The following is a 144,179-nucleotide window of genomic DNA, read 5'->3' as shown; positions in this document are numbered from 1 at the left end:
TTCCACCCTCAGACAGCAACCTTCTTACCCTGAAGATGCCTCCATCATCTTTTGACTGGTGAGTCTCTGGCCTAGACCACCATTTCATGAGGCACCTAGGCTCATTTCACAATTTACTTCAATTCCTTATTCTTGGAAATTCTCTACCTCCTAGTCAGTAGTCTCCCTTCCCTTCCCCCTTACCAGCTCTGTTGTATGTGTTGTCTTCTTCCATTAGAAGATAATCTCCTTGAAGGTAGGGAATGTCTTTTTGGCTTTAGATTTATATCCTTAACACTTAGCATAGTGCCCAGAATGAAGGAAGCACTTAATAAATGCTCCATCTATCTATCAATCTACCTATCTATGGATCTATCAATTATCTATCAACCTACCTTTTATAAACTAATCCCCATTGAAGTTTACAAAAAAATCACAGATCTGCATTAAAAGTACTGCGGGTACTTAGGAGAAAATTCCCCTCATGTACCCCTGAATGGAGGCACAATCGATAGAGCACTGGGCCTGAGGTGAGGCAAACCTGAGCTCAAATATGACCTCAAATACATACTAATTGTGTGACCCTGGACAAGTCACTTAACCTCTGTCCACTGCAGTTTCTTCATCTGTAAAAATAATAGCATTTAACCTCCCAGGGCTATCATGATGATCAAATGAGATATTTCTAAGAGTGCTTAGTATAGTTCCTGGCATATAGGAGGTACTTAATAAATGATTATTTCCTTCCTTATGAATAATAGCTACAAGGTCCTTGTAAGAAGTGACATAAAAAACATAGAAGAGACTATGAAGAAGATACTAAGAAAAGGCGAATGTGAGTTAATTTTGGACTTGTTAAAACAACAATTGAATATTTTTAAAAATCACAGATCTGCACACTGCAAAACATTTGGGGCTACCATGTAGCTTCTAATGGCAGACTGAAAAAAGAAATCAAAATTTAAATCCTTTAGCAAAATGTGCTAAATTTGATAAAAATTGCTCAGTCCTTCCAAAGTTATTGTAAACGAATATAAACTGCTAAATAGTTGAGTTAAAAAAAAAAGATCCTACTTCTGCTTGACCAATTAGGAATTGTTAATACATTACTTTGATAAATCTGTGATCTCATTGATGTGGAAAGAATATATGTGTCAACAATCTGGCTAGCAGCTGTTGTGGGGGTGAAAGACCAACACAAGCCCAACAACAAGCATGCTACCAGCACGCTGCAAAAGCCCAGTTTCTTTTGATCTGCTTTAGTAAGGAAAGCAACATTAAGGGGTTAACGAATTTACTTTAATTCAGCATACAAATACCATTCACTTAGTTCAGGGGGAAAAGCCAGCACCCTGAACTTCAGAGCAAAATACAAACAAATTACAAACATCGACAGACAGACCAAATACAATTCATAGTTACCAACATCTAGGTTCAGCCCGGGAACTCATAACAAGGGCTGGCCCAGAGTCACGCGTGCCACCACGGCTGTGGGTAAGAGTTCCAAAAAATAGAAAGCCAACCTCTGGTTTTATATCTTTTTAAGGGTAAAGGGTGAGTCACACATGCGACTCACCCACGTGACCTAGAATCGTCACAAAGGGGCAACTTAAACCCATGCGGTCTAAAAGCCTCTGATGTCCCAAACCTATCACTCAAACTCATGTGTAAACTAGGCCCTCTCCTGAGGCAAGGAGGTCACCAAGGACTCCCAAATTTAATCAAGGAAACAAAGGCCAAACTCTTCAAGGGCACTTGGTTGAACCCCTTTTGTTTCCCAACACAGTATAAAACACAAACCATCCATGCCTTCTCAATATGTTCAGCTCTCCTCCATGTTCTCCTGTCAGTCCTCCCAGAGGATATGCCTGGTGTGCTAGGGATCATCCTCTACGTCTCTTGACATTGTGTAGATACCAATGGAACAGATGAGCTTTCCATTGGTTACCTCTTAATCTCACTCCATGACCAGCCCACCTCAACTGTCTGATAATATCCTTTATACGGCTCTTAGCATGTCAGTATGGATGACAGCCTTTCCACATCCACCATGTTTCTCTCCATTGTCCTTTGAGTGACTCAAAACTTTGATTCTTTGGAGTCAGTGGTATTTCATGACTCATAGTCACATAGCATCACTGGTAAAATATTAGTGCTAAAAAGATAGATCTTTGTTTCAAAATTGGGGTCATTAAAAGCACTGAACTGTCAAATTTTCCAAATGCAATGCAGCCTACTCTCTTCCTACTCTCCAATTCTGGTCCCAGTTTATTGTCCATCTTTCCAAGATATGTATAATGATGGACTATCCCTGTGGGCTGTCTCTTGAACTATATCATGTGAACAATAGGCATTCTTCATCTACTTGTTTGTTGTTGGGTTTTTTTTATATAGTCAGGCCAAACTCTTCTGAATGGTTATGAATTTCATTTTCAAGGCTTGAAGCAATCAGCATGTCATCCACAATGAGGCACATTTAGAGAACCACATGATCGATAAAGAATTCCTCTTTAACTTGTACTCAGTACTGGGCACCTTCCACTGATGGTAGCCAACTCCTTTGGCAGAAATATCTGTCTTCCTCCTCTGTCTCACTTGATATTTATAATCAATTTATATCAGAGTCATCAAAGTCATCTCTGTAACTTATAACTCCTTTCAAGGTATACTAATTTTAGCATATCCTAGGGGACACGCCTTATTGGAGGACAACCTTTAAGGCAGAATTTTGTTCACTAGATTAATTTTTTTTTTTGTCAAATAGCAATAAGCCCAGTGGGATCTGGTGCCTTTCAATGTAACTTTAAAGATGGGTTCTGTTATAGAAAATTGTTAGTGAAAGCCTAACTGTACTCTTTTCTTTTAATTTCCATTTAAATTTTTTTAAAAATTTATTGATTCTTTATGGTTTTTTAACATCAGTGTCGCTTTCCACCTCTTCCCCACCCCCATAAGACCCTTCCTCATAAAAACAAGACAGACAATTAATCAAAACAAACTGACAAAGACCACCTCTGACAATGTATGCCACATTCTGCATCCATAATTCATTGCCCCTCTATTGAAAGACAGCAAATATATTTCATCATCAATCACCTGGAATCAAAATTAGTCACTGCATTAATAAGAATTCTGGGTTTTGTTTACCTTTTTAAAAAATAGTATTACGGTCATTGTGTACAATGTTCTCTTGGTTCCTTCACTCTTCATCAATTCATACAAATCTCCTCAAAGTTTCTCTGGATTCCTCATGTTGGTTATTTCCTATGATGTAATAGTCAATCAAGCATTTATTGTGTTGACTGTATATCAGGCACTGTGCTAAGCTCTGGTAATACAAAGAAAGACAAAAGACAGATCCTGTTCTCAAAGAATTCAGTCTAATGAAGGAGACAACATAAAAGCAACTATGTACAAACAAGATCTATACAGGATAAATTTAAGGTGATTCACAGAGGGAAGGCATAGAATATTCCATTACATTCATAAGCCATAATTTAGCCATGCCAAAACAGAGAGGTACCTGTTTTGTTCCCAGTTTTTGGTTGCCACAAAAAATGCTCCTCTGTATATTTTGGTTCATGATGGAAGCTTTCCTTCTGTTTTTCAAACTCCTTGGGGTATACAGGCAGAAGTAGTAATGCTGGGTCAAAGAGAATGAGCATTTTATTCCTTGATGATTCTGTCTAAATGCTGAACCTTGTAACCAGTATGAGGATCAGTCAGTGACTGCACTACCTTAACTTAAAGGCTACACGACAATGTCACGAAAAGAATACTTCATTAGGTGCCAAAAAAACTTATTATAAAATCCAAACTCTACCACTTTTACCTATGTTACCTTAGATAAATTAATTAATGCAATTAATTGCTAGCAATTAACTCTAGGTGGTGAAGTGGATAGAGCATCAGGCTCTTGAATCAGGAAGGCCTGGGTTCAAATCTGACCTCAGACACCTACTAGCTTTTCAACTCTGGGCAAGTCTCATTTAACCTCCATCTCAGTTTCCTCAACTGTAAAATGGGAACAATAACAACACCCCCTTCTCCCAGGATCAAATGAGATAATATTTGTAAAACATTCAGCACAATGACCAGCACATAGTAGGTGCTTTATAAGTGATTGTTTCTTTACCCTACACCAGATCCTATGAGTCTATGCCAACTGTAGCACAGTGGATAAAGCACAGTGGAAGACGTCTCAGATACTTACTAGTTATGTGATCGCTGGCAAGTCACTTAACCTCTATATGCCTCAATTTCCTCAACTATAAAATGGGAATTCCCATAAAATAGGAATAAAAATGGGAATAAAATGGGAATAATAATCATAGCACCTACCTCCCAGGGTTGTTGTGAGAATCAAATGAGATAATATTCGTAAAGTGCTTGGTACAGGCTTAATAATTGCTTGTTTCCTTCTCCACAACATCCTCCCCTCCCCCAACACACATACACCAAACCCTATAAAGCTGTGGGCTCAGAGAGAATGTTTCCTGTCCTTGCAACTCTTGGCATTCTCAGCAATACAGCCAGGCAACCTCGAGTCCAATTCGCCTTTGGGACTTTTTTTTTTTTACTCATAGGTTCATAAGGTTGAGGAAGACCTAGGCAGGTAGGTAAATAATTGTCTTTTAAACAATACCAATTCAATCAGTATGTGTTAGACACCTATAAGAACAACTGGCATTTAGGAAATGCTTTGCCAAGTTATCTCATTGGCACCTGACAATGATCCTGTGAGGAGGGGGTTTATCTCTATTTTGCCAGTGAAGACACTGACTTTATATGCTACTAGAGAAAAATAACATATAGCCATATATGTGTATAACGTATAAAAATAGCATATACACATATACCTATAAATAAAAAATAGATATAAAAGTAATATACATGTATATAACATACAGAAATGACATATACATGTATGGGACAGGATTTTCAAATAATAGGAGAGACATCTTTAGGAGAAACAAAGCAAATTTATTTTATAAACCTTGCAAGATTTGGGCACACCTCCATAACGGAGGAGGCGAGGTAAAAGGGAACCTGCCTTAATTTATACCCTTACTGAAAAGATTCCCACCCACCTCTATCCCTTCTCACCATTGGCTGGGAGGTGGGCTTACAGTCTAGGCGCAAAAACTAGACAGAGGACCAAGGTTGATCCAGTCCATTCAGGTTTTCCCTATCGGAACTCAACTGCTGGGGTGGCGTCTGAAAGTCTAGGAGAAGAAATGGGGTGGGGGGCAGGGAGGAGAGACCTTCCTGGAGCAGAGAACAAATAGCTCACAGGAAGTTCATTATCTTCTAACATCTGAGGGAGAGGGGGAAGCGCATGCCCACAGCTCCAGGCCCTAACCTTCCAGAATTACAAGGCCAAATCCCAAACCTCTCCTACTCCCTTAGACATACCCTGTGAAGTCTTCACAATTATCAATCCCATTCATACACATATACCTATAAATAAAAAATAGATATAAAAGTAATATATATATATATATATATATAAAACGTATAAAAATGCCACATACACATAAATCCTGTAAATAAAAAATAGACACAAAAATAATTTGGATTGCATTAAGTAGCTTGCCCACAGTGAAGCACTAATAAGTAATAGAAGTGAGATGAACTCAGATCCACCTAATACCAAATCCCACATTTTATCCACTATTCACCATAGTACTTCACTGTTGAAAGGTGCTGGGGAGAATCTAAGGCTATACGTTCAAAGAAAGAAATAAACAACTGGTTCCCCACCCTCAAGGGCCTTATAATCTACCAAGTGTATACAAATAAGTAAATAAACAGTCTTTTGACCAAGAAGAGAGTTTTAAGGTCTGGAGTAGCATGAGTGAACCAGACTTTCTGGAGAAAGTCCTTGCTTCTTCAGTGGGTGAGGAAGGAGAAGTGGGAGAAAGAGAATTTGCAGCTGAAAATAAAATAAATTGAATTAAAATTTAAAAAAGAAAAAGAAGAGAATACCTTAGGTAAGCCTTAAAGGAAGGGGAGCCCCGAGGCCCTGGTAGTGAGTTGTGAACTGGTCCCACAACCATTCTAGTGTAACACTGGAGCTTTTACAAAGGATTATTTACTTCAAAAGATAATGAAAAATAAACTTATTTCCCATATGTGTGGGAGGCATAATTCTCCTCCCCTTTTGCTCCACTCCAGTCTCTGGAGAGGGGAAGAGGATTAGGTTCATAACTTAGCTCTGTTCCCATATAGCACCATCCCAGTTCCAAGTCTAAAACCCCATGTCCCAGGCACCCTGGCTTTTCAGGATTTCTCTGCTAAGCTGACTGGCTGCACCATCACCCACTGCAATGCTGGCTCCAAGGCCACCATGGTTCAAACTCTCCATCCCATCAGGATCACCTCTGGCACCTAAAACCAAGGAGGACAAACTATACAAAACAGAAACAAACACCAAGGCCTGCTGCTCAGAACTGCGGGAAAAGGAGAATAGAGGAAGAAAAGTCCTTCCCCTCTCATTGGTTCCATTCCTGGAGTCCATGCTGGGGGTGAACTGTGATCTTCACCCTCTGGATACAGCAAGGAGGAGGAAAAAAGAGCCTGCCAGATTTAGAGATGCAGGCAACCAATCAAAGGAGACTACTCCCACCCATGTGTAGGGGATGCAAAGACTTCCATGTGGCAAACTGGGGTGGGGGTGAGAGTGGGGGTGTTCAGACAAGCCATTTGGTACTAGTCCCTACTACTACTACTACTACTACTACTACTACTACTACTACTACTACTACTACTACTACTACTACTACTTCTACTTCTACTTACTAAACTGTATATATGCCCTTTGACCCAGCAATGGCAGTATACGAGACCTATCCTCTAAAAAGATCAAAGAAAATTGAAAAGGACCCATATGTAATACTTATGGCAGTTCTTTTTGTAATAGTAAAAAAAAGCTACTGGAAAACTAAAGGGGTATTCATCAATTGGGGAAAGGCCGAGCAAATTATGGTACATTAATATGATGGAATACTGCCGTGCTATAAAAAAATGATGAAGAGTATGGTTTCAGAAAAACATGGGAAGATTTATATGAACTGATGCAAAATGAAGTGAGCAGAACCAAAAGAACAATTTATACAATAATAACAGCATTGTAAAAACAAACAACTTCTTAAGACTTAAGAACACTGATCCATACAAGGGCCATCCATGATTCCAGAAGCTGACCATGACATATGCTACCTACCTCCTGAACACTCTTCCCGATTCAGGTTGCAGAATGAAAATTTTTTGGGAAACGGTCAATGTGAGAATTGGTTTTGTTTGACTAGGCATATTTGTTTTTTTCCCTTTCCACTTCTTTTGGGGGGGGGGGGCAGGTATATAGGAAGGAAAGAAAACAGATTTTTGCTCATTGCCATAAATACTTGATTTGCACTGGATGAAATTCTTGTCACTACATCAAAGGATAATAATCAGCAAAAATTTGCTATTTACTTCTCCTAATTGCAATAGTCTTGATTCACAACAACTAATTTGCAGGAGATTGCCATCCTAGTCCATCCCAGATGAAGGTACTGCACTGCTGCTTCCCCATTTAATCACCCAGGCATCTCCTCTACAAAATCCAGGTGTCTGGAGTGGGGAGGAGGAAACCAGAGGCAGTTAGGGTAGTGGGAAGAGCCGCACTAGACATGGAGTCAGAAAACTTGAGTGCCAGAATTCTGTGTGGCCTCTCCTTATTACCTGTATGATCTTCAGTACCTTTATGAAGGGCTTTAAGCTTTACCATGGGAAAGTCACTTAGATTTGGAGAGTGCAAAATTAGAGGGACCTTAAGGGTCATCCAGCCCAATTTCAAATTGAGGAAACTGAGGCTGAGAGGTCATATACTTAGTATATAACTGAGACTCGAACATAGATCTCTTCACCCTAATAGAACATTTTTCTGTTTCACAACTCAGTCTTACTTACTCTGGCTAGGATATTTCACCTCACATCCACTTTCTTTGGACTCCGATGCACTTAGTCTGTAAGTCTATTATACATTATGTATATATTGTGATTAACATTGTGTGTAATGGTTGTCTGTGAATTCATTATCCTCCAAGACTTTCTCTCCAAACATTTAACTAGTTGTACCTTATCTAAATTTTATATATCCTCTAGCCCTTAGCACAATATATGTTTTATGAAACAATAAATTAAAATGAAATATTAGAGAGAATGTGCCAGCAAAAAGTATTACTTGAGTTACATAAAGCTGCTTAAAGAATTGCCAAGTGTAAAAAGCCTTCTTTGATAAAAGAGACATTGGTGTTCTCTGCAGCTATTTACATATTTGAAACAATGCTTGGGAAATCACATGCAGAGCGGTTTCAAATGATTCTACTTGCAAATAATATGGTGGGAAAGAGAAATTCCTATACGTGTCTGCAAACCTTTGATCAATTACATTAAAAAAATATAATTTTCTAGTTCCTTGAATGCCTACTGTGTATCACCCAAGACGGCTCCTCTAGGTTGTAGGCACCCTGTAGGTCCACACTCCTAAATTCCTAAATCAATAATCAGTCAAAGGATACAATGGGTCAAATCAACAAGCGCTTGTTAAGTTCCTTCTATGTGCCAGGTACTATCCTAATGGAGGATATAAAAGAAAGGAGGGGAAAAAACCCACCTAGTCTCTGCTCTCAAGGAGCTCACAATCTAATGGTGTAAACAACATGCAAACAAGTTCTATACAGGATAAACTGGAGATAATCTTAGAAGGAAGGAATTGAGATTAAGGAAGAAATCAAAGCATATGCATTGACTGAAATTATAAAGAAAGTCCCCCCCCCATAACCTTAGGCATCTGTCCTGCAAACATACAGGCCATCACTGGGGGAAGTCAGCAAATCCTGAGACTGAATTATTGAACCCCAGTTCCAAGGTACTCTGTGGGTTAGCACTCCTAAAACCATAGTTGCACCTTTTAATTACGCTGCAAGTAGATGAAGCAACAGATCTAATTAAAGGTGCTCACTTGATTATGATGCAGTGTTGAAATGGATGTGTGGAAAAGTCTGTTACTTTGCTAACTTAGTGATGGCAATGCCACATGCAGAGAAATGTTTAGCATAATCTCTACATATTTTTGAATGACAACTATATGACGTTGAAGGATGAAGAGTCAATATTTAGAACGTAAGCTTTTTGAGAGAACGGATTGTTTCATTTTTGTCTTCATAACCCCAGAACCTAGTAGGTACCTAGTAACCTTTCAGTAAATGCTTGCTGATTTAATAAATGGTTGATTGATTATTGATCAAATATTATAGGGACAGAACATTAATACAATGTATTAATGGAATATTATGATGTGTTAATGGAGGTCTGAATCTCATCAACCATTATAGAAAATAATTTGAAACTATGCAGATGGGCTAAACCAGGTTGAGTGTAACCAATTAGTCTCAAACCCATTGGTGAGTTAGGGGGATATCTACCCCAAGCATGTGAAGCCTTGCCTCCGGAGAAATGGGCAGATGAAATAATTTGTTCCATCTGCCGCAAAGGCAGCTGAAGCAGGTACTGTGGAGCGCTTAGAGCTTGGTCGGACATGCGCCACTTCAAGGTGATTGCCTGCATCCAGGACCAGCTGACAGTCTCGACTTCTGTCCTGCTACCAGACTTTGATGTCTATGGAAGAAAGAGGGAAGCTGACAACTTTGTGCAACTGCCTCACTGACATCCAGCTCACACACAAGTCAAGGCATCCCTTGTGAGCTCATTGGTCCTCTTCAGAACCAAGAACCAACAACAACAGATACTGTACATATTTCTAGACTTTTTATTTTTGACACATTGATCAATTTGGCTGATATTTTTCTTTTCTTTTTTTGTCTTTGAAAAACATTGTGCATTATATGGGCTGGCTCTCTGGAAGAGGAGGAAGAGATATTAGGGGATATTATGGTGCTGTTTTATTTGTTTTGAAGCAAAATAAACCAATAAAAAAAATTTTAATCCTGTTCTAACCAGCAAGCGGTACTAGCTCTAATGATCGAAGCTCCAATACTCTCGAAGGCACGCGTGGGCTTTAAAGCCCTGTATACACGTGTAAAGGACGTTTGCCAATCATAAGGAGGGAGCCCGGTGAAGGGAGAGAAGGGCTGCTAGAGATGAAGGCTTAGCGCCTGGTCATGCAGTCACTCCACGTCTGTTTTCCTTGCCCGCCTGTAAAGTAAGAGGGTTGCCCTGCATGAGCTTCCTCGGGAAGGCCGGTAGGGGGACCCTGCACCGCCAGAGGAACGAGCAGCCAGAGCGGGCGCTGCAGTTCCTCCTCTCCTCCGGACAGGGGGCAGCACCTCCCCGCACAGGTAAGACGGAAGGAGGGGTCGCTCGGCCGCACTCGCTGGTTGGTTGGGAGCACCTCGGGCGACGGCCGCCGGAAGTGGATGTCGCGAGGAGGGGCGGGCCCGCTCTGGGGGCTCCATGTGGACGCTGGGCTAGAGCGCTCGGGCGGAGCAGGGCCCGGCGCGGGCTTGGGGGTGGGCGTGTACGCCATGGCGGAGGCGCAGCAGCTGCGGGTGCAGGAGGCGGTGGACACCATGGTGAAAGGGCTGGAGCGGGAGAATATCCGCAAGATGCAGGTAGCGGCGGCGGCGGGAGGGCAGGCGGGAGCCCTCCCCCAGGATCCAAACCACTGAGTCATGCCGGGGCCCTTAGGTAGCCGTCGAGGCCAGACCCCACCCCTTCACACACGGCAGAACGGAGGCGCGGAGCACCAGCTCCAACCCGCCCGCCCTCATTTGACACACGGAGAAACTGAGGCGCGGAGCATCGCGCTTACCCCACCCCCGCCGTGAGGCGCGCGGAGCGTCAAGTCCAATCCCCCATAATTTTACACACGGGGAAACTGAGGCGCCCAGAACGTCGAGTCCAACCACCCTTATCCCCGCTTAGTTTACGCGCGGGGAAACTGAGGCACTCAGAGGTGGGGGGAAGACCCGCCCAAGGTCACCAAAGGGCGGACAACCCCCGACCAGTGCCATGCGGAAGCTGCCTCGGAGGCCCGAGTCAGCAGCAGCAGTGACCTTGGGTAGGTCACTTCCCCCTCCACTTCCGAGGCTCAGTTACCTCCTAATGTAGAATGGAGATGATTGTGTCCTTGAGTGCGATGGGGGGAGAAGGGGGTCCCCCTTTTTACTAAACAGTAGGGACTGGCAGCCAAGTCAGGGACTCGATCCACTGGGGGGCACCGAAAGTCTTAATAAGCCACACACCCCCGGGCCCCACTGTGCCCATCATCGCAGGCCCCCCAGCGCCACCTGAGTTCAGACCAAGTTTGAGCCTCCACCCTGGGCAGGCAGGGTCACCGCCCCGCTCTGGGCCCCGGGGTCCCCGTAAAGGGAGCTGGGGCGCTCGGTACATAAAGCTGTGCCCTCCGAGGGCTCGCCATTTTTCTGCATCCAGTAGACGTTCAGTAAACGTTACTGGCTTTGAAAGGATAAGCTTGGGGTTAGGTGTGTTTTCACTCAGACAGTGCTTCGTTCGGCACGTTATTTCCTTACCCTATTATTCAATGGGGTAGGCCTGCAGAGGAGGTGATAAAAGGGCTATCCAACAGCCCTGCCCACGCAGGACTTGAGCCCCCCAGGATGGAGACCCTAAGCTCCTTCCCGTATAGAGCTTTGTGCACGGTGAAGTAAGTTCTTTGCACACGTGTTGAGATGTATGGTACCCCATACACAGACTCTGTTCAAGTACTAATCTTCCCCTGTGCAGAAATCCCTTCCTTTGTACTGAACATGGTAGGTACCTGAAAACCACGCCATATGGCTCTTGTATCGCCTCCCCTGCTGGACGCAGTGTCCTCAAGGGACGTTTGTTGGTTGGGTGGCACCTGCATCATAGTTTAATGACCCTTTGACCCTTGGCTAGATCTTGTCTCCATCCTCTGACCACCTGTACAGGATTTTATATACCAAGCTATATTGCCTTTTCTATGGAAAATTCCTTCTAACAACTGTTCAAAAAGTATAAACTTTATGAGAACAAAGACTACATCTTGTCTAAACTTCGTATCTTAGTACTAGGGTACCTGATGATGCTCTGCACATGGTATTTAGCACAATACCTGGCTATATAAATGCATACCACCTTCCTCCTTGTAAGTATAGCTCACATTTGTAAAGCAGTTTAAACCTTATCTTTTTTGATCCTCGCAACAATTCTAGGAGATAATAAGGGCTGTTATTATCCCCATTTTACAGATTAGGAAATTGAGGCACAAAGAGTTGTCCAGGGTCACTAGGCTGATCAGTGTCTGAGACTGTATTTGAATTCAGATCTTCTGAATCTAGGTCCCACAGACGCGCTCCACTTTGAGACCTAGCTCAAATGAGATGATGTATATATAAAGCTTTGTAGACTTTAAAATACTATATAAATGTCAGTTTTTTCATATGAAAGGAAAATTAGAGTTGTTTTGTTTGGGCCCAAAGACCCAGAGCAGCAGTGGGTAATAGTTGCAGAGAGTCAGGCTTGGATTTGGTACAAGAAAAAACCTCCTAAGAATTAGACATCCCAAAGTGGTTTGGGCTAGGCCGCCTTGGAGATAGCAGGGTTAGAAAGTTCTCCATCACCAAAAGTCTTCAGGTTGGACGAAACAGGCAGTTTGGGCGGGGGCGGGGGGGGGGGGGGGAATGTAAAGAATATTCCTGTTCAAGTATGGTTTAAAATAGATAGCCTATGACTTCACCTCTGGCTTTGAGATTATCTAGAGTCTAGCTGTTTTTTGGTGGGAGAGGTAGGCTTTTTAGGATAGGAACATGGCAGTGGTACAGAAGTATACTTTTCACCTCTTTTCTGCTATTACCATACCGTGTTCCATCACAGTAGCTTGCATTTGGATAAAACTTTAAGGTCTCCTTAATACTTTGTGTATGTTGTCTGATTTAATCCTTGCCTCAGCCCTCTATGCGTAGATACTGTAGGGGTAGATGATCTTCATTGGACAGAAGAGGAAATTGATGCACAGTGGAATTAAGTGCCCTGTCTACAGTCACATCGTTAATAAGTGTCTTTGGCAGTATTTAAACCCTGGACTCCTATAACTTCAATCTTGCATGCTTTCCATCATGCAATACTATGTTTTCTGTGTCTTTCAGTTTATACTTTTTCATATCTTTCACTGAGGGCTGAAGAATGTGTTCCTGCTTAACCTTTCCCCCTTCTGTACCTTTCCTAGGGTACCATGTTCCGGTGCAGTGCCAGCTGCTGTGAAGATGCCCAGGCCTCCATGCAGCAGGTTCATCAGTGCATTGAACGCTGCCATGCTCCCTTGGCCCAGGCACAGGCCCTTGTGACCAGCGAACTGGAGAAATTCCAGGTGAGCATCATCTCATCAGAGATGACAAGTTCAAAATTCCCTAAGTTCCATTTCTAGATCTATGTCTTGATTCTGTTAACATTTATGTTAGTGCGGGAAGTTTTTATATTTATAGTAGCTTATCTTCTGGGAAGAATGTTATAAAATAAAGTAAGCTGAATTTGATTTTCCCATAGAAACAGAATCATATACCTAGCTGAGACCCTGATGACCATTTTTTAATAGAAATGATCATAAGCAGCATACTTACTTAGTTCATAGTATCTGAAGTTGGAATGAATTTTATTTAGTTTCCAGATAATCTGGAAACCATGGTAAGTGATTTGCTCAAGGTCACACAAGTATGAAATAGCAGAGCTAGGTTTTAATTCAGGTGTTCTGACTCCTGATCCGAGGCTCTTTGTGCTCTTCCCCCCCTCAACTGTACGTTATATAGTTGAGTACATCATATAGTATAAATTTTTCAATTTTTCTATGAAATGGGGAGGTGGGTCAAAAATATACACTACTGGAAAAGAAACTCTTTAGTCCGTGAGAACTTCTGGGAAAATAGAAAGCACTCTCACAAAAAACAGGTTTAGACAGCATCTTATACTATATACACCATGAATTCCAAGTGGATAAATAATCTTAACATAAAGGTCACATGATGCATTAAAAAATAGAGAAAAACATTTAGATTGTGGGAACATGTAAAACCAGACATAGGATACAAGAGATTGTGGAAGATAATCTTTTTTCATATAAAATTTAAGAGCTTTTGCACAAGTAAAACCAGTTTAGAATTTAAAAACTACAGATTGAGGGAAAACTATGAAATGTCTCCTATGTTTTTCTATATCTAACATTCAAAATCTATAGATAACACAAATTTATCAGACTAAAGTCAATAAACATTATATTGAGTATTTACTATGTGCCAGGCACTGTGCTAAGTGATGGAGATCCAAAGAAAGACAGAAACAGCCTGAAGGAGCTCACCTGCTGGAGAGGGGGAGAACAACCTGCAGAAACAATGTACAAAAAAAAAATGCAGGAAAAATGTGAGGTAATCTCATAGAGAAGGCACTCAGATTAAAGAGGCCTCAAACAGGTTTCTTATGGACTGTTATCTGAGACTTGTGAAAAGGAGATGGAGATGAGGAGGTATAACATTCCAAGCATAGGGAACTGCCAGTGAAAATCCACTCCAAATAGGGAGTCAAAGGATGTGAACAGTTTTTCCAAATAAAAGTTTTTTCCAAATAAAAAATATATCAGATGTTCAAAATGTGAACCTGAGTAAAATATTCAGAATGAGTAATAATCATAGAAATGTAAATTAAAACAACCCTGGGGTATGACCTTATATATCAAGTAAGCAAAGATGGGAAAACTCATTGTTGGGAGAACTATGGGAAGAGAGGCCCGCTGATTTAGTCTTGCCGAATTTATGACTTGGTTCAGCCTTTCTGGAGAACATTTTGAAATTAAGCAAGGTATTTACCAGATTGTTCACACCCTTCAACTCAAAGATTCCTTTATTGAGGGAGAGAAAGAACCCCATATGTAAGACCTGAGCTCGGAATTTACGTGTGACCCTGGACAAATTGCTTCACCTCCCAGCCTTAGTCTCCTTATCTGTAAAATGGGATGATAATAGCCCCCACCTCACCTGGTTGTCATGAGGATCAAATGAGATAGTGCGCCAGATGTCTTAGCCAAGTCATAAGCCTTAAGAGCTTATCAAGGGACAGCTAGGTGGCACAGTGGATAGAGCCCTGGATAGGCCCTAGAATCAGGAAGGCCTGAGTTCAAATCCAGACTCAGACACTTATTAGCTGTGTGACCCTGGACAAGCCACTTAACCCCAACTGCCTCGAAAAAAAAAGCTTATCATTTATTAGCATTATCGCCGTTACTGGTGCTTCACAGGGCTATTATAAGGATCAAATGATATAATGCGTGCAAAGTGCTTTGCCAGCCTTAAAGTGCTAACACTCACCACACACGCGCGCACACACGCCATGCCCAGTGGTTGGAGAATGACTTACTGTGGTACAAAAGAAAATGGGCTTTTAGTACTATATACAGTTGCATATAAGACTGAGATAAGTTAACAAACCCAGTGTAAACTTTGAAACTTCTACCTCGGTCCCCATGGGAATAGGTACAACCATTTTAAAACATACATATAAAATGATGGGGTTAGATTAGATGTCTGTGGTCCCTTCTAGCACTAGAGAGGTGCAGTGTAGAGAGCGCTGGATCTGGGGTGTGAAGTCCCAGGTTCTAATAAAAGCAAACATGTAGATTGCTCTTTTAAGTCGGCAAAGCAATCTACATGTTAGCTTATTTGAGCCTCACAATAGCCCTGTGAGGTAAGTACTGTTATCTCCATTTTACAGATGTGAAAAATGAAGCTGAGAGAGACTAAGTGACTTCCCCAGGGTCACATGGCTAGTCTGAGGCAGGATTCTAACTTGGATCTCTCTGACTCCAGAACCAGCACTCTAACCCACTTCCTGCTTTACAACTATTAGCCTGTGGTCCCTGAACTTTAAGAATTCCTGCATATTTTTACTATCTCAAACCAGAAGACAGAGTAATACCTTTATCAGGGATTTCTTTCAGTGAATATTCACTGGCATCTTTGGGGGTTCCTGAAGCTGAGGGATGCTTTCTCTTCACTTATCCAGATCCTACCCATCTTTCAAGATTCTGCCCAAGTCCCACTGCTTCCATGTACCCTTCCTAATCTAGATGTGGGTTAGGAGCATTAGAGCTCAATCTAGTCTAAATTTTCCCCCATAAAGGAATTCCTTCAACAGCATCTGGGTAGAAGATGCGGGATATAGTGTCTAATACTACTCCAACTCCTAGTAATCTCTTGCATGTCTGGGTTTCTAAAACACAAAAAAAAATTTCACTTCTTTATTAGTCTTTATTAGTTCTTTCCTGTATGTTTCTGCCTTGAATCCTACCTGGATTATAAATTTGAACACACAGACCATCTTTACATATTTGTGTACTCTACGGTGGTCGTCAGAATTACAGTTGAATGGGGCTTAAAAGTTACCCTTTCTGACCCCTCACTTTTCAGATGAGGAAACTGAAACCCAGAGGGATGACGGAACTTGAACCTGTCTTCCTACCCCAAAATCTAGGACTTCGTCTACATAATAGAAGTTATTGTCACCTATTGTCACCTCATTTGTCACCTATCTATGACCATGCCAACACCATGGCAAGGCACAAAAGGGAATATATAATACATGCAGCCATCCTTGAAGATGAATGTTCTGGTGGGGTAGGGTGAATCAGACAATGTGATACCTGTAGTCTAATTTCTGATGCTCCTGATTACCAGTACAGGGCCCCTTTCAGCTAGGATCTGAGAGACCATGTTGCCTTTTCCATTATCTCCTTCCTGCTGACAAGTAAACATTCAGAAAGTATGCTGGTGGGGTTTTTTTGTTTGTTTTGTTCTTTGATAAATTGATTGAGAGATGTCTGGTTTACTACCTTTTTTGTTGTGTATTTCCCTCTAGTGAGTTTAGGTGCCCAGGGTAAGTTGTGGACTTAGAAGCTCAGATAGGAAAGAGATGATTAGGAGTACATTCAGGCAGATACTGTATTAACTCTCCTCTACAGCAGATGCTATAAAAGGATTTCCTACTTGAATTAGGGTTAGACTAGATGACTTCTAAGACATCTTTACAATTCTAGCATGGGAAGTCTTGGGCTGAATCTTGAAAGCTGAGTGAAATTTAAATAAGCTGAGAGAAAGCTTCCCTAGGGACCCGCAGATGCTTGTGAATATCCACTGAAAGACACCCTTTTAAAATCTCTAGCCCTAATTAAAAAAAGAGCGGAAAGTAAGAGCTCTGTAGACTAAAAGTACCAAGGTCCATAAGGACAAGTTTCAAAATTTACAAAGGTTTTGTCATAGGTTTGTATCTCTAGTACTGAAAGGGACTTTAGACAACCCCCAACCCACCCCCAATTTAGAGATAAGGAAACTGAGACTCAGGGAGGTCCAGTAACTTGCCCAAGGTCACCCAGGCAGTGAGCATCACAGTTAGGTTTTGGACAGAGATTCTTTGACTCCAGGGCCATTGCTCTTCCCTCATCAGTTAGAGATCAGTTAGAGAACAGAAAAGGTAGTAAACCAGACATCTCTCAATCAATTTATCAAAGAACAAAACAAACAAAAAAAACCCCACCAGCATACTTTCTGAATGCTTACTTGTCAGCAGGAAGGAGATAATGGAAAAGGCAACATGGTCTCTCAGAGCCTAGCTGAAAGGGACCCTGTCCTGGTAATCAAGAGCATCAGAAATTAGACTACAGGTATCACTGCATAACTGAGGACTCTTGAACTAACTTAACCTCTCAGTGTTTTCTGGAAAAGTATTCTGAACAAGTGATCGTTCCAGCCCTGGTTCCCATTTGCTTTGCTAATACTATTCAGGTTGTTAGCTGACGCCATGTTACCAGGATATTAGTTATATCCCTGACTTGGGGTTTCTGATTACAGGATCGCCTGGCTCGATGCACCATGCACTGCAATGACAAAGCCAAAGACTTGATGGATGCTGGGAGCAAGGAGCAGCAGGTGAAGAGGCAGCTAGAGTCCTGTGTGACCAGATGTGTTGATGACCACATGCACCTCATCCCCACCATGACCAGGAAGATGAAGGATTCCCTGGCATCTATTGCGAAATAAAGTCATTGTCAGTAGTCATCTGGGGTGGGAGAATAAGTCTACTTGTAAAACTGTATGGAAATTTTTACCTTTCAGTGAAAATATAAGAATGAAGAAATTGAGGCTTGTAGCAAACTTAAGAATATGTGGGAATTTCACATCTGCCTCTGGACTTTGTTGGTTCCGTTTTATGTTTTAGCCCATAGGTGAAGAAATGGAAGAAACTGGTGCTCAGATCTAGATTGGAGGGAGCATGGAGGGCCAATAGTACTCAGGCCCATCCCCTCAGTGAAGGTGACCCCTATTCTAGCTGTTGGAGCTCTTAATGGCTTTCAGCTGGTTCAGAGGTAGTCCGTTCCTAGAAGCTGGAATAACCCTTTGAGTTTATAGGTTTTAGCAGTTCTCCTCCCCAACCTACCTCCCATCTGGTATGAATCCCTGAGGTAGCCATCCACTTTTGTTTGGTGCCAACTTCACATCCACCTGACTGAACCATTTCCCATAGACCAGAAAGCAGCAGCCATGAGTTCACTACTGATTGGAAAAGAAAAACACAGTTGTGCTTTTTCTCCCCAGCACAAGAACTGGCATTCTGAGGGGAGTCTGGGGAAAGAGGGTTACTTAGATTAGAGCCCTGAGCAGCTCCCAGGTGATTTTTCCTTTGATGAAGACAGTGCTCACGCCAGCTTTCAGCTGGGACACCAAGCAAGGTCATAAAAAGGAAATCTCCCACCAGGCCTGTGAAACTCAGGGTCCTTTGCACTGGCTTTTCTAGGACTGCTGCTCAGGTTACTTGTTCTCGCCCTTCTGGAAGGAAACACAAAAGTGTTTTTTGAGACCAACATGAAATGGTTTTGAGTTAAGGCCAAAGAAAGCCTCTCTTCACTTGCAGAACAATTTTAAGCCTCTTGCTTAATGGAATGGCAGGTGACTGGTTTGGTGGGAAAGTTAGTTTTCCCCAAAGCAGAAAAAGATGTGATACCTGACCCTGGCCCTGCCCATTTGCCCTCTTCAACAGAAACAACTTGTTGAGAGGACTTTTCTTAGGACAGGAAAGGGTAGGAAGACAACTTAAACTTCTAAGCAAGTTGCAAGGGACAGCTTTTTTCTACCCCAGAGTACAGGAGGCAGCTAGCACCAATTATCCAGTTATCACTTGGTCAAAATTTTGAACAACATGTTAGTGCCAGGCATTGTGTTGGAAAAGATCTTGTTCTCTTTATACCAACTTCCTACCGAATGCAATTAACATAGCCTTCCTGTTCAGTGTCTCAAGGCTATATCATATTTTCCTAGTGGTTTGATGAAAAAATAAATAGTTTAATTTTTTTTTTACTTCCCTCATTAGTGGACTGCTTTTCTCTTTACATCTGGACAATGCTGTATTTTACCTGGTTCTCAATGTGTTCTCATGATATGTGAAGAATGTATTTATACAGGTGTCAGAAACATCACTTACAGCACGTATGCAGGAGCTAGCCCATTTACACCTAAACTCAATTCTGACATATAGTGGAGGCATTGTTCATGCCTTCAGGAAGAGTAGTAGAGCAGGAATCAAGAAACCTGTGCGTCAGTTGTGGGGCATAGACCTGTACCCTCTTATGACAAGGGATTGGACTAGCTGGTGACCCTTAAGGTCTGGCTGAGAGGTGCCAACTTGGACGTTCTATGAAGCATCTGATCGTTAGGGTTACTTTGATTTCAGATGAGCAAGATAAATTTCAGTTCTAGTGAAAACACTTCTTCCCATAAGACTTTGGGTGAGTCCCTTCATTTCTCTGGGCCTCAAACTCTTCATATAAAATGAGGAGGTTGAACTAAATCTCAAGATCCTTCCAGTTGTAACAGTCTGTTAATGTTAAGGCAAGGAGTTTACATTTAAGTCGTTCTGTCTGTTGGCTTTCCCTTGCTTCTGGAATCAGAGGGAGGTCGGGCTGTTTCCATAGTGAATAAGGAAGAGATTGCCAGGGAAAGGATTTTTTGATTGACCCTTTAATGTTACATTATTTGTGTAATCAGCAATACTGGACCCACAGGAGATGCCTGATTAATGCTTGAGATTGGTGGTAGACCTCTAGGAATATGGCTTTTAGAAAGAATTATACACTAATAAACTTTAGAGCTTGCCTAGGGAAACTGGGAACCAGAGAGAGGTAAGATGAAGTTCTCTAAAACCACTAACTACTATTTTATCATGTTAAGGAAGAGCCTCAACACCTGTTCTGAGTTTTTGTTCATATCATCAAACTAGTTAATCCATGAGAGAGAATTTATGAGGAAACTTGAACAAAAATAATAGGAAGGTATGAGGGATAATAATCTTTAAAATCACATCTATCAAGGTATTATGAATGGATAAATAATTTTAGTTTCTTTATAAAAACTCACAGAGTAATGCAACCTGGAATAATGGATAAAGTGATAATCCACTGATTGACAGTATTCAAGAAAGAACAGACCAAATTAAAATTAACTTAATACGAGTAAATTCAAAGCCTTACATATGGGTTCAGAATATCAGTATTAAGTATGAAGTAGAGAAGGGGTGGTCCCATTGCCATCGATCCTGTTCAGACCATATCTGATGTACTCTGTAGTTCTGGGTGCTGCTGTTTAGGAAGGGGATTGATGAGTTGAAAGATGCCTAGAGGAAGTCCAGCAGGACTATGAAGGGCTTTGAGCTCATGCCATACAATAGCTAACATTTATATAATGCTTTAAGGTTTGCAAAATAGTTTGCCTTCTCTTTCTCATGACCCAACAACCTGGAAGGGTAGGTAGTGTTATTCCAGTTTTACAAAGGAGGAAAGTAAAGGAGTGGCATTTGCCCAGGGTTACACAACTGTAGTGTCTGACTGAGGCAGGATTCGAACCTGAATCTTCTTGATTCCAAGTCCAACACTTCAACTTGTAGGAACAACAGATGTTTAGCGTGGGAGCAGAGAATGTTTGGGGGACATGATAGCTGTCTTCAAGTATCTGAAAGCTGTAATAGGGAAGAAGGATTAGATTTGTTCTCTTTGGCCACAGAAGGAAGATATTTTCCCCCTTGATTACATGATTCTCTTGCCTCCTTATTGTGATGTCCGTGTAGGTGAAGTCCAAGAGACTTCATGTTTGTCTTAAGATCATCCTAGCTAAATTCAGAGAGATTTATCACCATAATGACCGTTTTGTAAGTGTAGTCAACACTCAACTTCACTGGTCCTCAGTTTCTTCATCTGTAAAATAGTTTAGATGCAGTGGGTGGAAGTTGCAGAGGAAATTTAGGCTTTATGTCAAGAAAAACTTTAAAATAATTAGAAATGTCCTGCCTCACAAGGTAGTGGGTGTCCTCTGATTGGAGGCCATAAGATGACTTGTTATATAGTGGAGAATTCTTTTCAGATTTGTAAAGTTCTACCTACATTTGGGTACATAAAGTCTTACATAGGTACAAAAGGTTGACTTCAGCATGTACAAGGTGGGGAAGGCTTGATTAGATGGCACCTGTTATGAAAAACATCTGTGGGTTTTAGTTGTTTACAAGGTCAATGCAAATCAGCAGTGTGATGTAACCAAAAAAATTAGTATGATCTTGAGCTGCAATAAAATACGAATAATGTTAGTAGCTAGCAATTATATAGTACTTTAAGATTTGCAAAGTGCCTTACGTGTTATCTCATATGATACACTCAACAACCCTGTGAGTAAGTGATACCTCCACTTCACCTTTTTTAGCTTTGTCTGGTCACAGAGGGCAGAATCAGGAGCAATGGGTGGAAGCTGGCAAAAAGGCAAATTTAGGCTTGATATTAGGGAAAGCCTCCTAAGAAATAGAGCTGTCCGAAAGTGTGAATTCCTCCACAGAAGCAGAGGCTATCTAATCGAGATGATCACTTGTCAGGTAGTGGGGATTCCTTTCATATATGTGTTAGACTAGGTGGTCACTTAGATCCCCTCCAGCTCTCAGGTTTTCTGATTCTGTGATTCATAGACTGATTTATTCCAAGTGGAGGAAGCTATCTATTCTGATAAATCAGTTCTTGGGGGCATTCCCAGGCAGGATACTTTTAAGATTCACAAAATTACCATCCCTGCACACTCCTCGACTTAGTGATTTAAGCATGGATTTTCCCTCCTTCTCATTGTGACATGGCTGTAGGCCTGACTCCCATGCAGGTACAGCCCTAGAGGCTGCATATTTATAATAAGGGGATCGGCTTACCTAAATTCAGAGAGGCTCATGACCCTACCGGCCATTTTGTAAGTGTAGTCAGCACTCGAGCAATTTCACTGGGCCTCACTTTATTTATCTGTAAAATGGTTTAGACTAGATGACCTCTAAGCGCCCTTCCAGCCCTAGGTCCTTTATAGTCCTATTTAGTGTTTCATAATTTCAGTAAGACACGTTCAGGGATTTAGAGAAGCATGGAACGTCCTTGAGCGCTGGCACTATCTTTTAATTGTATCTTTAGCACTTAGTACGGTGCCTGGGTCATAGCAAGCTCCTAATAAATGTTTATTGGATCGACTGGATTTAACATAATGAAAGAAATGTAATATAAAAATATAAAAAAAAAGAAATAGCATACAGTGGGAATAGAGGGACCTATGTTTGAGTCCTTTCCACTAATTGTTTATCTGCCTTTGCCTCACACAAGTCCCTTCCTTCTATCTGGGTCTCCGTTTTCCTTCCCCAAGGTTGATGACAGGTTCTCTAAGCTCAGGCTCCGTGCAGAAATCCAACAAACCGTTCAATTACCGGGCTAGTTCCCAACCCCGCCCACCTCGGGCAGTGCGCATGTGCAGCAGGCTTCGGTTGGCTGCCCCAGCGCGAGGAGGGGCGTCTCGGCTTATGATTGGCTCGACGGAGCCGGTGATACCAGACGTAAAGTGGCGTCAGTGGCGGCCAGGGGAGCGTGAGCGAAGCCGAGGATTGCACAGGGAGGAGGCGAAGTGCCGCAAGTGAAACAAAATGAGCAAAGCGCATCCGCCCGAGCTAAAAAAGTGAGTACAGTGACCTGGCTGTTGGAGGGCCCGGGGATTCAGCTCAGCCTGCACCGAGTAGTGAGAGAGGCCCGAGGAAGCCAATTAGAGTCTTCTGCTTCCCGGCATGCGCCGCGTTCCCGGCCTTCGCTCCGACGCTGGCCACGTGGGGCGGGGGAAGGGCGCGCGCGCACACGCGCGATCGGACTCTTGTGGTGTCCCGCGCTCCTTTCATTCATTCTTTCCCGTGCAGCGGTTGTTGAGTGGCTTCGGGTTTGGGGGGCGATGCTGGGTGCGGCAGGGTAGATGTGATAGATAGATAGACAGAAGTAGATAAGGTAGAAAGAAAAAAAAGCAAGGTAATTCAGACCTTGCATCTACCTTGTTAAGACTGTCCCAGGACTTCTTAGGAGCTTAAAATAAATGCTGATTTGAAACGCAGTGTGATCTATTTGGAAAAATGGAATCTAAAGCTAAATGTGAGTTTAGCGGTAATCCCAGCCACTTTATTTGACAGAAGAGTAAACTGAGGCTCAGGGACGTGACCTGTCAAAGGTGGTTAAGCGGAGCCAGGTTTCCCAACTTCTTGCACATTTTCTTTTTTTTTTTTTACCTCTCTCACACACTTAGGGCGTATTGTTTCTTGTAGCATCTGGCATGGTGGAAAGATGCCAGAGCTTAAAGTATGAGTACACAATGAGTACACAAGACCCGATCAGATAGGAAGAAGGCACATGGAATCCAATCCCTTCATTTTACAGATGTGGAAACTGAGGCCCAGAGGGGAAATGCCTTGACCAAGCTCACTTTTATGTAGCGCTATGAAGTACTACTCATTGTTTCTCTTCTTTTTAAAAATGTCTTGATCATTTGTTTTAACATTGCCTTCATTTCCCAATAAATCCCACTCCCCTTCCTACCCAAGAGAGCCATACCTTATAATAAAGAATAAGAAAGAAAAGTGGGGTGGAGGAGAAACTAAATTTCAGCAGAAGTGATCGCATCAGATTAGTTTTACAGGAAGTGGTGGAAGCAGCATTTCAACCCTCTTTTCCCCTTTCCCTGTCCCAATCCACAGAGAGGAATTGGAAATAAGACTGTGGTTTTAAGCATAAGTGACTAGAGAAGTTACGGTGCCATTACCAGAAATAGGGAAGTCAAGACTAATAGCAGGTTTGGAAGGAAAGATAAGTTTGAACACTGGCTTTAAAGTGCTGATAGAACATGGAGGTCTGGAACAGCTAGGTGATGGAGTAGGTAAGGTTTGCTGAACCTGAATTTAGGAGAACCTGAGTTTCAGTCTTACCTCAGATGCTTCCTAGCTGTGTGACTCTGGGCAAGCTGCTTAACTTCTCTCTGCTTGTCTCATTTGTAAAATAACAACCACCTTTCATGGTTCTTATGAGCATAAAATTGGACATTTATGGCAACTGTTTTGCTAAGATATATAAATGCTAGCTATTATTGTCATTATTATTATTATTGTAGAATCCAGTACAGTTCACAGCTGAATATAAATTCAGGAATCGGTCTCATAAAAGTTTTTATTGAAACTAGAAGTGAATTTGTTAGCAAAGGTGGTGAGTATAAAAAGGAAAAAGGGCATGACTCGGCATAGAACCTTGAGCGATGCCTAGGTTAAGTGGGCAGGAGGAGAAGAATCAGGTGAGAGAAGTCATTAGACATATTAGGAGAACCTGGAGTGGAATGTCATGAAAGCCAAGGGAAGGAAAGATATCAAAGAGGAAGTCAGCACTTAAATGGGGGCTTGATCTAATGAAGCATAACCCCCCAAAATGGTTTTGGCAAATAGGATGCCATTGGTGAACTCAGAGAAAGCCATTTTCATTGGGTAGTTAGGTATGGAAGCCATGTGCATGTGGTTGAGTGAGTAATGAAGGAGCAGAGGCATCTTGTTTAGGCAATTCAAGAAGTTTAGGCCCCAAAAATATTCCTTGTCTTAAGAACTCAGCTCTGGTTCCATCTCCTTTATGAAGCTTTTCTCAGTTCTCCTCAGCTTTCCCCATCTCAGTTTTCCTTGTATTGTACTTACATCTTATTCCATTGTAGCTAGGTGGTGAAATAGAAGAAACCTTTAGCCTGGAGTCAGGAAGACCCAAGTTCAAATTCAACCTTTGTGACCCTGGACAAATCACTTAACCTCTGTCTGCCTCAGTTTCCTCAACTGCAAAATGGTTATCGTAAAAGCATCTGCCTAACGAGGTTGTTGTAAGGATCAGATTAGATACTTGTGAAGCACTTAGCACATTGCCCTGCACATAGTAGATGCTATGTAAATGCTTATTTCCTTTCCTCCTAGAAGTTTCTTGAGGGCTAGAATCGTTTGTTTATAGTAGATGCTTAATAAATGTTTTAGTGAATTTAGAAAGATAAAATGATACCTGAAGGGAGTAGAAAGATTTAGTAAACCTCTTGTTTTTGTAATTTCAAGATTGGAAACACCTGAGCATATTTGTAGTTAGAGAGGAAGAAGCCTGTGGGGAGAGATGGTAGCAATAATAAGTGCCTTGAAAGCTGTTAGACTGGGAGGCGGGTACCCAGTCTTGTGGTTCTAGGACTGCCACTGTGTAACCTTGGGCAAATCACTTCACCTCTGAGGCTACTTCCTTATCTGTAAAATAAGAACATTAGACTAGATAATCTCTAAATTAATTTCCAGCTCCAAATTTTAGGAGTCTAATTCAACAAACTTGTAATAAGTAACCTACTATATGTACGACAGTATTGAGGATACAGAGACAAAATGAACAGTCTTTACCTTCTAGGAACTTAGTCTACTGGGAGATACAAGGTTAAATAAGTTAAGAACCAGTAATTTGAGGAGGAAGAGAGCATTAAGAAGTGGAGGGATCAGGAAAAGCTTCATGGAGAAAAGAGCACCTGAGTTAGGTTAAAGGAAGATGAGAATTCTGACCGGCAGAGATGAGGCCCTGCATAAGGAAGGGGACAGACAGAGGGCCAGCAAGAGATGACACGTATGATTGGGTAGGATAACAGATTCAGAGAACAGTGGGGCATTTGATCCAGAATGTAGAGCACATAAAGGGAAATAATATGAAATACATTTGAAAAGGTAGGTTATTGACAGCTATAAATTTGCCCACCTCAGGAGTTTGTATCCTAGAGTCAGCAGGGAAATGCTTTTTGAAGAAGAGTAAATCAAATGAAATGCTGAAACAGCTGGGAGGGGATAGGATCAAAGACACTTATTCCAAGGGCTTATACGTAACCTTGGGGGAAAAGTGAGACTGAGATGGAGAGAGAAGCTTATTGTAGATAAGTTTTGGGATATGGAAGGAAAGGAAAGGGCCAACACTAACTTGCATTTATTTATATGATGCTTTAAATTTTGCAAGGCACTTTTCATGGAAAAAGGCTCGAAGGGGAAGGTGATAGTTAACATGCTGGATGACAACTGGAAAACAGAAAGATCTTGTCAGACTAGAACATTGGGCAGAATCCAATAAGATCAAATTCTATAGGGATAAATATAAAGTCTTACACTAGTAAAGTTGGGCGAGGAGGAAGTTTGAACTCAAGGCCAGGATGGGGAGAAATGGTTACAGTATCTGGGCTTTTTTAGTGGACTGCAAACTCCATGGGAGTCAAAAGCTGGTGCGGTGTCAGGTGGCACTAGCCGAGATGGACATTGCTTCCAGGAATGAGAGGTACTTGTCCTACTTCCTACCCTCCAGAAACCACCAATTTATGGAGGACATTTTTAAACTGGAGATATTCCAGAGGACATTTGGCCCCAGACATTAGAACCAAGAGCAATAGGTAGAGGTTGCACAAAAGGCAAGCCTACTCCTGATGTCAGGAAGAACTTCTGACAAAAGTAGAGTGGGGTAGGATTCCCTCAGTGCAGGTCTTCAACCACAGGCTAGGTGAGTGCTGGTCTTGTAATATTAAAAAATTCAATTATAGATTATATTTGATGACCTCTGTGGTCCCTTCCAACACTAAAAATTATTGTGAAAACCAAGTCAAGGTAGTGATAGGAATCTGGGTTAATGTCACAGGTAAGAATAGAAGTTCTTAGGTAGACCTTAGTTTTCTCATCCTTAAAATAAAGAGGTTGAACTAAATTCTCTTATTTCATGATACAATTGTTATAAACCCATGTAGGAAAAAAAATATATAAAAATAGGGCACAATAGCTTATCAAATCTTTTCAGCTCTGCTTTTCTGTCATTCTTATTTACCATCAGGATCAATCTTGAATTACTTATAGATTGATAAAAAAGTTGCTTATGTCTTGTCTCTTCTGTAATATATTTGTGGAATATAAGAAAGCCATTTGTTTTAAGGGTCATTTCAGGCTACTGGTATAAATCAAACATATTAGGATTCCTCAGACTATTATTACTAATCCATCCTTCATCAGTAACTTACATCTTTCCTTCCTTTGGAGTAATTGATTGTGCACAGAAGTATTTTGGGAATTGAAAAAAAAAATAGGAAAATCTAACTTTCCAGTCAGTGAACACCTAAAAGAAAAAGGTGAAGACTGAATTAATAACATAATATAGTATAGTTTCTAGTGTTAACCTGGCTGAAATGTTAATTTTTTTTTACAGAAAATAAATTATACAATTAATACTTATAACTTAGTCCCCCTTCCCCCCCCCCAAAAAAAACAACCTATTATTTGTTTTGTTTCAAATCTGCATGTGGTATTGGAAAACATCAAATTACTTAATGAAATAGTTTATCTCAATTTTTTTTAAACTACTGCTTTAATATAAAATAATATGAACCACAAGTGACCCTTATCTCCGAATCCAAAAAAGAGTAATTTCAGATAGGACTATTTTGGGAATTTACATTTATATAATATGCTAAAGGTTTACAAAAACTAATGAATATAGTGATTTGGGATCAGTTTGATCTAAATTTACATTAGTTTGACACCCCAGCTGCCCCCAACAAAAGACAATTGCGCCAGTTTGGGAAGCTCCAGTATCTTCTTCACTCAACCCTCATGAGATTAAAACAGCTGACTACTGCACGGCTGGTGATTGGTTTTTTGGACACTCATTCTTGTGCTTTAAAAAAAAAAGGTTTGGAAGTGTTATTTTACTTTCCCCCTTTTGCTTTTTCAGATTTATGGACAAGAAGCTATCATGTAAGTTATTTAAGATCATTTTACTAACAAATGTTTTAAGTTTTTATATATGTGAGTCTGGTGGCAGTATCTTACTTCAGTACAATTGGTTAATATTGAAATAGTTCAGTTTCAACAGTTTGTATGGGGGTAGAACTGCAATCCATCTCTGTTCAAATCATAGTAAGTACAAATTAAGAGATCATTTTAGGGAGAATGTTTAAAGTTCATACTGCTGGAATGGTCTCTTATAGCCTCTGTAAAAGCTTCATAAGTAACTGACATGCCTGTGGTCATTCTGATCACTCTTCTTACTAAGATACGTACTAGACCCTCCACAACATAACACTTGATCAATTCCAATTTGTTTCTGAACATACTGAAATAATTTAATTTCTTTTTTTAATCACTAAGTCAGACTTTAATTGAGGCCAGTTGAATGAAATTTTCTCTTAATAATATTACTCTTTGAAAGTTTCGTGAACTGCTTTGGCACAGTGTCTTAAGTGGCAAGTTTATTTCACATATTGTGATTTCTGTTACCTTATATTGTATAGCCAGGATGGACAGCTAGGTGCTGTAGAGTCTCAGGCTTGGAAGGATCAAACACGATAATAAAGCATTTTGCAAACATTAAAGCAATATATGCATGTTAGTATTATTAATTTTTTTCTTTGAATGGCTAATGGACAATTTTGCCTAAATTTCGCTTTTTTCCTTAGTGAAATTGAATGGTGGGAGGCACGTCCAAGGAATATTGCGGGGGTTTGATCCATTTATGAATCTTGTGATTGATGAATGTGTAGAGATGGCACCAGGTGGGCAACAGAACAATATTGGAATGGTGGTAAGTAACAATTTTCAAAATAATTGTAGTTCGTAAGTATTTGTTAAGCTTACCAGGCACAGTGCTTATGTCATGAGCATCTCTTCTATAATAAATTTGTGGAATGTAAGAAAGCCGTTCATTTTAAGGGTCATATCAGTCTACTAGTGTAAGTCATTTAAACATACTTGGATTCCTCAGACGCTATTACTAATCCATCCTTCATCTTCACTGACTTTCTGCACCTGGAAAGCTAATTCTCTTCACTTTTTTGAAAATGTTATATAGATGGGCCTTCTGGCTTCTTTCAGACTCACGTATGGACAAATGAAAAGCAGATTGCAGTCAAGGTCCAGCCATTTTATGGCTTTTCTCAGGAAAATCTTTTAAACTGTAAAAAAGCCTCATTGTCTAGATGTCAGATTTCCTAACTAGAGTACTATCTGACAGGCGCTTAAGTGCCTACATTTATATTGTCCCATACCTGGAAAAAAAAAAAAACTTTCAACTTCCATACCACCTTCCTTTAAAAAGCTTTAATTCAGGTGTCACTTCTCCATGAAGTATTCCCAAACCTTCCCACGCTGAAAGTTATCTCCTTCCTCAAATTTTTCAGCACTTTGCCTTATGTGCATCTTCCCCTCATTGTCACTAGAATTTTACGTTTCTTGAGAGCAAGGTCTGTGTTGTCTTATGTCTTTGTATCTCTCATGCTTTGTGCAATCATTGATCCCTTGAAGCAGGATGACTAAGTGGGCTAACATTGTAATTTCAACTAATACTGCCTCTCTACAATGTGAATTATCATCATTCTATTGCAGATTTCCTTGTCAGATACACGTTCATATGGATTCCAAATATAAATTGTTCATCACTCTGCCATTCCTTTTACCATTAATAGGGATAATCTGAAATTGAATTTTATTTTAGGTTGACCTATAACTATAGTTCTTTAAGATTTATGGGTGGTCATTTCCCGAACATTAACACTGAGATGTGGTTATATGGGTTATATGGACATTCGTGATACCAATTTTCTATTCTAAGGAGAAAGCACATGCCACTGTTATCAAGAGATCCAAGATTAGGGACTGTGGATTCTGATGTAACAAACAGCCAAGTAGTTCTTACAAGCATGGGTCTAGATCAGAGAGGTCTGATAAACCCAAGCTAAACTGTGAATTAGCATTGAGGGGCCAGTATTGACTCCCAGTAGGAAGTACTGGGAATTTGGAGTTGGTTTGGATAGCACTGATCTGTTTCTTCCAGGCCTCCCAATGCTTAAAAAAAAAAATTCATTGTTTGTTTTGAGCTCTGGTTGTAAACCAATCCCTACTAAAGTGTTAACTGAGAAGTCCTAAACTAATATCTTATGTAGAAAGACTGGAAAAAAGCAAAACCTTTAAGACCTAATGGGATGAAAGGTGGTAAGTGCAGGTAGTTTGTTCTAACCTTACTGCAGCAACTTCATCGCAGTGGCACCTTATCTAATGAATTCTTATTGGTTAGTTTGTTTGAAATTGATGGCTCACAAGTTAAGCTGCTAAATGTCATAATTTGGATTTGAGCCTGGGCCTCTTCTCTCCAAAAGGTTGCTGGCCTCTGAATTGGATCTTTTAATAATCCATAGTACATACAAATTCTGTCATAACACACAAGAGAAAAAAATTCCTATGTGAAACTCAGTTGCTAGATGGTTTGGTTACATACTTATATACAAAATGGTCCTCACAGGCTCCAGAAACTCTTATTAAAAAACTAACTCTAACACAATGTATAATGGCAGCAAATAGTTTTCAACTAGAGAATACGTAAGAGATGAGTTCCATTCTTAATTAGTGATTTGTTCAAAGTTCATTTCACTTCTCTAGCCAGGTTTCACGTACTGCTTTACTAACAGCCTTACTGTTTCTTAGGTAATCCGAGGAAACAGTATCATTATGTTAGAAGCCTTGGAACGAGTATAAGGAAGGAAGCACCCGTGATGCCCTGGAGAGAGCCTCATCTTTTTTTCTTTTGATACGTACAGTTAGTCATTGTATATTCTTTGTTTAACTTTTTGAAAATAAACTTTTTGTAAGATGTTTAGATGTTTTTTTTTTCTTGGGCACTCCTGAAAGGAAAACCATACAGTAGTGACACCTTTTCTTTAATTCTTCAATTTTGTTTGATGCTACAGGTTAAGGATAATCAGAGAGTTCCTTTAAATTTAAAAGTAATGTTCAACTGAAACCCAGGCAACTATTTAGAATATTAATACTAAGGCCATTTTGGCTTTTGTATTCTGTTTATATTAACACAGGTAAAATAAAGACACTGGACAGAGTGGCATATTTGTTTATTTTCATTTCACTGTGAGCAAGAAAAAAATAGAGGGAGGGTAGGTATATAAATCCTTAGCCAGGCCTTAATTAGGTTGAAAACTCCACAGGAAATCATTTGTAGGGTTAAGTTTTTTGGTGGGTTATTGGGGGTGAGGAGCAGGGCATAGTATTTCTTCCTCTAAAAGCTCAGGCTAGGATTCATATATAGGTTGTAATATTTAGGCCCCTGAGTTAGAATTATGAAAAAAAGTGACATGGCCTAAGCTTATCCTTTTAACAGTGTAGTGAGAAGCATGACAAGCAATGGGGATAAAACCTGTTCTGTGGTGACACAGCATTTCCACAAATGATCCACCCCCACCATTACCCAGAATAAGAAACACCATGAAAAAATCAGCCCACGAACCTTTTAACCCAGAATCATTGTTTTGCTATTAGCCTTCTGAACACCGGCGACCCTTTTAACAAAACAACCCTTTAAAAACACATACTGAGGCTCCACTGCATCATGAGCAAGCGTTATCTACTGATAACTGGTCTCCCCGGCATAACTTTATTACAGTGAGAGCACATCCTACTTGTCCTTAACATCTAAGTTTGCAATTGGTGCACTATCTCAAAGAAAAAGTAGCTAAAAGCAGTGTTAATGATAAGACATGATCTTACTCAAATCTTGTTATGTTACTCAGCCAGTCTTCAGCATATACGTGGGATGTTATGCTCTATACCCATCATCTGGAAGAATCTACAAAACGGGAAACAATGTTTTTTTTAAACCAATTCTTAACAATTAGCCTACGAATGCTAAAACAGATAGAGTGCCCTTCAACAACCACATCACACGTAAGCTCGATATCTGCCATTAAAAAATGTCAGCCATCTATCCCAAGGGCTTTGCAAACAGAATATTAAAGAGTGACATCCACTAATTAACGTTCAGTATACATAGCTGTGAAAGGCAAAATTTTATTGAGGTAACTGACTTCTGTGGTAGGACTGAGTTCTACAACCCTTCGGAGGGCTCTCCTCAGTGTTTTGTTGATAAAAAAAATCCCCTAATGTAACAAAGCAGTAATTTTCATTTGCTTTTTTGTATACAACCTAAGTTTTTGCTAGTTATCATTCACATGACTACTTCTAATTAAGTAGTTGATCTTCCCCTCTGACAGTAGGGAAACTGGGAATTGGCTCTGGTTGAGATTTTCTCCCCAGAAGCTGAGTGGCAACTCTCAAACTTCATTATATCAAGTATCCCAATGTTCTCTTCCCCCCTCCCAAAGCCTTAAGGTTAAAGGAAAGCTGGAAAAACAGTATGGAATATCTTTTTCATGTGAATCTCAATGCACATTTTTTCACTTTTTTTCTCTTTACTATTTTTGGAGTTGATTTTAAGAGGATTTTACATGAACACTTAAGCTATTTGCAATCTATTTTTTCCCAGGTGCGTAGAAGCCTACTATGGGTACTTATCACCCATTGGCTAATTTTGATCTATTTGCTCACTGAGCTTCGAAGGCTGTAGCAACTGCTCTAGATTATCTCAGAGCTATATAAAAATACACCTTTGTTAGGGATTAAAGAGCTGAAGGGGATCTTAAGGTGTGGAGTCCAACTCCACCATCTTTATAAATAAACTAAGGCCCAGAAAGGTTACTTAGCTTCCCAAGGGTTGACACACTTAGTAAGCATCTGAAGCAGAATTAAAACCCAGGTCTTACTCCAAGTCTAATGCTCTGTCTGGCTACACCATGTTGCAATCTGGTGTGATCCAGATGTGGTTGGCCTTGCTCCGGCCTTAACCTAAATCTTTCAGATGGAAGGCTGCTTCCAAAGTATTAGCTGTAGAAATGAGCTTTTTCAATTGTATACAATGGGGCAGAACTTTTAAAATGCCCATTTAGCTACCTACTTAAGAAAAATACAAAGGCAAGACCAACAGTTTAGAAGCATACACTTCTAAGGTACCTTTAAAAGAATCTTCGGTTTCATGAATTTTATTCTTAAAGTGGACCTGTGAATAAAGTGGACTCTGCTGAATAATAACACTACAGAGAAATAGTGGTTAAGTCAAACTTTAGAGATGTATTTGAGAATAGAAAGATTTCCTGACTCCCCCCGTGACAATAAAACTTACTCACTTTTGGTTTTCCTTCAAGATTGATTCTAGTGACTTTTGCCTTCATATCTTGGAGGATATAATATTAAAAAGTACCTGAGCCTTATCCTTTAAAAAAAAAAAAGCACAACAGAGCTATAGAATTGAGAATTTGGCCTTCAAAAAGTGTGTTTGGCAATGGCACATTTACAGTGAAGGGGGATAGGTCATATAGTACTGAAAAAGAAAATGAGTTTAGCCCATTACTGATAGCCTTCGGGTGCTGGATTATAAATCTCAGAGCTAGAAAGGAGAAGGCCTTAGAGATTATCTAATCCCACCCAGTCCCCTCATTTCCCAGATGAGGAAAATAAGAGCCTCATGTCCAAAATTAAACAAACTAGTAACTCTTGCCTCCAACTCCTATCTGAGCTCCTTCACAACTTCCACAAAACCAGCGAAGACTACTCCAAAGTTGGGAAAGGTTCCAAATTATAACACAACTGGTTTATCAAATTCCTTCCTTTTGTACCTAGTTTCAGCCTAGACTGAAAAAAGGTCCTTAAAGATTTACATAGTAGCTTTAAAGACAGAATTATGGGCAATGGCTACGTGTTAATCCTTGACTGAACCCTCTACCTCCTTCAAACCCACCACTGATTACTTTCATTTGACTAAGGATAATGACAAATCAACTATGTCTAATCAAATGCCAACATCCCTGGCTCACAGGGACTTGACCCTTCTTGTCATCTTGGGATTTCATTTGGAGGCATGAGAGGAAGGAGGGAGAAAAGGATGTTGGTGACACTTCAAAGCTCTGTTTTGAGTTTCTCATATAATCCTTCTTGGTCAATCATCTCCGTGTTCCCATACCAACGATGGTAGGCAAGGAGCGCTGCATTATGGGCTGCGATGGCACTCATCTCCATCGCACTTGCTGCCCACTCTATGGCATTGAGATAGTATATGCGATCATGGAGTATGATGGGTGGGCACTTTGCTGGAGGCTTATACTCAGGGTATGCAAGCCACTCCTGCTCCTCTACTGAATCATGAGATGCAAAGAGCAAATTAAGTTGCTCCTTGGTAAGGGATTCTGAGGAAAAGATTTTCCAAACAGCTGAATCGGTTGCTGGCTTAGATTGAGGATCAGCCTCTTTTCTCACAGGTGTTGCCAGTGAGATGCTGTAAATAAACGAATTTGGATTGTCGGTGGTGAAGACGTCAGAAAGGTACACACTATCAGTTGCTGTTAAGCCAAAGAAAAGTGGATTCAGTCGCCCATGAACAAGAGTAGACACCAAGTGGTAGTGGTGGTATTGGTGAAATTCCGGAATGGGTGGATCAAAGTTTAGAAAAGTGATATTGGATAATCTGCTGTTCAGCGGGGCAGCCACCATGATGATGTCGTAGAGGTCTGTGTTGATCCCTGAATCTGTTTTATAGGTGACTTCATATGCCTTCTTGGGTCCTCCTGGAGGGAAAAATGACATTTTCATTAAAATTTTTTGTAAGAGAAATAATGACCACACACTATTTCACAGTGCTGCAAAACTATTTTTATAGGATTGTTTTCTCAATTACCACAATGCATTTGAGAATTTTTCATCTTTAAAAGATAAAAGACTGTTCTTTGGCCTCCCCTCAATAGAACAACTCAGGAGAGAAATTACAGTGCCCTGCCAACAAATGCTAAAATATCACAGGACCTTTACTTTGGGGGATAAAATCATATTGGGGGAATAAAAAGGATCTCTTCTTACATATTAACACATTTGTGACTAGGTGGATATAATGAACACCACTCTCCATTTGTTCTACTTCTCCAACTGTTCCTTCATGATTACTGACCCTTTACCCCACCCTTTAATGTGGTCATTTTCTGAAGAAGATGTCCTCAGGGTTCTTGACTGGGAGTCCAAAGACCTCAGTTCAAACCCTCAGATAATTTACTTGTGTGACCCTGACCAACTCACTTCAGCTCTCTAGTCTCAGGTTCCTCATATGTAAAACGAGGGGCCTGAATCAGATGATCTCTGAGGTGCCTTCTAGCATTAAACCTATGGACTTCATGAAATCTTGCCTTGACAACTCTACCACTAAGAATCACAATGACCAAGGACCTCAGGCCTCTGAGTGGACTAACAGGCCCATGTCATCTGGCCCTAGAACCACTAGATTCTAGTGTTAACCACCCTCTGCCATTTTGCGATGAGGTTACAGAGATGGCACTGCATTCATGTTTGTTTAATCTTGTCTCTAGGGACCTACACACTAGAGTTGCCATCTGCTGTCATTAGGACTCAGAACTATCTGAAATCCAGAACCTTCTGGAGCAAAAGGACCATGGAAGGCTGGCAATACTGGGGACTGTTCCTAATATGTGCTAGCTTTCTGGGTATGCCTTCTTTCCTGCCATCTTGGAATGAGTTGGAACAGAATGTGAGTTCACACCAGTCTTGGGGAATCAAGCACCATGTGTTTACTTATGCATATATCCCAGCCTGAAATCCCTGCTACCTCCCCAGCCTCTGCAATGAGACACTCCAGAAGCTGATGCAGCTACTCTTGCACCAAACATCAAGCTCTGTTACCACAAGACCCTGGAGTGTGGAGCCACCAACTAACTGGTTTTTGCCCTATCCTACGGTTGGTATACTCCTCCTCTTCTAATCCCTGCAATCCATAGTTGCCATTTGCTAAAACTGAAGCCCTACATTCTTCTCCTACCTCTTCTTTACTCCATTCCTCCCCGGGGCCCTGCTTCCTGCTCTCTGGACTTCTTTCTCCACAGCTCTTCAGGAGCCTTCCCAACCCAGAAGAGCCCTCCATCCTTGCAACCTCACACCAGAAGCTTCTTCAGTCCCTACACCTTTCTCTGGTTAATCATCTCCAAGAACCTCAATTTTAAGAGAGGACTCACAGACCAGCAACGTTCACTTCTTTATCTGAACTCTGCTCCTGACTCTCCTCATTTCCTTCTCCACCATTCTCCTTCTATGTGGAGTCTTTCCCCATTAAAATGTAAGCTCCTTACAGGTAGGGATGGACAGTCATTGTTTTTGCTTCTATTTGTATCCCCAGTGTTTAGCACAGTGCCCTGGCATAGAGTAAGGACTTGACTGCCATCTCAGCCCTACTACTCTATATCTCTTTTCATCAGTACCATTATCTCAATGTACACCCCATCTACTTTAGGCCTTCACAAACTCTTGCTTCATCTATTGTAATAATGTGTTAATTGGTCCTGTACTTACACTACCTCCTCTTCAATTTACCTTCCAGATAAGCTCCCAATATTCTCTTCCTAAGGCACATACTTGACCATATCACTCTAACAATCAGAAAAATTCAAATCAAGACAACCTTTAAGACATTACCTTACACCCACTAAAGTGATATAATTAGCAAGAACAAAAAAGATAAAACAATCTATGTGTACAACAATTGGTGAGTGGCTAAATTATGTTTTATTAATCTAACAGAATATTATGGTGCCATAAAAATATTAAATGTGAAGCATATATGGAAATTTGGAAAGAGCTCCACAAATCAAAGTAGAATGGCAGGCCCAGAAGTATGTACACACAACCAATTGTATCTTTTAAAAAGAAAGCAAAGGCAAAGGTGGCAGAATTTCAGGTCAACCAAGGAGACATAAGACAAAAGCTTTTTTGGTTTTTTGTTGTTTATTAATTCATTTGGTTCTACCTTTTAAAGATTTTTTATACAATATTCTAATCTTTATTTTATTTTGTATGTTTAGTATACTACTTGCTTTTGTTGACAATTATTGCTGTAATAAAAACACTTTTAAGAAAATCTTTAGAGGTTCTCTATTGCCTTTAGAGGAAAAAAAAATATAAATACCTTAGCCTCATATTTAAGGCCTGACACAATCTGGCTCCAACCTACATTTTCATTCTCATTTCAAACAACTCATCTTTGCCTCAGTCACCACTTACATCTAGGTCCATTTCCAATTATGCTTTATTATTCAACTATCATCATTCCTTTTTATCTGGAACCATAATCAAATCAATGTTGCCCTTGTTACTTAGAAAGGGTGTTAATCTACGCCCCTCTGGCTCTACTTCCCACAAGTGTGACAATCCAAGCCAAAATATCCTTCCCTAGTCCTTAATTTACTACCTACCAGTTATCTCCCTCAATTAGAACATAAGTTCCTTGAGGGCAGGAACTACCTTTGTACATGAATCCACAATGCTTATCACTGTGCTCCACACATAGAAATCACTGAATAAATGTTTTTTCATCTATTCACCTTCATATTCTCTATGTCCTGGTCAAATCAGGCCAGGAGCTGTGGCCTAAAACTGATATTCCAAATCCCCAATATGTGCATTTGCCCAAATTGTCCCCCACAGCTAAAATACACCTGCCTCTTCATTTCCAGGGCATCTAGATGGTGAAGCACATACAGCACCGGGCCTAGAGTCAGGAAGAGTCATCTTCATGAGCTCAAATCTGGCCTCAGACACCCACTCAGCTGAGTGACCCGGCACAAGTCACTTAACCCTGTTCGCCTCAGTTCCCTCATCTGGAAAATGAGCTGGGGAAGGAAACCGCAAACCATTCCAGTATCTTTGCTAAGAAAACCCCAAATGGGGTCATGAAGAGTCAGAAACGATTTAACAACAACTTCATCTCTCATTCTCATAATATTTATCTTCCTTCAGGGCTCAGGGCAGGTGCCGCCTCCTTTTTGAAGTTTGAGGTCATTCCATCTCACCCTTCAGCCCGAATTACCTTGAATTTATTTATCTACATGGAGGTTTTATACTACAAATATAGTGTGAGCTCTTGGAGGGTTAGGGACTGTTTTAATTTTTGGTTTTGTATTCTGAGTGCCTAGTACACAGTAGGTGCTTAATCAATGCCTGTTAAATTGAAATGAACACACAAACGGTAAATTTGGGAGGGTGGAGTGGAGAGGAAAAGAAAGACCTCTGACTGTCCCATCCCTTCCCCCTCCCACCCCACCCTCCCAGCACTAAATAATCATCTTCTAGAAGAGTTTAGGAGGAAAAAACTAAAAAACCTGCAGAGAAGCTTACCTGTCTGTGTGGTCCTTGCTTTCTCCTCTATGTGCATAACTGAGCCAGAGATAAGTGAAGCTTTTGAAAACTGAAGGAGCTCTTCGCAAACACGTTTATTTCCACCTTCTACAGCCCATAGGCCAGAGTCTATACCTGCCAAGGACACTGCGCCTATCAGAGGGGAAAAAAACGTTTAAAAAGGCAGACAGGCCACAAAAAAGGGCTTCCATCCAACCAGTTTCCCCAAATTTGTCAGCATTGCATCACAGCTCAGAATAGCAATGGGATGGATGAAGTTATGTTTAGATTTTTCATAGTTCCTCACCAAAGAATCAGGAGCTAGAAGAAGGCTGATTCTATGTGAGTTTCATCTCTATTTCCATTAGATATTTGCTAGGTCTTCTCTAAACAGAGAGCCAAGGAACAGACTGTCCTCTGTTGCACATGGACATTCTGTGGTCTTGTAGAACAAAAGCTATTCTCTCTACCACGGAGATGATACAAGGAGGCCAGGGCTCTTATAACCACAGCCACAACCCTTTTACAAAACACATTTCCTTGAGGAGATCCAAAGCAAACTGAATGTGCTGGCTTACCTACAAAGCCATTGATGCCTGTGTTCTGCCCATAATTGAACCTCGTGACGGGAGCAACAATTTCACTGAGGAATTTCTCTGAGAAGCCTGCTTTCTGCATAGACTGGAGAATGGTCTTGTTGAGCATTCCAGCGAATTCATCCCCTCCTAGGGCATGCATCAAGCCTTCCACGCTACTAAAAGAGTAGTCATGGGACTGATAGCGGTAAATCCTTCAGTGAAAAAAGGGGAAAAGGCCATAAGCACCAAAGAGAATGATTCCTGACCCCAGAGCCTGTGTTTCCAGAGGTTTGTCAGCATGAGAGCGGTGGGGAAGGGGTAGGGATAGAAGAAAGAAGAAATGGTATCATGAAATCAAAAATATTTCTAGCCCTAGTGCCTTTCCTAAGTTTCAGTCCCTGGTCTTCTACTGCTTTCTGGCTCTATCTATCTTTTTTTGGTTCTACAATCACCATACATTCAACATGTTCCTAAAACCAAGTGCATATTCCTCTGCAGAGAGGGAGAGAGACAGAGAGAGACAGACAGATAAGACAGACTGCAGACAGAGACACGGAGAGCGAGGAAATGAGAGGGAGGAGGAAGTAGAAAAGAGGAAGGAAGGAAGGAAGAAACTGATTAGAAAACTTTCCTAATTCTTTCAGAGATCTTATTATCTTCTCCCTATCACCATCTTTGACATCTTCCTAACTTTCATATCCAGTCAGCCACCAATTTCTATCAATTCTTCTTTCAAAATATCTCATTTCCTTCCATTATATTCCCACAGCCACAGCCTTGGTTTAAGCATGGACTAGGGCAACAATAGTTCTCCCTTACTCAAATCTCTTCCTCATCCAATCCATCCTATACATTATTACCAGATAAATCTTACTGAAACACCCCTTCCATCAAGACAGTCTTCTACTCAAAAACCTGTGGTTCCTCTTGCCTACATCAAACTTATCCAACCAAATTAAAATGTAATTGGGAAATGTTTAAACACATAAAAATACAATAAAACATAGATAATGTTAACCTATGATTTTCTAAGTCAATATGCAGCCTGCAGGAATCTGTTTTTATTTGAGTTTGACACTACTAATCTAGTCCACCCGCACCCCCACCTATTTTATAGATTAAGGTGAGACCCACAGAGGTCAAGGGCCTCGCTAGAACTCACACAGGTGGAACAGAGCTGGAATTATACTCTAAATCTAGCCTTCACTCCACAATACCCACACCACCTCACCTACAGAAATTCAAAAAAGAGAAGGCAGAGGGAAAGGGAGGAGGAGGAGATAAAGGGAGGGAGAGGAGAATGAGAGGGGAGGAGGAAGAGGGAGAGGGGGAGAGAGAGAAAGAGAGAGAGAGGAGGGAGAGAGAAAGAGAGAGAGAGATAGCCAAGTGCTGTAGAAAAAGATTTCATGAAAGAGGTGGGATTTGGGTACTTTGAAAAGGGTGAAAGGCCCAATAGAATTGCAGTGGAAAAATGACCAACAGTGAGGAGCAAAGAAAGAGAAGAGTGGGCCAGCCTATGGATGGCCTGGGAAACCAGTCAGCTAACACCAGACTTTTCCCCAAAAATGAGTCACCCCAGGGCTGCTTGTCGTACACTAGTCTTCCCTGCTGACTTTGTTAATAAGTCACCGGAAGCCACTCCGCGGTATTTTGCCCAATACATTCTAGCATTGTGTAAATGAATTTTTAACACTAATGACTACCAATGAGGTAGCAAGATACCCTGAAGGAAAATGGATTCTCCAGGCCAGTTTCAAGGGAAGCCAAAGGGCTTTTTCTTGGGCGAAACCTTCTACCTCTATCCCCGCCACCACCTCCACCACCCCCATGTAAAAAATGTGAGCAAAGCCTTAGGAGTCTGTGCTGCTCAAAGAAACTGAACACTGATGAAAACATCTTGCAATCATATGATATTCAGATCTGGCAAGAATTATGATGCGACGAAACACAGGTAAATCAAGCGCTCCAGCTCCAGAGCCACTTGGTAATTCCCAGCCCTAGCTTTGTCTTAATCTGGGACTTCCCCAAATATTCCAGGAGGTACTATGAATTTTGAAAAGAAAATTCTGATTTGCTTCAATAATAAAAATATATCACATGGTACTTTTCAACCAATCAACAAACACTTATTAAGCATTTACTATGTGCTAGGCACTGTGCTAAGTGTTAGGTACACAAAGAAAAGCTAAAAGTAGCTGCCTTCAGGGATCTTATATTCTAATGAAGGAAACAACATGCAAATAGATACATACAAGCAGCGAGGTGGTGAAGAAAGGAGGACCTGAGTTCAAATCTAACTTTAGACACTTACTAGCTGTGTGACCCTGGGCAAGTCACTTAACCCCAGCTGCCTCCAAAAAAAGAAGATACATTTATTTTGTCATGTAATCAAACAGTGAAGGAGATGAGATGGTCACAACTCCAAAAAGTTTGGGGACTAAGACAGTTTACTGTAAGCCTCCTGGGGAGCCAAGACTCATTCTTCTTTGCGTCTACAGTACCTAGCATACAGCAGATACTGCATAAAGGTATGCTGCTTAACTAAATTAAATCAAAACACAATTTCCAAAACTCTGAGACTCATCTGTTGCTGGTTGCTAGTTCTTGTTTAAGGCTTATTCACTGCTACAATTGGCCCAAGAGAGGTTCCTCCTCTGTTACTCAAACGAGCAATTCCTTACTTGCTGAAAAACCCCCAGAGACAAGGTACCTGTACAACAGCCCAGCCCAATCAGCCTGGCTCATGGGGCCTGTAGGAACAAGTTACCTACTGACTTTTAAAAGGAGAACTTTGTCTCTGGGTTGATGACCGATTCACAAACATTTGCTCCTTCTAATTAATGTCTTCAGTGGCCCTGGCAGATCTTTCAGAAGAAAATCACTATGGTGACACATCACGGACTCCAAAGAAATACCAAAAAAGGAAAATTTCATAAACCCATAAATTAAGGTTTGAGGAAGAAAGAAATCTGTGAAACTTATCAGAAGGCTGAAGAAATAACGACATGTTTATCCCAGTGGAGCTAAGGAGTGGATTATGTGACATGGCACGTAATTTGATATTTTGGCACTTTGTTCACTTGGCAGGGCAATCGTGGTAATAAATTATTACTCCTGCCACCATCTTGTATACACATGCTTCCTTCTCCACAAAGTTGAAATTAGTCATTCCAATAAGCACATACTCCCCGACCCATCCCTAACCCTAAATTTATTCCTAATCCTAATCCCACCTCAAATTAGGCTGTCTTGAAAGAAAATTAGGCTGTAGGTAAATATGAGAGCTAAATAACTATATAAGACCCATAAAGAGGCAGCCTGGTATTGCAAAAAGAGCATTTGACCTGGGAATTAGGATACCTGAGTTCCAATTCAGATTTGATCCTTGCTGTGTGGCTCTGGGTAATCACTTCACTTCTCTCCCTGAAATGAGGGTAATGATGACGAGATCTCCTACCTCAAAGGGTTGTGGTGAAGAAAGCCTCCTGTGAGCTTTTAAGTGGTATGAAAAGCAAGTCACTCTTCAAGTTGCTGTTGTTGCTAACTGATAAGCTGCTAACCTGTCATGGTGACATGGCCTAATATGGGCAAGTCTAGAAAGTCTGAATACCTTCTACCCCTGCTAGCCTGGCTTTAACAAGCATTGCCACATTCCTCAAGAACATTTCTCCAACTGGAACGATCCCCCTCCACTTTGTGAATGGGGAAAATCTCTCCAGTGGTCCCTACAATTTTCATGACAATACTACACAGTCACTGGGAAATCTGGGAAGCAAAATCCCATAACTGGAATTCCTAAAGTCCAGAAAGTTAAAAAAAAATTATGATAAAACAATTACCTCATAAACTTGTCAAAGATATCTTCCATCCACATATGCATCCGGAGAAACTGAAATCCATAGTGCCAGACAAGCTTGATCATGTTAATGATGAACCAACTGCTCTCTTCAAACACAAGATGCTCTCCATTATGAATACCCATGAGGCCATCAACACACTGAACAGTAGGGAGATCTGCAAAAACAGAAAGGGAAAGCATGTGCATCTTGGATATCACCTTAAGAAGTAGTCTAATACAATACTTTGCATGAATTGATAGTAGGACAAAATAAGCAGGACCAAGAGGACAATGTATATAATTACCACGATGTTGCTGTTGTCATTCAGTCATATCTGATTCTTCATGACCCCATTTGGGGTTTTCTTGGCAAAGATACTGGAGCAGTTTGTCATTTCCTTCTCCAGCTCATTTTACAGATGAGGAAACTGAGGCAAACAGGATTAAGTGACTTGGCCAGGGTCACAAATCTAGTAAGTATCTGATGCCAGATTTGAACTCAAGAAGAAGAGTCTTCCTAACTCCAGGCCCAGCACTTTATCCACTGAGCCACCTAGCTGCCCAAAAGCCACAATACTTATAAAGAAAAAACACTGAAAAGCTCCAAAACTCTGGTCAATGCAGTGACTAACCACAACCTGAGAGGACTGATGTTTCTCAGATTCCAAATGGAAGCAGAATGAGGCATCCATTTTCAAACATGACCAATGTATTGATTTGTTTTGCTCAACTACCTTTGTTTGTTATGGAAGATTCTACTGAAGAAGGGGGAGTTATTAGGAAGATTGGGAAGTGTCAGTATCATAAGGAAAAAAGGAGCATCAACAAGACAATTTTTAGAAAGGGAAATCTATCAGAAAAAAACCCTTCCCATATCTAGAAGCTAACTGTAGAAACTCAGACTTTCAGTTCAGGAGCTAAGCAGGGATTTCAAATAGGAAGAGCTAATTCAAGCAATCTACTAGCATATTACATATATACACATATATATATATATATATATATACATATATATATGTGTGTGTGTGTGTGTGTGTATATATATATATATATATATACACATACACACACGTATATAAACACATATACTTACTATATGCCAGGGACTAATATTCAGGGAATCTTAGAATTGGGAGGGACCCCTGCTTCCCCAACTGCATCCTTAATATGCAGAATCTGAACATAAACAGAATCCTTTTTTTAAAATTCCCTTCAATATTCCATTTCTTTTCCCCTTGATTCCTGCATGGATCCTCATCTCATGTTTTAACTATGATTCCGTTTCCCCTAATATGCATTTCTGTCATTCATACTTTGGCTTCTGTTTACTGCCACCTCACCCAGGCTGACCAGACTGAGACTGTGATATGTACATGCACATACATATATGTATAGGCTGCAAAAAGGGGGGAAGAGAGAAAGGGAGGGAAGGAGGAAAGGAAAAGGGGGGTGGGAACAGAGAGACAGAGAGAAAGAAAAGTAGAGAGAGGATGCATGTGTGTGTCTGTGTCTGTGCAGGATGAAGAAGGGAGAGGAGGCCTCCTAACAGAAACTTGCTTTTCGGATCAATGGCTTGGGAGTCAGAAAACTGCATTTCTTAGCCCTGGCTCTGCCACTAATGTGACTGAAGACAAATCACCTTACCTGCTCTGGACCTTGGCATCTTCACCCATAAAATGAGAGGGTTGGCCAAGATAATTTCTAAAGTTCCTGCCAACTCTGAAGCTAGATTACACAATCTACAAGAAAACCTTAGGCACACTCTTTGTGACATACCCTGCTTCCATTCTAATTGTCTTTATATGCGTATGTGTGTACATACGCATATAAATATATACATATAAATATACACATGTATATACATACGCATGTGTATACATCCATATGTCCATTTGTTATTGCTATTCAGTCAATTCTGACTCTTCATGACCCCATAAAGGGTTTTCTTGGCAAAGATACTGGAGTGATTTGTCATTTCCTTCTCCAGCGGATTAAGGCAAAGAAGTTAAGTGATTTGCCTAGGGTCACACAGCTAGTACATGTCTTAGGCTGGATTTGATCTCAGGTCTTCCTGACACCAGGCCTAGTGCTATATCCCATAAGCCACCTAGCTGCCCTGTGTGTGTATACGTACACACATACATATGTGTACATATATACACATACATATGTGTGTGTATATACATGTATATATACACACATATGTGTGTGTTTCTTTTATTGAACTTTTACTCCCTGGTTTTGGTTTGTGGTTGCTGAGTTATTTCAGTCATGTCTGACTCTTCATGACCCTATTTGGGATTTTCTTGGCAAAGATAATGGAGTGGTTGGCCATTTCCTTCCCCAGCTCATCTTACAGATGAGGAAACTGAGGCAAACAGAATTAAGTAACTTGACAAGGGACATACAACTAGTAAGTGTGTAAGACCAAATCTGAACTCAGGTCTTCCTGACTCCAAGCCCAGAACTCTATCCACTGTACCACCCAGCTGCCTCAAGTATCAAGTACTCCCCGATATTTCTGCTTATTGATCCCAATTTTGCTCTCTGGAGCCAGAGTGTCATTCTATCTCTCTTCCAGATGAGAGTCCTTCAAATAAATATCTTATGAAAGATACACTATCATGACCCCCTTCAGGATCCTCCAGGCTCAACATTTCTAAGTTGTTCAAGCATTCCCTCCTATGATACAGCTGGTAGTCCTTCAGGGGGCGAGCCCCCCTCCTCTGGATATGCTCCAGTTAGTCAATGTTCTTCCTAACACGGGCATTGAGAACTGACTGCAAAAACTCCAGATGCCATCTGAGAGTGGTAGGGTCCACTGAATCACAAAACCAAGAAATGCAAACGTTCGAAGGGACCTTAGAGGCTGAAATCCTGGCTCTGCCAATGCTTGTATGTGTGACCTCGGGTAAGTCATATGGCCTCTACAGGTCTCAGTTTCTTTATCAGCAAAAGGTCAGGGTTAAGCTTGATGATCACTAAAGTCCCTTCAAGCTTCTTGATTGCTATTAGCTTATATCCAGAGAAAGGAAAGGAAAAGTCCAGGAAATAAAGCAGTTTACTGAAAGCCAAAGGCTTAGCAGGCATATTTGGGTTTGAATTATTTAAACGGATGCTCTCTTAGGTTTCAATATTAACTCTGTTGTAAATATTTGCCCAAAATGTAGCCAGCATGGTAGGTCTAAGACACTAACCTCCCTGAAATTTTTTTCTATCAATGTTTAACTGAATTTACATGTGTATCTACTCTCTGATTAGAACATCGGCTATTTGATATTTCATAACCGGGCGATGTGCCATTTTGTTCAGGTCTAGAGCCAACCAGCATGATGTAGGTAAAAACAGCAGTAGTTCTGGAGGCAGCGGTCCTAGGTTCAAATCTTAGGTCCTCTCCTTACCATCAGTATGACCTTTGGCAAGGTCTGAAATCAGTGAGTCACAACAGAATTTTTCAGAATGAAAATCAGCATGGGAATCAGTTTATTCTGTGTAACTGAATATTCTGGATAACTGAATGAAGACCAGGCATAATACAAAACTTTCCAACTTTGAACCTGCACCCCTAAATCCTCTTCTCTCCCCGGGCAGCTCTCTCAATTCCCAGCCCTGCCTACCAAATCTTGCACCTTCGAATAGGAAGGCTAACAGTGCTGAAGAAAAGCCAGAAAATCCTGAATTTGAATCCTGCCTCAGACATTTATTAGCTGTTTGACCCTGCGGTAAGACACTTAATCTCTCTCTGCCTCAGTTTCCTTATTGGTAAAATAGCACCCACAAGGTAATTGGGAGGATCAAGTGAGATTAATATCTATAAAGCATCTTGAAAACTTTAAAGTGGCATTTAAATGCTAGCAATTATTCTTCCATGAAGCCCCAAGACCTGGGTTCAAGTGCCGTCTCTAACATGTGGCCGGGGGCAAATTCCTTAATCTCTCAGCACTCTGAAAAGCCATGTAACACTATAAATTGCAGAGAAATTGGTGACCTACACTGCTAGATGATGTTTCCTCACTTGGGAGTCCTCTACGCCCATGAAATCACAGATGTCCCTATCCTGGGCATCATCATCATCATCCTCATTAATTACTATAATTAATTATTAATAATTATATGCAATAATTAGTAATAGTAATGTATATTTATATGTCATAATTTTATTATATTATGATTACTGCTATTGTTACTATTATTATTATTATAGTGGAATGAACACTATGTGGAGTCACAAGACCGATGGTCTAGAGTGGGCTGGCACTAAAAACGCCTCTGCCACTAACCAGCTGCATGACCTTTTACAAATCCCTTTCCTTCTCTGATACTTCTCCATCAGGAAAGAAGGGAGTTTCCCATTTTGCAGTATCATGATTTTAAGAGATGCAGAGTCAGTGGCTAATGAACACACCCTTGAGGGCCACCACGGTACTTCCCCTGTGGCAGCTCTCAATCACTCAGAAATAGACTTAAGTTAACAGAACACTTTCCCCACCACCACTATTTGAAATAGCATCAACATGTTTCCCAAGGCATTACCTTGGGCTGTTACAGAAAAGGGAAAGATGATGGAATGGTTTTTTCCCAACTAATTTCTCTTGGAAAAAAAAAAGGAAAGAAAGACAAATCTTAATAATGCTGGAGTTCCAGTTCTATCACCAGACGACATCATCCTACTCTAAGAGCAGAAAACCCTACGTACCCAATTCCTTGACAAAGCGCTTCATGTGCAGATTTAGGGGATGTATGATAGAACCTCCGGACTCGTAGCCTCGCCCTTTCACGTCAAGAGTAGCCAGACGGCCTCCAACCTTTCCTTTCTCAAACACATGAATCTTCACTTCTTTCCCAAATTTCTGGCGTAGGTAGTACGACGCTGCAGTGCCACCAATTCCAGCTCCAATAACAGCTGGAGGGAAAAAAAAAAGTAATGAGAGAATTATATTCCTTCCTGAAATCAAGGTTAGCAGGTGGTTTTTCTTTCTGTTTTCAAGTTTTCTGTTGTTATTACTGTTTTTGATCAGACTTGGAATTTTATAATTTATATATTTTTATACTTTTATATTTTTTGTCAAGTTTCCTCAGCTTGAGGAAATCCCTTCTGCCAATAGAGATGGGCAAGTCTTCATCAACTCCTTGTCTTAAAGAAAGCAGCCTGGGGTCCTGAGAAGTTAAAGAACTTGCCAAGGTCACACAGCAGGAAGGTGCCAGAGGCAGGGCCTGAATCCAGCTCTTCGTAATGCTGGAGCAGGTTGTCTCTCCATTATGCCACACTGCCTCTCTTAGAGTTTTCACTCAGATGCAGGTGAGACCTCTCTAGTTGTCTCACTAAACAGTGGATCTGGGTTAGGAGACCCAGTTGTGATGTCCAGGTCTATCATTTACAAGCTGTGTGACCTTGGGCAAATCACTTAAGATGAATTTTGTTTTCCTCACCAGTAAAAATTCAATACAGCCAACATTTATTAAGCAACTATGGGCTGAGCATTGGGCTAAGTGCCAAAAAATAATACTCATACTATTCATCTCATGGGTTATGACAGGTGAAAAGAAAGGCAAAGCACTTCATAAACTTTAAAGTGTCAGCAACATTTCTGTTATTATTAACTGGAACTAAGGGGAAAGAAAGATGGGGGCCACAGAGACTCTTGAAACTGATACCAGTAAGGAGATATGGGTATTGGCAACCAAGGCAGGTAGCAGGAGGGAAATAAGAAAACCAATAGTGTTGCAGTCAAAGGTCTCCTTACAACATGGTTCTGCTACTATGACCATCAGCAAATTATTTAATTATCAGTTTTAATTTTTCTTATCTATAAAATGAAGGAGTTGGACAAGGCAAAACTCTAAGGTTTCATCTAGCTCGAAATATATGATCCTATGAATTCTAGACTATAGATAAGCAAGATAGGCTTAGGAAAGTGGTATTTGCAGGAAAGTACAATACACAGCACTTTTTAATATTACTTATTACAAAGGAAAAGTTCTGCTCTTATATTTACTTTGTATTTTGTTATATTTATTTTGTGCAAAATATTTTGTACACAAATATTTATGACAGCTCTTTGTCTCATGGCAAAGAACTGGAAATAAGAGGGTTGCCCATTAACTGAGAAATGGCTAAACAAATTATGGCATATAAATAGAATTGAATATTATGGTGCCATAGGAAATAATGAAAGGAAGGGTTTCAGAGAAACCTGAGAAGACTTTAGAAACTGATACAAAGTGAAATGAACAGAACCAGAAGAACAATTTAAACTATAACAATAACAATTTGAAAGATTTAAGAACTCTAATCAAAACAATGGTCAACCCCAATTCCAGATGACCAGTAATGACAAATCTCATCCTGACAGAAAGGTAATGGACTAAATATGAAGAATAACACTTCTGGAAATGCCCAGTGTGGGAATTTGACTAGGCATATTTGTTACATGCGTTTGTTTTTCTTTTTCCAATGGGAAGAGGAAGGGAAAGATAGGAAGGGGAGAAAATAAATGTTTGTTAAGTGAAACAAAATTTAAAATATTACTTTTTATATGTACAGAACCGAAGGAATGAAAAAAAGTGGAAGACAATGTGAAATATCTCATTGGAAAAACCACTGACCTGGAAAATAGATCCAGGAGAGATAATTTAAAAATTATTGGACTACCTGAAAGCCATGATCAATAAAAGACCCTAGATATCAACTTTCAAGAAATTATCAAGGAGAACTGCCCTGATATTCTAGAGCCACAGGGCAAAATAGAAATTGAAAGAATCCACCAAACGCCTCCTCAAATAGATCCCAAAAAGAAATCTCCTAGGAATATTGTCGCCAAATTCCAGAGCTCCCAGATCAAGGAGAAAATACTGCAAGCAGCCAGAAAGAAACAATTTGAGTATTGTGGAAACCCAATCAGAATAACCCAAGATCTAGCAGCTTCTACATTAAGAGATCGAAGGGCTTGGAATACGATATTCCGGAGGTCAATGGAGCTAGGATTAAAACCAAGAATCACCTACCCAGCAAAACTGAGTATCATGCTCCAAGGCAAAATATGGACTTTCAATAAAATAGAGGACTTTCAAGCTTTCTCAGTGAAAAGACCAGAGCTGAATAGAAAATTTGACTTTCAAACACAAGAATCAAGAGACACATGAAAAGGTAATCAAGAAAAAGAAATCGCAAGGGACTTGCTAAAGTTGAACTGTTTTGTTTACATTCCTACATGGAAAGATGATGTGTATGATTCATGAGACCTCAGGATTAGGCTAGCTAAAGGGAATATGCATATATATATATATATGTGTGTATGTATGTATGTGTATATATGTGGATGTATATGTATATATATGTATGTGTGTATATGTATATAGAGAGAGAGAGGGCACAGGGTGAGCTGAAGATGATGGGATGATATCTAAAAGAAACAAAATCAAATTAAGGGATGAAAGAGGAATATACTGAGAGAGGGAGAAAGGGAGAGATAGAATGGGGTAAATTATCTTGCATAAAAGTGGCAAGAAAAAGCAGTTCTGCAGGAAGGGAAGAGAAGGCAGGTGAGGGGGAATGAGTGAATCTTGCTCTCATCAGATTTGACCTGAGGAGGGAATACCATATACACTCAATTGGGTATCTTACCCCACAGGAAAGAAGAAGGAAGAAGATAAAAAAGGGGGAATGATAGAAGGGAGGGCAGATGAGGGAGGAGGTAATCAAAAACAAACATTTTCAAAAAGGGACAGGGTCAAGGGAGAAAATTGGATAAAGGGGGATAGGTTAGGAAGGAGCAAAATATAGTTAGTCTTTCACAACATGAGTATTGTGGAAGGGTTATTATACATAATGATATGCATGTGGCCTATGTTGAATTGCTTGACTTCTTAGGGAGGGTGGATGGGAAGGGAAGAGGGGAGAGAATTTGGAACTCAAAGTTTTAAAAACAGATGTTCAAAAACAACAAAAAAAAAGTTTTTGCATGCAACTAGAAAATAAGATACACAGGCAATGGGGCATAGAAATTTATCTTGCCCTACAAGAAAGGAAAGGAAAAAGGGATGGGAGGGGAGTGGGGTGACAGAAGGGAGGGCTGACTGGGGAACAGGGCAACCAGAATATACGCCATCTTGGAGTGGGGGGGAGGGTAGAAATGGGGAGAAAATTTGTAATTCAAACTCTTGTGAAAATCAATGCTGAAAACTAAATATATTAAATAAATTAAATTTAAAGAAAAAAAATAAAAGAGTGACTCCAAAAAAAAAATAGAAAATCCCACCATCCACAGTACAAAGAGATTTATTTTGTGATAAGTCAAATTGTATTCACCTACCATCAGAGGTTCAAAGCCTCTGATGAACCACAGGGCAAAATTCTTAAGAAGTATGAGAGTAGGAAGAAGGGACTGTGTGATTTTGTTTTTTTAAAAAATTTATTTATTTGCTTCAGTTTTCAACATTCACTTCTGTAAGATTTTGAGTTCTAAATTTTCTTCCCCTCCCTGCAATGTGATATAGACTATACACGTGGGATTGTGTAATTTTCAAACCTTGTGACCAAGGATAGGGGAAGAACAATAACTGAGACTTTTAACCAAAATGCTCCACCCCGTACAAAAGCAGAGATGTGCCAATTGATATTAGTCAAATACAAGCTGATTTAGCAACAATATTAGCACTTGTCAAACCTCTCCCTGAGCCCAGGCCATGAGAAAAGAATACATGATGCACTATCTGGTACCGTATACAACTTTGGCAGATGAGGCCTTCATTGACTGCACGGCCTTGAATGTGTGATAGAATATAACACATTTTGTTCCAGTGATAAGTTTCTCTCGTCTTAGCCAGTTTGGTCCTCAAACAACAGACATTTTATACAGACAGTCAGTCCATCTCTGAGCTCCATAGTCAAGCTCTTCCAGCTTGGGAGGTCCTGACAGAATCTGCTAACATAGCCCACAGGGAAACTGGAGTTATACTCCCACTGTGATAAGACACTGAAGGATTTTATGGAAGGACAGAGACATACATATGTTAATGACTGCACAGTATACCATTTCAAACAAGAGGCAGGAGAGGTAACCAGTAAGGTAATTTGACCTAAGACAAAAACAGACTTATCTAAGGCAACTGAAGGATTCAGGTTAGAATAGAGTCAGGACAAGGCTAGCCAACTGGTCCCAGAGGCCTTCAAGGCAACAAATTCAACCTGACTTACCATAAAATAAACACCTAAGTGCCATGAAGAACTTTTTTGGGGGGATGCATATTAAGGGATTATTTATCAGAAGAGAGACACGGAAGTCTTTCTGACTCAGTGGCTCTCTAACAGGGCTCTGTATTTCTCTAATACCATGTTTCCTTTCTGACCCTGGGCAAATTACTTAACCTTTCAGTGCCTCAGTCTACCCTCTTAAACAATAAAATGCAAATAAGTGTGGTTCTGCATCTGTAGGGTGCGTTATCTATACCAAAGAAATAACGAATATGATGCAAAAAGGAGTGATTATTAAAATATGCCACTCACTTCACAACTCTTCATTTCATCTCTGTAGCAGCTATATACCTGGCCCCCCAAAAGTCTAAAAGGCCTTTGTTACCACCAGAAACCAGGAAGAAATAGCCTCCGGACTCACTTATTCTCTTCTGTATCTAAATAATTACTTATGTGTTATTTTTGATCTATGCAATTCTCATCACCAATACATAAGAGTATCCAAAGAACAATCTGTGCTCCTGGCTGGCAGTTTACTCCAAAGAGCTGAGGAAAGGGCTTCTGAGGTCCAAGATACAAAGCAAGTGACCTACTTCTGTGCTTCTCCAACCCCCATGAGCTCTCTACAAATGGTTGAGTTTGGAGCCATCAAGAGAGGCAGTCTAGTGTAGTAAAAGGGAAAAAAATTATCCAACCCGCAGTCAGAAGACCTATATTCCAACACCAGCTCTAAAACTCCCCACCCTTCTCACTGTGGTCAAGTCTGCCTGTGGCTAAGCCTCACTCATCCTCACCTGCAAAATGAGCAAGTCAATGCTTGCATGCCCTACTCCAAGGGGAATCTTGCAAGGAAAGAAGGCATTGTACAAACATGAGTTATTATCAGGTTTGCTTGCAGAAGAGGCCACCCTTATGGGCCTTCACAAAGCCCTCTCTTTGCTCCCTATTCAGGATGCTAAAGGAGTCTACGGGTCTGGGTAGCCTTACCTGTCATCTAGGACCTATTCTCCTTCCCTGCTCACTCATATTCCTAGACTGCATTTCTTTACCCTGAAAAGTCTGGTTCTCATTCTGTAAAGTGGGGAGGGGAATAAGCATCTAGGATTTCGAGCTGGATGTCAAGAAATCATCTGGAACTGCCCTGCTGCTCTACAGATTAGGAAGTGGAGGCCCAGGAATGAATGAGCCAGGATTCCATGGCCTCTAAGGTCTGTTTCAGCTCCAAACCTGGGATCACAAAAGCCTCCCTCCTGTTTAGTCGGCCCCACCATCCAGCACCGACCTCACCCGGCACAGTCAAGTAGAAAAGAACACTGTATGTACAGTAACAAAATGTCAGAGCTGAAAGTAGCCTTTCAGCATTGGTAGGAGGAGTCTCCTCCACCAACGAAATAACAAGGCGGACGCAAATTTAAAAATAAAAAGAGATAATGTTAAAATACGCCACTCCACCACTCTTCTGGTTTCATCTCCTCTGCCTACCTGGCCCATTAGACAGAGAAGGAAAACTGAGGCCCTGCACGATGGAGCAATTTTTGCCTAAGATCGTACAACCGGTAGGGCTGAGAGTCAGACCCCCATCTTCTGGCTTGCAGACCGGCGATCCTTCCCCTATTTCACGGCTGCCCCTAGAATCGGAGCTAATCCCGACTCAGCTACGAACTAGTTTGGCTGGTCTGGGTGCAAGTGGCTTTCCCGTTCCTGGCCTCAGTTTCCCCATCTATATTCCCAGCCCATGCCGGATCAGAGAGTCTTTAGTGGCAGGCTCTAATATCTATCCTTTTTAATTTTTTTTTTTTTTTTTTTTTGCAGCTAGCGCTGAAATCACTGTGCCCCGGCGCGGGCCTTACCCCTTCCAGCTCGGGACAAAGGGTGTGCAAAAGAGAGCTGCGCTGTGAACGCGAGTGGGGGCTGGGGGGGTAGGCACGCACCCCTCCTTTGCTCCCTCCCTCCCTCCCTCGGCATGCCCGGCTCTCCTACCAATCTTTTCCGGCGGAGCGCGCAGTTCTCCTAGGACGGGGCCACAGAGCAGCAGCAACAGCAACGCCAGCACTGGAGGCCCCGTGAGGCCCTGGGAGGCGGCCGGGCGCGCGCGCGGAACCCCGTCGTCTGCCATGGCCTCGCACGCTCGCTAGCTCGCGCACTAATGCCGGGGTGCAGCCAGGTGACCAGAGGGAAGAGGAGCCCGCACGCCCCGCCCCTACATCCTCCTCCCCCCTCCTCCCTCCTCCCTTCCCTCTCTTCCCTCCTCATCCGGCCCCGCAGCCTCCTAGCCACGCCCACCTGCTGGAAACTGCACCCGAGTGTGGTGCTCATCCGGGGAGAGCGCCCCGAGACCCGGGCGTGGGGATCTGGTCAGCGGAGCGCAGGGTGTAACTGGCGGCGAAAGTCAGGGGGATCGTTCGGAGCTGCAGGGTCCTCCAGAAAGGTCATCCAACCCAGCTTTCTTATTCTATGGCATTTATTAAGATCCCACTGTGTCCCAGTTCTTATGCTAAGCGCTGGAAATAACGGGGAGGGGGCGGGGGGAGAAGAATCAATAAGAGAAATAGCTAACGTTTGTGTACGGTGCGCTCAGTAGTGAGTTATGTATTTTACTGGAGTATCACATCAGCCCGGGGAGGTAAGGATTGTCGCCATCCACATTTTATACATGAAGAAACTGAAGCTGGAAGAGGCGAGGTGAAGTGTCCGGGGTCCTACAGCTAGCAGGCAGCAAAGACAGAATTTGAAACTCCCTGAATTCGAGTCATAAAAGGCTGAGAGCATAACTCATGTTGGAGGCGGGGGCAAGGCATGAGTAACAGTAACAATGAAGGAGCAGCTGGAGAGAGAGGAGAATCTCCCAAGTGTCATATGGACTATATACACATATTCACAAAGTGTTACTACGTAATAACAGCGTTTACATAGCACTTTAAGGTTTGAAAAGAACTTTACAGATATTATCTGGTTTTATCCTCACAACTCCTCTGGAACATAGAGGCTATTATTATCCGCCTTTTACTGATGAGGAAACGGAATCAATCAGAGGTTAAGTGAGGTGGTCAGGGGCCGTGCAGCTAGGAAACAACTGAGGCAGAATTTTTTAAATGTTTTTTTTAAATAAACTAGAAAAAAATAATTAAGAAGGGATATTTAGTGAAGGTTATCTGTGAATAAGCCTTGAGGCTATGAGATCAAAGGTATACGTAGAGGAACTGGCCATGGAGAAGAAGACCCACTTCTTGTGAGACAGAGATGAAGGAGGAAGGAGACAGTAGAAGGATGATGTCAGAGGTATGAGAGATAAGGGGAAGCTCTGAGTAAATGACTTCACTTTTGAGAGTGAAGTATGAGATAAGGCCCTCAGATGAGTTATTGGGGGAGACAGACATTCTTTGAGTTACTTGGAGAAAGGGGAGGATTTGAATAGTTACTGTGGTAAGTGGAATAGATCAATAATTAGGGAGAAATAGAAGGATTGCTTTGCTGCAGTGAAAGCCTAGCTGAGATTAGGTGACACAAATTTATAGGGGACCCAGTCGGCATGATTTATTGACTTTCTAATGGTCTGTTCTTAATGCTCATCCTTCTTGACCTCGTCTGCTACATTTGATACCTTATATATACTTCTACTCGCACACCCACATTGTGTGAGACAATAAGTACCTCCATTCTTTCTCCCATTTTTCCTCTAATGTATCCTTTTCTCCTTCTTTCTTCTCTTAGCATATCAAAATGTAAAAAAAGAATTTACAGGCCTTCTGCCTCATTTGACTACCTCCATGACCCTTTATGACATTAATATTCCAAAGGAACCCTTTTATCATCCTCTCCATAAGAATATAAACAGTCCATCCTTATGAAGTCCCTTTTGATTGTCCCCTTGATTTTTTATTTTTCTTCTATTTGTATTTCACAATGGTAGTTTCCACCCTGTCTGGAAAGTAGAGGTGTCAAACACTTGTCCCATGTTGTCCACAATACTGAGTGCAGCCCGAACCAGATTAAAATGTAATTGGGAAATATTTAACAAAGAAAGAGCATAGATAATGTTAATATGTGGTTTTTCTAAGTCTATGTATGGCCAGTATCTAGTTGAGTTTGACACACTCCTGTAAAACCATGAATGTTTGCCTAAAGCAGAGAGAACCATGTGTGCTGCCATTTGCCCATCTGACTTTCTTTTTGTGGGGCATTTAAAATTCCCTGCACATAGTCTGAGAACATTCTTCCCTTGATGACTAGTTGGTTAGTATGTAGTAATCCTTCCCCCTACACTAGCCCATAAAGCCCAGCTGTGGCTGCCTAGGAGCCGAAGACCAGAGTGCACCCCTCTTATTTCATGTCCTGGCCATCACTCACATACTTCTCCAATGGGACTGATTTGAGCACAGGAAGCAACATACATTCTGTCTTCCTGAGTTATGACTAATAAACTTGTGTTTCCGATCCTCAGGTGCTCAGCTCCTCCAGTAATGGGGCTGAAGGCAGCAATTACAGGACAACCATACTAGAGGACTTCAAGCTAGAACATAACACTTAGGGCATGCTAGAAGTATTGAAAGTCCCCAGATTGAGACTCTCTGAATTCTCTGAAGTTTGCAAAACATCAAAGAACAGTCTGGGATTCAGCAGGGATGAGACCTTGAGGCTGTGTCCTGCACCAAAAAAAACAAAAAACAAAAAAACAACCCAGAAACAGAAGGGAGATAGCAGCCTTGTTTCTTTGGCTTCAGAGCCTTGGCTGGGATCCAGCTTGGACTGAGGTTGGGGCCCATAGCAAGGAACAGGATCACTATGTGGACAGAGCCTGATGCTGTGTGCTGTGTAGGGAGCAGGAAGAATAGCCAGATGGCAGATCGGTTGCTCTGATCCCAGAGCAGGGTTGGGGCCCCAGAATTAGAATGTAGATTATAGTAAAGAGTGTTGTAGGATGTGAGGCTATATACCTTTCAGGGAGTAGAAAGAGGAGCACTCTGTAGCTCCATCATCCTGAATTGTAGAGCCTTTCAGCTAGTTGACAAGAATTGAGGCTAGTAGCAATCTACTAGAGCTCCAGCCAGGGTCAAACTTGTAGTTGTGTTGCCAAAACCAACATCAGAAACTCAGACCAAGATGGAAACAATTAGACTTCATGGAGAAAGCAGCAGCAGGACCCCAGAGAATTCAAATCAAGATCAAAAAAGGTCTTGACATTCCCTCCAGAGGTGTGCAGATCCTGGTCCAAACACATAATCCCAATTTAGTACCCCTGGAAGAATGAATAAAAATGGAAAGGAATTTATTATGAAAAGTTGTTGTAGAACAAGAGATATCCAAGGTATAAAACCAGAAAAAAACTAAAAATATCTACAAGTAAAGTATGAAAGAACAACATAGCTTGGTCAAAAGTCAATGAAAATTTACTGGAAAAAATGAAGTAGAAGTTTTAAAATAATATAAATAAAATAAGATCACTAGAAGAAAGAACTGGAAAATAAATTAGAATGCTCGAGGAAAGACTTAGAAGGGGAATTAACAGCTTAATAAAACAGGTGCAAAACTTTATTCAAGTAAGATATAGAAAACCAGAAGTATTAAATGTATATATTACCAAACACAATGCAATAAAATTATATATGATAAATGGCCTTTGAAGCAAAAATCAAAAATTAATTAGAAACTAAATAAATTCCTAAAAAATGAATGAATCAAAGAACTAATTTAATTAAAAATGACAACAATGAGACAATATACCAAAATTTGTGAGAATCAGTCAAAGTAATACTTCGGGTTTAATTTATATCTCTAAACACTTTTATTAATAAAAGAGAGAAAGCAGATCAACAAATTGGGCAGGCAACTAAAAAACCTAGAAAGGCAACATATTAAAAACCTCCAATTAACACCAAAATAAAATCTTAAAAATCAAAGGATAAATTAACAAAACTAAAAGCAAAAAAAAATTGAATTAATAAAGCTAGGTGCTGGGTTTTTTTTTCAACAAAAATAAAGTAGATAAGCCATTACCTAACTTGATTTTAAAAATAGGAAGAAAACCAAAAATCAGTATCAAAAATCAAAAAGGTGAATTGACAATCAATGAGAAAGAAATAAATGGAGTCTGCTTGCCAAGACACATACACACACACACACACACACACACACACACACACACAAGAACTATATGAACACAATTATAAAACACTCTTTACACAAAGGCAGATCTAAATAATTGGAGAAATATTAGTTGCTCTGGACAAACCAATAGAAGAAAAATAGCAACACAACCTAAATTAATTTAATTATTCAGCATCATGCCAAACTATCCAAAAATTATTTTGTAGAGCTAGAAAGAAAAAAACTAACAAAATTCATCTGGAGAAACAAAATATCAAGAATATCAAAGGAATTGATGAAAAAGAATGGTAAGAAAAAGGACCTAACAGTACTAGATCCCAAACTATGCTACAAAGCTGTAATAATAAAAACAATTTGGTACTAGACAGGAAACAGAAAAGTTGATTAATGGAACAGATTAGGTACTCAATATATAGAAATAAATTAATACAGTAACTTAGTCTTTGATAAACCCAAAGATCCCAACTACTGGAGCAAAAACTCATTATTTAACAAACACTGTTAGCAAAACTGAAAAGTAGTCTGACAGAAACTAGGTAGAAACCAAAATCTCACACTGTATTACCAAAACAACCTCCAAATGTTGGACATGATTTAGACATAAAGGGTTGTATCATAAATAAATTAGTAGAGCAAGGAGGAAATTACCTGTCAGATATACAGAAAAGTAAGAGGTTATGACCAAACAACATAGAGTATAGTTTCATAGGTGGTAGAATGGACAATTTGGATTGCATAAAATCAAAAAAAGTTTTACACAAATAACAATGGAGCTAAAATTAGAAAAAATGCAAGAAAGTGAGGAAAAATACCTTGGAAGCAAGTTTCTCTGATAAAGTTCTCATTTTTAAGATATATAGAATTTATATATATGTATACATATATATGTGATATACATGCATAGAGAGAGGGGGGAAATCTATTATATAGCTACATAGATCTATTAGATATAACAAGAGATCTATCAGATATAATATGTAGATATAGAATATAAGATGTATAGAATTATAGGGAATGGAGTCAGATCATTACAAATAAAGGCCCTTCCCCAAATGATAAATGGTCAAAAAATATGAATAGGCAGTTTTCAGACAGAAAAATCCAAGTGATCAAGTCACATGAAAAAAATCTCTAAATCATTAATAATTAGAGAAATGCAAATTAAAACACAGCAAAATTGACCTTTTATGAAAAAGAACTTTCAAGCATTCATAATGAAAAAAAAAACTGCCAAAAACAAAACCCAGAGCTTAGTAGAAACTTTGTAACAAAAACATTTCAAGAGAAACTGAAAAGTTAAATATGTTGAAGCAATTGGAAGAGACTATACAAGGAAGAAATGTTAACATTAGAATAGCGGAACAAGAAACAAGTGTCCCCCTCAGAAACATAATGTCATTAAAGGTCATAGAGGGATTTAGATAATCCAAAGGTCTTGGGAGTGGTTGTGTAATGTTTTGATGATCTTAAAAGAAGATAGAAAAGGGAGGAAAGAGGAATACACTAGAAGATAAAGGGGGAATTTAATATCTCACATCTGGATGCCATGTCTGGATGACTATACAAACAAAAAGGAGAGGACTAGGGGAGCTGGTGTCACCTGAGCCTAATATTCACCTAAACTGGTCTAAGGGGGATAGAACACACATACACACAAAGAGTTTGGCATATTCAATATAAGAAAACAAGAGATAACTGGGAAAAGGAGAGGGAGAGTAGACTCACGGAGAGATTAGTAAGAACAAAATATAAGAAAAGAAACTGATTGCATCAAGCATAGATCACTAGTGCTAAGCACACTTCTTTGTCAGCATCTTTTTCTTAGTAAAGGGAAGCCAAGGAGCAAAGAGAGGAAAAAGTATTAGAAAATAGCATAAAGGGAAAAAATCAATAGCTGCAGTAGTTTGTTGAATAACAGCAGAGGTGTCCTGAGCAAGACTTTGCAGTTCAGCAGATATGTTTCTGACAGTCTATTACTGCAGTCACACCTAAACTAGGAATGAGAGCCCACAAGAAGTGGTACCCTACACTAGACTTTGCTATAGGGTTGTGATCTCCCCCCAAACTGCTCCACTTTTGATGATACCACCATGCTCCCATGTTTCTGTTTGTTCTTATTCCTATAAATCCCATGGAATGATTTATCACAATTACTGGTGGGACTAAATAGGCTATCCTACAAGTCTCATACTATTGGGAGGGAAGGGGGCAAGAGAGGAAAGAAGAAGCAACATCAGCACAGACAAAAAACTGACCTGGTTTACTAAACCCCAGGGTAACTTGGGAATTTTTACAGTTCCATTAATAAAGTTGTGTCCACTATAAGTGACTGTTGCAAAAGAAGAATTGTGGTTGCCCTGTAAGTTCTTGTCAGGGCACATACAAAAGAGGAAACGTTATTAGGTTCAGGAATATTAAAAGTAAAATTACACCTCACCTAATTGTCCACATTTATTCCAGAATTTGCAGTCTTTTGTTTACACAAAGAGTAAAATTTGGCATAGGTCGAGCTACAGTCACTGGAGGAAACTTAGCTTTAAAACTAGCTCAGGTCACAATGTTATGGGTCAATATGTGAAACTTCACCTTAAAAAAATTCTCATAGAAAGAGGTCTAATTCTCATAGAAAGAAGAACATTCCATTGGGTCGTGTTCTAGGAACTGTCATTAATGACACACTTGGCCATGGCTAAAGGAGCAAATGGCCTGGTGAATGAAATGTTCTTGCCTTTTACTTGTGGCATAGTTTCTCCTGCTTCAACAGGAACAACCACCCAAGGCTCAGGTGAGTTTCTATGGATACATTGAAAAATCTAGCACCCATACATTCCAATAACCTTGGCATGATGCAATTTATTGCCTATTTGGCTGTGCATTCCAATATGATTATTGGAATATATATGATTCCAATATATCATATGGTTATTTATATGATAAATAATATGATTATTTAGGACCCATTCATTTTTGGATGTGCAAGCATCCTCAATCAAACATGGAGCATTGGAACCATGGCCATAATTGGCCCAGGGAAACGCTCCTTTCTCAGAAGTGTTCCTATTCTATTCCTGTTCTATTTGGGCTTTGGATAGAATTGAGCTCCTGAAGTCTTTGCCTGACATGAGCACAAATAAGAGCCCCAACATTTTTAAAGGCACAAATGTGTATGATACCATTTAAAATATTTTGTTCAGCAATAGACTCCTCATTGATTGTCAGTTTCTCTTTTCCCTAAGTAGGGAGGTAGCCACTTTATGCCCCAAGGAGAGATCATTTATCTTATATTTTGAGGAGGCCAGGATCCTGCTACTTTCCAGATCAAGGAGTAAAAATAAGAAGAAAAACAGCCCAATATAACAGTGAATTAAAATACCAAATAACTTCAATAGCTCCTCCTGGAGGAGGTTTCTCCATTCTACAAGGTTCTTGCTTTTCTATAGTTTTCACCTCCTTGGTTCCTTCAATATAGTCTATATCACCAGTTCCCTTTTGAATTTTAGGGCTTAGAGGATATCAGATGTCAACTGCCTCTATATGCTCTGAAGTTTTAGTCTCAAAATCTATTTCATCTATCATAGAGGGACTTTCACTAGTCCAGCTGTATTTGGTAAGAACCATATAGGATTGCGTCAAGTCTTGAAATATATCACTCTTACTTGAATTGGGAATATTCCTGTCCCAAGCAACAAAACATTTACAGCAATGGTAAATTCCCAAACCACTTAAACCAATAACTACCAGTAATGCTAATAACACAAAAATCCAATTGGGAGAGAGACGGCTTCCCCATCCTCCAAAAAAAGCAAATTGAAGAGTGGGAATTTTTGTCTCCCTTGATAGTTATAGGAAAATCCATTGCTAAGTTGGTAGGATCACTAGTAAAATTATCATAAGGGGATTCACTAGCAGATTTATAATAGGCAAGCTCAGCAGGAGTCGGGTTGTAAAAGGTCAATGGGTAGGAAAAGTTCCAAGTTGTAGGTCTAAGAGTCATTGTAGGAAGGCCACTGCTTGTTTCATTGCTGGAGGTTATGTTAAGACCAAGAAAGTATATAAATGTTCTCTTTAATAAGGGGATATTGCCACCCAGGATTACATGTAGGCTTAGGTATGGATTTAATGGACTTATCTGTAGAAGGCAATTTGCCAAAAGGAATAAACTTGGTACCTGTTATGCACTCCCTACCTTGCACTTCTACAAATAGGTTTTAGTAGCACTAGTGACTGTGCTTCCCTCAATAAGGGAAGAAGACTTTCCAGGGTAACAAAAAAGAGATCCATCGCTCTGCTTTCAGCATGCCATGTTAGGATTACAGGTAAGGCTTCCATTTTGCCTAGCCTTGCAGTTAGTAGGATAGACACCTGAACAGAGCAGCGGCATTGTAGTCACAATTAGCATCAAAATGTATACTAAGGGAGGCCTATATCTTACCCACGTCATAACAGCAACCAGTAGAAATGTTGGGATTGCTAGATAGCAAACAATTTCAAGTTATTTCCTTAACCATTCTGGGGAAGATGGGGAAATAGGTTCTGTCAGATATGGAAGACAAAAGAAATCTTCAGTCTCTTTGCTCTAAAAGCAAATAACACTGACAGCATTTGGAGTAAGGTCACTACAGCAGGCACTGGGGAGCAACATTAGAAGCATAGCCAAAGTATAATAGGACCTTTGTTCATCTAACATCATTGTGATCCAAAGAAGCCATAGATTAATGAGTACTATTAAAATGAAAGTTAGCCACACCCATAAGGGCAGAGTGATTCCTTTATGTCTAGAAGAGTTTTATTAAGAACCACCCCCCTTCCAAGTAAAGCCACTTTGTATTTAGCAAGTCTTTGATCAGAAAAGCCCTGAGTGCAGTGACACAACAGCAAAGCCTCAACATCATGAGGGCACTGAATGGTTAATGAATTTCCTAATGCAGAGTCTGAAGCCTTCTCCACTAGGAGGGTAGTGGCTGCACCAGCCAGCAAGCAGGATGGAACACCCACAGCTACACTGTCCAGTTTAGCTGAATACAAAGCCATAGGGTACATTGTGGGTCCCAATGATTGTGTAAGAACACCAGAAGCCACCCTCTTCATTCATGCACAAAAAGAGTGAAGGGCTTACTATAGTCTGGGAGCCCTAGAGCTAGAACAGACATGAGTACTTTCTTCAGTTCCATGACAGCAGTGAGATGCTCAGGTTCAAGATGTAGAAGTTCAGGAATTTGTTCTTTAGTTAGAGCAATAAGAGGTTTAGTAATCTCATGGAATGATGGGATCCACTGATGGCAATATCCTGTAGCTCCCAAAATGGCAGACACCTGTTTTTTTTCTCTTGGGAACTGGCCACTCTTGAATTGCATATGTGCATTTCTGAGAAATAGAATGCTTTCCAGCAAGATACAAAACCAAGATACTCGAAATTAGGCTGGCATCACTGTAATTTTGATCTAGAGACTTTGCATCCACAATGGTAGAGCCGGAGGAGGAGATGACTGTCCTTCTAGCAGATGTCAGCAGTAGGTGAGGCTTGTAGGAGGTTATCAATATATTAGAATAAAACTGAGTCTCTAAAGACAATAGAGGCTAGGTCTTGCTCTAAAATTTGAGAGAATAAAGTAGGAGACACAATAAAGCCTTGAGGCAAGTGAATCCATATCCATTGCTGATTATTCCACGTGAATGCAAACAGGTGTCTGAATTCAAGACTGTAATAACAATGCTACTTGCTGCTACTGTGGCTGTGTAAGGCTAATAACAGCAAAACACAGGAGGTCTACTAGCAAAAGTTCTTTGATCTGTTTTAAGGAATTAACAATCTCACTTTAATTAAACATACATCTATCATTCACTTAGTTCAGGGGGAAGAGTCAGCACCCTGAACTTTGAGCACATACAAACAGAAATTACAAGCAGAAATTACATAAACAGAGTAAATAAACACAAATCAACAGACAGGCTTCTGTCTGACCAAGACATTACATACATAGTTACCAGAGAGAGAAACACCAACATCTAGGTTTTTCAAAGGGGGAGGGAGCTTCTTAACAGCTCCCCAGAGTCTCATCTCGTCAAATTACATGCCACTCTTCCAGTGAGTGAGCCCCCAAGCAAAACCTCTCCTCCTGCAGTTCTGAGAGTTCTCGATTCTGAGTTCAATGGCTATCCTCTGGGTATATATACCCTTTTTCAGGGCTGGAGGGCTTCACACCTCTCATGACCGAATTAGCAAAGGGGTGTGGGCCTTCCTACAAACAAAGGCAAGACTCAATCAAAGGCACTTGATTGCCTTAGTGCTGAAAAGCACTCCCAAAGAAAAAATGGTAAAAAGTTCCACTTTATTTGCCCTTACAGGGACTTATAAGAATATTTAAAAAACACAGCACATGGGTCTATAACTATAAAATAGGTAGCATCATAGGGGATAGAAGAAACAATTGTAGCAAGACTAGTTAACACAGGATGCCTTGGTATAACATATGCATTAATAGCATGCAGATCTTGCCCAAAACAATAAACAGATTTACCATCAATGCCTGGTTTGGGTTTCTTAACAGGTAGTGTAGGTGTATTCCATACGAACCTGCATAGGAACAAAATCCCTTATTCTATCAAAGAGTTAATGATGGATATAATGCCTTCAATGGCCTCTCTAGATAGGGGGTATTGAGGTACTATTGGTGATGACTCCCTTTTTGTGGCAATGGTGACTGGGACTGCTGACTTCTAAAGGCCCACATCTGTAGAAGAAGTAATCCACAAAGAACTAGGGATATCATGGGGGATAGGAGGACCATTGTCACGATTGTCTTGAGCAGGCAACATAGAAAATGGTGAGAGAAGTTCATTAAAAGGGAAATCATTAAGATTGTTGATCAATAATGGAAGCAAGGAACTTGGGTTATCTGGCCACTGTAAGGTTAAGGTATCGTTTGGAAGGAATGAAATGGTAAAATTGAATTTACACAAGAGATCTCTTCCCAACAGATTAGCCAATGCATTTGTAAGAAGGCATGTAAAACAGACGGGGAACCCACTGTCACCTCTTGTGGGGCCTGTCATGGTCCTTCTATTCCCACTATTTTTATGGATTGAATAATGGTGCATTCAGAGCTTTTTTTTTTTTATTAAGACAGAATGAGTAGCTCCAGTGCCAGTAAGACAAGTATATGACCCACTTGCAACTTTAAGAGCAACGCTTGATTCTCCAGTTGGGAGAGAGGCAGAGTTGGGGATAACAGGGACAAGGACATTAGAAGTAAAAATGCCATTCCCTGCCTCTCCCCCATACCTTCATACATGGGAGTTTCCCTTTGGTTTAGACGCCCTCTCTCTCATTTTGCTCCTGGATCCTTCTATACCCATTACTCCCTTCCATTTGGTTTAAGGGATGTCTGAATTGATTCTCTCTTTGTGGGTCATAATTCTGCCTTTGCCACCAATTCAGATTTTGTTCCCAGGGTCTAGAAAATCCAGGGTTGGCCTGGTCTTTCCTTCTCATCCTGCATTTCTGTGAAAAATGTCCTTTCTTTCCATCACAAAAACAATTTTTATTAGGATGTTAACTTAATGAAGGTTAGAAAGGGGCCGTTGAATGACCAAATGGCTGGACAGGCACAAGGAAAGATTTAGGCTGAGCCTTTTGTTTGATCTTCTCTCCTGTATCTGTACTGTCTTTCACCAGCTCTTTCCCCTTATAAACATATTGTAAAATCATGTTTAGTTGCCCTATGGATTTTACATGCTGGCCTGGGCAATACTTAAGAAAGTAGATCTTGATCTTAGGCAACTATTGATTAATGAAAGTTACATTAGTAATCTTGCATCTCATTGATTTAAGGGATCTAATCTACCAAAGCACTTTCTACTTTTACATAATCTATTATAAAACCACATGAAGGTCTCACCCATTTCCTGAATGATCTCCTGAAATTTACTAAAATTATCTTATCACTCTGCAGAAAGCCCCATGCCTCTAAGTAAGATATCCCTAGCCTTTTGCCACTGAGCAAACTGTTGCTCAAACTAAGGTGCCAATAGGCACCTTGTAATGGCCAAGTTCCCTGACCTCCTGGACATATAATTTGTTTATCTGTAGCCTCATTAATACCTGTGCTTTCACCTGGAGATAACAGAGTCTCCATAACGTCAGTCATATCTCCCCAGTGAAGTTATTGCCCCGGAAGTTGACTTTTAATTGATCAATAACTGCAATAGGATTTTCACCAAACCTAGGTATAACTTTCCTTTAATTAGAGAGGTCCAATGGCCTAAAAGGATGATATTCTTTAATGTACGCAAAACCTCCTCCTGCGGCTGCTTGATGTACTTTTATCTATAAGACGAGTGGCTTGACATGTCCTTCTCCAGCTAATTTTACAGATGAAGTAAGTGACTTGTCCAGGGTCACACAGCTAGTAAATATCTGAGGTCAGATTAGAACTCTGGTCTTCCTGACTCTAGACTTAGCACTCTATCCACTGCTCTACCTAGCTGTCCCTAATTAATAAGTAGTCAAAGGATATAAACAATTCTCAAAAGAACATTAACAGCTATGTTAGAGACTACTCCAAATCACTGACAGATATACAAATGAAAACAACTTTGAGGTTTCGTTTCATACCCAGCAAACTGGCAAAGATGACAAAAGATGGGAACAGTCAACCCCCAAAAGGCTTGGAAAGATAGGCACACTAAATGTACTGTTGATGTGAATTGGCTCAACCATTCTGGAAAGCAATTTGTTTAAAAAAAAAAGCATGATTAAAATATTTATCTATCCCTTGACCCAGAGTTACTGCTAGGCATATTCCCCAGGAGGTCAAAGATAGAAAAAAAGATTTCATACACACCAAAATATTTATATCATTTCTCTATATTGTAGCAAAGAACTGGAAACAAAGTAAATTCCCATTGATTATGGAATGGCTGAACAAATGCTGGTACACAAATGTAATAGACTATTACTGTACCCTAAGAAACAATGAATCTGAAGAATACAGGGACAGAATGAGAAGACATATGAATTGGTGCAAAATGAAATGTGCAGAGCCAGGAAAACAATCAATAAAATGATTACAATGTAAATTGAAACAACAAAACTGAAGATTGTTTAATTATAATAAATGGAAGGCTGAAAAAGCATTTATTAAGTAAGCATTATTATGTATCTAAGTACTGGGCAAAGCACCAGGAATAAAAAAAATACAAGTGAAGACAATCTCTTTTCACAAAGACTTCTATTCCAATGAGGTTGACAATGTATACTAGGAAAAGTATCGAGTAGGGAGGGGTATTTTAATTTTTGAAAGTTACAAAGATGGTGAGTAGCATAGATTGACACACCCTTTTTGGAGGCAATGGCAGTTTTGAAGTCACAAAAAATGATTTTAAAGTGTTAGATAATTTTCTGGTATCATTTATCTGTGGATAGCAGCTTTTAATTCACTTTTTTAAATCCTTTAAACAGAACTGGAAAAGGTGCCAAGGTTACAGATGTAGCATTCAGTCATCTGAGAAGATGGTTGAGTAATAAAGAGAAACATGGTTAGAGCAGTTGGCCAGGAAAGAAGAGCAATCAGAATGGACCTTCCCCTCTGAAGAATTGAGGGGCTATGGGTGTGGATGCTGCATGTACTATTGCTATCAGTTGATGTTTTGGTTAGTTTTGCTGAACTTTTTTTTTTTACTGTTTCTTTTTTATTCTTCATTATGGGTTTATCTCCCTAGGTGCAGGGTTTGGGGAAGAACCATTAGAAAGAGAAGATGATACAAAACAAAATATATTAATACAAAAATGTTGAATGTCTGTTTTGCTAGAGCTCCTAATTCTTCTGGTGAGGAGGGAACTTTCTAACGCAAAGGAGTAACAATTTGGACAGACATTGTTCCTCATGGCTCCTCAAAACAACCATTAGTACTCCCCTTCTTTTTATCCCATGTTATCCAGGAGCAGAAGGCTCCTGGAAATGTGTAATTGTACCTCTTGCTTGCAGTTGCCTTAGGGCTCACCTTGTATTGGTTTTAGGATCAGTTAACAGTGTTCCCTGGGCCTCCTGTTTGGATTACTTAATGCTACTTTCCCTGAGGCTCTCCCAACCATGTGATAGTTCATGCAATTTATGACATATTCTGTAGCTAATCAAAGCAGGCAGCAGATTCTTGTTAAAGAAATTGTCCAACCCCCAAAGTGCCCCCTTATTTATGGTTCAGTTACAGAATTGATGGGTTTTCCCTCCATGACTGTCTTGTAGCAGGGGACAAAACTCAAGGCAGACCTATTCAGACCTGTTAGAAGGATTGGTACTCTTGGGTCCAACCCTTGCATTCCAGATACAAGGAGTACCTTAGCCTTTGGCTTCACCAGGTTTGGGGTACAGCTACTAGATCCCCACAATGTTCCCCTTTATTCTTCAAACACAGAGAATCATTTTCCAGAGAACTATACTTGCTCATGCCTACCCTTTTGAAAAACAGGAAGTAACAAGCTTTGTAAAAGAGATTGTGTAGTCAAAATATCAATTGAAAATGAAGAAAACTGGCTTGTCTTTCATGGGGCAATGAGGATAGAGAAGTTAAGTTACCATAAAGTGATCTTGCCAGCAGCACCAAATGTCCTAGAATTGGAAAAGTGGTGAGGAAAAAAGAGGGGGATCATCAAAGGAGTAAGCTGGTAAGGAGCCTTGAGGGAATGTGATCAAGGGGGTTGGCATTTGCCAGGAGATGAGCCATATTGTCCTCTGTAAAGGAGGAAATAATGAAGGAAGGTGTTAAGGTGGCTTGAAATGTAGACTTCAGAAGGAGAATCAGATCAACATAGAAGGCCTCAATTTTTACAGTGATATGTGAGTTTGGGTCCGCTGATGGAGGAGGCAGGAGGAGGGGTGGCTCTGTGAATAGGCCTCCCTATTCAACAAGGCCCGCTAAAAAAAATCCATTAAGATAGAAAAACAAAATAAGCATTTGCATTAAATATCTTTTGACAGTTTCTATCAATTAAGTCAAGAATAGGCTGAAGAAGAGACTACAAAACAGGAGATTTGAGGAAGACAAAGGGTTGCTAGGCCTTCTTTTTCAGGACCTTTGCCCTGTGAGAAACACACCAGTGGGGATCACAGGAATTCCCAGACTAGGTCTGGGCTGCGCAGTGCTGCCCTGGTTGCAAGCCCTTAGGAAGATCCATGTGTTAGACACCTTTTCACAGAAAGAACTCAGAAACAGTAGGCAGAGAAAGGCATTTATTACACTTCTCTCAATAAAGCGGGTGTGCTGCTCACAAAGAACACACACACCATACAGAAGCAAGAGCAAGCTTAAATATTGTTAGTGTATTCTGACTCCTCCCCTCAGAGTCAGGATTGGTCCAGACTTCTCAAGGTTACAACTCTTCCTTACACTCCCACTACATGCCGTCATTAACACGTTCCCCCCCCCCCCAGATCATACATCTCATGATTAGAAAATGGTGGGCATGTAAGTTGATATTAATGAACCTCTTGGGTTCAAGCTGGTTGTCCCATCCCAACCTTTCTAGTTCCCCTTAGGCCAGGAGGTACTTGACCACTGTCCTTACAAAACAAGATATGGAAGCTTATCACAAGCTCCCAACAGCCTGGGAAAGTTTACCATTTCTCAATAACATCTGTGGAAGCAAAACAAGATACCATAATATCCATTCTTATAGGCCCCTGAAAAAAAAGTCAGGTACCTAGAATATATAGGGAGCTAATGCATACATGTAACATTAAGAGCCATTCATCAACTGGTCCAGCCATTCTGGAGAACAATTTAGAACTATGCCCAAAGGGCTATAAAACTGTATATACCTTTTCACCTAATAATAGCGCACCTAGATCTGAATCCCCAAAGAGATCAAAGGGAAAGTGTATGTGTGTGTATATATATATATGTATATATATATATTTACATATATATACACATACACATGCATATATGTATATATACATACACATGCATATATGTATATATACATATATGTATATATAACATACATGTGTACACATATATGTATATACACATATAGATACACACACACTGTGATCCATGTGTGACTGTGTTGCTTGTCATTTGAACTCTCCTGTCCTATACCATTAATGTAGGCCCTTTGGAGGTTTAATTCCAATGATGCTGCCAGGTCTCAGAATATTTTTGGAATTTCCTTCAAAGTTAGTTCGTGAGCCAAAATAAAAATAGAATAAAATAAAAGAAAACAAATCCTACAAGCAGAAAGAGCACTGGATTTGTTATTGCAGGTTTGGGGATCAGATTTCTGTTTTGCTATCTATGCTACTTGAGGTAAGTACCCATTTCTGGCCTCAATTTCCTCATTTGTAAAATAGGATAGTTGGGATAGATAATATCTAAGGTCCTTTCTAGTGCTAAATCTCTGGATGCTCTCTCATGATTGCAGCTAAAAGTTTTAATAGAAATAGTTTTAATAGAAAACCAATCTTGATTTCCTATTGTATTCCAAATAACTTCTAACAGTTTCTAAAACTCAAATCTGTTGTGAAAGGAATAAGATTTACTACATTAATCAGTTTCAAAATGTAAACTCCTCTCACCTTATCTGTCTCTCCCTTGACTGTACTATGTGGAGCTTCATGGCTCTGGATGGTAAATTGAATCGAATTGGACTTTAGAGTGGAAATATGAAGTAAGGAGAATTTTATCTGGGTGCCAAGCTAGTTGAAAGGAAGTTGGCATGTAACAGCAGCATTGCTCCTTGTAAGGGCTAGTTGTTAGGTTCATCCATCTGTGTTGGTAACCAAAAATGGGCTCCTTAGCACTTAGTCAGCAAGTGCCCTTGACTAGTTTGGCTTTTTCCCCTGAACTGAATGCTGTTTGTATGTCGGATTGGAGTAAGTTTGTCGGCCCCTTCACCTTGCTTCCCTTGCTTAAGCGGATCGAAAGAACCTGTGCTTTCCTGGTCAACCCCTTCACCTTGCTTAAGCAGATTGAAAGAACCTGTGCTTCCCCCCCCCCCCAGCGTACCTTACACCCCCGCAGAAGCCGTATGGTTAAAAACAGCTTCCGTTGGAGCCAGAGGCTGCTACAGCTACAGCCACAGCCAAAGCTGAAGCAGGAGCTGCCGGTAGCAGAGCTGACCTACGGGAGGAAGCTGAACAAGGACTTGAGGCCAGTGGGTAATCTTTTTACCATAGAGGGGAAGCATGTATATGATTTTGCTGTACACCATCATGCTTCTCTGTGGCCTCCTGGTTACTCTTGCGAGGCGTACTTATTGGGCCTGGAAGCTTTTGATCAATATATCAAAATGGGGATGCTGGTTCATGGGTTGGTTACCGTGGAGCCTAAATATATGCTTTGATTCTTCTGCCTCCTACTTTGAGAGTTTCTTATATCCGGCGGTTCCGAACCTTTCAGACATATATATGATCCTCTTTGAAATTATAAACTCTGCCCTCCTACTACATTTGGCGATGAGGATGGGATCGCTAGGTATAAGATCTCTATTTAGAAGCAGAAGAACTTTAGAGGAAGAGATGAATATCCCAGGGTGGGAGGATCCATTTTATTCCTCCCTAGCAAAAGAATTGGCTAAAAAAGCTGGACCCTGTGAAAACTGGGAACCAAGGCTACGGAGAGGAGATCCTACGGATTTGGAAAGGTGTTTACAAGAAGTTGGGATTCAGTCAGGGGCATCACTATCTAGACAAAGCTGGATACTGTTATCAGCCTACCGGCTAGTATACGAAAGATTGAGATTAAGTGAAAGAGATGGGGGTACTCCTACCCCACGGCAAGAAGGGGAATCTCAGATAGCAGGAGAACAAACTGACTCAAATGAGAACTTTTCTATTAATGTGGCTAGGAGCAACAGGAGACCAAATAAGCCCAGAGTGCATTCCAATCCAGCCCAGACTGAGCCTGACTGCCTGCTTTCTCCTTGCCATGGTGGCAGGGGAAGCAAGTGGAGGGAAAATGAGACAACGTTAGGGGCTGAGGCACAAAACACTACTAGGGTTCAGGACATCCCTCACACAGAGAGTGGGAGATGGTTAAATGATCAGACAAGGGCTCGACCCATACAAAGGAGGAAGACAGAAACCCGAGGTGAAGATTCAGTTACAAGGGAAATTCAGGAAGATTTCTCACCACAAGAGGTCACAGATATTTTGAGTAGATTCAGCCAAAGAATAGGAGAACCATTAATATCTTGGATGGTAAGATTCAGTGATCAAGGGGCCAGTGGAATATCAGTAGATAGGACAGACTGTATGAGATTCATAGGTATCAGCCATGATCCTCTAGTTCAACAAGCTTTTAGGGAACATCAACAGCAAGGAGATGGTGATAGCAGGACTACTCTGTTGGCGTTAGCCGCTGCGGGATGCGATAAGAGATATGCTACTGATTCTATGTGGCCCGCTGAGCACAGACCCTGGTATTCACTTAGAGATTGTATCATGAGACTAAAGGAGGAGGTAATGAAGACTGCTATCATGATAGGAACTGCAGACAAATATTACAATGATGCAATGGGACTGCCTCATAGGAATTTAATAATTAGGACAGCTCCCCCTGCTTATAAACAACTTATTTTGAATTTGTTACTTGGGGAAGTAGGGAGCCGTCTTACAACAGTGATAAATAAGATTTTACAGTTACATGACTTAGGAGACTGGGGAAGGGATAGATCTCCTCGAGAGAGAAGGGTGAATAACCAGCAAACTTGGAGCCAAAAGAGAGTAACAAGAAAAGAAATGTTTACTGCTCTATTAAGAGCAGGGGTAGGTTTTGAAATGATAGGTGGCATTCCAACCAATGAATTGTACATAATGTACCAAGATAAAGGACTTGATAACAGGAGAGATAGGGAAATAAGAACTGCTCCTGCAAATGCTACAAACGTTGAACCTTCATACCCAAGTGAATCACATGAAAGGGAATACTAGGGAACAGGCCGAGCCCCAGTCCAAATTAAGGAAATACACAGGCTGGATTGCAGACCTCACATTAACTTGACCATATATTGGAAAAATGGGTCAAGTACGGTAACTGAGGCATTAATAGATACTGGGGCTGAGGCCACCCTTATTTATGGAAATCCAGACAAGTTCAGCCATGGAACTCCTATTACCATTACAGGACTAGGAGGGACTGAAATATCAGCCAGGCAAGTTAAATTAATGATGAAAATTGGACAGTTGCCCAAGAAAGAATATAGTGTGGTTATTGTGCCTATTCCCGAATACATCATTGGAATAGACATACTGAAGGGTATGACCTTAAATTTACCCTAAGGGAAATACCAATTTGCTGTGAGGAAAATGGGCATTAATGCAGTCTTAGTGGGGAAAATCAAGATGGATCCAATCACTTTGCCCGAACCTTCTAAAATAATTACTTTGAGGCAATATCCTGTGCCAGGTGGGCAAGATGAAATTGCCAATACTATAAGAGAATGTGTTGAGGCAGGAGTGTTAGTCCCTACAACTACTCGATGGAACAACCCTGTATGGCCAGTCCAAAAGTCAGATGGCACATGGAGGATGACAGTAGATTATAGACAAATGAACAAAATGAACAAAGTGACTCCTCCCTTGTATGCTGCTGTTCCAGACACAGTTACTTTAATAGAGAGAATACAAAAACATGAAGGGACTTGGTATGCAGTTATTGATTTGGCCAATGCCTTCTTTACGATCCCAATAGACCCCAAGCAATGGAACCAGTTTGCTTTTACTTGGCAAGGCCAACAGTATACATTTACACGCCTGCTGCAAGGATATATTCATAGCCCAGCTATTTGCCACAGGATTGTAGCTGAACATTTGGATGAATTAAAGTTACCTGGTGTACAGCTTACACATTATATAGATGACATCATGATACAGGGAAAGAATATAAAGGAAGTGGAGGAGAGTTTAGCATTATTAATTGACCATATGAAAAGCAAAGGATGGGAAATCAACCCCGCAAATGTTCAAGGGCCAACTCAAACTGTAAAATTCTTGGGAATACAGTGGAATAGAGGACTGCGAGAAATTCTCCCACAAGCTCGACAAAAAATCCAGGATTTTCCCACCCCTACCAATAAGAAAGAGGCCCAAAAGTTCATAGGGCTATTTGGTTATTGGAGACACCACATCCCACATTTGGGACAGATTTTAAAACCCTTGTATAAAGTCACCAGAAAGAAATATGAATTTGATTGGGGACTTGAACAAAGTAGAGCTTTTGAGGAAGCAAAGGCTGCTATCCAATTAGCTCTGGACTTATGGCCTATGCAAAATGGGCCAGTGGAGTTACAAGTGACTGTACAAGATGACTACGCAAATTGGAGTCTGTGGCAAAAACAACAAAGCCGAAGTGTACCTTTAGGCTTTTGGTCAAGGAAACTGCCCTCATCTGGAGTGCAATATACACCTTTTGAGAAGCAGCTGTTAGCTGCATATTGGGCTTTAGTAGAAACTGAGCAACTAACTCTGGGTCATGAAGTGGTATTAAGGCCTGGAATTCCAATTATGACTTGGGTAATGAGTACCCCAGCTTCTCACAGAATTGGACATGCACAAGAGGCAAGCATAATCAAATGGAAGTGGTATATTCAGAATAGGTCCAGAGCAGGCAAAAATGGAGTTTCTGCTCTACATGAATCCTAAATTAATCTATCTATTCAGTGCCATACCAATCGAACTACCAAAAAATTTTTTTACTGAGCTGGACAAAATAATAACAAAATTCATTTGGAAAAACAAGAAGTCTAGAGTATCTAGGATATTAATGAAAAGACATGCTAGAGATGGTGGTTTAGCCACACCAGATATTAAACTGTACTACACAGCAGCAGTCATCAAAACTGCCTGGTACTGGTTAAGAAACAGGGGTGTGGATCAGTGGAATAGGATAGGTACACAAGTAGGTGAAATCAACAAGTTTAGCAATCTACTCTTTGATAAACCCAAAGAAGCCAGTTTCTGAGCTAATAATTCACTATTTCACAAAAACTGCTGGGAAAATTGGAAAATGGTAGGGCAAAAACTGGGCATAGACCAATATCTTACACCATATACCAAAATAAAGTCAAAATGGGTTCATGATTTAGGAGTAAAAGTTGATACTCTAAGTAATTTGGGAAAGCAAGGAATAGTTTACTTATCGGATTTGTGGAAAAGTAAAGAATTCATGACCCAACAAGAGATAGAGAGCATTACAAAATGCAAAATGGATAATTTTGATTATGTCAAATTGAAATGTTTTTGTACAAAAAAAGCCAATGCAACAAGAATTAGGAGGGAAGCAGAAAATTGGGAGAAAATCTTTGCAACTAGTATCTCTGATAAAGGCCTCATCTCTAAAATATACAGGGAGCTAAGCCAAATATATAGGAATACAAGCCATTCCCCAATTGAGAAATGGTCAAAGGATATGAACAGGCAGTTTTCAGAGGAAGAAATTAAAGCTATCTACAGGCATATGGAAAAATGCTCTGGATCGCTGCTGATTAGAGAAATGCAAATCAAAACAACTCTTAGATACCACATCTCTCCTGTCAGATTGGCTAAAATAACAAATCAGGAGAATGATAAATGCTGGAAAGGATGTGGGGAAATTGGAACATTGTTGCATTGCTGGTGGAGTTGTGAGCTGATCCAGCCATTTTGGAGGGCGGTGTGGAACTATGCTCAAAGGGCTATAGAAATGTTCATACCCTTTGACCCAGTAATACCACTTCTAGGGTTGTATCCCAAAGAAATCACGCAAGCGGGAAAAGGACCCATATGTACAAGAATATTTATAGCAGCTCTCTTTGTGGTAGCCAAGAATTGGAAAGCAAAGGGATGCCCATCAATTGGGGAATGGCTGAACATGCTGTGGTATATGAAGGTGATGGAATACTATTGTGCCATAAGAAATGGGGATGATGCAGACTTCATAACAACCTGGAAAAACCTACACGACATAATGCTGAGTGAGCGGAGCAGAGCCAGGAGAACGTTGTGCACAGCCACAGATATATGGATTCCGTGAGGACCAACCCTGACATACTGCGCTTTTCTCAGCAACCTAAAGGGCAAGGACAACTCCAGGGGACTCACGATGGAGAATGCTATTTTCATTCAGAGAAAGAACTGCGAAATTTGAATACAGACTGAGGCACACTACATGCTCGCCTTTTCTGCTTCTCTTTTGTTTTTGTTTTTGGGGTTTTTTTTTTTGGTTCTGTTTCTTCTTTCTCATGATTCATTCCATTGGTCAAAATTCTTCTCCACGACTTGACTAGTGCATAAATTAATTCAATGCGAAGTTATACATGACAGTTATATGAGACTTCATGCCATCTTGGGGAGGGAGGGGGGAGGGAGGGGAGAAAAACTGGAACTCAAAACTATGTAGAACCGTGTGTGGTAAACTAAAAATAAATAAAGAAATTTATTAAAAAAAAAAAAGAAATTATAAACTCTGCCCTCCTACTACACCATCCTTCTCTAAGATGGATGTCTGGCCAAAGCCAGAAGTGGCCAGAGGTCTCTGCCAACAACCAGTCAACATACTTAAGAGTCCCAGTTCACAGTGGGTCCCTGAGTTCCATTGCACAAGCTCAGCCAAGATGCTAGGAGTCCAGAGATTTTGTGACTCTAAAGATTAGTCCTAATAGAAGTACATGGAATGAATATGCCCTTTTCTTCTAACAGGGAAATGAAATATACTCAAATTGTGCCTGGAGAATGTTAGGAGAGAAGAATATGGGAGAAGCTGCAGGTAAGCAACTACCATTTGATATTTTATTATATATTGTCAATTGCTTTTATGGTTCATATGTTAAGAATTAATTCTCCATATGGTATCCAAGCATGCAATCTCCTTCTATGTAAAACCGAGGTCATTGGAAATATAGCCTGTTCAAGAAGGAGTCTGGATTCGACCACTAGGATGGGGCTGCAGAGGTGATCTGACTGGAAAAATCCATAAATCCATACATCCTTTGATAAGGAGTTGGTGCTGCCTGAAGGAGACAGTGGGTTGGTGGGAGATTTTATTTTTATAAAGACAGATTGAACAAAGGATCTCCCTTGGTTTCAGACATAGAGTAATCTTTGCCTATACCAGGCCAGCAGAACTCCCCTGATTTATTTGCCCTTTTGTTATTTAATACCTACCCAGTTGATGCTGGCACCTGCTGGGCAAGATCCAAATGCACAACATATTTGGTTTCCAAACAAAGAAATCAATTTTTGAAATTGATTTTTTTTTAAATTTGAGGACTGCCCTGGGATAGGTCAGAGAGGCCTTTTCTAACCAGATCAAACTCATGATATCAGGAGTTCCCCATTACAGGTAGCTTGCGTATTCTTGGAAATGTATGACTAATTCTCATTATCCTGGTGTTTTACATCTCTCCTGAACTTAGGCCTTCCATGGTCAATACTGCCCACCGAAAGAATCAGAGATAAGGAAGAGGAAGGTCATTGACTTTGAAAAGCCAAGAAAGTCCAGCTTTTACTCAGCACTTCTGCCCAAATGGGTCAAATATAAATCACCAGGATAAGTATGGGACTCTTCAGGGCTGGATCCATTTTTCTTGTTTTGTTTTTGGTTTGTTTTCTGTTTTGTTTGTTATAGTCACATGGGTGATTAAAACCTTTTGGTTAAAAAAAAAAGTAGTGTACATTGTATTTCCTCATAAGGGAACCAGTCTATTTTTCTAATATGTAGAGTACAGATAATAGCATCTATGATGTTTTATTTGTGGGGTTATTGTAAGACAATATATGTAAACCATTTTGTATACTTTAAAGTACAAAGAACAGAGGTCTGTACACAATGTTTGTTGATCTGACCAATACTGTCAGTTATCAGGGCTTGTGGAAAATTATGTCAAAATTTGGTTGCCTGGAGAAGTTCGTCAGTATCATGTGCCAGTTTTATGACAGCATACTTGCCTGGGTTCTGGATAATGGACAGTGCTCTCAAGCTTTTCCAGTCACCAGTGGAGTTAAGCAAGGCTGTGTGCTTGCTCCCATGCTTTTTAGCATGACATTTTCAGCAATGTTGTCAGACGCCTTCAACAAGGATGAAAAGGGCATCAAGGTTAGATATTTCTCTGATGATAAATTATTTCACTTGAAAAGGCTACAAGCCAAGACTAAAGTAGAAGGAGAATTGGTACATGACATTTTCTTTGCAGATGATTGTGTACTCAACAGAGTATGGATTGATTCTCTGTTGCTTGTGCTAATTTTGGCCTAATAATTAACATCAAGAAAATAGAGATTCTCCACCAGCCAGCACCAAACCATCCACTGTGGAACCATCATTACAGCAAACGGAAAAATTTTGAATGCTGTAGATAAGTTCACTGACTTTGGCAGTATACTTTCCAGGGGTGTACACATAGATGATGAGGTTGATGCATGCATTGCCAAAGCTAACTCAGTGTTTGGGAAGCTCCAAAAGAAAGTGTTGGGGAAAAGAGATACTAGACTGCCTACCAAATGGGAGGTCTACAGAGCCATTGTGCTGACCTCATTGTTGTATGCCTATGAAATCTGGATAGTATACCAGTGCCATGCCAGGAAATTGAACCACTTCCATTTGAATTGTCTTAGGAAGATTCTGAAGATCACCTGGCAAAATAAGGTACCAGACTCTGAGATCCCTTCTCAAGCTAAACTGCCAAGCATTCAAATTCTACTTCGAGGAGAGAGAGTGAGCGAGAGAGAGAGAGAGAGAGAGAGAGAGAGAGAGAGAGACAGAGGGAATACTGATCATACTGATCAAGAAAAACTTGTTGGAACCCATGATGTACCTACTAGATATGTTGAATATTATCCAGAAGTGAATGTTATGATTAGCAGAAGTTGGGATCAGACAGTTAAGTTGTGGGGCAGCTAGGTGGCGCAGTGAGTAGAGCGCTGGCCCTGGAGTCAGGAGGGCCTGAGTTCAAATTTGACCTCAAGCACTTGACACACTAGCTCAAGTGACTTTGGGCAAGTCACTTAACCCCAGTTGCCCTGCCTTCTCCCCTCCAAAAAATAAAACAAACAAACAAAAAAACCCAGTCAATTAAGTTGTGGGATCCCAGAACTCCTTGTAATATAGGAAACTTTCCTTAGCTGGAAAAGGCTTGCACACTCTCTGTGACTGGGAACATCTGGTTGGAGAGTGTTGGTATGGGACTTGAAGAATATGGGCTATGCACAACAGAGAAGAGAGTCTAGCCTGAAATACCAGGCTCGTTGCACATAAGCATTTCCAAACAATCAGGGTTATGTGTTAAGTTCTATTGAAGGCCAACTGGAAGTTGAATTTTGGGCACAAGTCCTGATGTACAGAAGAAAAAATATCTATTCAAATGTCACAGACTGAAAGAAAAAAATATTAAGCAGATTTATCCTGTCAATGCCATTTCCTTTGACAACATTCACAGCACATTTGCTATACTAGATCTGATGGGTTTGTTAATATTTAGGATCCATTCAACAAGAAACAATTATGCCAATTCCATTGGGATCCCACCAATATAGCATCACTTACCTTCAGTAATGATGGGGCCACACTTGCAATGGCATCATCATTTTTGTATGAAATGGATGACACTGAACATCCTGAAGATGGTATCTTCATTCGCCAAATGACAGATACAGAAACAAAACCCAAGGAAACTGGGCCTCAGAAAGGTTTGGAGTGACTCACCCAAGGGCCCAGAAGGAAGGAGTCATGTTTGGCTACAAGGACAATAGCTCAACCCTGGCTTCATGTTCCTTACTTCTCCTGTTTACCTAACTTGAAACTTTCTAACACTATGTCTGTTACCAACACTACTTATAATATTACTATAAAAATTGATATTTAGCAAAAAAATGGATTGTTCAAATGCCAAACATATGTTTGCTTAAAGGACTATTTTTACAGATAACTCACACAAGCCAAGCCTTCACATGGAGGTCAGAAGAAGCAATACAAGAAAACTCTTCAGGTCTCCCTTAAGAACTTTGGAATTGATTGTGTGTCATGAGAGGCACTGCAAAAAACTGCACAGAATGGCATGCCCACATCACAGAAGGCACTGTGCTCTATGAGCAGAGCAAAAATGAAATGAGATGTACAAATGTAGAGACAACTACACTCCCAATGTTCATGTGAACTATTTGTGCCAACCTATTGTAGAATCTTTCAAGGTCAAATCTGTCTTACCCTACAGGAAAGTAGGGGACAAGGGGATGAGAGAGGCAGGGAGGATAGAAAGGAGGGCAAATGGGAGGAGGAGGTAGTCAGAAGCAAACACTTTTAAGGAGGGACACAGTCAAAGTAGAAAATAGAATAAATGGGGGGGTAGGATAGGATGGATGGATGGAAATATAGTTAGCCTTTTACAACATGACTGTTATGGAAGTGTTTTGCATGATTACACATGTATAGCCTTTATCGAATTGCTTGCCTTCTCAATGAGTGTAGGTGGAGAGGGAGGAAGGGAGAGAACTTGGGACTCAAAGTTTTAAAAAAGAATGTTAAAAATTGTTTTTACATGCAACTGAGAAAGAAGACATACAGGCAATGGGGTATAGAACTCTATGGGGGGGGGGCAGAGCCAAGATGGCAGCTGGAAAGCAGGGACTAGTGTAAGCTCCCTGCCGAGTCCCTCCAAAAACCTATAAAAAATGGCTCTGAAACAATTCTAGAACTGCAGAACCCACAAAACAGCAGAGGGAAGCAGGGCTGCAGCCCAGGACAGCCTGGATGGTCTCTGGGTGAGGTCTATCCCACACGGAGCTGGGAGCTGGGAGTGGAGCAGAGCCCAGCGTGAGCAGCATGGACCAACCAGACCAGGAGCCGGGCAGAGCGGGCCCTAGAGCCCTGAATCAGTGAGCTGCAGCAGTTACCAGACTTCTCAACCCACAAACACCAAAGACAGCGGAGAAGGTTAGTGGGAAAAGCTGCGGGAGTGGAAGGAGTTCGCAGTTTGGCCACTGCCCCTGGGGCAGCGGAGGTGGGGCAGCTACAGCTGCAGTTGCTTCCGGCCCCAGGCCCACCTGATGGGAGGAATTAAGTGGCGGATCAGAGCAGGAGTGCACATCCTGCTGAAGATCTAAGCCCAGTCCGGGTTGGGGGTTCTTGGGGAAGGAGGAGTGCTGGTGTGGCAGAGCTGGCGCATCCCCCCCAAACGTGGAACATAGAACTTTTTAGTCTACAAGCAGTCATACCCCACTGAAAAACTCAAGGTTAGTTGGTTGGGAATATGGCCAGGCAGCGAAAACACACCCAGATTCAGTCTCAGACTTTGGATTCTTTCTTTGGTGACAAAGAAGACCAAAACATACAGCCAGAAGTCAACAAAGTCAAAGAGCCTACAACAAAAGCCTCCAAGAAAAACATGAACTGGTCCCAGGCCATGGAAGAGCTCAAAAAGGATTTGGAAAAGCAAGTTAGAGAAGCAGAGGAAAAATTGGAAAGAGAAATGAGAAGGATGTGAGAAAACCATGAAAAACAAGTCAATGACCTGCTAAAGGAGACCCCCCAAAATACTGAAAAATACACTGAAGAAAACAACACCTTAAAAAATAGACTAACTCAAATGGCAAAAGAGCTCCAAAAAGCCAATGATGAGAAGAATGCCTTGAAAGGCAGAATTAGCCAAATGGAAAAGGAGGTCCAAAAGACCACTGAAGAAAATACTACCTTAAAGATTAGATTGGAGCAAGTGGAAGCTAGTGACTTTATGAGAAATCAAGATATTATAAAACAGAACCAAAGGAATGAAAAAATGGAAGACAATGTGAAATATCTCATTGGAAAAACCACTGACCTGGAAAATAGATCCAGGAGAGAGAAAAGTTCTGCTCTTATCATATTTACTTTGTATTTTGTTATATTTATTTTGTGCAAAATATTTTGTACACAAATATTTATGACAGTTTTTTGTCTCATGGCGAAGAACTGGAAATAAGAGGGTTGCCCATCAACTGAGAAATGGCTAAACAAATTATGGCATATAAATAGAATTGAATATTATGGTGCCATAGGAAATAATGAAAGGAAGGGTTTCAGAGAAACCTGAGAAGACTTTAGAAACTGATACATAGTGAAATGAACAGAACCAGAAGAACAATTTAAACTATAACAATAACAATTTGAAAGATTTAAGAACTCTAATCAAAACAATGGTCAACCCCAATTCCAGATGACCAGTAATGACAAATCTCATCCTGACAGAAAGGTAATGGACTAAATATGAAGAATAACACTTCTGGAAATGCCCAGTGTGGGAATTTGACTAGGCGTATTTGTTACATGCGTTTGTTTTTTTCTTTTTCCAATGGGAAGAGGAAGGGAAATATAGGAAGGGGAGAAAATAAATGTTTGTTAAGTGAAACAAAATTTAAAATATTACTTTTTATATGTACAGAACTGAAGGAATGAAAAAGTGGAAGACAATGTGAAATATCTCATTGGAAAAACCACTGACCTGGAATCAAGAGAAGTATGAAAAGGTAGTCAAGAAAAAGAACAAGAAAAAGAAATTGCAAGGGACTTACTAAAGTTGAACTGTTTTGTTTACATTCCTACATGGAAAGATGATGTGTATGATTCATGAGACCTCAGTATTAGGGTAGCTGAAGGGAATATGCATATATATGTTTATGTATATATATGTATATGTGAGTGTATATGTATGTATATATATATGTGTGTGTATATATATATATATATATATATATATATATATAAAGAGAAAGAGAGAGAGAGAGCGGACACAGGGTGAGTTGAAGATGAAGGGAAGATATCTAAAAGAAATAAAATCAAATTAAGGGATGAGAGAGGAATATATTGAGAGAGGGAGAAAGGGAGAGATAGAATGGGGTGGATTATCTCGCATAAATGTGGCAAGAGGAAGCAGTTCTGTGGGAGGAGGGGAGAGGGCAGGTGAGGGCGGAATGAGTGAATCTTGCTCTCATCAGATTTGACCTGAGGAGGGAATACCATACACACTCAATTGGGTATCTTACCCCACAGGAAAGAAGGAGGAAGAAGATAAAAAAGGGGGGATGATAGAAGGGAGGGCAGATGAGGGAGGAGGTAATCAAAAACAAACGCTTTGGAAAGGGGACAGGGTCAAGGGAGAAAATTCAATAAAGGGGGATGTGTTGGGAAGGAGCAAAATATAGTTAGTCTTTCACAACATGAGTATTGTGGAAGGGTTATACATAATGATACACATGTGGCCTATGTTGAATTGCTTGACTTCTTAGGGAGGGTGGGTGGGAAGGGAAGAGGGGAGAGAATTTGGAACTCGAAGTTTTAAAAACAGATGTTCAAAAACAACAAAAAAAAAGTTTTTGCATGCAACTAGAAAATAAGATACACAGGCAATGGGGCATAGAAATTTATCTTGCCCTACAAGAAAGGAAGGGAAAAGGGGATGGGAGGGGAGTGGGGTGACAGAAGGGAGGGCTGACTGGGGAACAGGGCAACCAGAATATATGCCATCTTGGAGTGGGGGGTAGGGTAGAAATGGGGAGAAAACTTGTAATTCAAACTCTTGTGAAAATCAATGCTGAAAACTAAATATGTTAAATAAGTAAATTTAAAATAGGAAAATAAATAAATAAAAAAATCTATCTCACCCTACAAGAAAATAGATGGGAAAGGGATAAGAGAAGGGGGGGGGGGTGTGATAGAAGAGAGGGAAGATTGGGGAAGGTATAATCAGAATGCATGCTGTCTTGGGGTAGGGGGAGGGGAGAGATGGGGAGAAAATTTGGAACTCGAAATCTTGTGGAAGTGAATGTTGAAAACTAAAAATAAATTAAATAATAGAAAAAAATTTAGTTTGTACTTGAATTTCTTAAATATGTCAATGAAACAGTTTGCTAACCTACACCGTAGAAAGTTAAATGGTAATTGAGCCAATGCTAATTTAGAAAAGTACTTTTAGACCTGGTTTATATGTCTACTTTGATAAATATTAAATCTTTAACAACAAAAAAAAGAATCCTTCAAAGTCATATTGATCTGATCAGCTACAGCCAGATATACCATATCTTGACTCCAACATAGTGGTCCTCTTCAAGAATTAAGGGCGACAACCATAACTACCACTAAATGCAATTCAACATAGGCCACATGCGTATCATTATGTATAACCCTTCCACAATACTCATGTTGTGAAAGACTAACTATATTTTGCTCCCTCCTAACCTATCCCCCTTTATCCAATTTTCTCCCTTGACCCTGTCCCTTTTTGAAAGTGTTTGTTTTTGATTACCTCCTCCCTCATCTGCCCTCCCTTCTATCATCCCCTCTTTTTTATCTTCTTCCTCCTTCTTTCCTGTGGGGTAAGATACCCAATTGAGTGTGTATGGTATTCCCTCCTCAGGTCAAATCTGATGAGAGCAAGATTCACTCATTCCCCTTCACCTGCCTTCTCTTCTGTTTCTACAGAACTGCTTTTTCTTGCCACCTTTATGCGAGATAATCCACCCCATTCTATCTCTCCCTTTCTCCCTTTCTCAATATATTTCTCTCTCATCCCTTAATTTGATTTTATTTCTTCTAGATATCATCCCTTCATCTTCAACTCACCCTGTGCCCTTTCTCTCTCTCTCTCTATATATATATATACACACATGAACCCACATATATACATATATATACATACACATATATATATATATATATACATACATATTCCCTTCAGCTACTCTAATACTGAGGTCTCATGAATCATACACATCATCTTTCCATGTAGGAATGTAAACAAAACAGTTCAACTTTAGTAAGTCCCTTGTGATTTCTTTTTCTTGATTACCTTTTCATATGTCTCTTGATTCTTGTGTTTGAAAGTCAAATTTTCTATTCAGCTCTGGTCTTTTCACTGAGAAAGCTTGAAAGTCCTCTATTTTATTGAAAATCCATATTTTGCCTTGGAGCATGATACTCAGTTTTGCTGGGTAGGTGATTCTTGGTTTTAATCCTAGCTCCATTGACATCCAGAATATCGTATTCCAAGCCCTTCGATCTCTTAATGTAGAAGCTGCTAGATTTTGGGTTATTCTGATTGGGTTTCCACAATACTCAAATTGTTTCTTTCTGGCTGCTTGCAGTATTTTCTCCTTGATCTGGGAGCCCTGGAATTTGGCAACAATATTCCTAGGAGATTTCTTTTTGGGATCTATTTGAGGAGGCGATCGGTGGATTCTTTCAATTTCTATTTTGCCCTGTGGCTCTAGAATATCAGGGCAGTTCTCCTTGATAATTTCTTGAAAGATGGTATGTAGGCTCTTTTATTGATCATGACTTTCAGGTAGTCCAATAATTTTTAAATTATCTCTCTTGGATCTATTTTCCAGGTCGGTGGTTTTTCAGTGAGATATTTCACATTGTCTTCCATTTTTTCATTGCTTTGGTTCTGTTTTATAATATCTTGATTTCTCATAAAGTCACTAGCTTCCACTTGCTCCAATATAATTTTTAAGGTAGTATTTTCTTCAGTGGTCTTTTGGACCTCCTTTTTCATTTGGCTGATTCTGCCTTTCAAAGCATTCTTCTCGTCATTGGCTTTTTGGAGCTCTTTTGCCATTTGAGTTAGTCTATTTTTTAAGGTGTTGTTTTCTTCAGTATATTTTTCAGCATTTTTTTGGGTCTCCTTTAACAAGTCATTGACTTGTTTTTCATGGTTTTCTCACATCCTTCTCATTTCTCTTTCCAATTTTTCCTCTGCTTCTCTAACTTGTTTTTCCAAATCCTTTCTGAGCTCTTCCATGACCTGAGACCAGTTCATGTTTTTCTTGGAGGCTTTTGTTGTAGGCTCTTTGACTTTGTTGACTTCTGGCTGTATGTTTTGGTCTTCTTTGTCACCAAAGAAAGATTCCAAAGTCTGAGACTGAATCTGGGTGCGTTTTCGCTGCCTGGCCATGTTCCCAGCCAACTTACTTGATCCTTGAGTTTTTCAGCGGGGTATGACTGCTTGTAGAGTAAAGAGTTCTATGTTCCAAGCTTGAGGGGATGCACTGCCACACCCGCACTCCTTCCCCAAGAACCCCCAACCCGGACTGGACTTAGATCTTCAGCAGGCTGTGCTCTCCTGCTCTGATTTGCCACTTAATTCCTCCCACCAGGTGGGCCTGGGGCCAGAAGCAACTGCAGCTGTAGTTCTGTAGCTGCCCCACCTCCACTGCCCCTGGGGTGGTGGCCTAACCTCAAACTTCTTCTTTCCCTCTGTCCCCAGCAGCTTTTCCCACTAACCTTCTCTGTTGTCTTTGACGTTTGTGGGTTGAGCCGCAGCTCACTGATTCAGGGCTCTAGGGGCCGCTCCACCCAGCTCCTGATCTGATTGGTCCGTGCGGCCCACGCTGGGCTCTGCTCCACTCCCCTCTCAGCTCTGTGCACGACAGACCTCACCCAGCAACCATCCAGGCTGTCCTGGGCTGGAGCCCTGCTTCCCTCTGCTATTTTGTGGATTCTGTAGTTCTAGAATTGTTTCAGAGCCATTTTTTATAGGTTTTTGGAGGGACTTGGTGGGGAGCTCATGCTAGTTCCTGCTTTCCAGCCTCCATCTTGGCTCTTCCCCCTTTACTTTAGCATTTTAAAAGAGAAAACAGTAAAAAAAAAAAAAGTCCCACCTTAATTATCAGTATAATCCCCAGGGTAAGCACAGTTCCTGGCCCACTCAAATCTGTTATTTCATCAGTTTAGGGAACTCTCAGTGTAGAAACTCGCTCCATTGATACAGAGAAACCACTGATTTGTAACTGGTAGTCTTAGAAAGTGGCTTGTATATAAAATTTAAAAAGTTTTTGCACAATGAAAAGCAATGCAACCAAAATTAGAAGGAAAGCAAAAAACTGGGATAAAACAGTTTACAGCAAGTATCTCTGATAAAGGCCTCATTTCTCAAATATATAGAGAAATGAGTCAAATGTATATGAATACAAGTCATCCCCCAAATGATAAATGGTCAAAGGATATGAACAGGCACTTTTCACATGAAGATTTAATTAGAAATCAAAACTATAGACATGCTCTAAATCATTATTGATTAGAGAAATACAAATTAAAACAATTCTCAGGTATCACTTCATACCCATCAGATTGGTTATTATGATAGTAAAGAAAAATGATCATTTTGGAGTAGATGTGGGAAAACTGGGACACTAATGCATTGTTGGTAGAGTTGTGAACTGAACCAACTATTCCAGAGAGCAGTTTGGAACTATGTCCAAAGAGCCATAAAACTGTGCATACCCTTTTATCCAGCAATACCACTATCTCTATCCCAAAGAATTTTTTTTTAAAAAAGGAAAAGTTCTTATTTGTACAAAAGTATTTATCACATATACCTCCATATATACATACATGTCCATATATATACACATACATATATCCATGCATACTCATATGCATACACATGCACACACATGTCCCCTCATCTTAGATCATATGCTCTTCAATGGAAGGGAATGTTTCATTTTTCTCTTTGTATCCTGGGCACCTAGCACACTTGACACATAGCTTATCAAATGTTTGTTGATTAATTGATTGGTAATGTCAGTTTGACAGTTGTTTGGGGCATAAGTTGGAGAAAGGAGATACTTCAGGCAGGGAGACCACTTTGAAGGCTACTCCATTAGTCCAAATGAAAGCCGCTAAAGGTCTGAAACCAGTGAACTGAGAAAAGGGGACAAACATGAGAGATATTGTAGAGTTACAAAGAGCAAGACTTGGCAACTGATTAGAAATGGGAGATGAGGGAGAAGAAAGATTGAAGTAGGTTGTGAACCTGGGTGACTGGAAGGACAATAGCACCCTAGAACAACAGGGAAGTGAGGAAGATGGGTGGATTTGGGGGGGGAAGAAAATATGTCCAGGAAGAGCCTACCTCAGAACTGTGACTTTCAATGCTCTTCAGGAAACAGCAAAAATCTGGAAATGTCCTGGTTAATCATTTATGTTATATGATAGCATAAAATGTGACTATAAGGTGATGAATGAGAGTTATTTTTGACAAACAGAGCTGGGGTCATACCCCTTGGAACCTATGTGGGAATGAACTCCTGTAGAAGAGTTGCCCCATGGAGCATTCCCCAAGCTCCTCTGACAACTTATGTGGCTCAACACTGAATGGATTAACACTTGAGATAATGAAGGAAATTCTGGGTGGTCCCTTAGTGCTTTTCTCTGTTGAGGGGAGCTTCACCAGTTAAAAAAGGAAAGATAGTTTTTGCTTATTCTGCTACTTCAGCCCTGTAGGACTTGTGGCAAGTAACTCCCTGAAGGCATGGGGAAAGGCCTGATCAATGACACTTAGGCTTCATGGTAGTAAGGAGCATAAGGCAGCTAAACCTATTTTAGCAAGCCTGAGACTGGATCTCAAAATTCTAGTTGCCTCTTCTGCTTTATGTTTCTTTGCCTGATCATAGGGAACAGAGTAACAATCCCAAGATGGAAATGGCCAGACTTGGAAGAAGTCTGAGTTTCAGAGGTAGAGAGATACAAGGTCCTTAGTCAGTGCTGGCTTCTCTGGAGAATGCCTAGGGAGCCCTAACGGGCCCTAAGATTTAGTGAGTTGGCGAAGTGGGTAGAGCACCAGGCCAGGAGTCAGGAAGACGGGAGTTCAAATGTGGTTTCAGACACTTCCTAGTTGTGTGACCCTGAGCAAATCACTTAACCCTGTTTGCCTCTGTTTCCTCAACTGTAAAATGAACTGCAAAAGAAAATGGCAAAACACTCCAATATCTGCCAAGAAAACCTCAAATGGGGTCACAAAGAGTTGAATGAGACCAAAAACTAAAACAATAACAAAGGTTCATATGATTTTTTCTTCTCCAGATTAAAAAGTTTATTTTAGATGAAAAGTTCTAAATTCAGTAGGAATCCTTCTGAGCCCCCAATTAGGAAAAATTCCCAACATCTATGTGGAAACATAACTATGTTCATGGTTACATAACTAATATGTGGAAACATAACTAAAGTTCACAGTTAAGATACTGATAACAGGTAGGAATTCTTTTCAGTCACTAACAGTAGAGGTCCAGGAAAGAACTGAGCAGTTTTAGAACATTAACTCAAAACTATATTAACATATAATGATCTTTTCCTCTCGCGACTCCTGTAAATGTTATTTGAAATTTTCTTGAGACACAGAGTCTTATGGAGGGCATGGGAGACTATGTCATCTCTCTCTACAAGCTAGAAGAATAATGTTAAATTTAATAAAAACTGTCCCCTCTAGAATTGAGTGTAAAATGCAGAGAACATTATTAGTGTTAGTTTTTTTTCTTGGAAACTAAGGAGAAGTTGGGTTCTCTGTCTAACCCTACATTTATGTGTACCTCGAGTTTATTCCTGGCCTCTTTGTGTTTGAGGATAAATTGAGTTTACTGGACATGTTTGGGTAATGAAAAAGCAGATATTTTATACATATATATATATATATTATATATATGTATGTATGTATGTGTACATACTTGTATATATGTGTATATATGCATGTATATATGAGTATACATACGTACATATACACACACATATAATAGTGTCTCCGGATAAAAGGCATTGGAAGAGGGAAATTGGAGAAAGGAGGGGACCTTTTCTCTTAGGACTTCCCTCAGCCTGGGTCCTCATTTCTGAGATGCCTGACGGTCTCCCTTCTTTACTATGGCTCAGTCTTCCCTTTGCTCCACTTTTGTTCCAATCTTTCAAATCCAGATACTCAAGATCTCTTCTTCCCTGGCCCCTGAGACAGCTTCACCCTTTTACACGAACTTCTTAGAGCATGACCCACCATCGCTTAGATTTCTTCTAGGGAGAGCTATGGCCTTGTTTATACTTAACTCTGAATGTTTCAATCAGAACTAGTTTTTACCTCACCTGGAAACTGTAGCTAACCAGTGTGGTTTCAGCCTATGCCTTATGGAAGTTAAAATCCTTCACAATCTGGCTACAGTTTCCTTCTCTAGGACAGCACTGGCTCTGGCCCATTCCTGAAATGCACGCACACACTCTTTGTTTCAGCTTTGCATTTCCTGGATCCTGCAACATTTGTTAGTCCCTCCTCCCCTTACCCCGCGACTTTGGGCAGCTTAGAGCCCTGGGCCCGGGTTGTGGTCAACAACCTATGGCAAACTTTTATTGGCCGCTTGACCCTGGGCAAGTCACTCACCCTCTGTCTGTTAGCCTGAATGCGTTGGAGAGTATCTTTGCTAAGAAAACCACGTGGAGAAGACCATGGAGTCAAGAAGAGTCAGACCCGACTGAACAATACCGCCCCCCCCCCCCGTCCCCCTCCCGTTACTTTGTGTATATTTATTCTTATGCATATTCCTCCCAGATAATGTAAGCGCTTGGAGGGCCGGAGTTTTATTTTTTTCATCTTGTTTTCCTGTCTCCTTTCCCACCCAGCCCTCCCACCAGCTTAGCCTGGCACGTAGTAAATGCTTGATTAGTTCTCGCTGATTTATTGTAAATGGCCGATTGAAGAGGGACTTGAAAACCCCAGGAAAAGCGTTTCTTCCTACGGTGCGGTTGAATTTCTCCCGTGGTCTCCACAATGTGAATAAATAAGCCAAAGTTCTCTGGTCGTGGTCACGCTCGTGCCCTGGACTTTGGGCGTGAGCGGGTCCTCTCGGCGCTCGCTCATCAAACAGGAAATTCACATTTTTTTTGGAGAAAAGAATAAACCTTAATAGAATGGTAAGCAAAGATACATTTTTTTTCTTAGTTAATAACATTTTTCTTCGAGCTGATAAAATGATGATGATAAAGTTCTGAAAATTTGTCCGGGATTTGTTAAAGTTGCTTTAAAGAATGGCCATTTACGACATTCACTTTTGCAGGTTCGCGAGGTGGGGATTCTTTCGATTTCAGCTAGTAAGCTGTGCAAAGTATGCTCTCTCCAACTTGGAGAAAGAAAGTAGAAGACGGGAAAACGCCCTTCCCCCTCTTTCCTCCCCTTCTCTTCTTCGTGCCAACCCCTCCCCTCGGTTTATCTACTTTAGGTTTCTAAAGGGACTCAGCCCCATCAGCGCCGCTGGTGTAGTGGTATCATGCAAGATTCCCATTCTTGCGACCCGGGTTCGATTCCCGGGCGGCGCACGTAGTTTCTCACTTTTTTCTCCTATTCCCAATAGAACGAAGGAGTCCATATGAAAATGTACCTTCATTTGTCTGCAAGGCTATACAATTTTAATTTCATTGCTTTTACTGACTTCTGATAAAGGGAAAAAAAAAAAAAGTAAAGCTCTGCGCGTGCGCACTCAGAAACCACGGCAGTAGTTCGGCGGAAGCCCGTAAGGTCGGCTTTGTACTTGCGCAGTACGAGAAGCGCCTGCTGTACGTGGGACGGAAGCACGCCTGCGCAACAAACGAGTTGGCGTCGGTGGTGCCGTGGCGCGGGGCAGACGGGGTCTTAGGGAGAGTGGGCTCCCTCTGCGCTTGCGTGGCCCGGGCCGCTCGGCTGCTCCTGGGCGCCCGGCTCGCCGCCATCTTGTGTCGGGACTTCATTGTTCGGGCACAGGGGCAGGCGGGCTCGCGTAGCTGCTGCTGCTGGACGAAGAGAAGGCGGACGAGACCCCGCTTCGCCGAGAGAGACAGAAACCCCCGGTTGCCCTTACTGCCGGGCCGCCGAGGGAGGTGATAGGGGTCAGGGAGCAGGAGGCCAAGGTGCCGCCGCCACAGCCGCAGCCATGGAGGACGAGATGCCCAAGACCCTGTAAGTAGTGCGGAGCCGGGCGGTCGGGGGCCGCCGCTGGGGAGGGGCGCGATGTCGGGGATGGGGGGAACGGGAGGGAGGCCTCGTCCGGGCCGGCCTATTGTTTCCCGCCGCGCCCGCTCCCTGCTTCCCGGGTCCTATTTCCGTCTCTTGTCCGCCATGAGGTCGGGGCCGCCGGGCCGTGAGGGAACGAGCGGGTGGTGGGGCGAGCCCGCCGGGCCCTGCATTGTACGAGGCCTTTCCCCTGGCCTCGGAGCCTGGGAATGGACGGGCCGTGTGTCCGTTTGGACCTAATTCCCTCCCTTGTGTAAACGTTCCGTTCTCCCTCCCCCACCCCCCCTCCTTGATCAGCTCTTTTTTTTTCCTCTATTCCTCCCCTCCCCCCAATTGTTTCCTTTTCATGCTCAAAACTCCACAGTTTTTCATTTTCCCGTTCTTGGTTGTGGGAGCTTCTACTGGATCTCAATTTCCCTCGAGAGTGCTCACACTCAGATCTATTAAGTTGGAGAAACCTGGATTTAGAGCCTCCTGTGTGCAAAGAAAGAGCTGGGGGACACGAAGATGAAGCAAAAAACGAAACTGGATCTGCCCTCTGGCAGCTTACGCTTCTGGGGGAGAGGAGAATAAATACTACACCGCATGTGTGCAAAAAAACTAGAGATGGGGGGGGGGGTGGCGGCAAAAGAGAGAGAACTAAAAGTGCTTCGGGAAAATTTGAGGGGAGAGAACCATTCCATCAGTGAGTGAGGTCGGTTTTATGCTCCCCGTTTGCCAATGGGAAGAAAGCCAAATATTTTATTTTCTCCTCTTCCCCCTCCCCATAAAAAAGTTGAAGTGGAGAGAAAAACAAATATCTTTTCTCTTCAAACCCCCCTTCCCCAACAAAGCCACAAAACCCTAAGATATTTTTGAAAGCAATATAACAAAATGGGGGAGGGGAGTACATTTTTACTCTTTTCTTATATTAGAGATAACAGTCGTTCTTGTGATTGACATTCTGCATGAGCTGGCAGTAGTTTCCAAGGAACAGTTAAATCTTCATATCTGATTATCATTGATCTCTGAGAATCTTTCCCATGCTAGTACATCTTTATGGCTGGATATCAAGTATTTTTTCCCCCTGGGTGGTTTCTAAGGCTTCCATTTCTTTGTCTTTGAGTTTCTTGCATTTCCCTTTGTTTCACAGAATGAAAAGTACCCCGTGCGTGTAGACTTGTTTGTGTTCCTCTGGCTCTAAAATGATAATTCTAAGCATTGTTGTCTGTGAAGGCAGTTTTTAATATCATCGAGGTATTCTTTAATTTTTTGATTGTATTGCCTTTCATTTTTAGGATTTCCCTGGAATCACGATGGAGATTTGAGCCAGATTACATATAAAAAACTGATTTTATGATTTCTTATTGTAGCTTTTCTTTTTCAGCTCCTAATACCGTGTTATTTTCTGCATCAAACTATTCTCAAAAATTTAAGTTTTGCATTGACATTGATGTTTACCATTTAGGTGACAATTTTCTTGGTATAAAAGTGACTAGGTCTGGTAAATTATCTAAGAACCTATTGTGTTGTTATCTTGTGGCTCTTTACCAGGAAGCAGCAATTAAATATATATTTTTAGTATTGAAAGAGTCTCTCCATAGTTATGAACTTCTTAAGAAGTAGTTGAAGCTTTTGTTGGAAATTATTTTTTACATTCTGTTAGCTAGTGAGTAATTTGAAAATGTGATTAATTTTCTAATGACTGATAATCTCTCCTAATTATTTCAAGTTTGAGATTCTGAAATGCTAATTTGCTAAATTTGGAAGCTACCAAAAGCATTTAGTAGAAATTTGTCATGTCTTTACCATAATTTGGGCATGTAAAAGACCTGTCTTCAGTTGTTGAACTTTATGTGTGTGGAAAGTGCTTATTAATTTTTTAAGTAGGATATTAGTTTTACGTGACAAGTACATTGCCTATATTCTTGTTAGTATGTTTAGCCTGTTACTGAATTAGAAATTTAACATTAGAATGTACATAAGTTTCTACCTCAAAAGTGGGTTTCAGATTTTGTTTTTAAAGATAGAGATAGGGACCAGATTTGTGATTTCTTTAGGAAACTACCTCTGCCAATGCAGACCTGAGTCTTCTCAATAATTTGGAATCTGAGAGTTGGCTAGAGCAGAGGTGTCGAAAACATGAGGCCCACAGCACTTCCCAATGCAACCTGAACCAAATTAAAATGTAATTGGGAAATAGTTAACAAAATAAATACAAATACAATGAGTGCTATTAATGTGTAGTTTTCTAAGTCAGTAATGGGGCCCACAGGGATCCTTACTTAGTTGCCTCCTTTTTTATTTGACACTACTGGTGTAGAGTACTGAGAAGTTTAGTCACTGGCCTAGTATGTGTCAGAGCCCAAGTTTTCCTAGTTAGCTCTCTACCATTATACCATGGTGCTTTTGTCTTTAAGTCAGTTGTTAAAAGTATTTTGCCATGGAAAACAGCTAATTTAACAAATATTTGAACTCTCTGTGTGCAGGGCTTTGTGGAGGATATAAAAGTTCTTTAATGGACAGTCCTTGGTCTTAAGAAATTAGCATTGATGAGGAGAGGTGATGAGACTCTCAGGCTAGTGTAACAAAAGCCTGATTATAAAGTAGCTGAACTATATATATTACTAGAAGTTAAGGGGCAAGACAAGGAAGGAAGGTTTCCCTCTTTATTTAAGGGACCAAAGATTGGCTTGTCTCCCTACCCTCACCCTTAAGATATTTCTTTCCCACTTCCTCCACGTGATCTGGTACCCTACTGAAGCCCTAGGCCTTCTCCTTAAGCCTGAATTTCCATTAAAGTATCTTAAAATTACTTGCTACTTATTGATCAAAATTGCCCTCAACTCAGTGCAGCTCAGGTAGGTATTTGTGGAAAACAATTTTAACTGAACTAGTTTGAGTTGAACAGAGTAGTGAATGGTCAGGTTTTGTTTTCTTTTTTGGAGGGGGAAAGCAGGGCAATTGGGGTTAAGTGACTTGCCCAAGGTCACACAGCTATTAGTAAGTGTGTCAAGTGTCTGAGCATACATTTGAACTCAGGTCCTCCTGATTTCCTGGGCCAGTGCTCTACTCACTGCACCACCTAGCTGCCCTGTGCATAGTCAATTTTTAATTGAAATAATGTCACCGATGGTCCTGGCATCCTTCCTAGAGGTATATACATTCTTAGGAGGTGGTGCTGATGAATAGGTAATTAGTTGAATTTGAGGCAATATGAAAAGGTGAGGGAAAATTTTTTACTCATTATTGTGAGGATTTTCTAAGAGTGTTTTCATTTTTATTTAGCTAATGAATAAGGTAATTGATAGAATTTGAGGCAATGGGAAAGTGAAGGAAAATTTTTTTTAGTTCCCGTTGAGAAGACTACTATAAAGACAAGTCTTTCCTTTTTGGGAGTTGGGCACCCGGAGGTAGCTATTCTCAACTTTTTTCCCTTCCTCTATTTCTGAACTCACAGTTCTCTGAAAGCTTAAATCATGAGCCCAATTTGAAGTTGCACAAAGGTCACATTAGAAAATAGTCTCATTTTCAAGAAGTGAGAGTCATTTCTTTGCATTTAAGATCAGAAGTCTGAGATTCTCTGTTCTTAAATTCTTGTTTGTACATGCAGTATTTTGGAAAAAAAACAGGGAAGGAAAATTTCATAGTGTATCCACTTAGCTAAAATAATTTTGCGGAAAAATTTATAGGTATTACTGATGTCTTGAGACAATTTCTGGTTAACCTAAACAAACTTATACATGGGCGAAGAGCTTGATTTTCATCAGAATGTTAAAGAGATTGTTGGTGAACTTGTAAATTGGCAAGAGTTGGTTATAAATATGTAAATATGGCTTCATCAAAAAGAGGTCATGTCAAACTAACTTCATCAATTTTTTTGACAGGATTACTAGAGATGAGAAGAATACTGTGGTTATAGTTTACCTCGATTTTAGCAAAGCTCTTACTAAATTATTTCATACTGTGATTTTGGAGAAGATGAAGAGCTATAGATGATCATTAGATGATAAAACAATCAGATGGATTCAGAACTTGTTGGATGAATAGACTCAGAGAAATTGTTAAAGGCTGTTTGTCAGCAGGTTAAGATATCTAGTGAAGTGCACCCAGGGATCTGTCTTGCCTCTGTGCTGTTTAATAGTCACTTTCAGTAGTTATAGTCTTTCATTTGGGTACAAAAACGAACTTCACAAGAATAAGATGGGGGGAGATACAATGTGTCAGTCAATAAATATTTACTAAGTATTACTAAGATACAAATATTGAAAAAGAAAAGCAGTCTCTGCCTTCTGAGTTTACAATCTAATCTAATAGGGAGGTGGGAGGGACACAAAAGGTAGCTGTAGGAAAAAGTCAGAGAAGGAGGCAATACCAGAATGGGGGCATGATGAAGTACAAAGTATTGCAGCCAGGTTGTAAATGAAGACATGGCAGGGCCTAGGGGCCCTCCTCAAATGGAGACTTTTGGGAAGAGCAAGGGGTTGATGATAACCTGGGCAAGGAGAAGGGGCACCTATAAGAACTGGGGTGGGGGGGGGGCGAGGGGGAATCTTGATGGGCTGCAAATTTGGATTCAACTGTGTTTCAGCAAGCAAATATGCTAATGTGAACTTGGTCTGCATTAAGAGGATCATAGCTACCCAGGGATAGGGAGGTGAAGGTTACGTTGTACTCAACCCATATCAGACCACATCTGGAGTTGTGTGAACACAATCTGGACATCATGGTTTAAGAAAGACATTGGAAAACTGGAGAGGGCAACCAGGGTCTTGAGTACATGTCCTGTGATGATTGGTAGAAAGAAGGGGAGGTGGGTCGTCACTTCACTTTTAGCCTAGAGAAGTTAAGACTCCTAGTAGTACTTATGTTCTGTTATCTGGAATGATTGACTTGCAAAATTTGAAAAAATTAGACTTATATCCTATTTGGCCCCAGCAGGGAGAATCAGGAAAAAAGAAGTTTAAGGGAGCAAATTTAGGCTTGATGGCAAGTAAAACTTCTAACAATTACAGTTGTCTAGAAGTGGAAATGGCTGCCACCATAGGTGGTGGGTTCCCCCTCTTGAAAGGTCTTCATGAGAGGCTGGCATGTTAAAGTTGAGTTCTTTTTGTGTATGGATTGGACAAGATGGCTGCTGAGCTCCCATCTAGTTTTCAAATTCTGTGATTTTATGGTATCTCTGGCCTTGACCTTTCCTCTTTGCTTTTAGGTCCACATCTCATACTACGCAAACTGCCCAGGACATTTGGACCCTAATTACCTAGGGGCACTGAAAACTTGTGTCCAAAACCAAACTTAATATCTTTCCCGATAGACTTGCTTTTCCTCCTGATTTATCATTGTCTCTTTGATGCAATGAATATTTATTAAGTGCCTATTTTATGAGCCAAGACATAGGATACAGAGACAAAAATCGAAACAGTTCCTACCCTGGGTGTACGCTAACATTTACACTAATATGTACACTAATAAGTAAATACAGAGTTATAGGAAGTAATTTCTGGAGGGAGGAAGAGGATGCTAACTAGAGGGCCTAATGTAAGAGACACCAGAACTGTGTTTTAAAGGAAGTTAGGGATTCTAAGACTTGGAGATGAGGGACTATCTGTACAAAAGCAAGGTGGTGGTAGATGGAATGTTTTCTATAAGAGACAGCTAGCACAGGGCAGTTTGTCTGGTCTGGGAAGGGGAGGGGAGGAATGTGAAATAAGAAAGGAAAAATAAATGGTGGTTATTTTTTTAGTTTTTTTGTGGAGGACTTTTAAGTGCCAGGTTGAGGCATTTGTATTTTACTTTGGAGATAGTAAGGAGGCACAAAAGATCTTTGAGTAGGCAAAACTGGAAGTGAGGATCTTGGACACCAGTTCAGAGTTAGGGGACATTGTAAATGTTATTTTAGATCCCTCCTCCCCCCTTGTTCCCAGTAGCTAGTTGTTTAGTCTTCTTTCTTCTTGTGGCCACAATTATAGACCCTGTCTTTATTACTACCTCTCTAGATTATTGCAGTAACATAACTGTAAACTCAACCTAGTATTCAAAGTTCTCAGAAGTTTGGCATTGCTCAAACTTTTTCACTTTATTCTATGCTACTCTCCATATGGGCTATGATTCTCAGGTTGTTTTGCCTCTACTATTTCTTGTGGCACTAACCCCTCCAATTTTTGGTACTTGAAATCCTACTGCTTTAAATCCCAGCTTAAATGATCTTTCTTCTATGAAGCTTTTGCTTGGTTACCTTTATCCTTTCAGACATTGCATTATGTTCGATTTTGGGAGATAGTTCCATTCTTTTTCCTCCTCCCACTCTAGTTTATTCATTTATGGTCTTGTGGTACCTGCCAAATCCCTTTGCTACATTGCGAGCTTCTTGGAAGCAGGGAGTTTATCATGTCTACATTTATATCTATAGATGTCTTTATAAATGCTTAGCACTGGAGTAGGGAACCTGGGGCTTCAGGGCCACATGAACAAATCCCAGTTTGTTCTGTGAAGTTTGGATTCAGTCAAAGGGCTGCACTTCGAGACCCTAGAGGGCCATATGTGCCCTCCAGGCCTCAAATTCCCCACTCCTGGTTTAGCATATTTCCATGTTGAAATTGTAGGGGATTGAAGGTCCTCTCCTTCTCTAAGGAGTGTGAAAGCTATTTAAGCCACTTTTAAGTTTCTCCCCACTGAAAACCTTTTGTGTAGTTTTTCCTCAAATGCTAATGAACTTGCTTGTAGAGAGATTAACATAATTTTGAAACAGTACTCAAATTTGCTGAGACTGTAAATCTGTGTGCCACTCAATAGTAATGACGGCCTGAAAGTGAAATAATTTGTCAGTAGGTACAGACTCCACTGCTTATCTTTTCTCTTTTCTGCTAAACACCATTTTGTCTGCTCACTTGGGCTAACCATATCTTGGGGGCAGGGTGTTGTTTATCCTTTACTAGCAAAGATTAGGTTAGGAAGAAGAGTTTGATTCTAATGGCTAAAATGAGGATATGATTATTGGTAGATTTTATTAATCTGTTATACCTGATTCAAGAATTAGTTACACATAATATGTTAGGGAAAGGATTGAACTGTGGTTTAAATTTTTCTTTAAAAGAAAATCCAATCTAGGCTTTTCCTGAACATGAAATGATACTATTTACTTGAAATATAGTTTATCCTGATGGACTCAATAACCTTTAATAACCTATGCGTTACAAAGTCCTCTACACACAAAGTGTCTTATTTGAGGCTTGTGACAACCTTCTGGGTTAAGTTGGTGAAAGTATTGTCTGTAGTATTTTTACCAATGAAGAACCCAAAGCTCAGGTTAAGGGAGTTGCCCAACCTCACTTCCATGGCTTTTATCAGGACTAATATTCAGGCCGGTATTCTTTCCATTCTATAGCTCTTCTTAAAACTAAGGCTCCTGAAAGAATATGGACTGGTAGAATTTTAGATACCTCTAGGCACAGATTAGATACATCTTTTTTTAGGTTGGCTTTTGATTGTAAACTCTAGTTTCAAAATGAGGGAGACGCTTACTGGTATAATAAATTGACCTCAGTTTCAGTGTGCTGATTCCTGTGTAAAGTGCTTTTGGTGGTTTTAAGAAATGACCAGGCTGTAATGACGAATACTTGTATATATACTAGTGCATATAATTACAAATAGTCATTCATCGTGCATTTATTAAGTGCCTATGCTGTGACAGTGGCATATTTTATCTTAGTACCATAGTAAGTAAAAGCAAGTTAGGTAGTGTGGAATTTAGAAATGAACGTAGTTCCCTAACAGTAACATACTGGAAAGTAATTCTGGTATGTACAAAGACTAGATTAATGAATACATGATAAAGTATTTTAGGGGGTACATTTACTTTTTTCTTAAAATTTAGTTTCAGATTGCCTTCCTTCCCCCTCCTTGAAAAGCAAGCAATTTGATATAGATTATCCATGAATAGTCACAAAATGTTTCCTTATTAGCCATGTTGGAAAAGAAAATGCTGACCAGAAAAACCCAAGAATAATAAAGTAAAAAATGTATGCTTTAATTTGCATTCAGGGTCAGTCTTTCTCTGAAGGTGGATAACATTTTTCATCCTAAGTCCTTTAGAATTGTCTTGGATCATTGCATTGCTGAGAATAGCTAAGTCATTCACAGATGAACATTGTACAGTATTGCTGTTACTGTATACAATATTCTCCTGGTTGTACTCATTTCACTTTGCATCAGTTCAGGTAAATCTTACCAGGTTTTTCTGAAAGCATCCTGCTAGTCATTTCTTAACAGCTGCTTGTCATTTCTTACAGCACAATAGTATTCCATAACAAGATGAGCATGCTCTCAATTTCCAATTCTTTGTTACCACAAACAGAACAGATGTTTTTGTACATACAGGCCCTTTCTCTGAGATCTCTTTGGGTTACAGATCTTGCAGTGGCATTGCTAAATCAAAGGGTATACATGATTTTATATCCCTTTGGGCATAGTTCCAAATTCCTTTCCAGCATGGTTGGTTCAGTTCACAACTCCATCAACAATGCAGCATTAGTGTCCCAATTTTTCCACATCCCCCTCCAACATTTGTCATTTTCCTTTTCTGTTATATTAGCTAATCTGAGAGGTATGAGGTGGTACCTCAGAAGTGTTTTAATTTTCATTTCTTTAATTGATAGTGATGTAGAGCATTTTTTTCATGACTATAGATAACTGATTTCTTCTAAAAAACTGCCTGTTTGCATCCTTTGACCACTTATCAATTGGGGAATGATTCATTCTTATAAATTTGACTCAGTTCCCTATATATTTGAGAAATGAGGCCTTTATCAGAGAAACTTGCTGCAGATTTTCCCTCCAGTTTCCTGCTTTCTAATCTTGACTGCATTGTTTTTGTGCAAAATCTTCAATGAAATCAGAATGATCTCTTTTATATCCGTTAATGCTCTCTAGCTCTTGTTTGCTCATAAATTCTTTCCTTATCCGTAGAACTCTGACAGGTAAGCTATTCCACGTTCCCTTAATTTGCCATTTTGCTCTTATATTTCTTTGTGTATGGTGTGAGATTGTTGTTCTATACCTAGTTCTGCTAAACCGCTTTCCAGTTTTCCCAGCAATTCTTGTCAATAGTGATTTCTTGTCCCAAAATCTTGGATCTTTGGCTTTGTCTAAATTACTATGGTCATTTGCTACTGTGAATTGTGTACCTAATCTATTCCACTGATTGTTTTGATGATTGTTACTTTGTAATACAGTTTGAGATCTGGTACTGCTAAGCCACTTTGCTATATCAGTTTTAATTTTTTCTAACTTATTTTGCTTGCAATGTGTCATCACTATTTATACAATTTAAGTTTTTTATATTACAGTATCAAATAAAAGCATAAGAGCATTATAGCACAATAATACAGAAGTCTGGTAAGAGTACTTTTTAATTTGTGTTCTACAAATTACTGTATCTGTGCTTTGTTGATTTCCCTAAATTGTCAATGTACTGCATCCTGTTTTAAATTACTTAAGTTTCTTGAATGTACTTGCGCCTCTTTTCTTCTATTCTGGTAGACATCTATGACACTGCCTTTTTATTAAGAGGGATATTCCTTTAGAAAAGTGGCACAGTATAGAAATCTCCCTTTTCTGGAAAGTGGCCTGGCCAGGGGGATCTTGAATGCCAACCAAAGCTGGGAGGGTGGTTGCCATTCTTCTTCTCTCCCTCCAGTATACACCATGAACATGGTGAAGAACTTACATTCTAATGGGGGAGACAATATAAGAGGAGGCTTAAGTTGCAAGTCAGAGAGAAAGGCCCTGTGTCTGCTCCTAAGGATGCAGCAGCAAAGGAGATAGTAATTTACCTTTAACGTGACTTCCATTGATAAAACCATGTTGGTATCAAAGACTTAGGTGAGGATTTTTTTTCCCTGCTCCTTAGTAGTGGTGGCTGTTGAGGAGGCAGGGACCACAACACTTGCAGAAGAAGTTGCCAAGTCTTATATGCACAAGAATTGCTTCTCTGGACTGTGAGTTACAGGGGCCAGACTAGAAATAGAGCTACTGGGGGTGAGCAATCCTGCTGTTCCCAAGGCTTTTATAAGTTTGAGCTCTGCCTATTAGTGATTGGTGGTGGCAGGGCCCTTCTTTCCAAAGTTTATTCCCCTTAATGATGGCTGAATAGTCAAGTTAAAAGCCCTGGGTTGGGAAAAGGGATAAGGAACCACTGCCATTCTCAGGGCTATTGGGCCCTGGGCCTGGCAGAGGGCTCTTCCTGTCTCTCCTTCAGGGTGCCTTGTTGCTTCAGCAAGGGTAAGTGCCTGTGACAACAATGTTGCTAGAAGCTGTTTTGGGGGTGAAAGACCGATAACACCAGCACACAGGAAGACTGCTAGCACAGTTTTTTGATCTGCTTTTCTAAGGAAAGCAACTTTAAGGGGTTAACAAAATCTCACTTTAATCAAACATATACATATCATTCACTTAGTTCAGGGGGAAAAACCAGCACCCTGAACTTCAGGGCAAATACAAACAGAAATTACCAACAGAGACAACATAAACAGCAAGCACACACAGTTATCAATGGATAGTCCTCTAGCTACCAAAGAATTACATAATTACCAGAGAGAGAGAGAGAGGCACTAACATCTGGGTTTGGGGGGGGAGCCATGAGGTGGGCAGGTGGGCGGGGCTCTGGTGGCTATTACCCAGAGTCTCTTCTGGACAAATCACACGGAACACTTACAGTGAGTGAGAGCCCCAAACAAAATGCTAACCTCTGAGTTTAAATACCCTTTAAAAAATTTTTTTGGGGGGTTTTTTTTTGGTGGTTTTTTTTTTTTGGAGGGGGGAAGGCAGGGCAATTGGGGTTAAGTGACTTGCCCGAGGTCACACAGCTAGTACATGTGTCAAGTGTCTGAGGCTGGATTTGAACTGAGGTGGACCTGGGGCTTCAGCACCTAGCAAGACTAAATCAAAGGCACTTGATTATTTTAGCATTCTAAAAAGAGAAAACAGTAAAAAAAAAAATCCCATTTTAATTACCGTTACAATGCCGTGTCTGTTACAGTTGTGTGAGTGGGGATAGTACTAGGACTTTGTTCATGGAAAGTCTCTCAGTGATGGCTATAAGGACTGGATTGGAAACAAGGTCTGGGGTCTGAGGCAAGATACTTCTGTTTCTAGGGACCTTGGGCTTAAGAAAATTTTAAATGTTTGAAGTTTTGTTGGACCGTGATCCATTTAAAGAATTCCAGATTTTATCTAATGGTGTATTGTAACAAGTGGAACTCAAAGACATGGCTTTTACTTTCTTTGGGTGCTATAAGTAAATTATAGATTGTGGGCAAGTCACTTAATCTCTCAGGGCTGCCATAGTTTCCTTCTCTGAGGTAGGTTGGACAGGGTGACCTTTCAGGTCCCTTCCAACTCTTAAATTATTTTATGAAAGTTGTGGACGGCCCCTGAAGTAGGCATTTACCTCATGCAAGGTTTGAAAATTGTTTCATCTGTATATTACTGTCCATTAGAGTCTTTGAGCCTTTGCTATTAGTAATGTGCAATTTTATTTATCACAAAGTTCCTACATGCAATGGAAAATACAATTTTTTTGTTGAAAATGTGCTGCATTTATTTTTTTTTTTATGTTACTTGATAACTGTTAAGGAGAGAACTTTTTCAATCTTGGGTAAATCCTGTTAAGCAAGGTATAAAAGGAGACATGTTCAGCCAAGGTGTTTGCCACTATCCTGAAGTTATTTCCTTTGCAGTTTGAAAAGGAAAGGGATGTTCTGTTATAGATGGTTCTGTTCATGGATGACATTGTGATGATTTCATTAAACCCCCAAATAATAGAGGACTCCCATAATGAGATGTCCTAAAGAGGGCCTAATTAGTTATTCACACTGGAAAAATTAAGTAGACAAATATGTTTCACATTGCAATCTTAACCAGAAGGCCTTGCCCATATATTTCTTGGATAACATTATGGTTGCACTTTATAATTTTTAATTTGTATTCAGTATGTGCTTCTCAATGGTCTTTTGAATGATAATCATTTTCAATTCTGATGAGACTAGGGGTCCATGACTCTTAGCCATAAGACAACACACAATATTTCTTAAAACAAGATAAGCAATTGAATCAGGACATATATATATATATATTAATAGTTCAGGCAGCTTATGAGTTGGGACCATATTTGGATGGGACAGGGGTGGGGAACCTTCGGACCTGAAGCCACGTGTGGCCCTCTAGTTGTATCATTTTTGGGAAATTACAAAGAATTTTCAATGGTCTAAGCTTTTCTTTGCCACCAGTACTAATCTTTACAACAGGTATAGATAGTCTCATCATGATGGCTTATGATTGAAAATCATGTAATGCTACAATGTCCAAAGAATAAAACTTGCAAGTGACTGAAAAGGTAATAGAAAAATAAATGATGAGTGTAATAGGCTAACTATATTGCCAGCAAGGACTTGTGCATGAGATGTAATGTAAAATACCTTAAACCTGTGTATATGTTTTCAACTCTGCTTTGTTTCAGATAAGAGTGAGGTCTATCTGATACCTACTCCCCCCATTACCATGTTTGTATAATCTTCATCTAACAGACTTAATTATGAGAAATAGCAAACTACTCAGGAGAAACATCAAGTTCTACTCCATTCTTCCTTTCTACAAATGAACAAGCATTTATTAAGCACCTAGAATATGCCACAGACCAGTTGGGTTTCTTTTCCTTTTACTCCACTCTGAACCATCAGAGCTGAAACAATTTACCCCAGACTTTAGAATTCTGAAGGGGACGTTTGTTTCTTCTCCCTCTGTAAGAATGTTAGCACTACTCCAGTTTATCTTTCTGGACTTCTCTTGACTTTTATGTTTATATTTTAAAGTTCCTGTTCAGTTCAGCACTTAGTAATAGAGGTCAGGGACTAAATATGCATATTGAGACATATTTTTGGACATGGCTAAATGGGGATTTGTTTTCCTTGACTGTGCATATGTATTTGTTCTGAGATTTTGTTTTTCCTTTCTTCCTTTTCGCTGGGGAGGTGGGAGAAAGAGAAAATAAATACTTAATTGAAATATTAATTAAAATTTTAAAAAAACCCTATGCGTTATGAATGAGGCTAAATTTGAGGTGAAAAAAAACTCCCATTTTTTCCCGCTGTAGGATTATATTCAACAAAGTAGGGTAAATTTTTCTTGATTGTAAGCCTGTATCTTTTTCATTTTGGAATGTTGTATTCTCAGATACCTCATTTAGGATATAGGTTTGGTGTGATTCTGTGGGTTTTTTTTTTAATTTGAAGTACTTTTTGAATGTTTTTTAGCATTGTTTTCCCCTCTGATGTGTAAACTCTGGACTTAGGCTATGATAACCCTGGGGGGGCTTTTCATTTTGGGGTCCTCTCTACCAATATGAGTGATTGCTGAATGCTTTCTATTTTCATTTGTCTTTCTGGGTCTAATAGATATGGGCAGTTTTAAATTTGTGATTTCTTTGAATGTAACCAGGCCTTTTAAAAAAAAGTTTTCAGGGAGTCTGGTGATTCTTGAATGAACTCTTGTTAAACTGTTTTTCCAAGTCTGGTAATATTTCTCACTGTTAACAGTTATTGATTTCTGTCAGGTCTGTTATAGTTTACAGTTATCTGTTACTTAGACAAGATTTACCACTTGTAGCTATTTGTCTTCTAATTCTTTTCTCTGTAGCTTTTATTTCATTTTACCCCCTTTTGCTTAATTTTTTCCAGTTATTCTCATGTGATATTTGGGGAACATGCCTTATTTTCTGCTTGTCTGCTTGTAGTTATGGAGTTAGTTGTTCCTTTTTGGGTATCTCTAGATCTATTAGTAATTTTACATGTTGATTAGTCTCTTGGGTTTCTCTCCCTATATCTCTAGTTTTATTTAGTTCTTGAGTTGGGGCTTTGTGCTAGAGCCAGGCTCCGACTCTTTGCTGCGCTTTTGGTTAGGGTACTTGGTCTCAGTCTGGATTCCTGTGCTTCTTTTACCTTCTGGAGTTAGGCCTTAGATCTTTGAGGTTGAGTACTGGATTTTCAGGGCTTTCTGGCATCTTAGGCAAAGTAGAGTTTATAAGGATCTCTCAGAGCTGGACTTCTGTCTCTGGACATAGGACTTATAGGCCATGTGTGTCTCTTGCCTATCCATGGTCAAGGTGAAAGGTTGTCAATTTGTTGTCTGTCCTGGCAGTTCCTGTTGCTTGTGGGCTTTTGGTTGACTTTCTGTGCATTTCTGGGGTGGAAGAAGTCAATATAACTTCTCACTGGATTTTTTAATCATTATTCTGTGAATCAGTTGTGAATTTCAGGTTTTACATTTGTGGTAGCTGGGTGATTTGCCTCCATTTCTATAGCCACCTTGTTTGGAAGAATTGCTTAGTAGTTTTTGTTTCTTTTAAAATCTCAAACTTGCTTATTTCTTAGCCACATTGACTTGGAAATAGCCATCTGTAACAATCTTAAGTCATTTAAGGATTAACAGATAACTCAGTTGATTAGAACTTGGTGCAAATGAAGTTGTTCATGGGATGGTAATAACAATGGCTAGCAGCTGCTCTATGGGTGTAAGACCCAACAAGATCAGCAACAAGAGCTGCCAGCACAGGTTCTTTGATCTGCTTTTCTAAGGAAAACTACTTTAAGGGGTTAACAATCGGACTTTAATCAAGCATACATATATCATTCACTTAGTTCAGAGGGAAAAGCCAGCACCCTGAACTTCAGAGCAAATACAAATAGAAATTACAAGCAGAAAATATCAACAGATCAAATAATACAATTCAACAGACAGGCTTTGTCTGATCAAGACATCACATACATAGTTTCCAAAAAGAGAAGCACCAACATCTGGGTTTTCTTTAAGGGAGGCTGGGGGGGAGGCGCGTATTCCAGTGTCTACCCAGAGTCTCCACATCAACACTCTTCCAGTGAGTGAGAGCCCCAAACAAAATGCTGACCTCTGAGTTTATATACCCTTCTTAGGGCTTAAAGGCTTCACACCTAATCAGCAAAAGGGTATAGGCCTGGGGCTTTGCACCCAGTAAGACTTAATCAAAGGCACTTGATTATTTTAGTATTCTCAAAGAGAAAACAGAAAAACTGCCACCCTGCTTAACATTACAGGGATCAACTCTCTTTTGCTGTTTTGATTTGTAAGTAGAGGAGAAAATAGAAATTTACAACTTTAACCAGAATATGTAGATTATTCTGATATGATACCATCTTTTTGTACTTTTTAATCTTAGGATATGCTAATAGTTAAGAATTTTAGTAGTAAACATTATAGAAATTCTTAAAGAAATGTGCTTTGAAAATCCATCTCCATTCTAACATTACACTGAAAATTTAGCTTTAATCCTTTTTTAGAAGAATAAAGAGCCACCAATGTTCCCCTTCCCTCCCCCCCCCACTCCATGTACAAATTCAGTCAAGTCAATAAATATTAAGTGGTTCTGTGCTAATCATGTCTATTAAAGTCTATAAGAGGCAAAGTACTCTCTGCTCTCAAACAGCTCACAATCTAATGAGGGAGAGAGCAAGCAAAGTGCAAACAAGCTATGTATAGGATAAAAGGAAAATACTTGAAAGAGGGAAGGCACTGGAATTGAGAGGGATTGAGAAAGCCTTCTTGTAGAAGATGGGACTAAAAGGAAACCAGAATTAGCCAGGAAGTGGAAAGGAAAGAGAGAACATTTTAGGTACAGGTGATAACAAGAGAAAATACCTGGATCCAAGAGATGAAGGATCTTTGTGGGACAGCTGGGAGACCAGTGTCACTGGATTGAAGAGAATAAGTCTAAGAGGACTGGAAAGGTTGGGGTTGATGGTGGAGGTAGAGCTAAGTTATGAAGGGCTTTGAATACCAAACAGCATTTTATATTTTATCCTAGAGGGAATAGGGAGCCATTGGAATTTATTGAGTAGGAGAGTGACGTGATTCATGCTTTAGGAAAATCACTTTAGTGATTGAAAGGAGGATGGATTGGACTGGTGAGAGACTTGAAGCCGACAAATCTGCCAGTAGGCTGTTGTAATAATCAAAGTGAGGTGATGAAGGTCTGCATTGTAGAGTGGAGGCCATGATAGAGAAGAGAAGGGGCTTACAGAGAAATAATTGCAAAGGTGAAATCGACAGACCTTGGCAACAGCTTAGATATGGGGGGTAAGAGACAGTGAGGAGGCCAGGATGACTTCTAACTTATGAAGCTGAGGGACTGGGAGAGAATGATGTTGCCCTCTATATAGTAATAAGGAAGATGGGAGGTGGGAAGGGTTGGGGAAAAGATAATGAGTTCATTTTTGGACATGTTGATTTTAAGATGTCTACTGAACATCCGATTCAAGATGTCTCAGAGATAGTTGGAGATGTGAGATAGGAGATCAACCAAGAGTTTAGGGCAGGATAGGTAGATTTTTTAAATCCATGGAAGTTGATGAGATCACCAAATGAAACTGTAGATGGGGAAGAAAAGAGGGCCTAGGGCAGAAACCTTTGAGGCAGTTATATTTAGTGGATGTGATCTGGATGAAGATCTAGGAAAAGAGATGGGAGGAATGGTCAGGTAGCAGGAGAAACAGGAGAGAGTAATGTCCTGAAAACCTAGAGAGAAGAGAATGTCACGAAGGAAGAGCATGATCGACAGTGTGTAAGACTGCAGAGAGGTCAAGGAGGATGAGAATTGAGAAGGAGCTGTTGGATTGTCAGTTGAGAGAATTGGGATTACAGTTTTTAAGCTCTTGCATTTTCTTCCACCTAGAATGTACTTACTATATCCTTTCTACCTACCCCAAATCAGTCAGTGTCACATTAATGTAAAGAAAAACATTGCTGAAAATCTTCAGACTCAGTGCAGAGACCAAATATGACTTCAGAGGACCAGCAGGTAAGTATTGCTCTTGCACCCTTCTTAGAAAAGGGATGGAATTTAGCTGATAGAGTGAACCATACATTGTCAGATATGCCCAATGTGTTGATTTGTTTTGCCTAATTGTACTTTGTAAACAAAAGAGATAACTATTGGGGCAGGCTGTGAGATGGCTTAAGGAAATTATAGTGATATAAACAAAAGTGCATCAATTTTGCTGTATGAACATACCCTGTTGGTGGAGCTTAGTAGCATTGTTAAGTCTTTGTATCCTGTATACAGGGTTGGTTGTTAATTTATTTCAAGAGTTTTAGTACTTTGGAATCCTGTTACTTTTTGTACACTTAAAAGCCCAGGACTGTATGTGTATGTGTGTGTTTCCAGCCATGCATATGTCACAACATAATACTAACTTGCAGTTTCATTGTCTGGGTGTATATAGAAAGGGGTAAGCAGTGCTAGTGGAATTGAGGCAGCTTGTGGGATGAGTATTCTTTGAGAAATTGGTCTATCCTTTGTTAAGGAAACTGGACTCTAGTGTAGATTGTGCTGTTACTTATTTAGCTTGTGATCTTGGCCATATCCTATAGCGTCTCTGGATTTCATTTTTTAAAGTGAGAATTGAACTCAATCACTAAGATCCTTTCTATCTCTAAAAACTATTATTTAATGGATGTTCTCATATCTTGACATTTTTGAAGTAGCCTCTGGTTCCTTATTGCGGTGGTGTCAAACTCAAATAGAAAGGATCCCCTGCATGCTGCTGGAATATTGATGTCGAAAATTACAATGAACATTTATGTAGTATTTGTATTTTTATTTATTTTGTTAAACATTTTCCAATTACATTTTAATCTGGTTTAGATGATACTTGGGAACTTCCAGCTTCTTGGAGTTTGACACCTCAGCCTTAGTGTACTTTAAATTTAAAAAAATGCTGTCATTGAGCACATCTTCATAGAATATTAAACTTGAAATAGAACTAACTCATCCAAATCACCCCCTCTCCCCACCTTTTTTAATTTTAAGTATTCATAGACGACAACAAAAGTATGAGTGTGCATGTGTAGATAAAGTGTGTACCAACTATATAAAGTGGGGGGGTGGTCAGGAAAGTCTTTGTAGAAGAAAGTGCCACTTGAGCTGAGCCTTGGAGGAAATGGGCTTTTGTGAGGCTGTGAGTGAGGTGGGATCTCATTGTAGGTGTAAGGGACAGAAAGTTCAAAGGCATGGAGACAAGAGATTCTGTTTTGTGTGAGAAACAGCAAGAGAGCTAGCTTTGTTAGGGGGAAGGGGAGTAATAAATGGAAGTGACTTACAGAAGTCAAATTTTTAAACTCTAAAATTACTGTAGTTGTGTTAGTGTCATTTCTTTCATCTATATTCCTTTTTTAGCATCAATAATTTAAATTTTTTTAAAACTATAAAAAATAAAATGAGCTTATCTATATACATGGTAGAACAGAAGGAGGGGATTGTAAATGAAACTGAATCTTTATTATGTGGAGCTCTTTTCTTTTGAAGTATAATAAATTCATCATGTAACTTTCAAAGCTGTCCAGTTTGTGATTCCTTCTGGCCTTCCTTCTGTTCATATTTCATTTTTTTAACCCTAGCTTCTTTCTCCCTCCCACTATTCCCCCTTCCTGTTGAAAAGCAAAGCAAAATCCATATGGCAAGTAATCATAAACAAGCAAAACAGATTTCTACATTGGCCGTGTCTTATTCATATCTGTCTAGCCATTCATCCATCCATCCATATCTCTCTCTTTGTCTCTCCCTCTGTGGCATGGCCAATGTAGGAAATTTATTTTGCTTGACTGTACATGTCTGTAACAGAAGTTTTGTTTTTCTTTTTCATTTGAAGGAGAGGTAAAGGGAGAGAAGGCAGATTTTTGCTGATTTAAAAAAAAATAACATTTAATTTAAAAAATACGAGTATTACTGAGAGTGGTTCAGGAATCATGTCCATCAATTTAGTCAGTACTGAGGGATGCAGTTCATCTGGGTCAGGGGACTTTGAACTCCCTTTGGACAGTTAAATGCTCTCTTACCATCTCCTTAATCATTCATTTTTGTTTTGTCCAGTCTAAATATCCTTCTACATGGCAAAGAAGACAGAAGCAAAATAAGAATAGAGCAGCCCTCTTCTACTCCCCTAAAGGTTTGTCCTTAGGTCAGGAAGAGCCATTAGGGGTCATTTGTTTCAGTCCTCCCATTTCGCAAATAAGGAAACTGAGGATCAAAAAAGTTAATAGCTTGCCCAAATTCACACAGCAGGTCAGAGGCTTGAATCTCCCAAGTACCAGTTTTATCATGCTACCCTTAGTTTGGCAAATTCATATTCTCAAACAGGTTGTTTTATAGAATGTAGAAAATGGTGAAAGGAAAGAAATTTGGGTAGTTACAATCACTGCTTGGTTATAACAGATGTGTAAAGAACATAAGGTTTTGCATTTAAGCAACAGGCTCCACATGGTATAGGGAGGAGAGTATTAAAGGTGGAAGAAGGGCACCACTAATGGATGCATCTCTGTCTAGAAATCATGATGTCACAGGGGGTAAGAAAATCTAGGTTCCAGGTGCTTATGCTGTTGTTCCACTGTCTAAAAGTTATGGTTTAGTGGGGAGAAAGAACCCTGAAACTAATAGGACTAAATCTCTCTCTCTCTCTCTCTCTCTCTCTCTCTCTCTCTCTCACACACACACACACACTCACTCTCGCGTGAGCACGCTCATTTTATACTCAGGCTTTTATCTATGTATAAGGATGTAGATGACATGTTTCATCATTAGTCCTTTGACATTGTGGCTGGTCTTTTTGCTGATCAGAGTTCCTAAGTCTTTCAGAGTTGTTTTATATTGACAGTATTGTTGTCATTATATAAATTATTTTTCTGGGTCTGTTCAACTCTGCATGTTAGTTCGTACAGTCTTCGCAGGTTTTTGTGAAACCACTTCCTTCATTTTTACAACACTATAGCGTTCCATCACATATACTATAACTTGTTTAGCTATTCCCCAATTGATAGGCATCCCTCAGTTTCTAGGTTTTTGCCATCACTAAAAGAGGTATTTTGTATATGGTTTTTGTGCATCCTAGTTCACTTAGGACTAATCCCTTAATCTACTCTCCCTCTTATTCCCCCTTCTCCTCATTCCCTCTTATTTTCCTTTTGAGTGAAATATGTGTGTGTGTTTTTCCCTCCTATAAATGGTATTTGAAATATTATGGAGGAGAGGTGTTGCAGCAAATGTTAAATGCTTTAGCTTTCAAAAAAAGGAAGGAAAATGGAATCTGTACTCCAGCTCAGTGAGCTTAACTGCATTTCCTGGCAAAATGGTTAATGAACATCTAGAAAAGGAAGTGGTAATTAAAAACAGGCAGCATGGCTTAATTTAAGAAAAAGTCACGCCAGCATATAACCTTGTTTCCTTTTTTGACAGGGATCCCTATAAGTTCAGGGAAGTGCTGTAGATTTAATTTGTGTAGTTTGCCTCCATTTTAGCAAAGCTTTGATTAAAGTCTCATGATATTCTTATGGAAAAAATGTAGAGGTATAAATTTATTGTTCATATCTGTCCAACTCTTTGTGTGACCCTGTGGTCCTTCCAACCTGAGGGGCTCATCTTCCAATGCCATGTCTTTTAGCATTTTAATATTATTTTGCGGGTTTTCTTGGCAAAGATACTGGAGTGGTTTGCCATTTCCTTCTCCAATTAATGTATACTAGAAGATAATAAACTTAGAGCAATGATTCTTAACCTAGGATCTAGAAATTTGTTTTTAAAAATATTTGGTAACTATATTTCATTATAATTCATTTCATTTGTAGTCCCATGCATTTTATTTCATTTATTTAACAGCATTTTGAGAAAGGGCTCATAGTTTCATTAAACTCTCAATTGTGATAGCTGGCAGAGGAGGGGAAGGAAGTATGATGGTGGTAGGTGGTCTAAAACAAAAAAAGTTAACGCCTGTTAAGAGGATTTGGAATTGATTAAATGGCTAGACTGTAATAGTAGCCATTAATGGCTGTTTAGCGTATTACTGTGTTTCAATAAAGGCATAGAAATCATATTCATCATTGTTGCAGGTGACACAAATTGAGGACAGATAGTTAAGCCATTGCATACCAGTCAGAATCTAAAAAAGATTTTGATAGGCTAGAATATTTGGCTGAATCTAATAAAATTTGGGAAAAACATAAATACTTACACTTAAGAATTTGATTTTTCGAACCCAAGTATAAGATGGAGGAAGCCTGGGTTAGATAGCAGTTTATCTGGGGGAAAAAATTTGGGTTTTTAGCCTTTAAGCTAAAGTCAGCGTTGTAACACGGTAGCTAGGAAAGTTAATGTAAACTTGGCCTGCATTAAGAGAGGCATAGCCTCCACAGGTTATATTTCCTCCAGTGATGCAGATCATAACTCATCCATGCCCTTTCAACTTAGGAGATTCCTGTTCTGCCCTATAAACTTTTTGAAAGAGGTATACCCAGTATGCTGGCGGGGGCGGGGAGGAGGGGGGCAACTATATTAATACATGGATACCTATAATAGTGCACAAGAGTTGGTCCATCATTTCTTCCCTGTTCTGACAAATGACTGGCCTACCTTTTCCTTTAATGGTCCATAATATAAAATTGTATTTTAAATGATTTTTGAGTAGTTTTCTTTTTCAATAATTACAAAAACAAATGAGTAGCCTGTTCTGTGTTTCTCCTAAGGTAATTTTTAAGCTGTTAGTTCAATTTGCTTTTTACTTGTAGCTGTCACTTGCTCCTGATGCTCTTTGGTTAGTGCCCTTTAATAGAAAGCTTTCCATTGCTCCATTAAAAAAAAGTGTTCCTTTGCTACCTTTAAAATGATCTGTTAGCTTTAGAAAAGGCCCTGAATTTGGGCCCAGGAGACAAAAGCTAAATCTGGCCCTTGCCATTGACCTTTCTTTGTGCCTTGCGACTTTTCTGACCTTGATTTCTTCATTTATACAGTGAGGGGGATGAAGATTACCTTTTACAGATTTAAAAAGCTGTAACTCAAAATAGAATTGTTTTAGTGTGACATATAAATTGGGTATTTGGGGATGTGAGGAGAATTGTTTAAGGATAGTGTGCAGTATGTGATTTAGTTAGTAATGTCAGTCAGGCTTGTAAATTTGTGCTACAAATCTCAGGTGTTTCATATACAGATAGTGTATATATACACACACACACAAATACATACATGTTTTCTTTGTAGAAGTTTTAGAACTTTTCCATTTTGATTTGTATCCTTGGTAATTGTATTTTACTACTTCTGAAGACCTGTGGCTTTATCTGACATAGATCACAGTTGCTCTCTTAGTATTTGTAGATAATAGTATAGAATTAGTAGATGACTTCCTGAGTCATCTAGTGATAGGCCATAAAGTTTTGCTTGATCAATCAAGTACCAGGCACTGTTGTGCTATGCATTGGAGATACAAAGACTAAACTAAAACAACAAAACTTGATGGCCAGCCTTCTGGTAATGAGTTTTCCTGAACATAACAAAGCTAGAGTATCATTCTAATGCTTCATCATGTGATAGATTTGATCCAACCTAGTGCTGTAAGGGAATTCCCTTGAAGCACATGTTCTGGCAAAACAGCCTACCAAACTTGGTGTTTTGTGTTTGTATTGGGTGCTGGACCTACAAATTAAGTTTGAAGCCACCTAAGTTTGAAATAGTTTTGTGAGCAAAATACTACAGTTTTAATTACAAATTAGATTATAGATTAGTTACAATTATTGGGACTGCTGCCTAAGTTTTGTTGCTTTTGCTGGGTACATTTTTCATATGTATCATACTTCTCCAGCTCTGCAAAGAAATGAAAGTGCATTTTCATATCTCTTCTTTGGGGTCGGGCTTCATCATCATTTCAGGTTTTGTTGTTCTTAACATTTAATTGCCACAGTCATTGTTTATGTTGCTGTCCGCTTTACCCAATTCATAAAAGTTTTCGTGTGTGTTTGTAAATTATTCACATGATGCATTAATACTCTATATTCATGTACTCCTATTCATCTAGCTATTCCAATGGTCACTTTTATTTTCAGTTTTTTGCTGTCACAAAAATTGCTGCTAAGACTATTTTGGAGTATATGAGGCCTTCCTTTTTGTCTTTGACCTCTAAAGAAACACTTTGAAGGATGATTTTTTTGTTTTTACAGGTATGTAGGCAACCTTTCCCGAGATGTGACAGAAGCTCTAATTCTTCAGCTGTTCAGCCAGATTGGACCATGCAAAAACTGCAAGATGATTATGGATGTAAGGGTATTTTACTTAGTTCTTCTTTTTAAACTAATAATTTCAGGAATTAACAATTCAGGGTTTGTCAATATTAATGAAGTTTGGTGGGGGGAGATGTGTGTGCATAAATATACATAAATGTACACACATACACATAAAGTGAATCATTATCAAAAAGTTTTTGAGGGAAGTTTTCTATTTTTCACAGAAAAATAACGCCGTAGGTAAGAATCTAAGGAGTTTTGAGGCACAAGGCATAAGCTTCTCGGTCATATTTGAAATGCCTTTAAATTAATACAGGGAATTTTGAAATTAAGTACTAGTAAATTGAAATTAAAATAAATAAAAGCTCTTCAGTATATTGTTTGAACTTTTATTGAGGGCTTTTGTTTTTATTTTACATGAGCCATTCCTGGATAGATCCTCCCCTATATACATTTTGAGATCTTTTTTGTGACAAAGAAAAGCAGTAGAGCAAAACGCATGACTGCATCTGATAGTGTATGAAACGTTTTACACATGCAATCGCCATATCTGGACTGAAAGGAAAGATGTGTTTTCATCAAATCTGTTTTCTAGGATCAAGATTGATCATTACAATTATTTTGTATTCAGTTTTCTCTTAGGAGGCTACAAACATTTAAAAATGCATTTTTTAAGTTTTAAAATTTATATTTAATTAGATCCCATCTACCTGTTTTGCAAAATGATGTGGCTTTTCCATATAAACCTTAGTATATATAACAGTGAAGTCATGGATCTAGTTGGTGGTAGAGAGGCTTTTAAAAATGCACATTAAAAAATTTGTAATGTGGGAAAAAAACTGCCACAGAGATTCTTTTTCTTGAAGTTTAATTTTCTTTTCCCCTTCTTGAAACTGTCTTAAGTCTCTTATTTCTCTTCCTTTCAAGTTACTACCCTGAGAATTTAGTTTAATGGCTATTAATTTCACTTGTTTCTTTCTGTGTTTCCCTCCCTATATCCTCTCTCCCCCTTAACCTTTCTTCTGTATTTTTTGTTTTTTAAAAATTGACTTTGGACTCCCAAAAACTTTGTTGTATATATTTTAAATTTCCAAACAGTAGTGCCATATATCTGTTTCAGTGCCTATAATATTGCCCATGTTTCTATACTCTAATGAGGCTTAAAAAATGTTCTATTTTGTACCTGTGGATTGGGGGCAGTGGGTTGGGATGGGAATCAAGAAATGGTAAAGTTAAAGGGAGATTAAAAAATATTTTTTTCCCTACTTTTTTCTTTTTCCCTCAGTTTTCCCATTCCAGATTTTTGCCTTGGCCTTAGGTGAACAAGAATTTTAGGCTTTACATATGGAATGGAAAAGGAAAGATTGCCCTTGATAAGCACACCTGAATACAGGGTTGTTAATCTTTTGCTGGACTAATCTTTGAAGATTTTTATAAGTCATGTCTCCCCCTTCCTCTTCCCTTTCCCCCAACCCTAACCCCCAAAGCATGAATTCTCTGAGCATTTCTTGGGAGCAAAGGATTATATGAACATCCTTTCTTTGCTCTAATTTCCAGGTAGACTGCTCAAATGCCTTCTTGTGGTCCAGGCTTAGTAAGTCATATGAGCATTCATTTTCATTTGTATATTCTACTTGTAAGATAACTAGGTACTTTCTGATTTTCCATTTTATTATATAATGTTGCATTTTTTACCTTTATTGTACTACCTTGTATCATTCTCCCTAACAGCACAGGTAGAGTTAAAAAAAAAAGATATGTTTTATTGATGCCTTTTGTTTTTACACTATGCAGTTATTTCCAGATAACCTCCTTATACTAAATGAGACCTCTTTTGTAAATGCAAATAAAAGAAAAAGGAATTGACACAACTGACATACTTTGTATTTCTTTACATGTCTACTGAAAAGAAAGAGATACTTCCTCATCTCTTTTCCTTGACCAAGATTGGTCATTACTGTTACTCAGTGTTCAACTGCATTTCAGTATTCTTTTCATTAATATTATAATCACTGCATATTAGTCTTTAGGTCCCGTTTGGGATTATATATTTTGAGTTGGAAGAGACCTCTGGAGGCATTTAGTTCAATCCCTCCCATATCCCTCCCCACTTTTTCTTTTAAAAAAAAAACAAAAAAAACCCAACAGATTGAGACCTTAAGGTTAAGTGACTTTAGGGTCACACAGATAGTAAGGTACCAGAATCTGGAGTTGAACTCAGGTTCTTTTAAGTTTAGTGCTCTTTCTAGTGTCATTTGCAGCTTTTGCCCTTAGTTTAATCAAATAGGTCTTACCTATATTTCTCTGAATTTCTTGCATTCATTGCTTCTTTTGGTTTAGTGGTATTATATATATGACAGTTTGTTCGGTTATTTCCGAATGATGAGGTCCCACTTTACTGTCATTTTTTTTGCTACCACAAAAATGTGTTGTCATGAATATTTTGATATATAGTATCTGTCTTTTCTCTTTGGGTACACATTCAGTACTAGGCTCTCTGGGTCCAAGTATATGAACAGTTTAGTAACTTTTCTTATATAATTCCAAACTGTATTTGAGAATGGTTGGACTGATTTATAGATCCACCAACAGTGTATTAGTGTGCCTATGATTCCACAACCCCTACAACATTGACTACTTCTGAATTTTGCTGTAGGGGGGTGTCAGATATGAACCCTCATTGTTTTTTTATTGTGCATTTCTTACTATTAATTTGGAAATGTTTCATAAGGTAGTTGTAGTTTGAAATTCTTGTTTCTGGTTTTTTTTTTTTTGCAATTCTTCATATCTTTTGATCTCTTATCAGAGAAATACTGGTAGAATTTCTACAAATATAACAATATTTTAAATTATACAATAGTAGGGATATCTATTTGCTTTTTTTATGAAATAAAAATATTAGTTCTTTCATCATGTCCCCTTTTGTATCAAAATTAGGTTTCCTTAGTGAAGTTTGTTTTTTCCAAAACCTCTTCATTTCTTTTGATTACTTCCTTTTCTTGTCTGTATTGCTGATTGATATGCCTGGGTTTATTTGGATATTTATAGCATTGTTCCATTTTAAATGCTTTAATTCCTTTGAATTTTGGGAAGCATTAGAGTTAGGAGATGGTTTTAATTTTTTAAAGAGATTACAGAAAGAAATCCCATCAATTACAAGGCCAACTTTTATATTGTAGTGTGTACAGATAAAATAATGGGAGTGTTGTTCATCTTTATATTTGAAATAACACCTCTTTCATTTACTAATTAATGACCAAGAAACTTGAGCTGTTCTGGATATAGACATGTACTGGGAAGAAACCAGTAAAATCCTCTGTCAGCCAAAGTAGATGTTAGAAAACACATTTTATTTATGAGAAACTCCTTCATGCTCTCCTTCAGAGACTACATACTGTTGTTTTGGATAGTATAAGCTTGACAGAATTAGAAACTGAGGTTCAGGAGACTCTTTGCTAAAGGTTTATCTGCTTCTGCATATGGCAGCTAGAGGACAAAAGCTTTAAAAACCCTCAAAAAGAAAGGAAAATCTGCATACCTAATTCAGTAGGGTACCAAGAAAAAGATTAAGTAGTATTTAGTATATTCTATCTTAAGGCAGCATGCTTTTAGAAAGGTTTCCACATGAAACAAATGTCAAAATTAAAAAAAATTACTTAGTGACAGTAAATAATACAATTTCCCCATGTGCAGCTTTTTTATATAGTAAATATTTTTTAAGCAGGTTTAAGGAAATGGGCAACACGGAGCTTTAAGAAATTGTTTTTTCTGTGTTTTCTTCAACAGACAGCTGGAAATGATCCTTACTGTTTTGTGGAGTTCTATGAGCACCGTCATGCAGCTGCAGCACTAGCTGCTATGAATGGACGGAAGATAATGGGTAAGGTAAGCTGTCATGACTGAAAGGTGGAGTGAAAATTCAAAAGTTGTTATACAATATTAAGTGGATGAGACACTTCCAAAATAACAAAAAAGGGTCAACTGGACTACAAAAGGTAAATTACATTATTCCTCTTAGCTTTTAATACTAAGGGAAGGGGTGGGGTAAAGCTAGTTAGACTGTAGCCTACCTTGAAGAAAGGAACTACATCTTACTCGTCTTTGCATCCCCCACTGTGCCTCTTTGCACTTAGTATATTCTCAGTTATTGTTTGTTGAATGAAGGAATTTTAATTAAGTATGGATGAAACCTTATAGGAGAATTGGGTACTGAGGGGAGGTTGGAAGCAAGAAGAAAAATGTCTCCTCGGTAATACTTAAGGTAAGATTAATTCAGTAATGTGAACAGAGAGAACAGGATATAGGAAAGATATTTCTTTTACCTTTTGTCTCTATATTACAGATTAAAACAAAAGCATTAAATATGTTGACTGTAATTTAGTTCGTATTCCTTTTGTGTTCATCGTAGACTTGTGTAATTTCCTCTATTATACACATGATAAACTAAGTTTTGAAACTATCTGGATTCAAGTTTTCCTTAGATATAACTTTTGAAAATATTTTTTGTAGGAAGTCAAAGTGAATTGGGCAACAACCCCCAGCAGTCAGAAGAAAGATACAAGCAGTAAGTGTATTTTATACTCTTTGATAAGTTATTTTTATTGTACGCATAGTTTTATTATAACGCATATAAGCATCATACATGTTTGCAGTAATGTTTTGATCTTTATCCTAAGATATGATTTAATATGTTTGTGTTAATAAATTTAAGAACAAATCTAATCTTTGTCATCAGGTAGTACCGTTGTCAGCACACTGCGTTCACAAGGTAATTGTATCTTCTTAAACATAAAATGAAATATCTCTGAAGGGTATTCACTAACCACCTGAAGCTTTTTTGTTTTTTGTTTTTTTACGGGAGGGAGGGAAGGGCTGTATTTGGATTGTCTTTGGCAATATTTCCCCCTTCTACCCAGCATTGACAGAATGTGACCTGTAGTAGACTGTTTTAGTCTGGTGCTATTTCAGGTACTCTGAATCCCCTAGGGTAGTAGCTGATGCTTTAGAAGTTCTTTATCCATCTAAAGAAGGGGCAAGATACTTTACTTCCTTGAGGTCATCCTTGATGTGTGCTACTCTTTACCCAGATCTTCAGAGTGCTTGAGTTGCTTCTAAAAACTGGGTTTCCCAAATGGCAACCTAAAGGAGTTGCTTAAGGCCAGCCACAGGGGGATAGCTTAAAAAAATAGTTGATTTAAACTTTAACTAAAGTGTCCATTTCTAGAGTGTTGATCAAACTCTTCTGTACATATTAAGGTGTTGTATGTTTTTTAATAAGAATGTATTTACAATTAAACTATCTTGAGCTGTGGGAATCTTTATTTCTCTCCAGTGTACTCTTTAATGACTCTGACATAAAGTTGAAGGGATTACTGTTTTCATTCTGTTGCCTTCAGTCTTAGTTCACTTGCACATGGATTCACATAAACTGAATGGTGTAATGGCTGGGCAACCAAAACTGTTGGCTTTTGAGAAAACTGTCAAATACTTTAACAGCAAACTGTTGCAATGCAAGGTATTTCTTTGATTGTTCTTCACAAACTGTGGTTAAACCAAGTATTATTATGTAGCTAGGTTTTGGTATCTTGTCTTAACTGAAACATTATTTTCCATTTTTTACGATACCACTATTCTATTTTAATTTATGAAGCATTATATAGTGGTTAACTGAATTAATGTGAATAATTAACACTTACAATAACTGTCATTCGATGTCTTTTTTGCAGAATTTAAATGAACTCAATAGTATTTTGTGTTCTAGAATAGTGACTGGATATGACTATAACTAAAAAATATCAAGTTCAACTTAAGTACATTATAATTTTTAAAAAACAGATCCTTGCTATAGTGTCAATGAGTAATTATTTTAAGATTATGATAGGACTTAATATGCTTAGATATAGAGCTGTGTTTTACTTGTAATTGTCTGGAAATTATTTCGTATCAGCTATATTAAATGTGCTGTAAAATTTATTTTTCAAACTTTAAAATTTTACTTTTCTTTTTACCCCACCCCTTTTCCTTCCCCCTTATAAGATCATTTCCATGTCTTTGTTGGTGATCTCAGTCCAGAAATTACAACTGAAGATATAAAAGCGGCTTTTGCACCATTTGGAAGAATATCGTAAGTAACAGATGGCAACTTAAACTTCTTTTACTTAGACACAAGCTTACATAACAATAAATTGAAAATGATACTTGATTTTTAGATTTAAATTACAACTAATCAGTGCAAAAATATTAATACACGTCTTTTAGTAGCAATGTGCTCTCTTTATAGTATATAAATCTTTGGTCTTCAGTTATTTATAAATTCTTAGGTAGTATTTTTTTTAAAAACTTGTTGGCCATGTTACATTTCACTTTTTAACTGTCTTAAGAGATTAGGTATTTTGTTTGGTATCTGTATTAAATTTGTATAGACCAGGTACAGGCTTTATTTTGGCATGCATTTTGTGTGAAATATTAATAGAAACAATTAATGAGTATATTTAGGAAAAAAAGTTGTTTAGTTACAAAACCAAGCTATTTTTACTGTTACAAAAGTGTATTGGTATTTCATAAAGCTCCCAAATGCTTGCATTTTGCTATTGATCAGAAATTTAAACCTTCATAAAGACAGTGTAGGTAGCAGTAAAGACAGTACTTCTGTGTTTTGCAAAGTATTTTATTCTAGTACATTTGTATAGTTTTGTGAGTTTTATCAAAGTGATCATTTTTTAAGGGTTTTTTCCCCTTTGTTTTGTCATTATTCCATTCCATCTTTACATTTAGCTAAAGGTTTTTAGAGCAACTGTGCTCCAAGTATGATTTTTCTTGATGGAGAAGAATACTCTAATGATGAGAAATTAGATTATTAGAAATAATTGGTCCTTTAGTGCAAGAGTCAACAAATCTGGCGCACTGCATATATTTGTGGTGGCCCATACCTCATGAACTAAGAATGTTTTTTACTACTTTTGAGGGAATAAGAAGCTAGGTTTAAAAGGCAAGCAGGAGGTTAAGACTATATGCTGAAAACCTTAGAGATGAAATAACAACTTTATAGTAAATTGTAGCATATTTTTAAATTGCCTTAAAAATCACATATCTAAAATTTCCTTTTAAAAGCTAACTTTCTATTGCCACGTTTGTTCTTTGATTATTTGAGAACTGGTTAGGAAATATGGGCAAGTTTGAATTCCTTGTGTTTCTCTCAATCTGTTTTAGGGTTTGGAAATAACAGTAGGGCCAACTATGTTTTGCAATCAGTCTTTATTTTTCTTCCTTCTGATATGTACTTTTGAACATTTCTCTACTCATTTGTCCCTTACATCACAGATATGAAGAAGGTGAATGAAATGAAACTAAAATTATTTTGTTTCATACCTTTTAGTTATTCAGATAAAAGTCTAGGTAGAGGAATAATTTAAAGCTTTTTTGTTATTTTTGTACTTTTTATCCCTTATTATACATTATCAGGTGTTAGCTATATTTTAGGGTTAACGTGAAATATAAATTTTAGTCTCAACTTATTTAGAAGATACTAAGTTATTAGCACATAAAGTAGCTAATATTAATAAGTTTTTCATTGATTTCTTTATCAGACATATGATGGCTTTTAGTTTTTTGTGTGTTTTTAAAAATTAATTTTGCCATGATTTTTCTTAAATTTAAATTTACATAAAAAGTCAGTGAATCTTGACGGTTTTTTTACATTGTGCAGTGTACAGATTTCCTAAATTTAGAAAACATTTTTCAGACAGTTGGTAGCATATTGCCTACTCTCTCACCCCCTTTACTGAAAATAAAAATGTTCCTCTTTTTCTTTTGTCAAATTTATTCCTTTTTGAGTGTAGGAATAGGTTTAAATTAGAAAATCAGATAAAGTATAACTTTCGTCTCGTATTTAGTCAAACTACAAAATTGAATGCATGTGCACAGAAATGTAAGATTAAAAGGATTTTTGAATACCAAAAATTGACAAGAGTTTTCCCTTTTGATCACATTTTTGTCAGCCCATTGGCTCTAAAAATGGCACACATGTTAATTGGAGTGATAGATAGAAGATCCTTTAACATAATATAGTACATGCATGGCTTTCTGATAAGTGTTTTTGTGGTGAGAATAGCCTGTTTTGAAGGTGTGTCTTGAGAGAACAAGCATTGTAGCTTACCTGGCTAACTTAAGACAGATTGCTTGAGAAGTACAATTTCATTCCAGTTTTTTGAGGTATGGAGTTTTAGCTGTCATAGCTGGGATTTTACTCAATCTCAAATAATAGGGCTCTGGTTATTTTGCAGAGTATCTCTGAAGAATGTGGACAGAATTGCCCTGGCTAACTACAAGCTACGGTTCACAGTGGATAAATGTTGGAGTTCTTATTTATTTTCTGAATTTTATAAAATTTGCTTTGTTGTCTTGTAGTTTCCAATCAGTCCTGTATGATTACTGTTTTAAAATGCAGTTTAAAATCTTAGTATAAAATTTTAGTGTGTAATTTAAACTGAAGTGTTTTTAGTGTTTATTTTTCTTCAATAATGCAACCATTTCTGAAAATGTCAATTTCTCAAAATTTACAGCTGCCCACAGTCCAAAAAGGGGGTAACGAATTGACCTGAGAAAATTGAATTCAGTTAACAGGCGACGTATGCCTTTTTAATTCCTATTTTTTCCATTTTTTCTATTTTAACTTTTTTTTACTGAGTAGGTAGATTGTGTTGGTAAATAGCAAGTTATACATTTGCATGGTTAAAGAGAGCCATTCATCTGATGTGCTAGTGAGCTATAAGTGGCTTATTTAATGTGAATAGCTGCTTTGACCATGCCTAGTGCTTAACATAATGTAAAAAGCATTTTGAACTACTGGGAATCAACTTCTGTAAAATATTTGCATATATTTGAGAAGTTAATGATTTGCATGTTTATACAATTTGTTTAATTTACTGCTACATGAGAAAACATTAAATTTTATAGTAGAAAAAGCAAAACTTGCTTTGACTATTTTGCTGGTGTGTTAAAAGGGTCACTTTAATGATGAAACATGAAAATAAATTGTGCGTGAAACTCACACTTTTCTTTCTGTGAGAAAAGTTTGATTTGCAAAACTGAAATTCTCATTGCTTCTGATTTTAGAGATGCCCGAGTTGTGAAAGACATGGCAACAGGAAAGTCAAAAGGATACGGCTTTGTTTCCTTCTTTAACAAATGGGTAAGTTTTGATCAAGCTCAGGGTTACTCTGGCAGTAAGAGTATAAAAGTTAACTAGTACTTGTCCCTCATTTTTTCCCTTTTATCTATGATCATTTTCAGCTAATAACATTTCACTACAAGGCAGAGTGCCTTTAAATCTCTTGTGTTTATTATTCCTTTATCAAGAAATATATATTGAATGCTTACTATGTACAAGACACCAAAAAAAAAAAGAAAACCAAAACAATTTGTGAGGAGACCTCAAGGCATGAAATTATTGTCTCAGATAAAGAATTACTATATAGTTTGTTACCCTTTCATAGCCTCATTTTACCAATAGTTTTTTTTTTTAAAGAGGTATCATGAGATTTGAGAGTTCAGAGAAGAAAAAGTCTTTGTTAATTCTGCTGGTATTCCATGTTTAAGAACATTTATTTAGGGAAATTAAGTCATTTCCTCCTAATGACTCCCAATCTTATTATATTATTTTGGAATTTTGTTGCATTCATAAAAGATTGCCCTAAGCAATGAAGTAGATAGTGCAAATGTTTTTATCCTCATTTTGTAGCAAAGAAAACTTGAGACTCAAAGAAGTAAGTTTATAGTCACACGGCTAATAAGTTTTAAGAATCAGATTCAAACTCAGGTTGCCTGATTGGGTGCTTTTTCCACTGTACCCTGTTGCTTATACAGTAATATCTTATTTATGTTTCTTTGTTATGGAATACTTTTTACTTTAATTTTCTTTAGTGGAAAAATTTATTAAAGCCACTGGATATTTCTTTGCTTTTTATACTGAACAAGTTAAGTCTTTTTGATGATGTCATATCATGATGAATATAATGATGCCCTCAATGGCTGTTGATGTTTAGAGCTGTTTGCCACTGGACCAGACTCTTTCTCTAGTTCTTGTGTATATGGTTAGTTGTTTCTTCTGCCTCGTCATGTCTTGCCACTTACTAGGGGCTGTCTGTTGGGGAATATAATAGTAAGGTTATTATTTTAAGTCATTACGTTCTAAGTGAGGACTGGGGCCTTTCTAGTGCTTGGAGCTCCAGAGAGCTCTGTCACAGGGCTCTTTTCACTTCAGGTTCTAGACTTCTAGCCTAGTTGTTGTCAGAAATGTGACTTAAGTATACTTGCCCTAAGGAACTTCTTCTCAGGGTTGTTAGAAAAATGCTTTGTAAAATGTAGAGTACTATGTATGTGTGAGCTTTTATTATTATTAAGGCTTTATTCAAAATGTCTCTATTCAAAGACCCTGTGTGAATTAGCTTTGTGGTTTCATTTTATTTTCCTTTGAATATTTCTTAGAGTAATTTTACTTCATAATTTTGTCCATGGATTTTGGGTAGGCATGGTTTATGCAGATGAATTGAGTTACTTAACATCAACTAAAACATTTTTGTCTTTTATATTTGTTGGGGTGAATAGGATGCAGAAAATGCCATACAGCAGATGGGTGGACAGTGGCTTGGAGGAAGACAAATCAGAACTAACTGGGCAACACGAAAACCTCCAGCTCCAAAGAGTACATATGAATGTAAGTGTGTTAAAAAAAAAAAAAGAAATGTAGATTTGAGGGGGAAGGGGAGGAGGTAAAATCTAATAGGTTATAAATGTCATAACTGCTCTTGAAGACTTATTGCCAAACTGGAAAAGCAAATCAAGGCTAGTTTTTAAAAGGTTCTTTTTTATTTATGATATTTTTATGCAAATAACAGTAATGTGATATTCCCAATTTCAAGTCTCTTGCTTAAAAGTTGAGGGAAAATACTGAATACTTTTGTAAGAATTTTGTGATTGGCAGGGATGTGGATTAATGAAAATAGAATTAATGTAGTGAATGCATTATGTGAATTGATAGTTACAAATGAAAACTTTCCTTAACATTTCATAGTAATATTTATGAAATTTAATATCAAAACTTTCTTTTCTCTTCCTTTCCTTCCCTTTTTTTCTCCCCTAGCAAATACCAAACAACTGTCTTATGATGATGTAGTAAATCAGTCCAGTCCAAGCAACTGTACTGTGTACTGTGGAGGTGTTACTTCGGGCCTAACAGGTATATTATCTAACATGAATCAGATTGATGTTTTATGATGCAATTTGAAATTCAAAGGGGAAAAGTATAGGATCTTCATAACCTAGATCTCAATTTTTCATTATAGAACAATTAATGCGCCAGACTTTTTCACCATTTGGACAGATAATGGAAATTCGAGTCTTCCCAGACAAAGGATACTCATTTGTACGGTATGTTTTTGTGGGTGTTTTTTGGTATGGTTTCTTTTTAGATTTTCAGATGGGTTTTCTGTGAATTTAAAGATAGATTCAATATTAAGAAAGTCATCCAGCGAAACTAACTTTTTAGTTGTCCTTTGAAAGGACTTAAGATCATTTAGCCTAAAGTCTTTCACCTGTAGAAATAATTTTAAAACTTTTTCAGTCAAAGAAAAAACCTAAGCCAGGTATGTTGGGTAAGATCATGTTGTAAGTTCATAGAATTTTCGAGCTGAAAGGGACCTAGAAATAAGTCATTTTACAGATGACATAGTGGTCCGAAGGAGTAATAGGACTTAACCAAATTGTCTTCCATCCTGTATAGCAGGGAGCCTGTATGAAAAACATTACCCAGTAAAGTCACACTTTCAAAAAGAAAATTTCTTTTTTGAGAGAAAAAAACTAAGGAATCTTAGGTTATTCCTAAAACTCAGGAGTAGGGGATTGGAAGGTATATCCCATTGGTACAAATGATAGTACATGAGGCCAGTGGGGGGAAAGATGTTTGGGCTTGCAGTATGTAGCAAGATAATTTTATCTCTTGATAAAGATAGATCAAGCTGAGAGAGCTATTTATAAGTAACACTGACAAAAGTCATGTACTATACAAAATTCCTTTTGGAAATACTAGACATGAGATTTTGCCTTATATTATTGGCTTGGTGGAGAAGTAATTTTGCTCTCTGTGACAGAATTGATTCACAAATGGTCTAAAAATTTGACATATAGACGGTTTAACATTATGCCTGATTATTAGTTAACTTAGAGGGGGTGAAAAGGGAAATGTAAACATCAGTAAAGTTGTACTTGTGTGGATTTGACCTTTGTTGTTCAGTATGTATTATCTATTTAATGGTCTGTTCTCACTCCTTATCCTTTTTGCATTTCTAAAGCCTTTGATATTGTTGATCCCCTCCCTCTGCCTCCTAGATAATCTTTCTGGGTTTTTATGATACTGCTTCTTCTAGTTTCTCTTCTTATCCTTCTGATTGCTTTTTCTTAGTCTCCTTTGCTTGCTAAATATTCACACCATGCTCACTAGCTGATGGTGTGCCCCAAAGCTCTGTCCTTGGACCTTTTTCCTCTCTATTCTTTCTCCCTAGGTGACCTTATCAGTTCTTAGGGGTTTTCTTGGCTCTGTTTGGCTGGCTCCCACATCTACGTTCAAGCCTTAAGCCTCTTCCAAGCTCCAGTCTAGTAACTGCCTGTTGGACCATCCAAACTAGATATCCTGTCATTATTAACCTGTCCAAAAGAGAACTCATTATCCATTATACTTCTCTCCTCCCCTCCTCCCCAACTCCCCTCTTGAGGGGCTCACCATCCCTCTAGTCACCTCTTTTGCAATCTTAGTAATTTTCAGCTTCTCAGTCTTTACAGTCTATTTTATATCAGTCCCTTTTACTTCAGTCCATCCTCCCCACAGCTTCTAAAACACTGGCTAAAGTACAGACTTGTCCATGTTATCTCCACTACTCAGTAAACTCTAATGATACCCTCTATAATCACATTCAGGCTGCTCTTTTTGGCATTTTAAGCTCATTGTAACCTGGCCCTATGCAAGTTATTTCTCTGAATTCCAGCCATCTTGATCATACAGTGTTTTATCTTCTGCCACTCTTCTGGATCCTCTGCTGTAGACTGCTCTTTCTTTCCTTGACCCTTTGTCTTAGAATCCTGAACTTTTAGGTGGTCTTTACCAGCTGCTAACATGTTCCCCTTTAGGGTTAGCTTTGTATAGGTCTTATATATTTTGATGCATGTACATCTCTTCCCTGTTTGAGTATGAACCTCTTGCAGGCAGACTTTTTTTGCTTCCAAGATTGAAGCCTTGGTACGTGTCTTCAATGATAATACAGAAAAAGGAGGATGAAATGATAAAAGAGGAATTGGGTGCTGGCTGATCTAGTAAAAAATGCCCAGCACTTGGAGTTAAACTTACATGGTTTCTGCTTCTAGCTTTTAAACTTGGTACTTTGGGATTAATTGCTTGTTTTTCTGTAGAGTATCCAGTTACTAAAGATAGCTGTTTCTTGTACTCTAAGCATTTTCACTTCCTTTCATATGGGACTTATATTATTTAGAGCAAAGTTAATATGACATACTTCAGACAATTTTTATATATGCTTTCTCAACCTGTGTTGTATTTTTCAGAAAAATCTTAGGAAATTGTGGCTGTTCCTAGACCATTAGTATGGTTTGGAAATGAATTACAGTAGAGATGTTTTAAATTAGTGATTTATCTTGCATTAGGAACACTTTGCTGAGAATGGCATTTTATCTTATTCCTTCAGAAATACCTCACCATTTTGTTTTTAATCACAAGGTTATGCTCATGAGGTTAAAATCAGCTTAAAAAAAGAAAGTGTGAAAAACTCTTTTGACTAGAGGTGGTGAGGGACAGCAAGTCATATTCTCTGGGCTTCCGTTTCATTATCAAGATTCCTTTTAACACAAATATACTATGATTTCAGCCCCATTCTGTTTTAGAGGCTTGGGTATTTTTTGACTGTTTTTTTGCATTGACTTAAAAACATATTTGGGAATTGTACCATTCATCATATTTGCCACTATTAGACAATTCTCCATGCTTACTTCTTCCTATTTCCCATCCACAAAGGACAAAAGAGCACAGTCCTTTGATAAGTGAAAATAACGTTATAGGCTAGATAGTCTCTACCCAACTCTGAATCTTGTGTTTGTAAATATGAGATCACTGAAGAAACTTTTTTTTTGGAGGTGGGGCAGATTGGCTAGCTGAATTTTTTTTTAAAGATTTTATTCATCATTAAGAGAATATGTAATTTATTTTTAATATTGTATTTAATAGGTTCAATTCCCATGAGAGTGCTGCACATGCAATTGTTTCAGTTAATGGTACTACAATTGAAGGACATGTTGTGAAATGCTATTGGGGCAAAGAAACTCTTGATATGCTAAATCCAGTTCAACAGGTAAGAGAGTTCTTGATATTGGTATTTAATTTCTGGGCTCATAAGGGTTACTTTAGAATAAATATATGTTATTAAATCCTTGTTAATAGGCTTCTAGCTAAAATTATAGTGTATAAGGGCTGTTCCTACATGTATTATAGTTCCAGAGTGGTGTTTCATGGATTGCAGTGGTGACATGGTGAATGTGACCTCCTCAATTGACTCATGCTCACACAGTGGATTTAAAAATGCTCCGACAAACATAACAGGGTATTAAATCTTTTTTTAATACTTGATAGATTTATTCACATACTGTGCAGATAACTCACAAGCATGCTTGGGTCAATTTAAACAAAAATTGTTAATATATTTATTAGGGCCTTAAAGTTGTCCTCCAGATTGCTGTACATTATTCTTCAGTGCAACTAGTGGTTTAAAGTTTGCACCATAGCGCTCTCCTCTGAAGAGAAGCTATAGATGGAGCACATAATAAGTAGGAGCTGGAATGTCCTGGATTGTGCAAGTATGCAAACCCAAATATAAATATATTTTCTAATTATAAGTAAGGGGTCATTATTTGCTTTTTAAAAAGTCAATCAGTTGAGTATTTGTTAAATTCCTACTGAGCACTTTTATGTGTCAAGGATTCACAGTAGGATACTTGTAAATATCATGCTCCCTTCAGCACATTTAAAATATGATTGGATTTATAGCCCTTTCAGAATAACAATTCATAAAGCATTCTACCTGTAAACTTTAAATCAGTCATCTCTGCTTTTTTAAAAAAAATTATCTCCCTATACACACACTCAAATACAACATTTCATTATCAATACAGTTTATACTACTACATTTCAAAGAGTCTGCACTTAAGAACACTGAGCAGAAATACAACTTCACTTTATTAAGAACCACTTGCCAAATTCTAGTTTGTTCTCAATGTAATAATGGCCCTTATGTATTGTGACTAAAAATAGCGGATATAGTTTTTATGTTCAGATTGTTTCTGCTTTGGTAACTTCATATAATACTAACTTGAGTTGTTATAATTTTATTTAAAAGCAGAATCAAATTGGATATCCACAGGCTTATGGTCAATGGGGCCAGTGGTATGGAAATGCCCAACAAATAGGCCAGTACATGCCCAATGGTTGGCAAGTACCTGCATATGGAATGTATGGACAGGCATGGAATCAACAGGGATTTAAGTAAGTATGTTTACTATTTTACTGTTGTTTGAATAGGAGGGCTATTAGGGAGCAAATGTTCAACGTTTAATGGACATTATGCTGTTTTTCTAAAGCATAAGCTTTAGTTATTGATTTTTGAAGTACTTAAGTTTTTGATGTGAAATGTTTGCTTTTAGAATTTTCTTACATACATTGCTTTTATGAATATCTTGTTTTATCCATTTTGGCAATTCTTAGTCGTGAAATAGACCATTTTCTTAGCAAGGAAAGCATTTGATGAGCCTTAGCCTTATTTTCCTGTGGTCATATAGTTGCCATTCTGGATGCCCTTGCTTCACTGGCAGTTATGTTTGTGGCTTTTTTCCCCTAACAAATGATGTTCTGGATCCTAAACATAGGAAGCCACTTCTGAAGAGTGTTTATTTTGGGGATGGTATATGTTTGTGTGGGACTGGTGAACCTGCTTTGAGAAATAATTTTGTATGCAACATAAATCCCTTCATGGGCCCTTTCTGTCTAGTGAGATAACTTGTGAGATTAGGCCTTCTTGTTTCTGTACATATAATGGAAGAAAAATACTTGCATTTGTAAAGAGAATGTCCTATTGCTATTTTTTTTCTCATTGGGAAAAAATTCTAGTTTTACATATGTAAAACATGATTTTTTCTTTTGTTGAAGAACATAAGCGTTCTGCTATATCTGACCGTGTTGTCAGTGTTGTTTATTATTTCAAGAAGTTGAAAGATTTTTCTTTTGCCTGGTGTGCAAATGATACCTTTGAGATAAGAAGCTTTTTGTGTTTTGAGTCTTCCGGTAAAATGTTTAATTATACTATATTAATTAAGTTTAGTACCTGTTCAAAATAGGTTGTCTTACGATAGAATAATTACTAATTAAGAATATGTCAGATGATTGAGATTCTAATTGGACGTATTGGAATGCTTTGCCTTTAAAAGAAACCCTCTTCCTTTTGCTTTTTACAAGGTTTTATTAGTTCTTCTCGCATCTTCCCTCCTCTCCCCCCGCCCCTTTTAAGAGCAAGTGAGAATACATATGTTTTCAACTTTGTCATGCAATGTGCTCTTTGACACTAAATTGTCTTTTTAATTAAGTGGCTTCTCTCCCTTTCCCTCCTCATGTTTTCTAACCAGTCAGACACCTCCTCCTCCACCACCACCACCACCACCACAGACTTCTGCACCATGGATGGGTGCAAATTATGGAGTACAGCCACCTCAAGGGCAGAATGGAAGCATGTTGCCCAATCAAACTGGATATCGCGTGGCAGGTTATGAGACTCAGTGAGAAAGGACTACGGAATCTTAACACCAGTGGCTTGAGGCTACAAGGAGTGTAGTAAAGCCTTTGTTTACTTAAAGATTTATCAAATCAGTCAGTGCAAATGTCAGATACAATGTATTTATTTAAAAGAAATTCATTTTTTAATCATGAAATTACTTGTCATCCACATTGTTTTAATAAGAAACAAGATGCTGGATGTCTGCCAATTTTTGCCTTCATTACTGTTTTTGATAATGTTTCTCAGATCCTTGTTTGAAACACAATAAATGCAGGGATTGCTGCCACTTTTTAAAATTAAGAGGCAGAAAATTGCACAATGTCGAACTTTTTTCCACTGAAGTAGTGTGCAGTTCTAGTTTGCATTCCTAATATGATTTAAAATGTGTAATATAAAAAAATGTACAAAAAGCCAAAACTGTGCAGAGTCTGAAAGTTCTTTGAAATCTTCAACTTGTGCACAATTCTGTGTTTTAGAAGAACAGGCATTGTCTCAGCTGTCCATCTCCACTTTTGTCCTGTCTGTCAGGGTTTTTAAATATAAATTATTAGTTTACATCATTTTGTATCAACATTTTTTCACAAAATTTTGTCTTGCCTTATTAAAGTTCTGTAAATTATAGTTAAATGGGGAAAATGATGTTCAACCTTTTAAAAATTGCAAAACTTTCTCAGATGGATCGATAATTGCATTCATTTTGTGTTTTATATGAGAAGGTGCCTAGAGAATTCCCTGTTAGATTTGTTTTAAAGGATTTTTATCTTCTGTGAGAAACTTTGCTGTGTACCAGGAAATATATATATATAAAACCATACTAAAGACAATTACCGAAATGTGATAAATTTCTATGAACCCCCCCTATTCATTTCATCTGTCAACTTTTACATTTACATGTATTATTTCACTATCATGTAAAATATTTTAGCAAATTAATATTTTGCACAGTTAGCAAACTTTGTCATTTCCTTATTTAAAGGTATGATACAGAGTTGACATGAGATTTATATTTTACGTTTGCATGTCAGTATCAAATATACACTTTGGTAGTCTTTGAATACAAAGTCATCTGCTCTTATTTTTCAAAAATTAAGACACAGTTGTAAGAAAGGAAAAGCTATTAATTTACTGTTTTCTAGTTGTTAGATTTACTCAAATAGAGTAAGTCACTTAATTTTAATATGTACAACTATAGCTGTGAAACTATAGAATATCCTTTTATCAGGCATGGGGTATGTGGAGTGCTCCAAAATTTGCCTGAAGGACCAGCCGGGCAAAGCATTTTTTAAAAAAAATATTCAGAGGCCAAAAAAAAAACCCAAAAAAAGAAAAAAAGAGAAAGAAAAAAAAAACCAACCTTATGATATCCTACCTCCTTAACCAGCCTTCAAAGAGGAGAGTCCTCGTAATTTATGATCCTTTTGGTACCTGCTTTTGTGGAGTTCCCAACTCTAACTCATTCTGCATCAGTGTCTCTTTGGGATAGCTCCACATATTCAGGGGGTTTTATCTTTGATGGCTTCATCCTAGTTTTTAAAGTTTCTTTTTAGTGCATTTCAGAGTCTTATGTAAGTCAGGAGGGATTTTTTGTTTTGCTTTTATTTTAAAATGAAGGTCAAGCTTGGTCTCTTCAAACCTCGTCTTCCTTGCTTCACACTAGGAAATATTTGAGGTAGTGTGATCCCAGTATACACATAACATATATGCGTGTGATAACACACATGTATGTGTACGTACGTATGTATATGTATAGTTGGGGGTATCTTTTTTAAAGACCTTCAAAACTCCTGTCGCCTTAGGGACAAGAAAGGCCTAAGGAATTTTAGCTTCTGGCCTATATCTCCAGGTAAGAGCAAATGACTCTTAAGCTGGTCTCTAAGGCAATAAATTGTCAAACTGGGGGCCAGAAAAGAATGTTCATAAGTGTTTAATTCTCTGGAGATCAATTCTATGCAGCTGTACTAAAAATGTTTCATTGAGTCACTGTGTGTGTTTTTTCAAGTGTTGGTACTTAAAGAGTTTGCTTTATGGAAGATGCGGAAATTTTTTTTAAAATTGGAAACTTTATTTCCATGTTTAACTTTTACAGATCAGGGCATGCAACCCAAAACAAAATGAAAATGAAATACTCTAAAAAATAAAATCAGGAAATTAATTTTAGATTCCTTTGACTTATGTTTCTATTTAGACATTCACTGTAGCATTCCATTTAAACAAAAATAGCTTTTATATCCTGCATATCAAGAACTGCAGGTTGAATTAATTAGATTGTAGATCTAGAGCTAGAAGAAAAGTGAGAGGCCATCTAGTTTAGCCTTCTCTTTTTTATAGATGAGTAAACTTAGGCCCAGGGAGATTGACTTGGCCAGGTTACCCAGGTAGAATGCTTTAGAGGGTAGGACTTGAAAGTCAGGTCCTCTGACTTAAGAGCCATTGCTGTCTCCACTACTGGGCTGATTTTGGATGTAAACAGAAATCAGATTTTTCCCATTTATTTTAACTAGTAAAGTAAAAATATTACATGTTTGTACTTGACAACATAATACCAAAATGCTCAGCACCTGCTGATGGGAAAGAAAGTGGTCAATAGAACAACTGCTACTGCCTTATATCTTATTGGGAAAAGGTTACTATTTAACAGAGTCTTGCATTTCAAAACCAACTTTAAACTGGATTTAAGCTTCCCTGTAGAACACATTCAGAAGTTCTTTTCATAATCTGTGGTATTCATATCAGGTAAGGAAATAAAATGGTCAAAACAAGATTATTAAAAATTTTGCAATAGCTTTTGCTATCAACTAAAAACAGTTTATTACTGTAAAGGCTCCAAGGTGACTAACACTTGGTGGTTTGTTAATCTAGTATTCTATCCCTAGGCTATTTGGTTATTAAAATCCACTTTATATTTTTACAGATGTCTGGGATGTTGTGGGCGCATGGGAGTGTGGATGTGTGCATGTGTATTTTCAACAGTACTGTTAAGTCCGTTAATACACTTGATAGGAAGTTTTCAGAAACCACTGTTTGCATTGAGTTGTTAAAAGCTTCCAAGTAAATGACAGTTATGAAACCCAGATTTATTCTTGTCCCCTGATGTTGGTAGCTTCTCCATTGCAAAGGGCTTTGATTTATATGTTGGTTTTCTTCTACTTTTGCCCACATCCTTGTGTTTTTCCCTTGTTATATGTCAAGTTTTCTACTTCATTTGAAAAGAGAGACTAATTTTGCATAGGAACTTCAGTGAAAAGATAAATTAACAGGGATTAAATACTGTAGGGGATACCAAAGAAGTAGGAGACATGAGGCCTGTTCTCAAGGAGTTTATAATCTAGTTGAGTAACAAGATGTATAGAAATGTTACATGGAGCAAGGTAGAAAAATGGGAGTGCTTAAAAATCAGCTTCCACTATAGCTCATTTGTTTGCATTTAATTAAATAATGTCTTTTGGCTCTTGTTTTAGAATTTTAGGAATTTAATTCCAGAACAATCAAGTATGTTTTTAAGCCATTAAGGACCTTAATAAAAGTTGTGAATTTGTGCCTCACTTTACAGTTTCCTTGGCTTATTTTCTTTATGTTGTGGAGATATTACATATGTTGGAGGTATAGCCAAGTTTACCACCTACTTTAGCATGTCATTTGATATTCAATCGTTAGTATACTTAATTCTGAAAATGACTTTTGTTTGGGGTAGAGTATCACACATGGTAGTTTGAAAGATTAGGTTTTGCTAAGGTTGAATAGATGAAGATGATAAAAAGAATATCGTAAGTTGAAAGCTAAAATTATTCTAATAGTAAAACAAAAACAGCTAAAATGACTCACTTAAAAAGTTTGAATAACATAACATTACTGTTAATTTGCTTTAAATTGGAGTAATTCTGTAGTTGAGATGCTAAGCCCCTTAGTTCAGTTTCTCTTAGAGGTAGCAGTGGATTTTGTATAGGAACCTAGGCAGTTTAGAGGATTGGCTAGTTGTAATTGTTATCGCTTAGAACTGACCAGCAGCAGACAAGTGGATTTTGCCCTCTGATTCCTGATTAGGGACCTTCCACTTTGCAGTCTGGTTCATTTAAGAAGGTAGGAAAGGAGGAAAAAAAAATTTCAGGAAGGGAAAGGTGTCCTGTAATCAAGTAATGTTATTAATTTTTTTATAAATAGTGTGCCTGATAGACTCTGAAGTTAGTCAAAACGATGGTGAGTACTGGCAGCATTTTTTTTTTCCAGATCTGTTTTCAGCATTGTGGGAAATCCCCTCTACTGATGCAGTTTGGCACCTAACCTGTCACTTAAAAAACTAAGCTTTCCTAGAGAATTGCCTCAGGCATGGAAAAATTATGATTTGTCTGGCCCATGGTCATAGAAATAGCTGCATCAGTGGCAACTTATTTGAATCAGGTAAGTGTATGGCTTTCCAAGGAAACTACTTTAAACATGATTCCATAAACATTCATTTCATTTCTGGTAAATTTTTTTTTAAATTTGATTGTTTTATTGTCAAGTTTATTCCACAAAAGTGGATGATACATGGACAGAGTGATTTGTTTCTATGGTTAAGACTGGATGAGGGACTTGTGTTTGGAGATGCAAAGGTATCTATCTGCATTTGGATTCAGTATCGAATGAACTTTGTGCACATTTGAGTTTCTTCCCCAGTTTCAACAAAATCTGACACTGAGCAAATAACATGATGAGAAATAATATTTTAAAAGTTTGATGCAAATAAGAATTGGTTCTTTCATTTTAAATAGGGGTGTAGAGCTTGTGTACAGTGCAAAGTGAAGCTTTGCCAATTGTAGGGCAACTTAAGAAGATACAAAAGACCGGTGACAAAAGAAAGACTTGATTCCTATTCTATGTACTATACTTCCCATAGGGAAATTTTCAGTGAGAGAAAGAGTGAAACATCCCTGGATTAATGTTTTAGGAACCAATAAGAAGGTCCAAAATCTCTTCAGGGATGTTTATGATATTAATATCAATTATGGAGAGAAGGAAAATAGATATTGAATTAAATTATTGGAGGTTACAGAGATAGATTTGACTGTTAACAAAATTTTACACAGCATAAAACTGCACGACAAAAAACATTGGAGAAAATTTTTGTACTATATATAGGGATAGAGACTGGATGTGTGATTTCAGTGATAATAGGAAACTGCTGGGTGAGGAAACATTTGCTAGCAGTGCAGCTTCTTTACAACTTATCTCATGGAATTGTCTAGAGTGTTGGTGTTAAACTCAGAAAGGGAATGGGCTCAAAACCAAACATAAAGATCCCTTCATGCTGCATGGCTTAGTTTTTAAATGTAGTATTATCTGTTTTATTCTCTTTTTATTTATTTTATTAAATACTTCCTAATTTCATTTTAATCTAGTTCTGGTGGACTCAGGAGTGGTGTGAGTATGCTTGGTATCTCAGGTCTACTGTACTGAAAGATCAAGTGTCTTGTCTTCTCAGCATTACACAGCTAGTACAACGTCAGTGGTGGGTCTTAAATCCAGTTATTCTTAGCTTGGACACCAACTCTATATCCCATTATGCTGCACTGCAGTAAATGTCAGATAAAATTTCTGATATCAAGAATAAGCAACTTATAAAGTTTAATCACATGGATAATAGTCAAAGGATATGAACATTTTCCCCCCCGAAATGTTAACCATTTGGAAAACAGTTTAAACTTTAATAATCAGAGAATTACCAATTAGAATTTAAATTCCATTTAAATTAAACTAAACTTAATTTAAATATCATTTAAATATTTTGAAGAACTGTAATTTCTAACGTGAATACTCATTGATACAGGTTTTTTTTTTCCCATGGAAAGAGTTTATTTTGTTGCTGCATTTTGTTTCTTTCCCCTTAATACTTCACAATCTCTTCTCCTCTCCCTCCATTTAAAAAAATCCTTTTCTAACATATAAGGAATATCAACTATAGATAGTGACTATTCCTGGAAGCATATACCACTGATGCAGATTTCAACCCCTCTGTAAATTTATAGCTTAATAAATTGATTCAGCTTAAGAAATTCATGACCTGGTATCTGGCCCTCTAGTAACAACATCTCCAATCTTAGACTGGTCCTCAAGTAATATTGCCTATTGACAAACTCATACTCCAAGCCTTTCAGCTTTAGACCTGCTGGATGTTAATAGTATATATAACAACTGTTATTTGCCAGGAACTGTGCTAAACTTTACAAACAACTTTAAGTTGTGTTGCTTTGGCCTGACCTTCAAAATTCCATAGTCACTTCCATTGCAGAATGAGGTATCTATATAGGAGGAAATACCATATCACCTTACATTCATCAAATTGGCAAAAAAAATGTTTAGAAATTATAAAATTTAACATTGGCAGAGTTTTGGAGGAATATCAACTATTTATTTGTTAGGACTGTAATATTAGTGCATTTTGTTTTGGAGATGAACTTAAACTTTGAAACAGTGATCCAAGTTCTAGGACTAGCTTGAGGATGTGATCCAAGGGAAAGTAGAGTGGGAGTATCTTTATTTTTTTAAAAGCAGTTTTATTTCTAATATCAAAAGAAAAAGCCTACATGAATAATTTTTTAAAAGTTGTATATAAATGTAATAGGACATTACTATACTGCAAAGAATGGCAAATATGCAAAGAAACCTAAGGAAAGCAGAGTTGGAACATTTGTGTTGACTAGATCTTTCTGAAAATAATAGCAACAAAACTTTAATAAGATAGGAAAGGTGGAAGGAGACAACAAACTGTTAAATCTTGTTTCCCAAGAAGTTAAAAGAATTAATGGTTTAATTTGGGATTTTATTCATTTTCTCATTTTTGTCAAGATTGTCATTGACTTGATAACAATTGTGAAGATCCCAAAGGTACCCTTCTTGAATTCAAATTCATTGATCTTCCATGGAAGTTATTTTAATTTATAGAATTTAGGCAGGATTTAGGCGATGAGGATGAAGAAACTTGGGATGTTCAGCTTGGATACCTATTGGTGGATGGAGTCAGTCATTCAAGTCTTAAACACTATAGTGTTAAGTCATAGCACAGCATCTAGCACATAGTAAGCACTTAATGCTTATTATCTGCCATGTGCCAGACATTTTATTGCGAAAGACAACATGCAAAAACAACCATAGAACATGCAAGATGAATACAGTATAAATGAAAAATCATCTCAGAGGCATGGTGTTAGAAAAAGTAGAGACCTGGAAAAGCTTCTACAGAAGGTGAAATTTCAGATTGAAGAAAGCTAGGAGGTGTAGGTAAGGAGGAAGAGCATTCTGGGCATGGGAAACAGCCAGTCAAAAAAAGCACAGGGTTGGGAGATGGAGTGCAAGAAAGTCGTATTGGATTGTAGATAGAGGGGGTGGGTGGAATAAGGTAAAAAGTCTGGAAATGTAGAAATGGCCAGGTTATGAAGAGCTTTGCCAAAGGTGTTGATATTTGATCTTGGAGATAGTGGAGAACACCCATAGTTTGTTGAACAGGGGGATGACATGGTCAGACCTCCTCTAGGAAAATCGCTGTGGCAGCTGAGTGAAAGATCAAGTAGAATTAAGAGTCGAAGCAGGACTACCAATTAGAAGGCTGTTGTAATATTTTAGGAATAAGGTAGTAAGGATCTGCACCAGGGTGATGACTTATTTGATTAGAGAGAAGTGTTGTGAAGGTTAAAATGATAAGATGACAACTTAATGGACGTGTGTTGCTACCTTGAGGAATTGAAGGGTGACACTGAGGTTATGATTATGGGTGATAGGGGGAGGATGGTGGGATTTTTTTCAATTGATAGGGAAATCTAGGAGAAGGAAGGGGTTGAGAGGAAAGATTATTTATGTTTTGGTCATATTTTGAGTATGATATATTTATCGCATATCCATTTTGAGTAGTCCAAAAGGCAAGATGAGATTGGAAAGGGGTTACCACTTATGTGAGAGATGTTAGTAAACTGTAGTACATCCAGAAGAGTAACCGGGAAGTGGTGGGAATTGAATGAAATATACAATTAATTGAAGCAACTGAGTATGTACAACTTAGAGAAAAGATGGGTAGAGAGGTAATGATAACTATCTAAAGGTATTTGAAAGATACCACGTAGATGAAATTCTGTGTTGTTCCTGCAGGTAAAATTAGGTACAAGTTAACTATTTTAGGCAGGCAAATTTTGATTCATTTTAAAAACTAACAATTAGAGCTGTCCAATAATGGAGTGTGCTGCACTATGAGATAGTGAATTTTCTATCATTGGAAAATATTTCATTAACTAAACTTAAAAAGAAATGAATTGAAACTAATTGGATTAAATTAATTCTCTCTGCTAGTACAGATCACAGTTCATCTACCCCCAATTCACTGTGTGTGATTCTTGTTCATACCCTCCCACAGATCCTTCACAGAGGATCTACCCAACACATGGGAGGCCTTTTTATATTAATTGAGCAACAGTGGTATTTGGGCTTATGTCCATATGCTTGCTACATTAATGGCCCACCTCTTTTTTTTTCAGGCATCTGTTTCTTGGCCATCATAAGTTATTCTTGAACAAGTCGATGGAAGTACAGCCTGTTTCTATATGGTGCACACTTCATCAGTGTTTCTCTAGAAATTGTGGGTCTGTTTTCCAAATAGCACCAGTGGGGGAATGTGTCCATGGGAGTTGGCATAAAGGAGCAGTTTGAGACTTGGAAGCAGTGCATATTTTTCCAAGTGCAATTCAGGCAACACAAAATAATGTATGACAAGAATCAATGCAATTCCAAATCTAAGATCCAAAGGTCATTATTGATTGACAAACTCTAGAAGGTTTCATAGATGAAGTGGCATTTGAATTGGGCTGTGAGGGATGGGTAGGAATGTGACACATGGAAAAGGACAGGCAAGATAATTCAAGAAGCTGGGTAGGATAACTGCTTATCAGGTATGTGGTAGAAATCCCTTTAGAGGTTGCAAGGTTGGACTAGGAAACTTAAAAGGTATCTTTTCCACCTTTTCAGCTTCGTTCTATTGCAAACAAAGCTGCTAAAGTTTTTTTTAAATGTGCAGTTGCTTTATCCTTAGATAATTCAATGCTTTTAGGATCTGTGATTCTGGCATGTGGTTCTTCCCTCTATTGACAGATTGCAACTCTCACAGAAGTCATTTTCATACTGTTGCTTTAAGAGGTCACCTTACTGAACTTCACACTGCATGCAGTTCTTGTTTCTTTGTTCCAAATAATCATGATAGTCAAGCACAATTTGTGGCTGTTGTCTATGTAAATTTTCCATCTTGAAATTGCTCTTATACTAAAAATGCTTCAGTAGTGATTAAAGTTAACGGCATGACTATTGTTACGACATAATGACTCATTTTTGTATGTGCCTTGTAACTCTGAGGTATATAGTGTAAGCATTAATCTCCCCATTTTATAATTGAGGAAAATAGATGCAGAACTGAAGTCTACTCTCACACAGTGAGTCTCGTGAGTGCAAACAATTATTTCCTCAAGCTTCTAAGGTAGGCAGGGTACCCTTATGTAGCACACGAAAGTTAAATGCCAAAAGGGCACACCAAATTAATGGTACAGCAGGGAGTGGACTACTACTCCCTCCTTCCAATCCAGTGACATAGACTCTTAGGAATGGAAAGAAGCTTACATCATTCTAGACCAACTCTCTCATTTTATGTAATGTGAAAATGGATTCAGAGACTCAACAATAGGTACTAAAATCAGGATTCAGACTTAGGTCTTCAGGCTCCAAATACAATATTTTTGCAGCTATGTGTGGGTGAAGTTCAATCTCAAAGGGTTATAATATATAGGAACAGGTTTCTGTAACCCACTACAATTTTCTCTTTCATCTTGTTTTCTTATATGTAAAATTAAGGGGTTGGACTAGATCCGAGGTTTGCAAACTTATTTGGCCTACCGCCAAATAATCACCCCCACCCCACCCCCTTAGAAATCTATTTCTTCAACCCTTTAACTTTTTAAAAAATTTGCATCATTTAAAAAAAAAAGACATTTTTTTTTGTAAATATGTGGAGTTTTTCCTGTATTGAAATTTTGGTGACACAATATTGTGTAATGTAATTGTATGGTATTGTATTGTAAGCAAGTCATTACAAGCACATATTCCTGCCAATGCATGCTGGACTTAGCAACAATGTGTGACAGGCTCACCTGCCAATACTTGCTTATTAAGACCTATGGGTGGGCTTGACCACTGATCAGGTAATAACTTGTATTTTTGTGTATTTATTTGGAAAATAATGTAATCCCTACGACTTTAATTGTTATACAGCCTCCACAACCTGCAGCCTGCCAATGATTTCTTCTACATACAAAGGATGTTCTCCTCTACGTTTTTCATGGGCTGCCCAAAATCCTTTGGTATGCTTTAGGATGCTTGTGGGCAGGCTGCAGGTTTTGTTGGCCTGCTGTTACACAACAGATGAAACATGTACAAATGGTTTTTCAAAATTTGCTCTTATGCTTCCATACCCTGCTCCCCTTATTTTTACTCAATGCTCCCCAGTTGCACCTCAGGCTACTACTGCCCCCTTTCCCCTCTAGATCGTTCCACCACCCACCAGGAGCCAGTATTGCCCACTTTGGGAACCTTATAGACTCACTAGATTATCTGTAGGTTCTTTTCCAGCTCAAATATTTTGTGACATTTTGGATGTACTTGGATCTTTCTCCTTGGAAGGTCTGTTTCTTTTCAGTGGAAGGTCAGTCAATGTAGTGGAAAAAGTAACCTGCCACACACAAACCTTTAGTGGTCAGGAGAAGTAGAGTTGGCTTTTTTATTTGCATGACTGGCATTTAATATAGTTATGTAAAACTATGCACTGCAGTCATCTATGCTTTTGTTTCAGCCCCTTAGACTGAAATATAGTGTAACAATACATGAAACATTAAATCTTTACTGTATGCAAGACACTTGTGCTAAATTGAGATAAAACTCATATCCTGGGATAAATATTGACTCAGATGAAGGCAGGGGGCTGGGCCATCTCTTACCCAAATGTCCAATTTTCTCCAGGGTCTGGCGAAAGTGGAATTAATTGTAGTGTCTGGCCCAGAAGCATATTAGCCTCTTGCTGGGTTTAAAAGGATTGTTTGGATTGGGTTCAGCCTTTGGGTAATCTCACTATCTCTTTTTTGCTGCTTGTTGAACCCAGAATTTGGTTCATGTCAAGAAAAGATAGGTAATGACCTAGACCTCATGCAAAATACTCAAGCTAATAACAATATAGGATACATTTATTTAGAACCAGAACTCCTAAATGATCGATTAAACTGCTCTGGTGAATCCTATTTCCCACGGACCCAAGTACCATCCTCTCCCAGCAAAGGGAAAGCATTTGGTTTGTGTCCTAGAGTCACCCTTTCAAGGTCTTTAAGACTATTTAATACTGTATTGTGTGTGGTATACTGGGGGGTTCAGGTGTTCACCTCTGTTTTGAGTCCTTTTCAGGGCTATTCATCCACTTTAGGTTTTCACCTGTTAACCGAATCTTACCTGTGGCTTCAAGAAGCTGTAGCATTCACAGCAGCTACAGCCAAGTAAAACAGGGCAGATGGACAAAACCCAGGTTGAGGGTAATCGACCGGCCTTAAACCCAGTGAGTCGGGCCTGGGTGTCTATCCAAAGTATGTGAAGGACATACTGCCTCAGCCAATGGGTGGATGAAAACAATTTGTTCTAGGGCCGTGAAGGTGGGCTGAAGCACTGCGGAGTACTTACAGCTTGGTCAGACAGACATCACCCTCCAACCTCATCCACTGCATTCTGGGCCTCCGCCATTCCTGACTTCTATTGCTGCTGTACTTCCATGACTGGATGAGAGTGAGGCTTAAACTGCAACCCTGCCTCACTTAAATCCAAACACCTTGTGATGTCATTGTTCTTAAAAGGAAAAGTACTTGATAATATATGTAGTCCACCTTCCTCCCCTGCACCTACACGTTACATGGCCAAAAGCCCGGTGTATTATTTCACGTAATGGATCTATCGCCCTCAGCTACTCCTCAATTCCAGTAGCACTCAGCTTTGCTCCTGCCATTCCTGAAGGCTGCAAGCTCGGTCCAGGCACCTACTGCCTTTCCTGCCGCTTTTTTCCATTGGGCACAGGCTTCCATGGAGGGGCTGTGTGGCTGTACACGCTTTTGGAGAACGAGGTCCGTGTGTGCCGAACCAGTTTCTCTGGGGCTTCCCGGCTTTTACTTTTAAAGGTCAAGTGAACCATTCTTGCACAAAGCAAGGAGTTTGCATATTATTAGAGACACTTTAAGGGAAAGAAATTTTATACCTAGTA

At 39.0% G+C, this 144,179-nt stretch overlaps 4 protein-coding genes, 1 non-coding gene and 1 pseudogene across 13 annotated transcripts; 5 read left to right on the top strand and 1 right to left on the bottom strand.

The window, feature by feature from the left end:
* The first annotated feature begins 10,395 nt into the window (after nt 1-10,395).
* FAM136A (family with sequence similarity 136 member A) lies at nt 10,396-19,362 on the top strand. The gene is made up of 3 exons (XM_036753144.1): nt 10,396-10,595; nt 13,196-13,336; nt 17,856-19,362. The coding sequence occupies exons 1-3, from the start codon at nt 10,401-10,403 to the stop codon at nt 18,042-18,044; spliced, it is 525 nt and encodes a 174-aa protein (XP_036609039.1). The 5' UTR covers nt 10,396-10,400; the 3' UTR covers nt 18,045-19,362.
* A 3,481-nt stretch (nt 19,363-22,843) lies between these two features.
* On the top strand, nt 22,844-31,036 carry SNRPG (small nuclear ribonucleoprotein polypeptide G). Its single transcript, XM_036748636.1, has 4 exons — nt 22,844-23,015; nt 28,121-28,143; nt 28,845-28,969; nt 30,865-31,036. The coding sequence occupies exons 1-4, from the start codon at nt 22,984-22,986 to the stop codon at nt 30,913-30,915; spliced, it is 231 nt and encodes a 76-aa protein (XP_036604531.1). The 5' UTR covers nt 22,844-22,983; the 3' UTR covers nt 30,916-31,036.
* A 233-nt stretch (nt 31,037-31,269) lies between these two features.
* Nucleotides 31,270-54,218, bottom strand: PCYOX1 (prenylcysteine oxidase 1). Its single transcript, XM_036748635.1, has 6 exons — nt 54,038-54,218; nt 47,561-47,767; nt 42,866-43,040; nt 39,027-39,238; nt 38,449-38,601; nt 31,270-34,844 (listed from the first exon to the last, which is right to left on the bottom strand). The coding sequence occupies exons 1-6, from the start codon at nt 54,171-54,173 to the stop codon at nt 34,180-34,182; spliced, it is 1,548 nt and encodes a 515-aa protein (XP_036604530.1). The 5' UTR covers nt 54,174-54,218; the 3' UTR covers nt 31,270-34,179.
* A 24,686-nt stretch (nt 54,219-78,904) lies between these two features.
* LOC118842534 lies at nt 78,905-79,832 on the top strand (annotated as a pseudogene).
* Nucleotides 79,833-91,163: 11,331 nt separating this feature from the next.
* Nucleotides 91,164-91,234, top strand: TRNAG-CCC. The gene has a single exon. It is a non-coding gene; the product is annotated as a tRNA-Gly (tRNA).
* Nucleotides 91,235-91,521: 287 nt separating this feature from the next.
* On the top strand, nt 91,522-135,426 carry TIA1 (TIA1 cytotoxic granule associated RNA binding protein). 9 transcript variants are annotated; one of them, XM_036748594.1, is made up of 13 exons: nt 91,522-91,850; nt 114,945-115,041; nt 118,794-118,892; nt 119,517-119,571; nt 119,743-119,775; nt 121,044-121,131; nt 124,122-124,197; nt 125,613-125,721; nt 126,148-126,243; nt 126,350-126,434; nt 129,292-129,415; nt 130,457-130,602; nt 131,736-135,426. In XM_036748594.1, exons 1-13 carry the CDS (start codon nt 91,825-91,827, stop codon nt 131,887-131,889), a joined length of 1,188 nt encoding a protein of 395 aa, XP_036604489.1. In that variant the 5' UTR covers nt 91,522-91,824; the 3' UTR covers nt 131,890-135,426. The 9 variants fall into 9 exon arrangements, with proteins under 9 accessions (XP_036604489.1, XP_036604492.1, XP_036604491.1 ...); XM_036748600.1 differs by having other exon boundaries at nt 91,568-91,850; nt 114,945-115,047; XM_036748595.1 differs by having other exon boundaries at nt 91,726-91,850; nt 130,460-130,602.
* The last annotated feature ends 8,753 nt before the right edge of the window (nt 135,427-144,179 follow it).

The sequence above is a fragment of the Trichosurus vulpecula genome, chromosome 3 (genome assembly GCF_011100635.1).
Source record: "Trichosurus vulpecula isolate mTriVul1 chromosome 3, mTriVul1.pri, whole genome shotgun sequence".
NCBI lineage: Eukaryota > Metazoa > Chordata > Mammalia > Diprotodontia > Phalangeridae > Trichosurus > Trichosurus vulpecula.
This window is presented reverse-complemented; position numbering and strand designations above follow the sequence as displayed.

Bases quoted from the DNA above. Each gene is read 5' to 3' on its own strand.
- PCYOX1 (XM_036748635.1), bottom strand. From the start codon at position 54,173: ATGGCAGACGACGGGGTTCCGCGCGCGCGCCCGGCCGCCTCCCAGGGC. The intron at 39,239-42,865 runs GTAATTGTTTTA...TTTTCACTGAAG, and splicing joins ATCTTTGACAAGTTTATGAG to GATTTACCGCTATCAGTCCC. The intron at 34,845-38,448 runs GTAAGCTTCTCT...TTTTCCCTCCAG, and splicing joins AGCAAGGACCACACAGACAG to GAGGACCCAAGAAGGCATAT.
- SNRPG (XM_036748636.1), top strand. From the start codon at position 22,984: ATGAGCAAAGCGCATCCGCCCGAGCTAAAAAA. The intron at 23,016-28,120 runs GTGAGTACAGTG...TTGCTTTTTCAG, and splicing joins CATCCGCCCGAGCTAAAAAA to ATTTATGGACAAGAAGCTAT. The intron at 28,970-30,864 runs GTAAGTAACAAT...ACTGTTTCTTAG, and splicing joins AGAACAATATTGGAATGGTG to GTAATCCGAGGAAACAGTAT.
- TIA1 (XM_036748600.1), top strand. From the start codon at position 91,825: ATGGAGGACGAGATGCCCAAGACCCT. The intron at 118,893-119,516 runs GTAAGCTGTCAT...TATTTTTTGTAG, and splicing joins GACGGAAGATAATGGGTAAG to GAAGTCAAAGTGAATTGGGC. The intron at 126,244-126,349 runs GTATATTATCTA...TTTTCATTATAG, and splicing joins TGTTACTTCGGGCCTAACAG to AACAATTAATGCGCCAGACT.
- FAM136A (XM_036753144.1), top strand. From the start codon at position 10,401: ATGTCGCGAGGAGGGGCGGGCCCGCTCTGGGGGCTCCATGTGGACGCT. The intron at 10,596-13,195 runs GTAGCGGCGGCG...TACCTTTCCTAG, and splicing joins AGAATATCCGCAAGATGCAG to GGTACCATGTTCCGGTGCAG. The intron at 13,337-17,855 runs GTGAGCATCATC...TTCTGATTACAG, and splicing joins GCGAACTGGAGAAATTCCAG to GATCGCCTGGCTCGATGCAC.